This window comes from Strongylocentrotus purpuratus, unplaced genomic scaffold (genome assembly GCF_000002235.5).
Source record: "Strongylocentrotus purpuratus isolate Spur 01 unplaced genomic scaffold, Spur_5.0 spur5_scaffold_21, whole genome shotgun sequence".
Classification (NCBI taxonomy): Eukaryota; Metazoa; Echinodermata; class Echinoidea; order Camarodonta; family Strongylocentrotidae; genus Strongylocentrotus; species Strongylocentrotus purpuratus.
The window spans coordinates 16,082,727-16,226,905 of NW_022145607.1; the positions used below are offsets into that span (position 1 = coordinate 16,082,727).

Consider the following 144,179-nt stretch of genomic DNA (forward strand, 5'->3'; position numbering starts at 1 on the left):
AAAGGGATATGGGGGTCAGGATCCATCTAATGGCATGTATGTACATTCATTGTGGGGAAACTAGCCTATTCAAAAAATATAATATTTTCCTCCAAAATGCTGAACCACCCCGGCCCTTACAATTTCGGCACGAAAGTTGTGATAATTCAAATTTTTACAATATTTGCCCCTACGCCCCTTTCAAAGGGATATGGGGGTCAGGATCCATCTAATGGCATGTATGTACATTCATTGTGGGGAAACTAGCCTATTCAAAAAATATAATATTTTCCTCCAAAATGCTGAACCACCCCGGCCCTTACCATTTTGGCCTGAAAATGTGTTTATTCAAATTTTCACAATATTTGCCCCTACGCCCCTTTCAAAGGGATATGGGGGTCAGGATCCATCTAATGGCATGTATGTACATTCATTGTGGGGAAACTAGCCTATTCAAAAATATAATATTTTCCTCCAAAATCCTGAACCACCCCGGCCCTTACAATTTCGGCACGAAAGTTGTGATAATTCAAATTTTTACAATATTTGCCCCTACGCCCCTTTCAAAGGGATATGGGGGTCAGGATCCATCTAATGGCATGTATGTACATTCATTGTGGGAAAACTAGCCTATTAAAAAAATATATATTTTCCTCCAAAATGCTGAACCACCCCGGCCCTTCTAATTTCGGCCTGAAAAATGTGATAATTCAAATTTTTACAATATTTGCCCCTACGCCCCTTTCAAAGGGATATGGGGGTCAGGATCCATCTAATGGCATGTATGTACATTCATTGTGGGGAAACTAGCCTATTCAAAAAATATAATATTTTCCTCCAAAATGCTGAACCACCCCGGCCCTTCCAATTTTGGCCCGAAAAATGTGATAATTCAAATTTTTACAATATTTGCCCCTACGCCCCTTTCAAAGGGATATGGGGGTCAGGATCCATCTAATGGCATGTATGTACATTCATTGTGGGGAAACTAGCCTATTCAAAAAATATAATATTTTCCTCCAAAATGCTGAACCACCCCGGCCCTTCCAATTTCGGCCCGAAAAATGTGATAATTCAAATTTTTACAATATTTGCCCCTACGCCCCTTTCAAAGGGATATGGGGGTCAGGATCCATCTAATGGCATGTATGTACATTCATTGTGGGGAAACTAGCCTATTCAAAAAATATAATATTTTCCTCCAAAATGCTGAACCACCCCGGCCCTTACAATTTCGGCACGAAAGTTGTGATAATTCAAATTTTTACAATATTTGCCCCTACGCCCCTTTCAAAGGGATATGGGGGTCAGGATCCATCTAATGGCATGTATGTACATTCATTGTGGAAACTAACCTATTAAAAAAAAAAATATTTTCCTCCAAAATGCTGAACCACCCCGGCCCTTCTAATTTCGGCCTGAAAAATGTGATAATTCAAATTTTTACAATATTTGCCCCTACGCCCCTTTCAAAGGGATATGGGGGTCAGGATCCATCTAATGGCATGTATGTACATTCATTGTGGGGAAACTAGCCTATTCAAAAAAAATAATATTTTCCTCCAAAATGCTGAACCACCCCGGCCCTTCCAATTTCGGCCCGAAAAATGTGATAATTCAAATTTTTACAATATTTGCCCCTACGCCCCTTTCAAAGGGATATGGGGGTCAGGATCCATCTAATGGCATGTATGTACATTCATTGTGGGGAAACTAGCCTATTCAAAAAATATAATATTTTCCTCCAAAATCCTGAACCACCCCGGCCCTTCCAATTTCGGCCCGAAAAATGTGATAATTCAAATTTTTACAATATTTGCCCCTACGCCCCTTTCAAAGGGATATGGGGGTCAGGATCCATCTAATGGCATGTATGTACATTCATTGTGGGGAAACTAGCCTATTCAAAAAATATAATATTTTCCTCCAAAATGCTGAACCACCCCGGCCCTTCCAATTTCGGCCCGAAAAATGTGATAATTCAAATTTTTACAATATTTGCCCCTACGCCCCTTTCAAAGGGATATGGGGGTCAGGATCCATCTAATGGCATGTATGTACATTCATTGTGGGGAAACTAGCCTATTCAAAAAATATAATATTTTCCTCCAAAATGCTGAACCACCCCGGCCCTTACCATTTTGGCCTGAAAATGGTGTTTATTCAAATTATCACAATATTTGCCCCTACGCCCCTTTCAAAGGGATATGGGGGTCAGGATCCATCTAATGGCATGTATGGACATTCATTGTGGGAAACTAACCTATTAAAAAAATATATATATTTTCCTCCAAAATGCTGAACCACCCCGGCCCTTACAATTTCGTTACGAAAGTTGTGATAATTCAAATTTTTACAATATTTGCCCCTACGCCCCTTTCAAAGGGATATGGGGGTCAGGATCCATCTAATGGCATGTATGTACATTCATTGTGGGGAAACTAGCCTATTAAAAAAATATAATATTTTCCTCCAAAATGCTGAACCACCCCGGCCCTTTCCATTTCGGCCTGAAATTGGTGATTATTCAAATTATCACAATATTTGCCCCTACGCCCCTTTCAAAGGGATATGGGGGTCAGGATCCATCTAATGGCATGTATGTACATTCATTGTGGGAAAACTAGCCTATTCAAAAAAAAAATATTTTCCTCCAAAATGCTGAACCACCCCGGCCCTTACAATTTCGGCACGAAAGTTGTGATAATTCAAATTTTTACAATATTTGCCCCTACGCCCCTTTCAAAGGGATATGGGGGTCAGGATCCATCTAATGGCATGTATGTACATTCATTGTGGAAAACTAGCCTATTAAAAAAAATATATATTTTCCTCCAAAATGCTGAACCACCCCGGCCCTTCTAATTTCGGCCTGAAAAATGTGATAATTCAAATTTTTACAATATTTGCCCCTACGCCCCTTTCAAAGGGATATGGGGGTCAGGATCCATCTAATGGCATGTATGTACATTCATTGTGGGGAAACTAGCCTATTCAAAAAAAATAATATTTTCCTCCAAAATGCTGAACCACCCCGGCCCTTACAATTTCGGCACGAAAGTTGTGATAATTCAAATTTTTACAATATTTGCCCCTACGCCCCTTTCAAAGGGATATGGGGGTCAGGATCCATCTAATGGCATGTATGTACATTCATTGTGGGGAAACTAGCCTATTCAAAAAATATAATATTTTCCTCCAAAATGCTGAACCACCCCGGCCCTTTCCATTTCGGCCTGAAATTGTGATTATTCAAATTATCACAATATTTGCCCCTACGCCCCTTTCAAAGGGATATGGGGGTCAGGATCCATCTAATGGCATGTATGTACATTCATTGTGGGGAAACTAGCCTATTCAAAAAATATAATATTTTCCTCCAAAATGCTGAACCACCCCGGCCCTTTCCATTTCGGCCTGAAATTGGTGATTATTCAAATTATCACAATATTTGCCCCTACGCCCCTTTCAAAGGGATATGGGGGTCAGGATCCATCTAATGGCATGTATGTACATTCATTGTGGGGAAACTAGCCTATTCAAAAAATATAATATTTTCCTCCAAAATGCTGAACCACCCCGGCCCTTACAATTTCGTTACGAAAGTTGTGATAATTCAAATTTTTACAATATTTGCCCCTACGCCCCTTTCAAAGGGATATGGGGGTCAGGATCCATCTAATGGCATGTATGTACATTCATTGTGGAAAACTAACCTATTAAAAAAAAAAATATTTTCCTCCAAAATGCTGAACCACCCCGGCCCTTCTAATTTCGGCCTGAAAAATGTGATAATTCAAATTTTTACAATATTTGCCCCTACGCCCCTTTCAAAGGGATATGGGGGTCAGGATCCATCTAATGGCATGTATGTACATTCATTGTGGGGAAACTAGCCTATTCAAAAAATATAATATTTTCCTCCAAAATCCTGAACCACCCCGGCCCTTCCAATTTCGGCCCGAAAAATGTGATAATTCAAATTTTTACAATATTTGCCCCTACGCCCCTTTCAAAGGGATATGGGGGTCAGGATCCATCTAATGGCATGTATGTACATTCATTGTGGGGAAACTAGCCTATTAAAAAAATATAATATTTTCCTCCAAAATGCTGAACCACCCCGGCCCTTCCAATTTCGGCCCAAAAATGTGATAATTCAAATTTTTACAATATTTGCCCCTACGCCCCTTTCAAAGGGATATGGGGGTCAGGATCCATCTAATGGCATGTATGTACATTCATTGTGGGGAAACTAGCCTATTCAAAAAATATAATATTTTCCTCCAAAATGCTGAACCACCCCGGCCCTTCCAATTTCGGCCCAAAAATGTGATAATTCAAATTTTTACAATATTTGCCCCTACGCCCCTTTCAAAGGGATATGGGGGTCAGGATCCATCTAATGGCATGTATGTACATTCATTGTGGGGAAACTAGCCTATTCAAAAAATATAATATTTTCCTCCAAAATGCTGAACCACCCCGGCCCTTTCCATTTCGGCCTGAAATTGTGATTATTCAAATTATCACAATATTTGCCCCTACGCCCCTTTCAAAGGGATATGGGGGTCAGGATCCATCTAATGGCATGTATGTACATTCATTGTGGGGAAACTAGCCTATTCAAAAAATATAATATTTTCCTCCAAAATGCTGAACCACCCCGGCCCTTCCAATTTCGGCTCGAAAAATGTGATAATTCAAATTTTTACAATATTTGCCCCTACGCCCCTTTCAAAGGGATATGGGGGTCAGGATCCATCTAATGGCATGTATGTACATTCATTGTGGGGAAACTAGCCTATTAAAAAAAAAAAATATTTTCCTCCAAAATGCTGAACCACCCCGGCCCTTACAATTTCGTTACGAAAGTTGTGATAATTCAAATTTTTACAATATTTGCCCCTACGCCCCTTTCAAAGGGATATGGGGGTCAGGATCCATCTAATGGCATGTATGTACATTCATTGTGGGGAAACTAGCCTATTCAAAAAAAATAATATTTTCCTCCAAAATGCTGAACCACCCCGGCCCTTACATTTCGGCACGAAAGTTGTGATAATTCAAATTTTTACAATATTTGCCCTACGCCCCTTTCAAAGGGATATGGGGGTCAGGATCCATCTAATGGCATGTATGTACATTCATTGTGGGGAAACTAGCCTATTCAAAAAATATAATATTTTCCTCCAAAATGCTGAACCACCCCGGCCCTTTCCATTTCGGCCTGAAATTGGTGATTATTCAAATTATCACAATATTTGCCCCTACGCCCCTTTCAAAGGGATATGGGGGTCAGGATCCATCTAATGGCATGTATGGACATTCATTGTGGGGAAACTAGCCTATTCAAAAAATATAATATTTTCCTCCAAAATGCTGAACCACCCCGGCCCTTCCAATTTTGGCCCGAAAAATGTGATAATTCAAATTTTTACAATATTTGCCCCTACGCCCCTTTCAAAGGGATATGGGGGTCAGGATCCATCTAATGGCATGTATGTACATTCATTGTGGGAAAACTAGCCTATTCAAAAAAAAAATATTTTCCTCCAAAATGCTGAACACACCCGGCCCTTACAATTTCGGCACGAAAGTTGTGATAATTCAAATTTTTACAATATTTGCCCCTACGCCCCTTTCAAAGGGATATGGGGGTCAGGATCCATCTAATGGCATGTATGTACATTCATTGTGGAAAACTAACCTATTAAAAAAAATATATATTTTCCTCCAAAATGCTGAACCACCCCGGCCCTTCTAATTTCGGCCTGAAAAATGTGATAATTCAAATTTTTACAATATTTGCCCCTACGCCCCTTTCAAAGGGATATGGGGGTCAGGATCCATCTAATGGCATGTATGTACATTCATTGTGGGGAAACTAGCCTATTCAAAAAATATAATATTTTCCTCCAAAATCCTGAACCACCCCGGCCCTTCCAATTTCGGCCCGAAAAATGTGATAATTCAAATTTTTACAATATTTGCCCCTACGCCCCTTTCAAAGGGATATGGGGGTCAGGATCCATCTAATGGCATGTATGTACATTCATTGTGGGGAAACTAGCCTATTCAAAAAATATAATATTTTCCTCAAAAATGCTGAACCACCCCGGCCCTTCCAATTTTGGCCCTAAAATGTGATAATTCAAATTTTTACAATATTTGCCCCTACGCCCCTTTCAAAGGGATATGGGGGTCAGGATCCATCTAATGGCATGTATGTACATTCATTGTGGGAAAACTAGCCTATTCAAAAAAATATATATTTTCCTCCAAAATGCTGAACCACCCCGGCCCTTCTAATTTCGGCCTGAAAAATGTGATAATTCAAATTTTTACAATATTTGCCCCTACGCCCCTTTCAAAGGGATATGGGGGTCAGGATCCATCTAATGGCATGTATGTACATTCATTGTGGGGAAACTAGCCTATTCAAAAAAAATAATATTTTCCTCCAAAATGCTGAACCACCCCGGCCCTTCCAATTTCGGCCCAAAAAATGTGATAATTCAAATTTTTACAATATTTGCCCCTACGCCCCTTTCAAAGGGATATGGGGGTCAGGATCCATCTAATGGCATGTATGTACATTCATTGTGGGGAAACTAGCCTATTCAAAAAATATAATATTTTCCTCCAAAATCCTGAACCACCCCGGCCCTTCCAATTTCGGCCCGAAAAATGTGATAATTCAAATTTTTACAATATTTGCCCCTACGCCCCTTTCAAAGGGATATGGGGGTCAGGATCCATCTAATGGCATGTATGTACATTCATTGTGGGAAAACTAGCCTATTCAAAAAAATATATATTTTCCTCCAAAATGCTGAACCACCCCGGCCCTTCTAATTTCGGCCTGAAAAATGTGATAATTCAAATTTTTACAATATTTGCCCCTACGCCCCTTTCAAAGGGATATGGGGGTCAGGATCCATCTAATGGCATGTATGTACATTCATTGTGGGGAAACTAGCCTATTCAAAAAAAATAATATTTTCCTCCAAAATCCTGAACCACCCCGGCCCTTCCAATTTCGGCCCAAAAAATGTGATAATTCAAATTTTTACAATATTTGCCCCTACGCCCCTTTCAAAGGGATATGGGGGTCAGGATCCATCTAATGGCATGTATGTACATTCATTGTGGGGAAACTAGCCTATTCAAAAAATATAATATTTTCCTCCAAAATCCTGAACCACCCCGGCCCTTCCAATTTCGGCCCAAAAATGTGATAATTCAAATTTTTACAATATTTGCCCCTACGCCCCTTTCAAAGGGATATGGGGGTCAGGATCCATCTAATGGCATGTATGTACATTCATTGTGGGGAAACTAGCCTATTCAAAAAATATAATATTTTCCTCCAAAATGCTGAACCACCCCGGCCCTTTCCATTTCGGCCTGAAATTGGTGATTATTCAAATTATCACAATATTTGCCCCTACGCCCCTTTTAAAGGGATATGGGGGTCAGGATCCATCTAATGGCATGTATGGACATTCATTGTGGGGAAACTAGCCTATTCAAAAAATATAATATTTTCCTCCAAAATCCTGAACCACCCCGGCCCTTCCAATTTCGGCCCGAAAAATGTGATAATTCAAATTTTTACAATATTTGCCCCTACGCCCCTTTCAAAGGGATATGGGGGTCAGGATCCATCTAATGGCATGTATGTACATTCATTGTGGGGAAACTAGCCTATTCAAAAAATATAATATTTTCCTCAAAAACCTGAACCACCCCGGCCCTTCCAATTTTGGCCCTAAAAATGTGATAATTCAAATTTTTACAATATTTGCCCCTACGCCCCTTTCAAAGGGATATGGGGGTCAGGATCCATCTAATGGCATGTATGTACATTCATTGTGGGAAAACTAGCCTATTCAAAAAAATATATATTTTCCTCCAAAATGCTGAACCACCCCGGCCCTTCTAATTTCGGCCTGAAAAATGTGATAATTCAAATTTTTACAATATTTGCCCCTACGCCCTTTCAAAGGGATATGGGGGTCAGGATCCATCTAATGGCATGTATGTACATTCATTGTGGGGAAACTAGCCTATTCAAAAAATATAATATTTTCCTCAAAAATCCTGAACCACCCCGGCCCTTCCAATTTTGGCCCTAAAAATGTGATAATTCAAATTTTTACAATATTTGCCCCTACGCCCCTTTCAAAGGGATATGGGGGTCAGGATCCATCTAATGGCATGTATGTACATTCATTGTGGGAAACTAGCCTATTCAAAAAAATATATATTTTCCTCCAAAATGCTGAACCACCCCGGACCTTCTAATTTCGGCCTGAAAAATGTGATAATTCAAATTTTTACAATATTTGCCCCTACGCCCTTTTCAAAGGGATATGGGGGTCAGGATCCATCTAATGGCATGTATGTACATTCATTGTGGGGAAACTAGCCTATTCAAAAAATATAATATTTTCCTCCAAAATCCTGAACCACCCCGGCCCTTACAATTTCGTTACGAAAGTTGTGATAATTCAAATTTTTACAATATTTGCCCCTACGCCCCTTTCAAAGGGATATGGGGGTCAGGATCCATCTAATGGCATGTATGTACATTCATTGTAGAAAACTAACCTATTAAAAAAAAAAAATATTTTCCTCCAAAATGCTAAACCACCCCGGACCTTCTAATTTCGGCCTGAAAAATGTGATAATTCAAATTTTTACAATATTTGCCCCTACGCCCCTTTCAAAGGGATATGGGGGTCAGGATCCATCTAATGGCATGTATGTACATTCATTGTGGGGAAACTAGCCTATTCAAAAAAAATAATATTTTCCTCCAAAATCCTGAACCACCCCGGCCCTTCCAATTTCGGCCCAAAAAATGTGATAATTCAAATTTTTACAATATTTGCCCCTACGCCCCTTTCAAAGGGATATGGGGGTCAGGATCCATCTAATGGCATGTATGTACATTCATTGTGGGGAAACTAGCCTATTCAAAAAATATAATATTTTCCTCCAAAATCCTGAACCACCCCGGCCCTTCCAATTTCGGCCCCAAAAATGTGAAAATTCAAATTTTTACAATATTTGCCCCTACGCCCCTTTTAAAGGGATATGGGGGTCAGGATCCATCTAATGGCATGTATGTACATTCATTGTGGGGAAACTAGCCTATTCAAAAAATATAATATTTTCCTCCAAAATCCTGAACCACCCCGGCCCTTCCAATTTCGGCCCGAAAAATGTGATAATTCAAATTTTTACAATATTTGCCCCTACGCCCTTTTCAAAGGGATATGGGGGTCAGGATCCATCTAATGGCATGTATGTACATTCATTGTGGGGAAACTAGCCTATTCAAAAAATATAATATTTTCCTCAAAAATCCTGAACCACCCCGGCCCTTCCAATTTTGGCCCTAAAAATGTGATAATTCAAATTTTTACAATATTTGCCCCTACGCCCCTTTCAAAGGGATATGGGGGTCAGGATCCATCTAATGGCATGTATGTACATTCATTGTGGGAAAACTAGCCTATTCAAAAAAATATATATTTTCCTCCAAAATGCTTAACCACCCCGGACCTTCTAATTTCGGCCTGAAAAATGTGATAATTCAAATTTTTACAATATTTGCCCCTACGCCCCTTTCAAAGGGATATGGGGGTCAGGATCCATCTAATGGCATGTATGTACATTCATTGTGGGGAAACTAGCCTATTCAAAAAATATAATATTTTCCTCCAAAATCCTGAACCACCCCGGCCCTTACAATTTCGTTACGAAAGTTGTGATAATTCAAATTTTTACAATATTTGCCCCTACGCCCCTTTCAAGGGATATGGGGGTCAGGATCCATCTAATGGCATGTATGTACATTCATTGTAGAAAACTAACCTATTAAAAAAAAAAAATATTTTCCTCCAAAATGCTAAACCACCCCGGACCTTCTAATTTCGGCCTGAAAAATGTGATAATTCAAATTTTTACAATATTTGCCCCAACGCCCCTTTCAAAGGGATATGGGGGTCAGGATCCATCTAATGGCATGTATGTACATTCATTGTGGGGAAACTAGCCTATTCAAAAACTAGATGGAATTCGACTGCGCGCAGTCGAAAATGATGCCTCCGTTAAAGAGCAATTTTACAAACCAAAACAGAAAAAAAAATTGAATTCACGGTCAATGGTAATCCATTGACAGGTTCTCAGAATATTGTGATTACAAGCAATTTCTCATATACATATATGACCCTTTGATCTTTGACCTCATGACCATAAAATCTACTCAGTTCATTGGCTCTGCAAGATGTTCTGAGTTAAATAGTAATCCATCTGTCAGTTCTAATGAGAATGCGTTCACAAGCTATTTTTGCATACATAATGGGCCCATGACCTTTGACCTTTGACCTTATGAACCAAGAATCTACTCAGTTCATTGGCTCTGCAAGTAACAAACATGACCTAATTTTGGCATGAATCCATCAATCGGTTCTTGAGATAACGCGATCACAAGCTGTTTTTGCATTCATAATGTGCGCTGTGGCCTTTGACCTTTGACCTACGTGCTCCAAAATCTAATCAGATCGTCTTCCTATGGTGATACACACTATCACTAAGTTTGAAGTTTAAATCTCCAGTGGTTCTTGAGATATCATGATAACAATCTCAATGTATGGAATTTCATAAGTTGACCTCTGTGACCCTTGACCTTTGACATACGTGCTCCAAAATCTAATCAGATTGTTTTCCTATAGTGATACACACTATCACTAAGTTTGAAGTTTAAATCTCCAGTGGTTCTTGAGATATCATGATAACAATCTCAATGTATGGAATTTCATAAGTTGACCTCTGTGACCCTTGACCTTTGGCATACGTGCTCCAAAATCTAATCAGATTGTTTTCCTATAGTGATACACACTATCACTAAGTTTGAAGTTTAAATCTCCAGTGGTTCTTGAGATATCATGATAACAATCTCAATGTATGGAATTTCATAAGTTGACCTCTGTTACCCTTGACCTTTGACATACGTGCTCCAAAATCTAATCAGATCGTCTTCCTATAGTGATACATACTATCCTTAAGTTTGAAGTTTAAATCTCAAATGGTTCTTGAGATATCGCGCTAACAAACTCAATACAAGGAATTTCATAAGTTGACCTCTGTGACCTGTGACCTTTGACCTACGTACTCCAAAATCTAATCAGATCGTCTTCCTATGGTGATAAATACTATTCCCGAGTCTTAAGTTTAAATCTTAAATGGTTCTTGAGATATTGTGATAACGGTCAAACGGGACGTACGGACGGACGGACGTACGGACGGACGGACGTACGGACGTACGGACGGACAACCCGAAAACATGATGCCTCCGGCACCACCTTCGGTGGCGGAGGCATAAAAATAATATTTTCCTCCAAAATCCTGAACCACCCCGGCCCTTCCAATTTCGGCCCGAAAAATGTGATAATTCAAATTTTTACAATATTTGCCCCTACGCCCCTTTCAAAGGGATATGGGGGTCAGGATCCATCTAATGGCATGTATGTACATTCATTGTGGGGAAACTAGCCTATTCAAAAAATATAATATTTTCCTCCAAAATCCTGAACCACCCCGGCCCTTCCAATTTCGGCCCCAAAAATGTGATAATTCAAATTTTTACAATATTTGCCCCTACGCCCCTTTAAAGGGATATGGGGGTCAGGATCCATCTAATGGCATGTATGTACATTCATTGTGGGGAAACTAGCCTATTCAAAAAATATAATATTTTCCTCCAAAATGCTGAACCACCCCGGCCCTTTCCATTTCGGCCTGAAATTGGTGCTTATTCAAATTATCACAATATTTGCCCCTACGCCCCTTTTAAAGGGGTATGGGGGTCAGGATCCATCTAATGGCATGTATGGACATTCATTGTGGGGAAACTAGCCTATTCAAAAAATATAATATTTTCCTCCAAAATCCTGAACCACCCCGGCCCTTCCAATTTTGGCTCGAAAAATGTGATAATTCAAATTTTTACAATATTTGCCCCTACGCCTCTTTCAAAGGGATATGGGGGTCAGGATCCATCTAATGGCATGTATGTACATTCATTGTGGGGAAACTAGCCTATTCAAAAAATATAATATTTTCCTCCAAAATGCTGAACCACCCCGGCCCTTACCATTTTGGCCTGAAATTGGTGTTTATTCAAATTATCACAATATTTGCCCCTACGCCCCTTTCAAAGGGATATGGGGGTCAGGATCCATCTAATGGCATGTATGGACATTCATTGTGAGGAAACTAACCTATTAAAAAAAAATATATATTTTCCTCCAAAATGCTGAACCAACCCGGCCCTTACAATTTCGTTACGAAAGTTGTGATAATTCAAATTTTTACAATATTTGCCCCTACGCCCCTTTCAATGGGATATGGGGGTCAGGATCAATCTAATGGCATGTATGTACATTCATTGTGGGGAAACTAGCCTATTCAAAAAATATAATATTTTCCTCCAAAATCCTGAACCACCCCGGCCCTTCCAATTTCGGCCCGAAAAATGTGATAATTCAAATTTTTACAATATTTGCCCCTACGCCCCTTTCAAAGGGATATGGGGGTCAGGATCCATCTAATGGCATGTATGTACATTCATTGTGGGGAAACTAGCCTATTCAAAAAATATAATATTTTCCTCCAAAATGCTGAACCACCCCGGCCCTTACCATTTTGGCCTGAAATTGGTGTTTATTCAAATTATCACAATATTTGCCCCTACGTCCCTTTTAAAGGGGTATGGGGGTCAGGATCCATCTAATGGCATGTATGGACATTCATTGTGGGGAAACTAGCCTATTCAAAAAAAATAATATTTTCCTCCAAAATGGTGAACCACCCCGGCCCTTACAATTTCGTTACGAAAGTTGTGATAATTCAAATTTTTACAATATTTGCCCCTACGCCCCTTTCAAAGGGATATGGGGGTCAGGATCCATCTAATGGCATGTATGTACATTCATTGTGGGGAAACTAGCCTTTTCAAAAAAAATAATATTTTCCTCCAAAATGCTGAACCACCCCGGCCCTTACAATTTCGGCACGAAAGTTGTGATAATTCAAATTTTTACAATATTTGCCCTACGCCCCTTTCAAAGGGATATGGGGGTCAGGATCCATCTAATGGCATGTATGTACATTCATTGTGGGGAAACTAGCCTATTCAAAAAATATAATATTTTCCTCCAAAATGCTGAACCACCCCGGCCCTTTCCATTTCGGCCTGAAATTGGTGCTTATTCAAATTATCACAATATTTGCCCCTACGCCCCTTTTAAAGGGGTATGGGGGTCAGGATCCATCTAATGGCATGTATGGACATTCATTGTGGGGAAACTAGCCTATTCAAAAAATATAATATTTTCCTCCAAAATCCTGAACCACCCCGGCCCTTACAATTTCGGCACGAAAGTTGTGATAATTCAAATTTTTACAATATTTGCCCCTACGCCCCTTTCAAAGGGATATGGGGGTCAGGATCCATCTAATGGCATGTATGTACATTCATTGTAGAAAACCTAACCTATTAAAAAAAATATATATTTTCCTCCAAAATGCTAAACCACCCCGGACCTTCTAATTTCGGCCTGAAAAATGTGATAATTCAAATTTTTACAATATTTGCCCCTACGCCCCTTTCAAAGGGATATGGGGGTCAGGATCCATCTAATGGCATGTATGTACATTCATTGTGGGAAAACTAGCCTATTCAAAAAATATAATATTTTCCTCCAAAATCCTGAACCACCCCGGCCCTTTCCATTTCGGCCTGAAATTGGTGCTTATTCAAATTATCACAATATTTGCCCCTACGCCCCTTTTAAAGGGGTATGGGGGTCAGGATCCATCTAATGGCATGTATGGACATTCATTGTGGGGAAACTAGCCTATTCAAAAAATATAATATTTTCCTCCAAAATCCTGAACCACCCCGGCCCTTCCAATTTTGGCCCGAAAAATGTGATAATTCAAATTTTTACAATATTTGCCCCTACGCCTCTTTCAAAGGGATATGGGGGTCAGGATCCATCTAATGGCATGTATGTACATTCATTGTGGGGAAACTAGCCTATTCAAAAAATATAATATTTTCCTACAAAATGCTGAACCACCCCGGCCCTTACCATTTTGGCCTGAAATTGGTGTTTATTCAAATTATCACAATATTTGCCCCTACGCCCCTTTCAAAGGGATATGGGGGTCAGGATCCATCTAATGGCATGTATGGACATTCATTGTGAGGAAACTAACCTATTAAAAAAAAATATATATTTTCCTCCAAAATGCTGAACCACCCCGGCCCTTACAATTTCGTTACGAAAGTTGTGATAATTCAAATTTTTACAATATTTGCCCCTACGCCCCTTTCAAAGGGATATGGGGGTCAGGATCCATCTAATGGCATGTATGTACATTCATTGTGGGGAAACTAGCCTATTCAAAAAATATAATATTTTCCTCCAAAATGCTGAACCACCCCGGCCCTTTCCATTTCGGCCTGAAATTGGTGCTTATTCAAATTATCACAATATTTGCCCCTACGCCCCTTTTAAAGGGGTATGGGGGTCAGGATCCATCTAATGGCATGTATGGACATTCATTGTGGGGAAACTAGCCTATTCAAAAAATATAATATTTTCCTCCAAAATCCTGAACCACCCCGGCTTTTTCCATTTCGGCCTGAAATTGGTGCTTATTCAAATTATCACAATATTTGCCCCTACGCCCCTTTCAAAGGGATATGGGGGTCAGGATCCATCTAATGGCATGTATGTACATTCATTGTGGGGAAACTAGCCTATTCAAAAAATATAATATTTTCCTCCAAAATCCTGAACCACCCCGGCCCTTACAATTTTTTTATGAAAGTTGTGATAATTCAAATTTTTACAATATTTGCCCCTACGCCCCTTTCAATGGGATATGGGGGTCAGGATCCATCTAATGGCATGTATGTACATTCATTGTGGGGAAACTAGCCTATTCAAAAAATATAATATTTTCCACCAAAATCCTGAACCACCCCGGCCCTTCCAATTTCGGCCACAAAAATGTGATAATTCAAATTTTTACAATATTTGCCCCTACGCCCCTTTCAAAGGGATATGGGGGTCAGGATCCATCTAATGGCATGTATGTACATTCATTGTGGGGAAACTAGCCTATTCAAAAAAATAATATTTTCCTCCAAAATGCTGAACCACCCTGGCCCTTCCAATTTCGGCCCCAAAAATGTGATAATTCAAATTTTTACAATATTTGCCCCTACGCCCCTTTCAAAGGGATATGGGGGTCAGGATCCATCTAATGGCATGTATGTACATTCATTGTGGGGAAACTAGCCTATTCAAAAAATATAATATTTTCCACCAAAATCCTGAACCACCCCGGCCCTTACAATTTCGGCACGAAAGTTGTGATAATTCAAATTTTACAATATTTGCCCCTACGCCCCTTTCAAAGGGATATGGGGGTCAGGATCCATCTAATGGCATGTATGTACATTCATTGTGGGAAACTAGCCTATTCAAAAAAAAAAATATTTTCCTCCAAAATGCTGAAACACCCCGGCCCTTACAATTTCGGCACGAAAGTTGTGATAATTCAAATTTTTACAATATTTGCCCCTACGCCCCTTTCAAAGGGATATGGGGGTCAGGATCCATCTAATGGCATGTATGTACATTCATTGTAGAAAACCTAACCTATTAAAAAAAATATATATTTTCCTCCAAAATGCTAAACCACCCCGGACCTTCTAATTTCGGCCTGAAAAATGTGATAATTCAAATTTTTACAATATTTGCCCCTACGCCCCTTTCAAAGGGATATGGGGGTCAGGATCCATCTAATGGCATGTATGTACATTCATTGTGGGAAAACTAGCCTATTCAAAAAATATAATATTTTCCTCCAAAATCCTGAACCACCCCGGCCCTTTCCATTTCGGCCTGAAATTGGTGCTTATTCAAATTATCACAATATTTGCCCCTACGCCCCTTTTAAAGGGGTATGGGGGTCAGGATCCATCTAATGGCATGTATGGACATTCATTGTGAGGAAACTAACCTATTAAAAAAAAATATATATTTTCCTCCAAAATGCTGAACCACCCCGGCCCTTACAATTTCGTTACGAAAGTTGTGATAATTCAAATTTTTACAATATTTGCCCCTACGCCCCTTTCAAAGGGATATGGGGGTCAGGATCCATCTAATGGCATGTATGTACATTCATTGTGGGGAAACTAGCCTTTTCAAAAAAAATAATATTTTCCTCCAAAATGCTGAACCACCCCGGCCCTTACAATTTTGGCACGAAAGTTGTGATAATTCAAATTTTTACAATATTTGCCCTACGCCCCTTTCAAAGGGATATGGGGGTCAGGATCCATCTAATGGCATGTATGTACATTCATTGTGGGGAAACTAGCCTATTCAAAAAATATAATATTTTCCTCCAAAATGCTGAACCACCCCGGCCCTTTCCATTTCGGCCTGAAATTGGTGCTTATTCAAATTATCACAATATTTGCCCCTACGCCCCTTTCAAAGGGATATGGGGGTCAGGATCCATCTAATGGCATGTATGGACATTCATTGTGAGGAAACTAACCTATTAAAAAAATATATATATTTTCCTCCAAAATGCTGAACCACCCCGGCCCTTACAATTTCGTTACGAAAGTTGTGATAATTCAAATTTTTACAATATTTGCCCTACGCCCCTTTCAAAGGGATATGGGGGTAAGGATCCATCTAATGGCATGTATGTACATTCATTGTGGGGAAACTAGCCTATTCAAAAAATATAATATTTTCCTCCAAAATCCTGAACCACCCCGGCCCTTCCAATTTCGGCCACAAAAATGTGATAATTCAAATTTTTACAATATTTGCCCCTACGCCCCTTTCAAAGGGATATGGGGGTCAGGATCCATCTAATGGCATGTATGTACATTCCTTGTGGGGAAACTAGCCTATTCAAAAAAAATAATATTTTCCTCCAAAATGCTGAACTACCCTGGCCCTTCCAATTTCGGCCCCAAAAATGTGATAATTCAAATTTTTACAATATTTGCCCCTACGCCCCTTTCAAAGGGATATGGGGGTCAGGATCCATCTAATGGCATGTATGTAGATTCATTGTGGGGAAACTAGCCTATTCAAAAAATATAATATTTTCCACCAAAATCCTGAACCACCCCGGCCCTTACAATTTCGGCACGAAAGTTGTGATAATTCAAATTTTACAATATTTGCCCCTACGCCCCTTTCAAAGGGATATGGGGGTCAGGATCCATCTAATGGCATGTATGTACATTCATTGTGGGGAAACTAGCCTATTAAAAAAATATAATATTTTCCTCCAAAATGCTGAACCACCCCGGCCCTTACAATTTCGGCACGAAAGTTGTGATAATTCAAATTTTTACAATATTTCAAAGGGATATGGGGGTGAGGATCCATCTAAGGGCATGTATGTACATTCATTGTAGAAAACCTCACCTATTAAAAAAAAAAAATATTTTCCACCAAAATCCTGAACCACCCCGGCCCTTCCAATTTCGGCCCCAAAAATGTGATAATTCAAATTTTTACAATATTTGCCCCTACGCCCCTTTCAAAGGGATATGGGGGTCAGGATCCATCTAATGGCATGTATGTACATTCATTGTGGGGAAACTAGCCTATTCAAAAAATATAATATTTTCCTCCAAAATGCTGAACCACCCCGGCTTTTTCCATTTCGGCCTGAAATTGGTGCTTATTCAAATTATCACAATATTTGCCCCTACGCCCCTTTAAAGGGGTATGGGGGTCAGGATCCATCTAATGGCATGTATGGACATTCATTGTGGGGAAACTAGCCTATTCAAAAGATATAATATTTTCCTCCAAAATGCTGAACCACCCCGGCCCTTACAATTTCGGCACGAAAGTTGTGATAATTCAAATTTTTACAATATTTGCCCCTACGCCCCTTTCAAAGGGATATGGGGGTCAGGATCCATCTAATGGCATGTATGTACATTCATTGTAGAAAACCTCACCTATTAAAAAAAATATATATTTTCCTCCAAAATGCTAAACCACCCTGGACCTTCTAATTTCGGCCTGAAAAATGTAGTAATTCAAATTTTACAATATTTGCCCCTACGCCCCTTTCAAAGAGATATGGGGGTCAGGATCCATCTAATGGCATGTATGTACATTCATTGTGGGGAAACTAGCCTTTTCAAAAAAAATAATATTTTCCTCCAAAATGCTGAACCACCCCGGCCCTTACAATTTCGGCACGAAAGTTGTGATAATTCAAATTTTTACAATATTTGCCCCTACGCCCCTTTCAAAGGGATATGGGGGTCAGGATCCATCTAATGGCATGTATGTACATTCATTGTGGGGAAACTAGCCTTTTCAAAAAATATAATATTTTCCTCCAAAATGCTGAACCACCCTGGCCCTTACCATTTCGGCCTGAAATTGGTGTTTATTCAAATTATCACAATATTTGCCCCTACGCCCCTTTCAAAGGGATATGGGGGTCAGGATTCATCTAATGGCATGTATGTACATTCCTTGTGGGGAAACTAGCCTATTCAAAAAAAAAAATATTTTCCTCCAAAATGCTAAACCACCCCGGACCTTCTAATTTCGGCCTGAAAAATGTGATAATTCAAATTTTTACAATATTTGCCCCTACGCCCCTTTCAAAGAGATATGGGGGTCAGGATCCATCTAATGGCATGTATGTACATTCATTGTGGGGAAACTAGCCTATTCAAAAAATATAATATTTTCCTCCAAAATCCTGAACCACCCCGGCCCTTACAATTTCGTTACGAAAGTTGTGATAATTCAAATTTTTACAATATTTGCCCCTACGCCCCTTTCAATGGGATATGGGGGTCAGGATCCATCTAATGGCATGTATGTAGATTCATTGTGGGGAAACTAGCCTATTCAAAAAATATAATATTTTCCACCAAAATCCTGAACCACCCCGGCCCTTCCAATTTCGGCCCCAAAAATGTGATAATTCAAATTTTTACAATATTTGCCCCTACGCCCCTTTCAAAGGGATATGGGGGTCAGGATCCATCTAATGGCATGTATGTACATTCCTTGTGGGGAAACTAGCCTATTAAAAAAAAAAATATTTTCCTTCAAAATGCTGAACCACCCCGGCCCTTACCATTTCGGCCTGAAATTGGTGTTTATTCAAATTATCACAATATTTGCCCCTACGCCCCTTTCAAAGGGATATGGGGGTCAGGATCCATCTAATGGCATGTATGTACATTCATTGTAGAAAACCTCACCTATTAAAAAATATATATATTTTCCTCCAAAATGCTAAACCACCCCGGACCTTCTAATTTCGGCCTGAAAAATGTGGTAATTCAAATTTTACAATATTTGCCCCTACGCCCCTTTCGAAGAGATATGGGGGTCAGGATCCACCTAATGGCATGTACAGTATGTACATTCATTGTGGGGAAACTAGCCTTTTCAAAAAAAATAATATTTTCCTCCAAAATGCTGAACCACCCCGACCCTTACCATTTCGGCCTGAAATTGGTGTTTATTCAAATTATCACAATATTTGCCCCTACGCCCCTTTCAAAGGGATATGGGGGTCAGGATCCATCTAATGGCATGTATGTACATTCATTGTGGGGAAACTAGCCTTTTCAAAAAATATAATATTTTCCTCCAAAATGCTGAACCACCCCGGCCCTTACAATTTCGGCACGAAAGTTGTGATAATTCAAATTTTTACAATATTTGCCCCTACGCCCCTTTCAAAGGGATAAGGGGGTCAGGATCCATCTAATGGCATGTATGTACATTCATTGTGGGGAAACTAGCCTATTCAAAAAATATAATATTTTCCTCCAAAATGCTGAACCACCCTGGCCCTTACCATTTCGGCCTGAAATTGGTGTTTATTCAAATTATCACAATATTTGCCCCTACGCCCCTTTCAAAGGGATATGGGGGTCAGGATCCATCTAATGGCATGTATGTACATTCCTTGTGGGGAAACTAGCCTATTCAAAAAAAAAAAGTATTTTCCTCCAAAATGCTAAACCACCCCGGACCTTCTAATTTCGGCCTGAAAAATGTGATAATTCAAATTTTTACAATATTTGCCCCTACGCCCCTTTCAAAGGGATATGGGGGTCAGGATCCATCTAATGGCATGTATGTACATTCATTGTGGGGAAACTAGCCTATTCAAAAAATATAATTTTTCCTCCAAAATCCTGAACCACCCCGGCCCTTACAATTTCGTTACGAAAGTTGTGATAATTCAAATTTTTACAATATTTGCACCTACGCCCCTTTCAATGGGATATGGGGGTCAGGATCCATCTAATGGCATGTATGTAGATTCATTGTGGGGAAACTAGCCTATTCAAAAAATATAATATTTTCCACCAAAATCCTGAACCACCCCGGCCCTTCCAATTTCGGCCCCAAAAATGTGATAATTCAAATTTTTACAATATTTGCCCCTACGCCCCTTTCAAAGGGATATGGGGGTCAGGATCCATCTAATGGCATGTATGTACATTCCTTGTGGGGAAACTAGCCTATTAAAAAAAAAAAATATTTTCCTCCAAAATGCTGAACCACCCCGGCCCTTACCATTTCGGCCTGAAATTGGTGTTTATTCAAATTATCACAATATTTGCCCCTACGCCCCTTTCAAAGGGATATGGGGGTCAGGATCCATCTAATGGCATGTATGTACATTCCTTGTGGGGAAACTAGCCTATTCAAAAAAAAAAAATATTTTCCTCCAAAATGCTGAACCACCCTGGCCCTTCCAATTCCGGCCCGAAAAATGTGATAATTCAAATTTTTACAATATTTGCCCCTACGCCCCTTTCAAAGGGATATGGGGGTCAGGATCCATCTAATGGCATGTATGTACATTCATTGTGGGGAAACTAGCCTATTCAAAAAATATAATATTTTCCTCCAAAATCCTGAACCACCCCGGCCCTTCCAATTTCGGCCCCAAAAATGTGATAATTCAAATTTTTACAATATTTGCCCCTACGCCCCTTTCAAAGGGATATGGGGGTCAGGATCCATCTAATGGCATGTATGTACATTCATTGTGGGGAAACTAGCCTATTCAAAAAATATAATATTTTCCTCCAAAATCCTGAACCACCTCGGCCCTTCCAATTTCGGCCCGAAAAATGTGATAATTCAAATTTTTACAATATTTGCCCCTACACCCCTTTCAAAGGGATATGGGGGTCAGGATCCATCTAATGGCATGTATGTACATTCATTGTGGGGAAACTAGCCTATTCAAGAAATATAATATTTTCCTCAAAAATCCTGAACCACCCCGGCCCTTCTAATTTCGGCCCGAAAAATGTTATAATTCAAATTTTTACAATATATGCCCCTACGCCCCTTTCAAAGGGATATGGGGGTCAGGATCCATCTAATGGCATGTATGTACATTCATTGTGGGAAAACTAGCCTATTCAAAAAAAAAAATATTTTCCTCCAAAATGCTGAACCACCCCGGCCCTTACAATTTCGGCACGAAAGTTGTGATAATTCAAATTTTTACAATATTTGCCCCTACGCCCCTTTCAAAGGGATATGGGGGTCAGGATCCATCTAATGGCATGTATGTACATTCATTGTAGAAAACCTAACCTATTAAAAAAAAAAAATATTTTCCTCCAAAATGCTAAACCACCCCGGACCTTCTAATTTCGGCCTGAAAAATGTGATAATTCAAATTTTTACAATATTTGCCCCTACGCCCCTTTCAAAGGGATATGGGGGTCAGGATCCATCTAATGGCATGTATGTACATTCATTGTGGGGAAACTAGCCTATTCAAAAAATATAATATTTTCCTCCAAAATCCTGAACCACCCCGGCCCTTACAATTTCGTTACGAAAGTTGTGATAATTCAAATTTTTACAATATTTGCCCCTACGCCCTTTTCAATGGGATATGGGGGTCAGGATCCATCTAATGGCATGTATGTAGATTCATTGTGGGGAAACTAGCCTATTCAAAAAATATAATATTTTCCACCAAAATCCTGAACCACCCCGGCCCTTCCAATTTCGGCCCCAAAAATGTGATAATTCAAATTTTTACAATATTTGCCCCTACGCCCCTTTCAAAGGGATATGGGGTCAGGATCCATCTAATGGCATGTATGGACATTCATTGTGGGGAAACTAGCCTATTCAAAAAATATAATATTTTCCTCCAAAATGCTGAACCACCCCGACCCTTACCATTTTGGCCTGAAATTGGTGTTTATTCAAATTATCACATTATTTGCCCCTACGCCCCTTTCAAAGGGATATAGGGGTGAGGATCCATCTAATGGCATGTATAGACATTCATTGTGGGGAACCTAACCTATTAAAAAAAAAAAATATTTTCCCCCAAAATGCTGAACCACCCAGAACTTCTAATTTCGGCCCGAAAGTTGTGATAATTCAAATTTTTACAATATTTGCCACTACGCCCCTTTCAAAGGAATATGGGGGTCAGAATCCATTTAATTGAATGTAGGTACATTCATTGTGGGGAAACTAGCCTATTAAAAAAAAAATTTCCTCTAAAATGCTGAACCACCCCGGCCCTTACAATTTCGGCACGAAAGTTGTGATAATTCAAATTTTTACAATATTTGCCGCTACGCCCCTTTCAAAGGGATATGGGGGTCAGGATCCATCTAATGGCATGTATGTTCATTCATTGTGGGGAAACTAGCCTATTAAAAAAAAACTAGATGGAATTTTGACTGCGCGCAGTCGAAAATGATGCCTCCGCCATAGAGCAATTTAAACAAGTTTGGAGTTTAAATCTCCAGTGGTTCTTGAGATATCATGATAACAATCTCAATGTATGGAATTTCATAAGTTGACCTCTGTGACCCTTGACCTTTGACCTACGTGCTCCAAAATCTAATCAGATTGTCTTCCTACGGTGATACACACTATCATTAAGTTTGAAGTTTAAATCTCCAGTGGTTCTTGAGATATTATGATATGGTGATACATACTATCATTAAGTTTGAAGTTTAATTCTCCAGTGGTTCTTGAGATATCGCGATAACGATCTCAATGTATGGAATTTCATAAGTTGACCTCTGTGACCCTTGACCTTTGACCTACGTGCTCCAAAATCTAATCAGATTGTCTTCCTATGGTGATACACACTATCATTAAGTTTGAAGTTTAAATCTCCAGTGGTTCTTGAGATATTATGATAACAATCTCATTGTATGGAATTTCATAAGTTGACCTCTGTGACCCTTGACCTTTGACCTACGTGCTCCAAAATCTAATCAGATTGTCTTCCTATGGTGATACATACTATCCTTAAGTTTGAAGTTTTTACATCTCCAGTGGTTCTTGAGATATCATGATAACAATCTCAATGTATGGAATTTCATAAGTTGACCTCTATGACCCTTGACCTTTGACCCACGTGCTCCAAAATGTAATCAGATTGTTTTCCTATAGTGATACACACTATCACTAAGTTTGAAGTTTAAATCTCCAGTGGTTCTTGAGATATCATGATAACAATCTCAATGTATGGAATTTCATAAGTTGACCTCTGTGACCCTTGACCTTTGACATACGTGCTCCAAAATCTAATCAGATCGTCTTCCTATGGTGATACATACTATCCTTAAGTTTTAAGTTTAAATCTCAAATGGTTCTTGAGATATCGCGCTAACAAACTCAATACAAGGAATTTCATAAGTTGACCTCTGTGACCTGTGACCTTTGACCTACGTACTCCAAAATCTAATCAGATCGTCTTCCTATGGTGATAAATACTATTCCCGAGTCTTAAGTTTAAATCTTAAATGGTTCTTGAGATATTGTGATAACGGTCAAGCGGGACGGACGTACGGACGTACGGACGGACAACCCGAAAACATGATGCCTCCGGCACCACCTTCGGTGGCGGAGGCATAAAAAGCTTCCACCCGGGAAAAATTAACATACATGATATCCAATTCGATTGGGTATGACACAAAATTGGGCTTCAGTGTACACAAATGAATGGATGAATGAATTAATACATAAAATAAATTAAAGAATTTTGAAATAGATTCTTGAAGTAAAATGGCATCCCAAAATCTGGTAAACACATTTTTGGGGCCCCTTCTTTTGAAAAACCCTGAATTCACCACAGCATTCATACAGCGACTGGATAAAAGCGAGTGTATGTGTATACTGTATGACTGCCTGACTCCCCAAGGAACCATAGAAATTACTCCCTATAATGGGTTGATTGTCCCTAATGACATTTAAATTGTAATTGGCTACCTCGGGAAAGGGGACAGTTAATCTCCAAAATGTCATGAAATCAACTACTGAAAGCCAGAAGGATGTTGTTGGCTCTTACCAGATTTGTTCCTTGGATCAGGGAGGTGAAAGAAAAGGAGGCGAAACTCTTGTAATTTATTCAAACGCATTCTTGAGTTCTAAAGCGTAACAATGGGATATGTAACATTCCACTTGGCTTTGAAGTTCCATGCTCCGAACCGCGCTTCCACTGCGGGGACTTTCGGAAGCCAGGCTCCAGTTTTACATTAATTACAAAATATTAAATTACCGGTAAAATTTCAGTGTAAATCAAAAACTTTATATGGGGATTTTATTGGGAATAGTGCATCAAACAAATTTTCAAATTTAAAACTCCGTCCTTCCTTTAATTTGTGTGCCAGAGTTGGTAAAAGAAAAATTACATCCTGTCAAAAACTCAATATTTTAGGATGATGCGCTAATTTGTGCATGCTTTAATGTCCCGTTATTTGATCCATGGTTTACAATCTTCAATAACATTAAGTTTGCTAATGCGTGTTTTCGCGTGTTTTTTTGTATTTTTCAAGTTTAAAAAAGGATGAATGTACACAAGTTTGTGTTCGCTTGTTCTACTCTTTACACATTCAACAATGGATGAGAAATCATTGGAAGGGACAGCGAACAGTTGCAGTGATACCATTTTCTGATGTAGGAATTCTAACTCCTGAAATTTCATGCGCTCTTTTATCTCACCACCTGGTCAACAGTTGCAGATTAGCGCATAACTTTTCGGCGGCTTGGAGCATGGGGTCAAAGGAGAGCGGCTTGATTCCAGTCCTTCTCTATCACGTCCCTGCTTGGATGATTGTTTGTTTGATTGTTTTACCTGACTGATATAGTAGAGCATGTACACTTATATTTTTAAAGCAGGCAACTAATACCCCTTTCAAACTGGCCTGATTTTCATTGGATGCATCCGGACGCATCCGATGAAACGGCCACTATGAATGCTACAGAGGAGAAAAAAGCCGATTAAATAGCCGAAAAGAAGAGAAATAGGCAATTAAATTCTCCTGCTCAAGAGCAGAAGAAATTCTCATTCTATCGTGTGACACCTATGAAAAAGCCACTGTGAATGCGTTCGGGAGAAAATAGCGATTAAAGCACCAATTAATATGGTCTAATGACGCTATGTACGCACGCTTTATCGTAACCAGCTGTGTTTGTTGACTTTTTGTTGAACATGCTGCATGCCAGCTAGATGGGGCTCAGGCTTAATAATTATGTAATAATTTTTCACTTTCGGCAAGGGCTCGCCACAGCAAGTGAATTTCACCGGCAGTATGAAAGCGACAGCAGGGAAAACCTCGGTTTCACCTTTGTTTACATAAGGAAAAATCAATCTGTATTTTCATCGGTGTGACTCCGATAGAAGCCAGTTTGAAAGCAGTACAAGGTACCAACAGCTTTCCTCTCTGGGGGACTTGATAATGAGAATTAATGCATCACCAAAGGGCACGAGCGAATTGAGTTAGCTTTGAACCCGGGACCTCCCGGTTACTAGACCACTGCTCTACCACTGAGCAGTCGTACCTCCTCAAAGTGAAAGTCCTCTCAGCTTCCATAGTTGAGCATTCACACATAAAATTAAATGTTCTTGTTTAGTGATAACATTTTACAAACAAGGTCTTTTAACCTAAAAATTCTAAGTATCAAATCACTGTCTTACCTCATTGTTTTCTTCAGTCAAAAATTCTTAGCAAGAATATTATATTTAGCCTTTTTTTCATTACATGGTGTACCAATCACCAAAGCATGTTTTGCTCTTGATGTAAAAGGCTACCATGTTGTTGTTGTTTTTTTTTTTTTTTTTTTTTTTTGGGGGGGTTGTTTTGATACATTCTAGCAGTAAACAAATTTATTTTCAGGTGATTGGTACACTTCAAACCAGAAAGGCGGGATTATACGCGTCTCGTTAATCTACGCGTCTACTTAATCCCAAGCTTCAAGTATCTCAATGATAAGGTCATTTTTTCTGTTGCATTTATCTCATTTTCTACAATGGTGCTTGTATCAAATCCCAAAACACTTTCACTGGTACTATGTCATGACTGAAAGACTTGTTTTGCAGATTTCAAAATTAAGAAAATTGCGTTGGTGTATGTATGTAGGTCATTAGTGCTCCGCTTTGTGATGTTTCCTTTTCAGTGCTATTTAGTTGTTACTATTGCCGGACATAATAATATGTATTTTTCCATAAAAGTTTGGGACAAAAAATAAGCCTTTGGAGATCCTCATTTTATGGGAATTGACTTTAAGAGAGTGAAAAAAGTTCAAATATGTGAATAATAAGTTAGTTACAGTCAAACCTGCTTAAGTGACCACCTGTCTTACAAAGACCACATGTTTCGTTTCCCTTGAAAATTGTTTCTCATTGAAACATGTACTGAAGGAACCTGTCTACAAAGACCACTTTTTGTGTTTCCCTTGGGTGGTCGCTATAGACAGGTTGGACTGTAATTAAGTTGGAAAAAAAGAAGGCCGAGGTTTTTTATGTGTAAAGTTATACATAATGTACTAATGTGTGATGTCAATATAAGACAGAGGATGCTGGTTTTAATACAATTCAAGACTTTACTTTAAAAAATTAATCGATTTCATTGCACTTGCCTACTGGCACATGCATTATCTGTATCATGTGCACCAACTGAACTCTGTGCACTATCCTGCCCTAACACACTCTCAACAGCACATCATTTGTATACTAGTACTTCAGAAATCACATGGACCACTTGATGTCATTAAAATCAAGAGTTCATTCATCAAAAAATTACTTCACAGAAGACAAGTGCAAATTACTTACTAAAAAGGGAAATCTTGATGATCAAAACAATTAAAAACAAAACAAACACAGCAAATGAACAGTGTTGTTATGAAAGGTCGTCAGGCAGCAGACGAGATCTCATGTCTAGTGGAAATTCTCTGTCAAGATATCATAACAGCTTTTGTGACGGAGAGGCTGTTGATTTTGATCAAGTTTATGAGTGCTCTTGAATTCTGAGAAAGAGGAGGACGTTGCCTTGTCAATTTACAGAATGAGGATGCTTGAGTTTTAGATGGAGATCATGTATGAGTAGAGTAATTTTGAAACTTTTACGAAGAAACAAAATTGTGTTGAGAATAGATCAATTTTGAAAGTTTACGTAAATGCCAAATTATGACAAACCTGGAACAGAGTCACATTTCTGCTGGTGCAAATAAACGGTACTCAATGTACATGTATGGGGGGGGGGGGGGGGGCTAATTTTGCAATTTTTATGTATACACAAAATAAAGACAACACGTGGCAAAGAGTCACAATCGCATTGGCGCAAATGCATAGTAAAAACAAGTGAATTGATTTTGAAACACATTTACGTGAAAACAAAATGGTGAAACATGAAATTATTTCTGTTGTATTTCTACTGGTAATAGGAAGGATTCATATGTACGGATGCATAGATTAAAGGACAAGCAGAGAAACTCAAGATACAGTGTACACGTTTACAAGTATATACTAGCTTGTTTTTAGAAACTTCACAAGCTGTAAAAGAGATGGTGCACAATATGCATGAATGAATACGATGACTAGGATAATAATGATATCTGTAATCTGTAAAGCACTTAGATTTATCAGTGATTAAAAAAAAAAATTGTAGATCAGTGTATCACTAGGGTACATACAATTGTACATGTACACCTGTACATAAAAAACTTTATAAAGTTTAACCTGAATTTTGCTAAGTAATTTTTTACTTGGGTATGCACATACCAGCAAGCAAAACTCACATACAACCCGTAAAATGATGTTGCAACAAACAAGTACTTTGCATGGAACACGAATATGGAATCCTATCAAGTGTCGCATTTTCCTACCATTACTAATTCACAATAACAGGTACATGTACATGTAAATAGTTTTAGAAATAGGTCCAACAAAGTGAACAAACCTCTGATTTTAACTCTTGGACGTTTTGGGCATGTTGTTACAACCAATAACACACAAACTGTCAAACAATGTCTATCATTAATTAATAATAAATATGATTTAATACACATTGTGCAGATTAAAACAAAGAATAAATATTGACAAAATCTTTTTTAGCACACACAGATCCTCTATTTGCGAAAGCTAAACAGTTCAAGATATCCACAAGTTGCAATTAGCCAGTTTTATTTTTTCGTACCACTTTCCTGTATTACTCATATAGTTTGTGGACGAGCCTTTGATAGGCCTTAGGCCTTTGTTTGTTCCCCCACATTTTGATACTTCTGTTCTGCTTTGTTATTTGTTGAAATTTACTTTGTATTTTGTATGTTTGTAATTGTAATTTTTATCAAATGTGCAATTAAAATGAATTGAATTGAAATTGAATTTTGAAACAAACCAATGCCTACCTTGCAATGTCTTCAGTTCTTCTGTTCATCTCACGAATTGCCCTCCTCTTTTTCCTCTTCCTCTTCATCAGTTCCCTCCATCATCACTCCATTATCGCTTCCTTTCTTCTCAGTATCCACTTCTTCCTTCGCCATTCCTTCATCAGCTCCAACGTTCTTTGTCTCTTCACTCGTCTCCATCCTGTCATCTTCCTTCTTCATTCCATCCTTCTTCTTCTTGTCCTCCTCCTCCTCGTCATCCTGGAGGAAATCCTCCCACTTCTTCAGTCTCTCCTCCCTCTCCTTGTCCGTCTCTTCTATCTTGTAGTCTGTCTTTCCATCCCAGTGAGTGACCTCCAGCTTGCGCTTGGCAAACCACCTAGATATCAAAATAGAGAATTTAGCCAATTTTAAATTTCTGATATTATTGGTATTTTTAAATTTTAAATTTTAAATTTCTATCTACAGTAGATGTATAGTTATCAGACCTCAAATTTAGACGATTAATACTTTCAGTATATTTTTTCATCCAATTTCATTATAACTATCCAGGCCTGTTCACATATGCTGGTGTAAGCCACCGCGGTTTACTTTGAGTAATCTTGAAGTGTACTGCGCTTCACATTTTTTGTATCTTACAGCAAACAAATGAGAGGTTACGTTATATTTGTTGTGCGCAGATGAATTTATAGTGCCTATTTGTCATTCATTTTGTACACAAAAAAACAACACCATGGTCTACTATGACAAATGTGTGAATGAGCCTTCACAGATCTATCTATCTGATGTTTCTAATTATCTTCACAGCATCTTGCTATTATAGCAAACTGTATACATGTACCTATTGTAGTGCTGCATAAAGTGTTTAGATCAGGGCCCCATCTTTAAAGAGTCGATATGAATCACAACTTATTTGTGATTGATATCAATCGCAACTATGTACATAAGAGATAGGAGACGGCAGAGTTGCGATTGTTCTGGATTGATCTGGATCCAATCTGGATCAATCGTAACTCTTTATAAGAATGGTCCCAGATCACAAATACATGTACATGTAAACCTTGTCAGTAAAATGAAAACAGTCAATATGATTTAAGGGCACAATAACAAGAGGTTTAACAATTACATATCCAACTAGACATATAATACTTGTTTGGAACAAGTATAGGTGGGCTGGTCAACTAACATTTGAGACAAAATAGAGCAAAAATAAGCGACATACTGCTTACAAATTCTTAAAAGACAATATCATGTAGATTCATAACGTGAACTAAATTCACCTTCTATAGGCATAACACGCAAATTATGAAGTTTTTGACATGAGGCCTTTAATCAAAATTTTCACTATGATGACGTCATCAAAATGAAAAATGGTTATTACTGCGCTTGTAGAGAATTGTCTTAGCTACAACATATCGAAATTTTGAAGAAAATTGATCAATATTTACAGAGATACAATCAATTTTACATAAATATGCTGACGTCATAATATGCAAATTCGTATTTTGAGTTCCAAGGCCATTGTGATGATGTCACGATACACTTAATGGCCAAACTAGACATGGAATCATATTTCCGACTCATACTCTATCTTAATATGAAAAAAATTGAGGATCCCGGTGCATTCCAAAGAGATATAACGGATTTTGTATAGGCATGTTTTTGCCCATATATGCTATGTATTAAAAGACCTCGCGCGCACTGACAATTATCTTGAATTTACGCTCATCTTGTTAATAATGGTCATAAAGAGATAAACATGGAATCAAATTCCTTGAAAAAATATGAGAAATATCATGAAAGAAAAAAAAATGGCGATTCTACGTTTTTTAATGGTGTTACGCGCGAAAACGCGCGCGCATGCTCGTACGCGCGATTTTTTATAAAATGCTTAAAATGACCTGAAACGTATGCAAAATAAATTTAAGACGAATTTGAGCATTTAAAAATTTTGCGCGCGCACTGACGCGCGGACGTACGCGCACGCGCGCGTTTTTTGACCTGAAATTGACCGAACTGATATTGACCTTGATCGTGATAAATATGAATGAGAAATGAATTACCGTTATGAAAATATGATCATGAGTAAATTTTCAGAAAATTTCACAAAATGGCGCCTAGATGACGTCATCAGTCAAGGTCAAGGTTGAAAACTTTGCTGTGCCTTGTTCATATGCCTATACATTATGTGTGCCAAATTTTAAGATATTTGATTGAGCCATTTTCAAATTATCTTGCTCACAAAAAAGTGGGTCGAAATAAGAAAAATAAATAATAAAGAAATAATAAAGGCAATTTTAACAAAATTATAAGGTGGTCTGTATTAGATACAGCCCACCTAATAAATGGTATAAGATGATCTATCTCACCTTCCGTTAAGAGATTGGATACATTTGTCGGCATTCTCAACATCTTTAAACTTGACTGACACAACGCCATCTGGATGTCTCTGTTGAGAACCAAAATAAAAATATGATTAGAATCTAGAAATAATTAAAGGTATATTTCAACTCCTGAGAATTCATGTAGAAAAATCAGTCCTTGAATTAAACACTTAACACCAAGATGTGATTGGAATCACAGTTCTTATATGCATACCGGTATCTAGAACGTACAAGAATAAAGAATGTAACAAGATTCAATTCAGTACGATAAATAATGAATGTCATTTTCTTGTCGCAGAACAAAGGTGTGTTGAGAAGGTTGAGTTCTGGGAAGAGGTGAAAAATAATTTGTGAGCATTATCGTTGTTATAATGCAAGTGTGCAAGAACATTGGATAAAACATGTTCCCTGAAAAGCATGGCTTTTCAAATGCCTTCATACATATATGGCATGTAACAGCATAACAATCATGACAGATTTTTATGCCACATGTTGGTGTAGTCCCATATACATCTTTCTGTAAACAGTGCTTGTAACTTTACCAAGACTGGGTCAAAATTCTTTTCATTTTGATGATTCCAGAACCTTGCAGTACACACCAATACTAATATGCTAGATGATCAACCTTTTCTGATCGATTCCACAATGTTTCTGTAGATTAGTTTTAATAATTGAGGAGAGGACTTACATCAAATATAAGGACCTTCTTGACCTCACCGTACGTTGAACACTCGTCCTTGACATCGTCCTTGATGTCATTGATCAGCATGGCATCTTCCTGTAGGAGCATGAAGACAATATCAGACAGTAAAGGAAAGAAGAAGAAGAAGAAGAAGAAGAAGAAAAAGAAGAAGAAGAAGAAGGAGAAGAAGGAGAAGAAGGAGAAGGAGAAGAAGAAGAAGAAGAAGAAGAAGAAGAAGAAGAAGAAGAAGAAAAAGAAGAAGAAGAAGAAGAAGGAGAAGGAGAAGAAGAAGAATAAGAGGAGGAAGAATGATAATAATATAATAATATTAATTTCTAAAGTAAGGTTTCTGACAAAGAAATATCTGATAAGTAATGAATTATAGACAAAGTAAGTGTTAGGCGCTATATAAGCCCTGTAATTATTAATTATTATTATTACCATTCAAGGAGGCCTTGGGATGTACATAAGGGTTTAAGCAACTAGCCTCCTCCCACGTTACCTTTACCTCTAATTCAAACTTGCAGGATAGCTTTCCAGAAAAGCATGTACATATTGTGCATGTAATATTTGAAGCTTAATCCTTGACCAAATGAGCACAAGTACATCATAAATATTACTGAGTATTCAGGCATGAGGCCATGAGCCTACAATCAAGAAGGTGTTACATGTATGTAAAAGCTTGGAAGTTGTACGAGTCATGCTTGTGAAAGAGCATGAAGTATGAAGTTTGTAAATATATGAACTTCCTGGTTATTATTCTTTAGATGTATTAATTAAGAAATGAAAAATTCTTGATGAATGTAAACTTCTCATGATCACTTAACACCATCATTACTTTTTTTTTTACTGTCTCTGTTTAGTAAAATATCTTTGTACCATTTATCTGTATTTCTTCCATGTCTCCTTGGAGTCATTTAAAAAATAAACACCAAACATAAAACAACATCATCAAACATCGTCATTGAGAACCCCTTACAGAGTATAAAACACCACCACCACCAACAACAACAACAACAAAATGAAATGATAGAGTGACTAGCCCCCTTTAAAGATACAATGTCCCTTTTGCAGCCAACATCAAATTCTGTAGAACTTTGCAGGAATTATGAATATGTCATGTATGTCCTATCTGTGAAATTTAAACGTTAGCAGTGTCCTAATATTCAAATTATGCAAGGAAACTCGTTTACTTGCTAGACTTCACTGTCAGACACTGTTGAGTGACTGACTGGCTTATTTTTCTTCTTTGGTAATGACATACATAAAATGAGCTGTAAAGGGTGCTTGAGCATTTGTCTACATCAATAACCCACTTCTTGTAATGGCCAAAATTAAACTGATTGAAGCTTTGCACAGCATTAAATGTACGACCATTCGGTACAATGGTCTGAAAAATCAGACTATTACTTATTGGCTCTATAGCTCCTAAGTCGATTTGACAACTAATAGTCGTTATTTTCCCACTTAAAGACATTTTCAAGCCCCCCCCCTTATTTTTAGAGAAGTTCTAAATTAGTATTATCTTTCAAATGCCGTTGGAATTTAAACTTTTCATTTTTTTGACCTGCAAATGGGACTTAGTACCTTTACCTTTAACTGCACCATTCTCTGCATCCTAATTTGCCATCCACCTAGTGTCTCTAATCCCTTCAGAAGTAAGACAAGTCCCCTGGTCAAATTGGGTCTGTTTACACTCAATTAACTGCACATCTCAGGTATGCAGCCATTACATGCACAGAGATCCTTCAACCTAACATATTTGGCATTCACACGCAAGAAGCCAAGACTCCTGTGCAAGAGGATGCTGAATGTACAGTATGGTAGAGTTGGGCATCTCAGAGATCTCTATATTAAAGGCATTGTTTAACAATGTTAAATCTGAGATGCATGGCCCTACGTGTTATCAGAGTCTGTGATACGGTGTGATATTGAAGCTCTAAAAAAATTGTGGTTCAAAATAATCATGAAGTGCCTCAAAAAAGTAAAAGTCGTTGAGTGACCCGTTTTACCATACTCATTGTCCCCAATAGACTGTATTGTTATAAAAACCGTTAGGAAAACGAAAAATGAAATTATGAAAATATCTTGATTATCAAACATGCGGTCGGCATGTAAAAGTCTTGGGATTCCTGACTGACCTAAAGGTCTATAATTATGATCGCAGCATGAGCTAAATCCAGGATTTTGTTTCAGAATCTGAGGCAATGTTTAACATTGAGTCACTTTAATATCTAATGACTCTCATAAGTCGAAATGTCATTGAGATATCAGATGTCAGATTTACATCATATAATTCACCAATACCACCAACGATGATGCCTTTTGCTTTCCGGATGTGTGCCACAACTATGAATACATTGGGGTCATAAATGACCATTGTATATTTCTTCCTTGCAGAGAACCTCACTCTTTTGATGCTTCAGAAATCTTAAATTGCAACATGGACATGATTGCAACTTGGACATGATTGAAACATGGGCATGATTGCAATATAGACATGATTAAAATATGGATATGATGATTCCAATAAGGACATGATTGCAACATGGGCATGATTGCAATATATGGACATGATCGCAACATGGACACGATCGCAACATGGACAAGATTGCAATTAAGAAGAGATCACCCATGGCGAGTAGGAGACATTTGCAATGTACAGAGAGGGAAGTCATACACATTCTAAACGAGACTATTTTGTACACTATACAACCAATATCACAGAATGATAAAAACATGATATCAATACTCGAAAACCTGATGTAACCCGCACGATTCAACAAGAAGTCCTAGCAGACGAAAGAAAAAGGGAGCAACATTCACTGTATCCCATTGCCTGTTTGTTTTCTGCTGCGAATCAATAAATGTATAGTACGTTTACCTGTCACCACCGGTATTGATAGTATAGGCGGAGCCACCACCATCAACAATGGCCCGGTCCGGGTGGAATAGGGTGTGTGGTGTAGGGTGTCCGGTTCGGTCTACCTGATACCAGGCGTTTCACTAGCATCTAGACCAGTGACAGACCACTAGACTTGGCCCAACAGCAGTTTAGGGAAGTCGGGCTAGGACTGTTTTTGAAACTTAAAGGGATGGTTTAGGAAGAGAAGGTTGTCGACGGTCACTTTCTTCAAAAAGAAAAAGAAAAAGTTCATATCCGAAAAAGGACTTGTCCGACAGCAGATTTTGGAAGTTGGACTAGGACTGGTTTTTGAAACTTAAAGGGATTGTTTAGAAGGAGAAGGTTGTAAACAGTCTTCTGAAAAAGGCGGACCTCTCATAATTTACTTTGAGCATCGAGACCAGTGATAGCCTCCCAGACTTGACTTAACAGCCATTTTGGAAATTAGACTAGGACAAATTTCAAAATTAAAGGGATTGCTAAGAAGAAGGAAGGAAGAAATGGTTGTAGCCCCCCTCCCTCCCCCTTTAGTATGCACAAAGAAATCAAAACTAAAATCTGCAGCTCACTGAAGCCTGAACTGATTTCACATTGCTCAAAAATGATCCCAGCATAATGGTTTTCTTATACATGTATGGAACAATTAATATACATTGAGGTTCTTCTCTGAACATAAAGTAAGATAAATTCTAAGGACTCCAAATTTTGTTTCAAGAAATGTTTCAGGAAATTATATTAGATGACAATGATAGTACTCGTACAATGTATGAAGCCACTTATCTAGAATGCCATTCTGAGGCCCACAAGGTAAGATCAAGTTAGAACCAAGAATGTACAGTATATCCAGGTATCAAACATGTCTGAGGAAGATTCTGTCATATTTTCAACTTTGATTTGAAACTTTCTAAAAGGCTCTAGTTTCCTACTTCTCAATTTTATCAAGGATTTGAATCAAACAAACAACTGGCAAGAAAGACTAGCTTTGGAGTTGATTCTTCCACCATCTGCGTATCACGTTGCTAGGTGATGAGTGATGCACCGTGGGATTCTGAGGTATAGCCACACTTTTTTCTTTTCCTTTTTCTCTTTGCCAAACATCTCCTAGTATGATACCAGTTCTTAGTAAGTGTAGATTTTTTAATAATCTTTTTTCCTATTCTGCAGAGCACCTCTCAAGCATCCTTTTCCCATCTTTTTCCTGACTTTTTTTTCTTTCAAAATTTATCCTTCTATTTCTCCTTTCCACTTTGCTTCCTTGTTTTGCATCATTTGTAATATGAAGTTCATTTTACTCAGTTTTTCTCTTAGCTCTAATTTGTTTAAATGTTATTTGAGAGAATTCAATTGTAAGATTGAATTTGATTAAGGTCTACTTTTTTTACTAGGAAATATGTTACTAATGATAATTTTTTGTAAATAGCCACACTAATCCCTGCCCCCTTCTCTCTCTCTCTTTCTCTCTCTGCCCCCTTCTCTCTTTCTCTTTCTCTCTCTCTCTTTCTCTCTCTTTCTCTCTCTCTCTCTTTTTCAGTCTCTCATTTGCCTTCTTTCCTCTATCTTGTCTACAAAATCACATTTTCTGTTGGATGAACCTCTTTTCTTTGTCCATCTCTGTCTATATCCCTTTTCTTCTAGGCCTCTAGACCGATCTGTCATTCTCCCAGAGTACCAGGTCTACTCCTGAAAGCCCAGAGAACACTGCATGATGATTGGTTAATCCCGACCTTTGACCCCGCTCAAATTGTGGCTAATCTCATGTTGCCCGGATTGAATTGCAAGTGAAAACTGTCATGGGTGTGCGAATCTTGTACAGCGATGAGTGATCCTTCAAAAGTGCATTAAAAGCCTTGAAGAGTTGGGTTTCTTCAATACAGACTCAAGTTCATGCAAGCATACACCAAACAACATTCAGAATCAATAATCGGACATCAAAAAGCAGAAATCAGGGAATGAAAAGCCTGTCAGCAATCAGCATGAGTTTGGTTTCAACTTCAAAGAAGCATTTATAGATTTGATAAACTCTCAAGTCCATTGCTTTATTCATTAATCACCCCAAAACAAAGAAAGGAACAAAAAAATAACGAGTCCACTCATAATTGAACTAACCAATCAATCAGTCAGTCACTCAATCAAATAAACATGACAACAAATTATTAATCAATCAATAAAAAAAAAGAGAATATGAAACAAATAAACAAACAATCAAACAGAAAAATGAAAGACGAAAAAGAAACAACAACGCCAATAAAACTTGATCCACATCATATGCAAGCATTACACGTACATGTAGTTTAAATATACTGAGCCTATGGAAGAAAGTTTTATTAGTGTTTCTCTAATTGATGGCTTCCTTTGATGTCCATTCTCTTGAATGACATGTCCATTACAAAGTTGCACATTTCAATCACAGACAGAAAGGTTCCACCTCGTATTAAAGGCATCATTTAACAATGTTAAATCTGAGATGCATGGCCCTACGTGTTATCAGTGTCTGTGATATGATGAAATATTGAAGCCCTAAAAAAAATTGTGCTTCAAAATGACCTAGAAGTGCCTCAAAAAAGTAAAAATATTTGAGTGACCGGTTTTTACCTTTTACCTTACCTTATTTCCCCAATAGACTGTAGTGTTATGAAAACGCAAAATTTGGTTTCGATTTCCAATCATAAATATCTTGATAATCAGACAGGCGATCAGCTTGTAAAAGTCATGGAGTTCCTGACTGACCTGAGGGTTTATAATTATCATTGCAACATGAGCTAAATCAAGGATTTTTTTAAAGGATCTAAGACAAAGTTACCGGATCCCTTTAAAGATCGCAGTACACATTTGTAAATCTCATATCAGAAATAGAAGTTTTACAATAGTTATACACAAATCAATGGTTTGAAACATACCTCAAATTCACTTGGATGGAAGACATGTTTCAGGATGATAACTTGCTCGTTTCTTTTCCTCTGTTGAAACTTCTTCTCAGGCCTCCAGTCGAGAAGTCTGCAATGATACAAGAACAAGTTAAAAATAAAATCAATCAGAAGGACATTGTGAGAATAACTGTTTGTCAATGTGGTTCACAAGCCAGAAAGGTTTGAACTCATGAATAACCATTCTTCTGGTTCCAAACAGACAATATCCTCCTTGACCACATTATTAGCAGCTACATGAAGCATACTGTTTATGAAATAGAAAGTGTACTTTTAAAAATCTTGTACCCGAACAATATAAGTAAAGTACATCTGGGCCTAGTTATTGACATATACAGTAGGCTATAGTTATTAGTTAATTTACAACTAAGCAAAGTAAGATATTATGAATATGAGCCCTGGTATTTTTTTAATCAATTGATATATTCTAATGTTTCCTCTTATTTTTCTCTCGTCAAGATGGTCTAAAAATATTCATAATATATGGGTAAGGTTTCAAACCAATGCAATCAATCAATCAAGTAATGTGTAATAAAGTCCAAGATGATTTGGGTGATTTTATATGAAATAAATTCAAACCAAACCAAACATTTTCTTGAAGTTTAGTAAAAAAAACTTTTGGATAGCTTTGCCTTTAGAACAGAATAATCACTACTATTATCAGCATCATCATACATGTAATTGTTGTCTTTATAACAATTATTATAAAAACGAACCATCGAATTATCATCATCACAATCCTCATCATCAATGACATCAATAACATCTTCAAAATCTCTATCAACCATTCCAATCTTCACCCAACATTATTATACTCCAGTGAGTATCCTCTCATCATCATGAGAAGTAGTAATTATTTTATCATCAACCCACCCCTATCCCCATTACAGACTTCTTTCCAACTATGATTATCACTTTTGGGCCATTACCTAAATGTACTACATGTAGGTCCTCCTTATTCTACACACATCTTTGATGTTACTTTATTTTCTTTCCTCTTTCTTTAATTTACCTTTCATCCCATACAAAGGTAGACAGCAATGAACTATAGAGGGAGCTATTCAATTTTGCTTTTCTGTCAGCTTGATCAGCAGCCAGAGAAAGTTGCTCAGAAAGCTGACAGTCTTTGTTATGATGCAGCATGAGAAACACATTTTAAGTATATATACACGCACTAAAGTTTACTTATCTAATTAATGATGTTTACATGCATTAAAGTTTACCCAAGCCTTTTATTAACCGGGCGCCGGGCGATTTTTACCCCCCGGTCCCTGACTTTTGGCGCCCGGTAAGACGGGAAAAATGAATACCGGGCGCCGGTCATTTTTTATTTCTGGCGCCCGGTCTGGGAGAATTAACATTCTCTGTTTCATAAACTTCCACATGTCTAGCACTTAATGTTCACAAATGTGACAAAAACTTACTTGATACGAGTAAAACGTGGACTGAATGAACCCTAACAAATCATTTTATAATGAGAATCCTAATTAAAATCGCCCAGAAACAATTGCAGCACGAATATGAGCGGCCGTTATATCCTACTCCTAGCGCCACCGCTATGGGGGCTAGCAGCGGCGTGCAGACCGCTAGCTGAGATCGAGAGTACGCGAACAACACTCTCACTCCGTCTAAAAGTTTGACTGTGCGAACGTGGTTAGCGGCTGGCTGTGAGAACGAGCATATGCATAGTTTCGCTATTGCTTTGTGTTGGCGATTCCTGTAGCGCGCACTCATGTACATTGCACACAATACAGGGGATGTACACCACTCAAAGACGAGAGCATTTCCCCAGGCCATGCATACACACACAAATGACATAATCCGTGCACTGCACTACACACACAGTGTCAGTACAAGAAAGTCCCGATGTAACTTCCAAAAATCCATCCCAAAAGCCAAATTTTGCTGTCAAAAATGCGGAATCGGAGCCATATTTCCAAAGCTCACGGGGGTTTAGCCCAGTTTTAAGAAACAACTTCACCAAAGTTTTTTCGCCTATCGCATGCCCTTCGAATGTGATGGTATCTTCAAAAAGTCAAATGAAAAACGAACACCGGACCTGCTGATGCATTGACTTTATGTACAAAGTTTATTGCAACTCCAGACTTGCCTTGATTCGACCGCAATTAAGCACCAATGTGTGCCGCACCTTCGGCATAGAACATCATCGTGTGTTGCGCTGCAATTCAGCGACCTTCGTACTCATTGACTAAAATTATATGATGTTTTAAATAATAGATTTTTCTGATAAAATAGGTAAATATATTTAACAAATAATTTTTTTTAAATTTTCTATTTTTTTTTTTTTTTTTTTTTAATATTTTTTTTGTTATTTTTTTTTTAAGTGACAGGTCGGCTGCTCTCAATGATTAAATGCGTTTTTATTCAAAGAAACATAAATGCAATAGCATTTTATAGGGAAAATAACAAAAACGTAAAACAGGCAAAATCTGTTTTTTCACCTAAAATATGCTTTTTCAATTATTAAGCTGAATAATATGTTTTTTGAAAGTGACAGGTTGGCAGCTCTGCATGAAAAAAATTGTAAAAATAATTTAATTCCCCCCTTCCTAACATTTTTCAATTTTTGCATTTAACAGCATGAAAATAGTATTAAACATGAACAACAACAACAACTACAAATGACAGATTTATCCAAGGTATGAGTGATTTAATATTAGAGTGCTCAACATTTAAACTAGAAATTAAACTACCGTATGTATAAATAAAAGGTAACGGTTAACAAATAATTTAAAGGAATACATATTTTCATCAATTTTGGAAACGGCTCCTGGTCCTGGAAAACGGCTCCCGGTCCTCTAAAAAATTTAAGGACCGGGAGCCGCTTATTCAGATATTTGGCTCCCGGTCTGCTTTGACTTAATAAAAGGCTTGAGTTTACCTATGCATAAATAAACACAAAACTCCTTTGTCATTGCTCTATAATAGAATATATAACTTCAATTATATTGCCAGGTAAAGAATAATTAAAACAAATGAATGACTCACTTGTCTTGAACGTTTCCTTTCTTTTTCTTGTTGGGTTTCTTTTTCTTCCTCATATCAGGTTTATAATCTCCTTTGAGGGTAAAGGTCGCGACCTCTACATGAATCTTGTGACCTCTGATCTCTGACTCATCCAGCAACTGTAAGGCAAGGTCAACTGACTCTCTCTGTGAACAAGAAAAGAAAGAAATTTGCAACAGGCTTTACTTTATACAATATCGGCAGCCGGCCACGTTCGCACAGCCATTCTCGGAACTTACAAAAAACAGATTTTAGCACAGCAAAACGTAAAAACGTATTTCCCCCTTTTCCCCCGTTAAAAACGCACGACTTGGCAGTCTACTCACCTTGAGATAGCAGCATCTGCCATCTCCTTTAGGTCTGCCCTCCTCGTCCATGTAGAGCTTGATCTTGGGTTTCTCCGTCTCCTCTTCCAACATGATGATACCCCACTTGGCCATTACTTCCTGGAATTCCTCTAGGGTGATGTCAGTTGGAAGGCCACTCACGTAGACATTTGTGTTCTTGGTGGGATCGACCTCAAACCAGCCTGAGAGGGGAGGAGAGGAGAGGGGTAGAATCACAGAGATTAATATGTATAACAAGTCAGTTGGAAGGCCGCTCACGTAGACATTGGTGTTCTTGGTGGGATCGACCTCGAACCAGCCTGGGAGGAGGGGGGCATAATCACAGAGATTAATATACATTACAACTGTGACTTATTAAGGGAGGGCACACTTGGGACATTAGTTGCTTTGCTTTAGTAAATATGAGTTTTCCTTCAGAAAATTCTATTCATGTGTTTCCTTGATATTTAGCAGAACATTTTCCTAGTGTCCGAGAGCTCTTGTGATCCTTCATGTTTTTCCTGCATTAGTATTTCAAAGTTGAATCAACCAGTTTGAATATTTGAATGTTCTGATAAACTTGCGTGTTCGTTTTATCAACAAAATATGAAACTATTCAAAAAAATTATATAAATTTATCCCGTATTGAAACATTCCAAAGTAGTTGTATACAGTTACAGGTATGACAACCAATTAAAGTTGATAAAGATTGATACACATATTTTCCGTGAGATAAATTACATGTATCTCAGACTATTAAGTATCTATCATCTTGAACAACTACAGGTTGTAGATACAAAATCACTGAAACTCTTTAGGATAAACAGTCAAGGCTACACACAATATAATATTGTATCAAAACAATGTACATAATATAAGTATTTGTTTTCGGTTCAGTCATGATTATCCAAATAAAAATGAAACTCACTTTTCTGTTCTGCTTTCCTCTTCATCTGCATCTTTTGGTACCTATAGAGCATCTGGGGTTGTTCATCTAGCTTCTTCACTTCCCCTTCTCCTTTGGCTCCATCCTTCCCTCCTGGTGTGGTGTCTTCACCCACTCCTGCAGACGTTCCTGGAGTCCCTGAGGATGCCGATGCTGATGTAGCTGCTGCTGCTGAAGGCTGTGGATCGGTCTGACCGTCTGCAGTGTTCTCATCGGTCGTGACACCGTAGCTGGCTTGGTAAGATGCAATGAAGTTCTCATCCACCTTTGAAAAGGGTAATGAATTTGCATTAAAAAAACATGAAGGAAATTTCTTGTGACTTGGATTCTTAGCTCTTTGGAAATCTGTGACACATCATTTGAGGTCTTCTCTCATTTGCTCTGTACAGACAGTTTGATTAATTGCCTTCTGTTTTTGGATGTTGCCGATGAAGAAATAGGTTTGTTTCATGCAGAGGTTGTGTAAAACATGTGTACAAATGTACAATGATAATTTTTGGGGTGCATATATGATTAAATCTTTTGCTTAGAGAATAGCAATTTCTCATTTTTTCTTCTGCTTCCTTCAACCTTGAAGATTCTTGCAGATCAGATTTAGTAGAGCTACAAAAAAAATGGGAGAGAACCTAGTAAGAGAAGTCACAGAGTTGCCAAACTGTATTTTATTGATTTCAACTTTTAAAAAGTCAGCAATAATGTATTTGGACACCGCCACCTTGTTTGCTTCCTTCTGTCACACACATTGGATTTCTCATTTACATGTACTCATTCGGGTTACCGAATCGCCCGCTGGCGATGCTAAAAATGGATTAAGCTTAAGAAAATAACCCTAGTTGACCGTCTATTCTTATGGGTTGTCCGTCTTCCCAAGGATTTATCGCTCATATTATGTGAAAGTCTCGGTACAAAGACAATGTAGAAGTCTAAATTGCATCAAGAAAATCCACCGTGCCGATCAAAAATATGAAATGTCTGCGAAAATGCGGACGATCCCTATTTTCGAGGATGCATCCGTCCACGTTTAAGAAGACGACGCTTGTTTATGCAGAAAACGCTTGTTTATGCAGAAAATGCTAGTTTATGCAAACGATCCTTATTCTCGGACCAGCGCCCCTAGGCCTACTGAATATACCAACTTAATTTCTCTTTCTTACTTAATTTGTTGAGTTTAATAAATCATGATTTTTAATCAGATTTTCATTTTGCTCAAACTTTCGTTGATTTTTTAGTTTAATTACATTCCCTTAGGCTTAACCCAGGCCAAGGCCCATGCCCATCTAGTCTAGCAAAAAAAAATATCAGAAATTCAGAGTGGAGTTCCCCCTTGTCTTTAGCCCAAACTTGGGAGTTTGCTCTTTTGTAAGTTTTGGAGTCTTTGGACAGCCTTTGCCAGGCGCCCACTCTTGCCCGCGCCCGCGCCAGCCAGCGGTCTTTCATTGCGATTTGAACGTGTTGTCGAACTAGCTTACCTTTGGGAACCATGCCTTCTTTTCAGGGTCCCATTCATACATTGTGCCGTCATTAGGATCGGTGTAGATGTATCCATTGTCTCGTTTCCATTGCTCTTCCTGCTCTAACTTCAGCTGGTATTCAAAGTCCTCAGCCTCAGGATCCATTTTGCCTTTGAACCACTACAATAAATTAGATCTCTCTGCAAACGATTTCGTGCTGAAGTGCCTGTAGTCTGGCCTCAGACGTTTTAACTTTAGGACAGTACTCTGTGTTCTCAATTTGATGTTTTGTGTTGATAAAAAATAATTTGATATGTGAATTGAGTAAAAATAAATATTGATTTCCTCTTTTTGATCTTTAAATTGTTAAATTTGAATTGTATTATCATGAGAAGATAATAATAATACCATCAAATATTTTGTTAATACATTATCTCCTCAAATTAGACTAATAGACTGAAATTAGCGACTATAAAGTTGTGGGGCCTGTTGTGATAAAATAACTACCGACGAAAAAGAAAGTGTTGGAGGGGCGGGGGCAAAACGCATGTTCGCCCCCCCCCCCCTCTAAAAGCCCGCCGCCCCCCCCCCCCCCCAAAAAAAAAAAAAATTAGCAGTGATGAAGTAAAAACGGTTTGTATTTTTGAACCAAAAATGAAATAACAAATAATAACACATGAATTGAACCACACTCAAAAAAATATTCCATTCAAGAAAAGGAGAGAAAATAGGAATTAAAGTTCCTAACCATTCCACATGCCCCTATTTTTTATCAATGGAGGATTTTATAATATAACGATATGCACATATCGTGGAATTATTGTGAGAGCATGGGAAGCCGTGCGTATTTTTTTATTATAGGGGTGAGAAGACATGAGCCCTGAACACTGGCGTACTGATGGCGGGGGGGGGGGGGCAGTTGCCCCTTAAAGCTGCCCCCTAAATTGAATTCAAACCTGGTTTATTTCTAATTCGCTACCACTGATTTTCAAAAATAAAAAGGAGGGGGGGGGGGGAGTTGCCCTCATCGACAAAAAAGTGGGGGGGCGGGCAAAGGCATTTCCGCCCCCCCCTTATAGCACCCCCCCCCCAGAACAGGCACGTAGCTATGGGGGGGGGGGGGAACGGAAGGTATGTGCCCCCCAAAAAAAATTCCAAGATCGGTTGAACTTTTTTAGACCCCTCCCCAGGACGTCGATCAATTACATGTATGTGCCCCCCCCCCCCCAACATCAAACTCTGGCTACGGCCCTGCCCCAGAAAGAAAGAAATCAGCAGTAAAGGAGTAAAAATGGTTTGTATTTTTTAACAAAAAATAAAATAACAAATAATAACACATACAAATTTAATTACATTAAAAAAAAAATTTTATTTAAGAAAAGGAGAGTAAATAGGAATTAAATTTCCGAAACATTCCGCGTGCCCCTATATTTATCAATGGAGGAATTTATTACAGCGATATGCACATATCATGGAAATTGTGAGAGGATGGGAAAGCGCGTGTGTGTTTTTATCATAGGGGGAAGACGAAATGAGCCCCTGAACACTGGCGTACTGATGGCGTACCAAATTAAATTCAAATGTGGCTTATTTCTAATTCGCTACCAATGATTTTCAAAAGTTGCTGATATGACATGATTTTCCGGGGCTTTTCTCAATTTTTTGCCTAAAACCCCTGAGCTTATTTGCTGATCTGCCCGCGATCCGTGTAGAAAATAAAGCCGAACTACACATAATCTTTTTTTTACAAACACCATATTGTGCAAGTCTGTATTTATGCTCGAAATGTTCACACAAATAAGAGGCTGGTCAGAATATTTTATTAAAATGTTAATGATCATATATTTAATATGTTTACAAATAAAATTTAATTAAAATTTAGAATCGGAAACAAATAAATTAGGTTGTAAAATAGTTATTATAAATGTATTTAATATCGTTATATATTTTATACTCATATTAATTATTTTATCAGAATAATCGTTATGCGAACGAGACTTTGAAAATATATCCAGGGATACACCGACGCCGAATCACGTCTTTAGATCTCTAATAAAATCATATTTCCCCTATATCTGTGGAACTATAAATCGTAAAAATGTCTCAACGGGCTTTACCGGTTCTATTCATCAACCTTGGAGGTGAAATGTTGTATATTTTGGATCAGCGACTACGAGCTCAGAACATTCCCGCGGATAAAGCACGTAAAGGTAGGCAAGATCCCCGCCGTGCTGCGCTGCGCCATAGGCATAGCCACACACAGCGTTGGCCTTCTCACCTCACGGGTCTGCACGGCACTGTGCACTGTGCGCCTAGCGCCTGGGTCGGTCGTAATCAACATTTGCAAGATCACTGCAATGCAGCAGCAGCACTGCACACTTGCACAGGCCTTCACTCAACATTATGAGTGGGGTCTCATTAATCTCATCATTGTTCTTATTTAAAAATAAAGGTTTCATCATCATGATTATAATGTCAGGTTTCTATTCTATGATCAGGTCCAGACCAAGGCTGTTCCATTTTTTGAAACTGGACCCACCCTTTTATTTATTTATTTTAATGTTTGTTTAACTTTGAAGTTTGGGCCTGGATCAGACTTTCCTGACAAGGGAGTGTGTCATGATGAGATTACGTGTCTTTCCTGTGGCGCTACCCGGGGCCAATCAGGTATCATACGAATACAGACGACGCAACCGCAGCATTCACGTGCGTGCAACATAGACTCTATGCGAAACCGAACCGTGAGGAGAAGTTTGGTCTGTTTTGCGAACGCTAGCGCGCTGACCCAGTTAATCAAGTCTATTCGTTTACGTGCAGTTGTCCAAAAGAAGACGTAGATGGCGTTAACTAGTATTTGTCATGATACACTCCCTTTAATTAATTAATAATAATATAGAGTAGTGGCTCTGGTCTGCGGCCGATCGGCGGGAACTGCCGATTCCACTTTTATTGGAATACTCACAGAATACTTCAATACCCTCAATAAAGAGTCCATATACTTACTTATTAAATAGAAGTCACAAATAACCTAACTGACCCACAGCGTGGTCAGCATTGACCACGTTTCGAAATGCTTCAAGTTCCCCGGTTTGCGGGCACGCATTACCGGTTTGCGGCACGCGTACGTCACAAAGCTTTATGCGCTACGTCACGATAAAAGCATGTACCAAATTACTACGGGTAACCCAAATTCTCATGTTTATCTGTTGCTACGGTAAATTTGTCAAGTTTTAAACAATTTCACCTTTTCCTCGAATGGATCATCCCATCCGGGGGTAAGTACTACTAGAAACTATCGTGTCATAGCGGGTACACACATCAGCACACATACCATCATACACGATCCCGCATGTTATGTGTGTATTAACACCCCCCGCCGCAAACCAGAAAAAAACACGTAATTACGTGCCGGTTTGCGGCCACCCCATGCAACTGGCCATGCGGTGGCACAATCAAAATATCTGCGATAGGAGACAGACCACAGCCATCATACTTCCACAAAAACATCAAATTTCACCTCCAATCGGACAAATATCGGACAAATAGAGCTACAATATTGATCTAGTCATGCCTCGATCTCTTAACTTAAAAGTTAGCACCTGCTGGAATTTTCATCGGCGACTGGTGCCGTAGATTTTCGACATCGCTGACGGATACTCCGTACCGACAGGAGCACCTGCTACGAACGTTTTCGGCAAAGCAGAACTTACCGTGGAATCCACGGTAGGTTTCAATGATTATTATCGAGTCATATTCATTTTATTTTTAAAACAAATACCCCTGGCCGCAAACCGGGCGATGCCGCAAACCGGAGACTCTACTCTAGAAAGAAAAATATTATTCAATTTGTTGCTTGTCAGACTTGTTTTGGATCTAGATTATGTTTTACAAAAGGCTAATTGAATAATTCATTTTAAACATGGATCCACGATTGGTATATAGACTTTTAGTTTTATATCAGAGTTTCAATCAGTTGCAATCGTAAATTGTTTTTTTGTTTTACTTGTTTTCCCTGTTTTTTTCTTCTTTTTTTTCTTGACAGTTGAAATTGATACATCAAGAGATTGACCTACTATGTACCATACATGTACATGTATATAGATCTAGGTCTAGGCTTTATTAGTCAGATAATCTTGACTTCCCATCATTCTATAAATAGTTCATCACCCTTTACTGTTTAATGATTAATCTTCCCTTTCTTATCTTCCATTATCTTAATAATTCTTATGCTATTAAACCTTCATTGTTATCCTTCTATAATTTTTCTATTTTTCTATTTTGTTATTCTTTGTTTTGCTTAGTTCACCTTCACTTCTTTTAATAATACATGTAACTATTTAACTTTTCTTTATAAATCTGTATCATTCTATAATCTTCTATTCAATTTTTGTGTATGTTATTCTTTGTTTTTATCCATGTATCATTTTCTCTTTTTACTCTTCCTTGGCTTTAGTTATCTTTTTTTTACCCTTCTATCATATTCTCTTTTTAGTTTTATTTTACATGTATCTTTCCTTTTGTTATTCCATATAATAAGGGAGTTTACAGATAGCACATGGTACAAATGACCCCAAATATCCACAGATGTTTTACACATAGAGAAGTTCCCCTTTGAGCATCTTAGAATAATAACTGCCAAAGTCCTAGATATGCTTCATGAATACCTTTTGTTTTACCTTGATTTACCTTGATGTTGGGCTTCAAGTATAATTACTTATATGCCCCTCTGCAGCAGGATTAATGTCTGTATGTACTGGGGATTGCGCCTACGTCGGAGCTCCGGACAATGCAATAGCAAGGAAACATTTCTTTAGGGTTGTACATGTCATATTTAGCTCTCCATACTTTTTCCAGGTTGGATTTGAATGAGTTTACAGATGGGCTATCAATTACATAAGCTGGAAGCGCATTCCATAAATTGACGACTCGCTGTGAAAACGATCCCATTCGGATAGAAGTGAAGGCTCTAACTTTTGATAGTTTGAAGCTGTGGCCACGTGTTCTGTCATTCAAAGGTCTCAGAAAGAATTGGTTGGGGTCACTGCGGTCAATCCCATGGAAAAGTCTATATGTTTGTATCATATCCGCTCTGTGACGACGGTATGCAAGTGTGGGCAATTTCAAATGTCTAAGCCGGTCAGAATATTCCAAGTCACGAATAGATAGAAGAATTTTTGTCATCCTGCGTTGCACTCTCTCCAGCTTTAGATGGTCTCTCTTGAGAACAGGGTGCCACACACTGGAGCAGTATTCTAAGGATGGCCTTATTAAAGACTTGTAGAGGTGTACAAGGCCCGATTCATCCAAGAATGAAAAGGTGCGGCGAATCAGGCCAAGCTTCCTGTTCGCAGAGGATGCAACTCTGTTTACATGCGCTGAAAACTTTAAGTTGTTGTCGAAGGATACTCCCAGATCAGTCTCTAGAACCACAGATGTCAAAATTGATGAGTTGAGGTTATAGTTGACATTAGGGTTAGACTTCCCAAGATGCATCACCTTTGTCTTTGACTCATTTATGGGGAGTTGCCACTTGTCCGTCCACTTTGCAAGGAGATCTAGATCATGTTGTAATGCAGCACTATCTTCTAGTGAGTTCACAGGAGAGTACAGCTTAGTGTCGTCTGCAAAGAGTTTGACTGTAGATGATACGGACGTAGATAATGAATCTGGAATGTCGTTAATGAAGATCGTAAATAATACTGGACCGAGGACGCTTCCTTGCGGAATACCACTTGTGACCAGGCAGGAAGAGGATTTGGAGCCATTCACTATCACTTGTTGAGAGCGATCAGATAGGAAGTTGGAGATCCATTTCCACACTTTTCCTCGGATTCCATAAGCCTGTAATTTCTTTATCAGTCTGGCATGAGGTACACTGTCAAAAGCTTTCCTGTAGTCCAGGTAAATGCAGTCAATGTTGTTACCTGTATCCAAGTACTTGGTCCAATCATTTGTCACTTCTAGTAGCTGGGTAGAACATGAGTGACCCTTTCTAAAACCATGTTGATGTTTGGTGATTAGATCATTAGACTCCAAATGCTCTACAATTTCATCCCTTACCACAGTCTCCATGATCTTGCCAATTACACTTGTGAGGCTTATTGGCCTGTAATTTCCTGGGTCAGATTTTTTGCCTTTCTTGAATAATGGTACAACATTCGCTGACTTCCAAGATTTCGGGACACATCCAGTTGACATAGATTCATTAAATATTTCAGCTAGACAATCAATAACGTGAAGCTTTAATTCTTTTAGAATTCGAATGTGTATTCCATCTGGGCCAGCAGATTTAGTTTGGTCCATCTTCTCAATCAAGAGATGAATCTTCTCTCTATGTATAATCATGTCCTCTAAGCAAGCTGAGTAATCTCTTCCTTGAAGCTCAGGAATGTTGTTGAGGTTTTCCTTCGTAAAAACTGAGCAGAAGTAATTGTTGAGTAACTCAGCTTTCTCATTATCAGATTCTGCAATGGAACCATCAGGCTTACATAAGTTCTCTATTGCACTTTTGACTTTCAACTTGCTTTGAATGTACTTCCAGACGCTCTTTGGATTCTTCTTTACATCCTTCGAAATCTTGAGTTCAAATCCTCCCTTAGCAGATCTGGTGGCACTGGTTGCTAGGTTTCTGACAGCATTATACTCCTCCCTTGTTTGGTTGACAGTGACAGGATTAATAGGTATCTTCCGTCTAGCTCTCAGATGCTTATTCCAAGCTGAATGTTTCCTCCTTACCGCCTTCTTAACCTCACTATTCATCCACTGTGGTCTGGCTTTCAATCCGGGAAGTCTCAACGGTACAAATTTCTTAGTAAGCTCAATAATTGTTTTCTCAAAGCAAGCATATTTCTCCTCCAGATTTACGTATTCCTCTGTCCATTCAAAACAATGATGTTCCTCCACGTACTCCCTTAGCTGCTCATATTTCCCTTTAAAGAATGCATAAGCAGGAGTGAAAGACTTCTCTTCATATAGCAGACTCATATTAAACTGTATTGATAAATGGTCACTTTTTCCAAATGGTGGTTTAAGTTCAAGGTCATCGATGAAATCTGGTTGATCTGTTAAGATCAGATCTAATACGTTTGATCTTTGGCCTTCACGTAACCTTGTTGGTTCTGTCACTAACTGATGCATGTATGTATCTTCTGTGATTACTAAGAATCTTTGTGAGAAGCTGAATTCAGTAGAGTTCGACACATTTCTGGACCAGTCAATTTCCGGTAGATTAAAATCTCCTATGATTACATAATGTGAGTGCATAGCGTTATCTGCAGCTTTCAAAAGATCCAACAGCTTATCATTGTTCTCTACAGTACTGTTCGGGCTACGGTATACACATCCCATTAGTAAGCTGGATGATGTAGTTTGAAACGAGCACCATACACTTTCATCAAACTCCTGGTCCTCAAAAAAATATTGTTTAGCTTGAAGGCTTAATTTTGTGTAAATGATGACTCCTCTTTTCCTTCTTTCAGGAAGAAACATACTAAAACTAGGAATCTGGAACTCAAAGTCTTCAATGCTAATCGATACATGTTTCGGGTAAATTTCTGTCAAGCAGATCACATCTATATTGTCAACAATAATGCGAGTTAGTAGTTCATCTCTCTTATTCAATAGAGAGTCAACATTGCTGTACAATACTTTCACTTGCTGTCAGATATCAGTGTTTTGGCTTCTAGAGTTATCATCTTCCTGGAAGACGTCATGCTCGGTAGCCGACTCCATGTCCACTTTATTAACACAATGTTCGGTTGATGCTGCCGATCCAATATGTGTTTTCTCAACAGCTGCCGACTCAGGTAACCCTTTACGTCTTGCACCCTGTGAGACCAAATGATCAGTACTCTCTTTTTGATTAGCTGCATGCATCATTTGTTTAGTTGAACGTGGATCCTGAGACTGTGTGCTTCCTCTATTACCGGATTTGGGTCTCGGCTTAACTGGGATGATTTTCCCATTTCGTATTATCAGGTTCTCTTCTCCCTCTTCCTTACGCCTCTTTAATTCTTCTCTTAAATTCCACCTCTCTTGTCTCTGATCTTTAGAAAGATCAGGTGCAATATACACTGTTCTCCATTTTTCTGTCTTGCGCAGCTTGCTGCATGCCTGAATGACTTCATCCCGAAGACTGGGGTCGTTGAAGTGAACCAAAAGAACTCTAGGCTTTGCATCTGGTCCCTTGCCACGAATCCCTAGACGAGTGGTTTGTTCAATTTCACCCTCCTGGATGTCTACACACAGGCCATTGCACAGCATGTCTTTTACCTGATCATTGTCCTTGGATTGTCTTTTGGATCTCATGGTCTCATTTGGTTCTGGCATGTTGTACACAACAATATTATTCCTTCTATTATCTCTATCTTTTAACTCATCCACAGTCAATGTAACAACTTCTGCCACACTACAAGAGGGTGTGACTCTCTCTTTCCTCATTGACGCTGAGCTTTGATGGTTGAAGGAATCTGTACAACGTATTGGTACGCTGCTCTGCTTTGTGGTATTAGTTCCCAGATCTCCTGCAGAGGCAGCACAGACTACTTCAGCATAGGATTTCTCCATCCTCTCCTCTGTGACTTCCATCATTCTTGTCAGCATACTTTGGGCCTCATTCAGAATATGATCCATTCTTTCGTTCATTTTCTTTTCCATCCTTTCGGCCAACTTCTCCATTGTAGAGAAATCTTGCACTGGAGTGTGTTCGACATCTTGTTGACTGACAGTCTGTCCCTTTGAAGCAGTTGGAACAGCTCCATTTTTCATATTTGACATGGTTTCAACAATAGTCATGTCACAATTGTTACAGAACCAGTGAAGGCCTGTGAACTTTGCCTCATATGTAAATATGTTATACACTTCTTCGTCAACATTCTGGCATTGTAGGCATGCCCAGCATTCGCATAATTCACATTCTATCATTTTTGATACAGTTCTGTTACAGTGGGTACACACAAATTGACCGTACTGACCTTCGTCGATGACTTTGGTTTCAGCCGACTCAATCTTGTCACCTTGTTTGATTTTTTTATCCTTTTGATAAGCCACAGAAGATTTTTTTGTATCTGATCTTCCTTTCTCAGCTTTCTGGATTTCAAAAGAGACTTTCCTTTTTGCCTTGTTGCTTCTCGAGTTAGAAGAACGTCTAACTTTTTCACCCTTGTCACTCGCGATGTCAGCCCCTATCCCTGAGGATTTCTGGTCGCTGCCATCTTTGAATCCAGGCTCGTTCGCTTTATCCTTTGGCTTTACTAGTTCATCGGACTCAGCAGTACTCTCTAAATTTCTTTCCATCTTCTCATAAGTTTGTTTAAATTTTTTCAATCTATTTTTTTATTAATCCAGGACTGTGACTGCAAACCTGGCCTAGCTAGCTAGTTAAAGTTAGAGCAGCACCAGTTAGATAGAGCAGCACCAAATATGCAGGTCCGCTGGTAACCTGTTCTTGACCTTGACCTCACTCAACTGTAGTAGGTGGGGACACAGCCAATAAGGCAATGCTGTACCAATTTTGTGCAGATTTTTTTTCACAAAGTAGGAGATTTCAAGTACTGTTTTCCCACATAGTATTAACATAAAACAATTTGACAAATGTAGACTCAAAAGTATGAATCCAATAAGGCCAAATTTTAACAAATTTTCAAGTTTAAATCTCAGATTTGGAAGAGCAAAAAATATCATGTCCTACGCCGACGCATGCGCAATCATCATGATTTGCCCTCTTGAAAAGAATACTTCCACCTGCATATCTTAGTATGTACCGTTGGTACATAAATGAATGATGTTACATGTACATAACTTTCATGAGCGCATATCCAGTATTCATCTCTGATTCTCTGTGGGTTTTACCTTTTTGGTACAAATGACCTTTATCTGCTCATGCTCAGACTGCAACCGTAAACTGGCTTAATTATTACCCTGAAGGCCTGAACTACATTGTATCTTTCCCTATGCTGTTCTTTGTTTTTTTTTCTTTCATCTTCTCTTCTTTTCATTATGTTATTCTTTATGTTATTCTTTTTCTTAAGATATCATTTTATCATTTTTTATTTCTATTTCTCCTTGTATGTCAGTTGATTGAAATTGAACACAAAAAAAGAAAGTTGTGAATTTTGAAAAGTTGTTAACACTATAATGTCACTACATTGTACATGTACATGTACACGTACAGCTTGTGCACTTCAAATAGGATGAATAGATGTTACAGTGACATAGTGCTGGACAACTTCCCCATTTGTTTCAAAACAAAGGAGGACTAAAATGTCATTCTTTCAAAATATATGACTTTTATTTATTATAATATGCTATCCATAATACATTTTGAGAAGTGCCCCGGGGCAATGGAAGAAGGCGCTATGTACATGTACAGTATGTACAAAAATGTAGGAGAAAATCACAATAAATGATATTCTTTAACACAACAAAGCGTAGAGTTGTCTATGACTACATGTATGTCACAATCTAATGACCAAATGGCCACTTAAAGGGACTTGGTAACATTGTTTACATCAGATAAGAGATAGTGGTGCTAAGGTAGTGACTTCAAAGCTAGATGTACAATTAAAGATAATCTGAAAATTTCAGTGAAAACGGATCTTTATTCATGGTACAAATTGGGAAAAACTGATCTGATTGGTTCCTTAATTCTCCCAACTATATTATTACAGTTTAATTACATTTTAGGTGAATGGAAATCTCACAAAGCAATTAAATGGCTCTACATTCCATTCCAGACATTTAAGTGTTGACAGATTTTTTTATAGCCTGTTTTATGTCTTTTGTCATGGAAAAACGGTTGGGAAAATTCAAAAATGGTTGGGAGAATTAACTGTTAATCAATGTATGAGGGTGTCGTACAACGACGCCTTCAAAGAAAACCATAGATATCTTCGTGGTGTGAGAATTTTTTCAGGATTTTTTGCATGTCAGAGGGTTAGTACAGTAGAAGGAAAATAGTACATGTAAGTAACATTTTATACAAAAATTAAGCAATTTTTTTCATCAACCTTCAACAATGTTACCAAGTCACTTTAAGATTTGCATAGATTTAGTAATCTGATATTTCAAATATTCATAACTCCCTTATTATTGGTCAAATTTTGTTTCTCTGGTTTTTCTACTTTCATACATTTGAACTCCCTCCAAAGTTGGATTGCCCTTTTAAGATTTAAATACAATTGGTAATGTGATATATTAGGATGTGAATCAATACACGTCATGTACATCTTGCCAATCCAAGATCATGGAAACCATATAATGTACGTGTACATGTACTGTATGTGCACAACTGCATAGTAGTAGTATCCATGGTTTCCTGGAGAGAAACATGCATAAATTATGGACTCTACATGTACCTCAAATGGTACATGCATAAATCGAAATTCATGTACGCACTACATGTAGTTATCAGGTGCATTAAGAAAGTAAAAGTTTGATGTTTTATTATTTGTCCTCATATATTTTTAGTGATGCATGACATTGTAAAGACATATTGTTCAATCAACGCTTTGTGGGGGAGCTCTTCCAACCTATTTATCAGGTGTATTAAGAAAGTAATAGTTTGATGTTTTATTATTTGTCCTCATATATTTTTAGTGATGCATGACATTGTAAAGACATATTGTTCAATCAACGCTATGTGGGGGAGCTCTTCCAACCTAGTTATCAGGTGCATTAAGAAAGTAAAAGTTTGATGTTTTATTATTTGTCCTCATATATTTTTAGTAATGCATGACATTGTGAAGACAATTTTCAACCAACGCTTTGTGGGGGAGCTCTTCCAACCTATTTATCAGGTGTATTAAGAAAGTAATAGAAAGTAAATTGAAATTCATGTACACAATATCAGTTGCATTAAGAAAGTAACAGTTTGATGTTTTATTATTTGTCCTCATATATTTTCAGTGATGCATGACATTGTGAAGACAATGTTCAACCAACGCTTTGTGGGGGAGCTCTTCAAACCTCAGGATATCTACTCTAAGAAAGCGATGAGGACAGTGTTTGATCGTCTGGCCCATGCCTCTATCATGAGACTAAACACCGCTAGTATGGACAAGGTAGGATAAATATTTTTAAACTCAATTTTTAATGTACTTTGCATATTAAACATGTACATTGCATGTACACGTTTTAAAAGCATTTAAGCATTACCGGTATTTATGATATATACATGTAAGCCTTAAAAATCACTGTAAACCACATTTTATATACAATTTTTGTTTCTAGTTGTATGACCTGATGACCATGGCTGTCAAGTACCAGATCTCACTTTGTCTGAGACCTAAGGATATCCTACTTGTCACTCTCAACCACATGGACGCTATCCGTAGCTTCGTCTGTGATAATCCTACCCTCAAGGCTGGCGTAGAGGGCGTTTGTCGTCTGCTCTTGAAGGTATGTAGTGTCCCGCAAGGATCCCTCTTTTGACCGCTCTTGTTTCTACTTTACGTTAATGATGGTGCCACATTTCTGTTATAGACATTCAAATTGCATTCTCCTTCTAATTTTACTAATAAGATTACGCATATTATTTTGGATTCATAATCATTCAAAATATACAGGCCATGCACACAAGATTGTGTCAATTCAAGCAGATGCGTAATCTTATTAGTTAAAATAGAAGGAGAATGCAATTTGAATGTCTAACAGAAATGTGGCACCATTATATTATTGCTACATGTATAAATCATCATGATTATTGCCATTGTCATCATCTTCATTAAACATTTATCATCATCGCCACCACCACCATCATCATCATCATCTTCATCTTTGTCTTCATTCATCATCATCATCGTTATCAATCATTATTATCATTATTATTATCATTATCAACATCTTCATTTTCATCATCATCACCATCATCATCATCATCATCGTCATCATCATCATCATCAATTCATCATCATCATCATCATCATCATCATCATTATCATCAACTACTTGTTCAAAGATTCTTGAGTCGTAGCTTAAATGGGGACATTTTTGAAAACAGCTTTTCTAATGTGTTATTATTAATCACTCCTTAATTACAAATGAAACAGTTTTATTATGGCAGTTGAATGAGTTGATCAAACAGTTTAGTCAATGTAACATCTTTCTTTCCTTTTTTACAGATGTTTGATCCATTTTTAGCTTGGTTTCTAATTAGTGTAATGCTTACTTGTAGAGTCCCTGGAATAAGATACAAAATGCCTTATTAGTTCTCTAAATTATGATTTTATCAAGATTTGATGTCCATACAGGTGCCTTAATTGTTTGGCACTCAAATCATTTCTAAAGACTTTCATCACTCTACAATGTACCTGTAGATATGTTGCTGATAATATTAAGGATTTTACGTGTACCAGTATGTTTGATAGTCTATCAAATTGTATCAAATTGTTTTATCTGTTAAAATATAATTGTGAATTTTGTTTTTCTTCCTGTCTTTGACTTCATCAGACGTTTACTTTTGTAACATTGGGAGAGTTCCAGCTAATACGACAGACGCTTCTAGGCTTCTTTCAAGACATGCATATTAGGGTAAGCTGAACATTAAAGCTGTTACATTATGTTCCACTAAACAGTACATACATTTACATTTTAATGTTCAGGTAACTCATATCAGTTTTTATACATAAAGGTAACATTTTTCTGGTTTTAATCAGATTATTTGTTGGTCAACTGTAGTGCGGTAATTTAGAAAATTATATGAATTACTTGTTTTCCATGTATAGAATAGAATAGTAATGGTTTATTAAAAGATCATGCAGCCAATGTCTGAATTGCGATTCATTTCACGAAGATACAATACAATTGCAATTCAAATTCAAATAACACAAAATATGACATAAGTCAAAAACCAAACATGTACATTCCATAAAAATTCATTGATCAAATTCAAATTTTTGTTTAAAGAGAAAGAGAAATGGAGAGGTGTAGGAGAGGGAGAGTTGGAGTGATGAGAAAGAGAGAGAAAGAGAGAGAGAGAGAGAGAGAGAGAAGGAGAGAGAGAGAAGGGGGCGAAAGAGAGACAGAGATAGAGAGAGATTGAGAGAGAGAGAGAGAGAGAGAGAGAGAAGGGGGTCCTTATCAATACAGATGAGGGGAGATGGTAAGAAACATTCAGAAATGCAGAAAATCAAGATTAAAAAAATATCAAAAATCATTCACATAGTACAATCATGAACTGTGAAATTCTATTTTAAAAAAAGCAATTTGTACTACATGTAGTATATGATCACTTCATTTTCATACAATTGCCTTACATGCATAGTACATAATAATTGATGTCAATGTGTATTTGATATACATTTTGGAAGAAATATAAAGAATTTGAACATTTAACAATGTTCTGTTTGGTATTTAAAGTTATATTTTGTTGTTGGTGAACATTGTTATTTCTTGAGATTTGATTTTGATTGAAAAATATAATGCATTGTAAAATGTGTTTCATTCCATGATTGGAAATGTCAATTGCTTTTCAAAGAGTGCTATCATTTGTGATCAGACCTAAAATTGTTCATTTAGTTCAATAGATAGTTCTGGCTGTATACTGTATGTACACTATATGTACAGTACATGTTTATCCACAAAAACTCATATTGCATCTGTGCTCTGTTTCAGATGCTTAAAAATTATAAAAGTCATCAAATTTTCATAAATGGTAAAAATACAAAAGGGCAAGTCCATGTATGCCTGAATTCAGGTTTTTTCAGGAGGTGAAATTCATTACAGTAATTATTTCAGTTACACTGTAGGGTCTGGAAACCTGCAAAAACAGAATACAACAAAATGAATTGTTTTCCCTTCACTGCACACCATATCGATTTTGTAGGTTGTTGCCATGGTAACGAAAGCTATTTAAGTACCCAGGCAGATGAGATGAGCCTGTTTTTTGTAGAGCCTCGGATGATGAATGGATGGTCTTGACATTTCTCTAATTAATAAATGCTTAGGGCTGAAGTCTGAATAGTTCTGAGTGGATTGTAATGCATCAATGATTACGGTAGAGATATTAATTATGGGTGTCCATGTAGTGCTGGAATACATGTCATGATCACTTTGATAAATGTATTTCATTGTGCCGACTGCTGATGTTAAAATGCTCTTCAGTAATTTATGATCACATCAATTTCACATCTAATATTTTTGATTATTTGATATTTTATGTACAATGTACAATGTTCATGTACATGAAGTTGTCTCTTTAATAATGATTTTACAACATTGTATGATGTGGAGCATGAAAGTAGTACTAGAAAATAAACATACTGTAGAGAGAGAAAAAAAGGATACCGGTAAGTAGAAATTTCTAGAAAATAATGTTTAGACAAAGAGGAGTGAAAAATATAGAGAATGGTATAGAATTAAGAAGAAAATACATGTGAATCAATATAAATAAAGTATAAAAAAGATTCAGTAAAACTGAAACATTAGTGAAGCTTACCGGCAACAAAATTGAATTGCTAGTGGGAATTTAAATGAACATGTAGCTCTGGGGATAATGTTTTCGTCTTTTTCTTAAAGATTTATTAAGCGAACATCAACACCATTGTCTGTTAATTGTAGGCAGTTCCTGTCTAATACAGTTACATGTAATTACTCTACCGCTCATGCATTCATTATAGGCCTCCAGTGGCTATTCAGAGTGTCAATCATAATTAACTTCTAGGGTAAACAATCATGAATTGGTAGACATCAGCTAATGAAAGGTCGATTCTAATTAAGGGTCAATTTGAGGTTTAATTGTATCAAGGAGTCTCCATTCTTCGCCAATGGTTGTGGATGGGTAGATTTGTGTGTGCAGCTAGAGGAGACCTGTATTGGCAATGCACACAAGTGTCCTTGTTGATATTGGTACATTAAATTAGTTCAACTCTGAGCTGTGGATGGGATATGTACTGTACATGTAGCTTTATCTACAACTGTACAGTACATGTAGGCAGGCTTGGATCCAGGATTTCTTAGGGTTGGAGGCCCAAATTTGAAATCAATTTGAAATTTAGTATGCTGAAATATGAAAATCATGCTGGCCAATATTTTACTCAGTGGGGGGGGGGGGGGGGGGGGGGGGGGATAGTGAGGCACTAATTATTATTATTTGTTTTGCTCCCAAAAATTTGAAAATCGTGCCGGCTGAAAATTCGCTCGGGGGGGGGGGGGTGGGGGGTGATGGTGTACAGTTATGTGCAAGTCAGTTTATTATACACCTGTATACCTGCACACTCGGTACATGTAGTGTATAATTAATGAATACCCTGAGTACTATCAGCAAGCTAGTGTGCTCTTTCAATTATAATGCAGCATGGATCTATTTTTCATGACGATACTTTGACATTTTGGCAAATATGCAGTATCATGCATCATTCAAAATGTATACGGTAAATCACACACATACATGTGTACATGTACCGGTACACTCTACTGTACTAGTTATGTGTAGAGCATCGATGTATAATGTATATACATGTGTTATATTTTGAAGCTTTCTTAGAAGATTAAACTTCTTCTTTTTTTTCTTCTTCAGATGTCAATATTTTTGAAAGAAAAAGAGCATAGTTCTAATGGCTTAATCACACACATACACTGTACTCTAATAGTTATGTGCGGAACATCCATGAACAATGTGTTATATGATGAAGCTGGCTTACAAGATCAAACTATAATTATTTCTTTTCTTTTTTAGGTGTCAATATTCTTGAAAGAGAAAGTGCAGAGTTCGAATGGCAGGTTTGTTCATTCTCTGGGCGGCACTGTTCCCTATGGCACCGAGATTCCAGGAACCATCAGGTTTGTATGAATCTTTAAACAATCGAGAGCACTATTTGATAAGACTTGTTTTAAATCAATAACAGGGTACAACTGAAATTGTGGCATTTGATTGGTTGAAAACAAATTTGTCGTAGAAATTTAGCGTTTGTTATGATAACAAGTTTTATATAAAACGGGACCTAGATTGTTGAATTCTCAGATCTTTCTAAATAAGGGTTGTTCATGTACATGTATATGCCTCTGTATTAAACCTACCGTAATTAACGTTGTATAAACCGCCCTCGTGTATTAACTGCACCCCTCTTTTTCGCCCTTAAAAAAAAAAGAAGATCATTAGTGTAAATTAAAAAACAGTAGAGGACCTAGGATAGAACCTTGTGGTACACCATATAATAGAAGAAAAATTGGAGGAATTATTATTACAAACTACATATTGAGATCTATCAGAAAGATTACTTTCAAACCAAGATGACAGACAAATTTGGGTGTTGTTCTAGTTTCCGAGTGGTGAGTCAACACACCGATTACCGAGCTGGGAGACATTGCCAGGCATAGCGCCAGGTGGAAGGGCATAAATCGAAACTTTAAAAAAAAAAAATTAAAAATTAAAAAAAATGGTGTACTGTGTATAAGCCGCACCCCGACTTTAAATTTTTTTTGGTGGCAAAAAGGTGCGGTTAATACACCGTTAATTACGGTAAGCAATTTTAAATGTATCGCATTTCACATTTTGTGTATCTCAAACACACAGATTAGTGATTAGAAGTGACATTTGATTTGATTGAATTGATAATCATCTTCAAAGTGTGCGTATTATATTCTCACATACATTTCGATCCAATTAATGTCCAGGATAATGTATAAAGTGCCTAGATTAGTTCAAAAGTAGTGCTTTATCAGATTCTAAACAGTGTTAAATATTATTATATGTATTATGCATTGATTGCTATAAATACTACCAAAAAAATAAGATATATGGAACCACTTGAACTCACTCAATGTCATGGAATGACATTATTTCCTTGGATTCAAATTAATGTCATTTCATGACAAACTCATGACACCTTTCCAATCTACATTATTGCTTAGGATCGATACTAATATCAAATATTTACTAGCACTAAAAACAATAAGTACCATAGCACTTACAAAATACAAATATATGAAAAGAGGACAAGAAATGTACAGTCTCACAGGAAGTACATCACATAGATGACTGGGGGAAAAGGCAAGGTTTCAGTGGGGGATCTTTTGAAGGTGGCCTTTAAGACAGGTAATATTTCCCTTAATATGGAAAGAGGGATTTTTGGTAAATTCACTTGGAAATGTTCACTTTCTTGTCTCCTTTGATAGATATTTCAACCGTGATGGGAAGCAGGTCGAGACGGAAGAGTTTTCATTCCAAGGGAGGTACGTTGCGTCCTTCAAGGAGGGGTCATTTGAGATGGAAGGTGACCGGGTCATCAAGCTGGGCAGGAACATGTACTGCTCGGCCAAGACGGGAGAGGCAACGGTCATGGGTGACTCAAGCAGCAGGAGCAAATCAAAAGCATCCGCAGAACATGTGAGTATATGGTTGCTCTCGGGCTTTCTTTTCAAGCGGGAGACTTAATAGATAATGATTAAGGCGCCTTGGATCAATTCGAGTGGCAGTAATCACGTGGCTTTATGCAACGCGGCCTAGTTTGCGAGAAAGCCACAATCGTCCGAACCCCTCTATTAAAAAAGCGCATGCGAAAATCCCTCATAAAGAAGCATACGGTCCAACGATTCCACAACGGAGCGTGACCTACTCATAATGCTTTCAAGCGATACCAGTTGACTGCCCTCTATATGCCAATATGTAACTCTCAAACTATGCAGGGGCTGCGGAAGCGGGTGGCTGGGGCTTTTTTTTTAGTAGAAGCTCCGAAAAAGGGGTTTATAGATTGTTCGCATGCTCAGACCTCCCCCCCCCCCCCCCCTCCCCCTACTCTAAAAAACGCTCCGCATCCCCTGCTATTTTGGGTCATAATTCAGATTCCCTTCCTCAAAGGGATAACTTATTAAGAAAAATTATTTATCACACATTTATACAAGTCATACATTAATGCTTTTTCTTCCTTTAATATGTTTCGCTTTGTTGTAGCTTCATTTGTCTCGTTTAGCCAAAGGTAGAGTTCGTTGTCATGGTTATAAACTCGAACAATAGAAGGGCGGATTATGAGGTATGTGCTTGCATGACCTTCTGCTGGTAACCGACAAGTCACCGCATTAAAATTAAATTGCAAATAGTGTTCAACAACACGATGGTGGATGAAACTTTCTAATATTCGAAGATATATGACCTTCAGACCATATTGTGTCATTATTTTTTATTCAATCAATCAACGTCAAAGAATTGATTTATCATCGCTCTTCAATTTATTATTTCACCTTTGTATGTAATTTCATTCTTATGCATCACGAAAGAACACTGAATTGGATTCTTCAATGTTTGTTTTGATTAATTTCCTCCCCTTTCTTTCTCCCTATTTAACACTGATACAATTTTCAATTTTTCTTAATCAAGGAAAAATATTATTTTCATATTTTCTTTATGCAAGACAGGGAGAGAGAGCGAGAGAGAAAGAGAGAATATGTTAAGTGAGAATTATCCAGTACAACCATGAATTGCATCCTTTTCAATATTATTCAATTTGCTGAAAATATTCAGAATATGAATATGATAAATCCACATAATACACCAACGCTGTTCAACGCATCCAACGCTCCAACCATAGCCCATATGCCAATGCACTATATTTATCAAATATGAAAAGATTTTTAAATGAAATGTGAAGAAAAATCAAATGTACAATACACTTACAGGCATCAGTTGAAATCATGAATTCTCTGTGACTGGCTTAGCACTAGTTTCTGAGGGACCAGTCACTGAAGAGGAGATAGAGGGAAGTAAAATTAATTAAGGAAGAAGTAAAGAAAAGAAGGGGGATATCAGTTGCAATTTTCCTGCCAACAAGAGCTAAAAGGGACCAAAAAAAGGGGAAGAAGAAAAAAAGGGTGAAAAGCATTTCGATGCGGTGTTCGAGTAGAATTCTGTGAGATGATGATATACTTTCTGAGTTGTAGCTTGAAGTGTCTATATCTGTTGATAGTATTATAGAATATAGAAGCCTGAAATGACCTTCTGCTCGTAACCGACAAGACACCGCATTAAAGTTAAATTGCAAATAGTGTTCAACAACACGATGGTGGATGAAACTTTCTAATATTCGAAGATATACATGTATGACCTTCAGACCATATTGTTTCATTATTTTTTATTCAAACAATCAAGGTCAAAGAATTGATTTATCATCGCTCTTCAATTTATTATTTCACCTTTGTATGTACTTTCATTCTTATGCATCACGAAAGAACACTGAATTGGATTCTTCAATGTTTGTTTTGATTAATTTCCTCCCCTTTCCTTCTCCCTATTTAACACTGATACAATTTTCAATTTTTCTTAATCAAGGCAAAATATTATTTTCATATTTTCTTTATGCAAGACAGGGAGAGAGAGCGAGAGAGAAAGAGAGAATATGTTAAGTGAGAATTATCGAGTACAACCATGAATTGCATCCTTTTCAATATTATTCAATTCACTGAAAATATTCAGAATATGAATATGATAAATCCACATAATACACCAACGCTGTTCAACGCATTCAACGCTCCAACCATAGCCCATATGCCAGTGCACTATATTAAATTTTATCAAATATGAAAAGATTTTTAAATGAAATGTGAAGAAAAATCAAATGTACAATACACTAACAGGCATCAGTTGAAATCATGAATTCTCTGTGACTGGCTTAGCACTAGTTTCTGAGGGACCAGTCACTGAAGAGGAGATAGAGGGAAGAAAAATTAAGGAAGAAATTAAAGAAAAGAAGGGGGAAATCAGTTGCAATTTTCCCGCCAACAAGAGCTAAAAGAGACCAAAAAAAGAGGAAGAAGAAAAAAAGGGTGAAAAGAATTTTGATGCGGTGTTCGAGTAGAATTCTGTGAGATAATGATATACTTTCTGAGTCGTGGCTTGAAGTGTCTATATCCAGATATCTGTTGATAGTATTATAGAATATAGAAGCCTGAAATGACCTTCTGCTCGTAACCGACAAGTCACCGCATTAAAATTAAATTTCAAATAGTGTTCAACAACATGATGGTGGATGAAACTTTCTAATATTCGAAGATATATGACCTTCAGACCATATTGTTTCATTATTTTTTATTCAAACAATCAAGGTCAAAGAATTGATTTATCATCGCTCTTCAATTTATTATTTCACCTTTGTATGTACTTTCATTCTTATGCATCACGAAAGAACACTGAATTGGATTCTTCAATGTTTGTTTTGATTAATTTCCTCCCCTTTCCTTCTCCCTATTTAACACTGATACAATTTTCAATTTTTCTTAATCAAGGCAAAATATTATTTTCATATTTTCTTTATGCAAGACAGGGAGAGAGAGCGAGAGAGAAAGAGAGAATATGTTAAGTGAGAATTATCGAGTACAACCATGAATTGCATCCTTTTCAATATTATTCAATTCACTGAAAATATTCAGAATATGAATATGATAAATCCACATAATACACCAACGCTGTTCAACGCATTCAACGCTCCAACCATAGCCCATATGCCAGTGCACTATATTAAATTTTATCAAATATGAAAAGATTTTTAAATGAAATGTGAAGAAAAATCAAATGTACAATACACTAACAGGCATCAGTTGAAATCATGAATTCTCTGTGACTGGCTTAGCACTAGTTTCTGAGGGACCAGTCACTGAAGAGGAGATAGAGGGAAGAAAAATTAAGGAAGAAATTAAAGAAAAGAAGGGGGAAATCAGTTGCAATTTTCCCGCCAACAAGAGCTAAAAGAGACCAAAAAAAGAGGAAGAAGAAAAAAAGGGTGAAAAGAATTTTGATGCGGTGTTCGAGTAGAATTCTGTGAGATAATGATATACTTTCTGAGTCGTGGCTTGAAGTGTCTATATCCAGATATCTGTTGATAGTATTATAGAATATAGAAGCCTGAAATGACCTTCTGCTCGTAACCGACAAGTCACCGCATTAAAATTAAATTTCAAATAGTGTTCAACAACATGATGGTGGATGAAACTTTCTAATATTCGAAGATATATGACCTTCAGACCATATTGTGTCATTATTTTTTATTCAATCAATCAACGTCAAAGAATGGATTTATCATCGCTCTTCAATTTATTATTTCACCTTTGTATGTACTTTCATTCTTATGCATCACGAAAGAACACTGAATTGGATTCTTCAATGTTTGTTTTGATTAATTTCCTCCCCTTTCCTTCTCCCTATTTAACACTGATACAATTTTCAATTTTTCTTAATCAAGGCAAAATATGATTTTCATATTTTCTTTACGCAAGACAGGGAGAGAGAGAATATGTTAAGTGAGAATTATCGAGTACAACCATGAATTGCATCCTTTTCAATATTATTCAATTTGCTGAAAATATTCAGAATATGAATATGATAAATCCACATAATACACCAACGCTGTTCAACGCATCAAACGCTCCAACCATAGCCCATATGCCAACGCACCATATTTATCAAATATGAAAAGATTTTTAAATGAAATGTGAAGAAAAATCAAATGTACAATGCACTAACAGGCATCAGTTGAAATCATGAATTCTCTGTGACTGGCTGAGCACTAGTTTCTGAGGGACCAGTCACTGAACAGGAGATAGAGGGAACGAAAATTAAGAAAGAAGTAAAGAAAAGAAGGGGGATATCAGTTGCAATTTTCCCGCCAACAAGAGCTAAAGGGACCAAAAAAAGAGGAAGAAGAAAAAAGGGTGAAAAGAATTTGGATGCGGTGTTCGAGTAGAATTCTGTGAGATGATGATATACTTTCTGGCTCGTAACTTGAAGTGTCTATATCCAGATATCTGTTGATAGTATTATAGAATATAGAAGCCTAAAATGACCTTCTGCTCGTAACCAACAAGACACCGCATTAAAGTTAAATTGCAAATAGTGTTCAACAACACGATGGTGGATGAAACTTTCTAATATTCGAAGATATACATGTATGACCTTCAGACCATATTGTTTCATTATTTTTATTCAATCAATCAACGTCAAAGAATTGATTTATCATCGCTCTTCAATTTATTATTTCACCTTTGTATGTACTTTCATTCTTATGCATCACGAAAGAACACTGAATTGGATTCTTCAATGTTTGTTTTGATTAATTTCCTCCCCTTTCCTTCTCCCTGTTTAATACTGATACAATTTTCAATTTTTCTTAATCAAGGCAAAATATTATTTTCATATTTTCTTTATGCATTAGTCATGCTTTAGTCATTTCAAAATGCTTTAACTTCCTTATTCCTTGCCCGATTTTGTTCAAATTTTCACTGATTTTATTCAAATACAGTATCTTAAACTTTACAATAAAAGTAACTAATAGTATGAAGGTTTTGGTTCCCATCAAGATTAGGTGTATATTTGGGATCTTTTTCCTGTATTTTTTCCAGCATTACATAATATCAGACATAGACCAACACACAAACAAACACACACAAATAGTAAACACCAGAGCAACCATACGCATCACCATTGTTATTATGTTCAAAATTGGACAATTCCTCTGAACAAGTGAGTGGAAAAATTATATTTCCCAGTATACCGGTAAATACTGCTTATTTCCCGGCGTCCGGGAAATAAGCCTCTGAAGCGGGAAATATGCCAACCCTGTAGGGAAAACGTAATAGTTTGGTAGTATTGGCAAATTTTGACAATAATAGTGTGTAAGTATATTGACAAAGTATATACAAACAAAAACGACACAAAATATTTGAAAGCATTTTAGACCTACCGGTATATAGAATGATTATACGAAAAGAGTTATGTCTGAGGCCTATCTACATCTATGTTACGTAATAGGAACAATGAACGTGGCCAAAGGTAGAGTTCGTTGTAATGGTTATAAACTCGAACAATAGAAGGGTGGATTATGATATAGGTGCTTGCATGACCTTCTGCTCGTAACCGACAAGTCACCGCATTAAAATTAAATTGCAAATAGTGTTCAACAACACGAAGGTGGATGAAACTTTCTAATATTCGAAGATATATGACCTTCAGACCATATTGTTTCATTATTTTTTATTCAATCAATCAACGTCAAAGAATTGATTTATCATCGCTCTTCAATTTATTATTTCACCTTTGTATGTACTTTCATTCTTATGCATCACGAAAGAACACTGAATTGGATTCTTCAATGTTTGTTATGCCTCCGCCACCGAAGGTGGTGCCGGAGGCATCATGTTTTCGGGTTGTCCGTCCGTACGTCGTACCGTACGTCCGTCCGTCCGTACGTCCGTCCGTCCGTCCGTCCCGTTTGACCGTTATCACAATATCTCAAGAACCATTTAAGATTTAAACTTAAGACTCGGGAATAGTATGTATCACCATAGGAAGACGATCTGATTAGATTTTGGAGCACGTATGTTAAAGGTCAAGGGTCACAGAGGTCAACTTATGAAATTCCTTGTATTGAGTTTGTTAGCGCGATATCTCAAGAACCATTTGAGATTTAAACTTCAAACTTAAGGATAGTATGTATCACCATAGGAAGACGATCTGATTAGATTTTGGAGCACGTATGTCAAAGGTCAAGGGTCACAGAGGTCAACTTATGAAATTCCATACATTGAGATTGTTATCATGATATCTCAAGAACCACTGGAGATTTAAACTTCAAACTTAGTGATAGTGTGTATCACTATAGGAAAACAATCTGATTACATTTTGGAGCACGTAGGTCAAAGGTCAAGGGTCATAGAGGTCAACTTATGAAATTCCATACATTGAGATTGTTATCATGATATCTCAAGAACCACTGGAGATGTAAAAACTTCAAACTTAAGGATAGTATGTATCACCATAGGAAGACGATCTGATTAGATTTTGGAGCACGTAGGTCAAAGGTCAAGGGTCACAGAGGTCAACTTATGAAATTCCATACATTGAGATTGTTATCATAATATCTCAAGAACCACTGGAGATTTAAACTTCAAACTTAATGATAGTGTGTATCACCATAGGAAGACAATCTGATTAGATTTTGGAGCACGTAGGTCAAAGGTCAAGGGTCACAGAGGTCAACTTATGAACGTTTCGGTTTGTAAAATTGCTCTATGACGGAGGCATCATTTTCGACTGCGCGCAGTCGAATTCCATCTAGTTTTGATTTATTTCCTCCCCTTTCCTTCTCCCTGTTTAACACTGATACAATTTTCAATTTTTCTTAATCAAGGCAAAATATTATTTTCATATTTTCTTTATGCAAGACAGGGAGAGAGAGAATATGTTAAGTGAGAATTATCGAGTACAACCATGAATTGCATCCTTTTCAATATTATTCAATTCGCTGAAAATATTCAGAATATGAATATGATAAATCCACATAATACACCAACGCTGTTCAAAGCATCCAACGCTCTAACCATAGCCCATATTCCAATGCACGATATTTATCAAATTTTTAAATGAAATGTGAAGAAAAATCAAATGTACAATGCACTAACAGGCATCAGTTGAAATCATGAATTCTCTGTGACTGGCTTAGCACTAGTTTCTGAGGGACCAGTCACTGAAGAGGTGATAGAGGGAAGGAAAATTAAGGAAGAAGTAAAGAAAAGAAGGGGGATATCAGTTGCAATTTTCCCGCCAACAAGAGCTAAAAGGGTCAAAAAAAAGAGGAAGAAGAAAAAAAGGGTGAAAAGAATTTGGATGCGGTGTTCGAGTAGAATTCTGTGAGATGATGACATTCTTTCTGACTCGTAGCTTGAAGTGTCTATATCCAGATATCTGTTGATAGTATTATAGAATATAGAAGCCTGAAATGACCTTCTGCTCGTAACCGAAAAGTCACCGCATTAAAATTAAATTGCATAATAAATATTCATAATTGAATGACACACGCCCTTAAAACTAAAACAACAACAACAACCATTCCATTTTATTTAATACATTTTCGATATACTTAAATTGGCAACTATTACCTTCTGTCCCAGATCCTCATTTTAAACGACTGATGCGAAAGACTAGTCGACACACCCTTTCGAGAAAAGCCCCCCCGCTTTTATCGAAAGGGTGTGTTAAAACGGTACTCCGCTCTCAACGCACCCTTTCGAGAAAAGCCCCCCCTCTTTTATCGAATGGGTGCGTTGAGCACACCACACCGCGCCGCACCGCACCGCACCCTTTCGATGAAAGCCCTATATCCAGATATCTGTTGATAGTATTATAGAATATAGAAGCCTGAAATGACCTTCTGCTCGTAACCGACAAGTCACCGCATTAAAATTAAATTGCAAATAGTGTTCAACAACACGAAGGTGGATGAAACTTTCTAATATTCGAAGATATATGACCTTCAGACCATATTGTTTCATTATTTTTTATTCAATCAATCAACGTCAAAGAATTGATTTATCATCGCTCTTCAATTTATTATTTCACCTTTGTATGTACTTTCATTCTTATGCATCACGAAAGAACACTGAATTGGATTCTTCAATGTTTGTTTTGATTAATTTCCTCCCCTTTCCTTCTCCCTGTTTAATACTGATACAATTTTCAATTTTTCTTAATCAAGGCAAAATATTATTTTCATATTTTTGTCTTCGCTCTCTACTGATTTAATGAAACTTCAAAGCTTCTGCACTTGGCGCGGACGGGAGGGGGGGGGGGGGTAAAATGAATTCAGAGGAGGATTGTTTTTCGAGAACGGTACAACGAAACGTCCCTCCAACATCTTTGCTGATCTTCTTCTCAATATTTATTTATTGGTCGAGTTACATTATTTGTTGTTCTTTTAGAACAACCATATTTCAGAGAATTCTTTTCACAACGAAAAACTTCTTCATGTTTCAGTCCTTGCGCTATCGTCTCCAGCTCCAGCAGATATTGGGCGTCAGCGTGCACATCGGTACTACCGGCACAGTATAGCCACTGCTGACGGCCGCATTAGCTGTCGTTGTTGTTTGTATCGGTAATACATAGAGATGGGAGAGAAAGCGCCATCTAAGTTCCATTTCATTGGTTTAAGGTTTGAAAATTGAAACTCATTTTGTGTTAAAGTTATATAAGAAAAGATAATCTTTATTTTATAATTCCACGGGGGCGACTTAATTTTGCAATCGCCCCCGTGGGCAACCTGACGGGGGCGATTATGGAGCTCACGGGGGCGAATTGCCCATCGCCCCGTGTATTTTGGGCACTGATAATGAGTAATATGAAAGTACAACAAACAGGAGCAATTGATAATGTTAGTTTATATTTTGCACGATTGGAGAAATAAAGTATCTTGAATCATAATCTTGAATCTTGTGCAAGAGTATTGATTTATCTTAATAAGATTTTGTTTGTGATGTGAGCAAAATTAACGCAAATTTCTAAACGAATGTCAATCAATGATATGTTACCTTCCTTCCATTACCCCCACCTAACAAAAAAAACAAAAAAACCGAATACACATTAGTATACTTGGGGGAGGGAGGAAGAAAAAATAATGAGGGCAGTTTTCACATTTTAATGAGATTTATTGAATGGAAGAGTAAAATCAACCCAAAATTATAAACGATTATAAACGAATTTTTATAATTCATTGCTTTCCTTTCATTATTCATCACCCTCCATATCTAAATAATGATAGTAATAATATGATGATGATTATTATAATGATAATAAAAAGCCGGAGAAACACTAGCGTACGGGGGGAGGGGGGGGGGCACGAGGCAGAATGCGGATAGGGAGCCAGACTGCACCCATAATGGGTGAAGAAACAAAAGAGAGGGAGAAGAGAGAGAGAAAGAGAAGAGAGGGAGGAAAAGAGATGAACAGGAGCAAGAGGAAATATATTCTTTGGAGAGGGCTTTATACCAAGTTCAAAGAAAAAAAAATATTTAAAACCTTCCGTAAAATGTGTTTTGCCTCTATGAGTTAAATGACAATGGAATAGCATAGTCTCCAAACAGGAATTCATGAATCAACACATTGGCTTTATGGCCAGCACGAGAGAAAAAAAAACACTAGTCTTTATTTCCATGAATTGCTGGAGAATTAAATTTGAATGGGGCTCCCGTAACCTGTGTGTCTAGATTGACACCTCCAAGTTACCTCCCCGAAAAAAATATACTTTTTAAATATTCATTCGGTATATATACACAGATAAAACGTTGTTTAAAATGCTAACAGTTCATTACAATACAACAGCTTGTTGATTTTTTTAAACAGGTCTTATTATTTGTAAACAACCCTTTTAAACGGTGTTTTGATTGTGCATAATGATCCATTCCAAACATACAGAGTACAGTGCTAATTAGACACAAACTCAGGCTAAGATAAAATAACTTAGTTTAGTCGCAGAGGGAGCTAAACAAGTATGACGAATCTTTCAATGGGTTGAAAATTAATCGCGGTTTTTCTGGCTTGAAAAAGACGTCACGGTCTTCGGGCACACACAATGCGGCTTTTCGTGGGCAAATCGCGCATCCAGGTTAACTCAATACAGTTTTCATGCATGCGCTCTCAGGTTAAAAGGCTGCAGCTTCTCGCACATGAGAATTAATCCAAGGCGCCTAAGGCAATCAGTTGAATGTTTTTTTGTTTTGTTTTATTCCCTTCTGGTTGTATTTTTGTTTAAAATGTACTGCTCTTGTATTTTCGTGTCCATGAAACATAAGGTTAAAGATCAAAGATAAGTATGCGACATCCAGATACACTGTAGTGATGAATGAATGAAGAATGATTTTACTACCGGTATACCACAATTTGATCACAATACAGAGCCAATCGTAGAATTTTTATACGATTCAATAGTAATGGGAATCACAATCAGGTAGCAATTAGATCTGAACCAGTTTGAACTCATAACTCATGTTACAGAGGTTTTTATTTGTGCACTCTGCTTTTAAAGTACTTCTGGTTGTTCTTTCTCAGAATTCCCATGTCCAAGGTATAACTGTAAGGATCATCTTCTGCCCCCAAAATGTGTATTAAAAACACAAAATCTAGTTCTTCATCAAGCTGGAGAAATGCATTAACATGCATGTATTTCTTGTTTAATCTCCAGGCATCAGCTAATCCTAATCCCATGGTTAAAGCAGAGCTTAATCTCCTAGCTCATCTGATGGGTGCGGTAGAGAAGAAATCATCAGGTGGTCCTGGCAAAGAAAATGATTTCAGGATCAGCATGTTTAATACGGATGAAGAGGAAGAGTAAGTCATTTTCATTTCAAGGTTACCAACAAAAAAGCATATTTATGGTACTGAAGTGGAAGGAGAAAGTACATGAATCTGTGTTAAAACCCTTGAATAACAAAAGATCAGTATGTTCGATATTGAGCATTGATGACAAGGGAGAGTACAAGTCTGTACCACTTTACCAATCTACATTTCCAAGTGATACAATACAAGTGGATGGATTATGCATTAATCTATTTTCCCTTTTCTTTTTTTTTTCTTCTTTTTGTGGGGGGGGGGGGGGCGGGATCAAAATGTTAAAATTAATGGACCCATAAATAATTATATAATTATATGTGCAAGTTATTAAAATAATAAAGTGCTTTCAACTATAAATTAGCAATTTAATAGAGGACTTGTCAGTAATAGAGCACATGAATTTAATCAATACATGATCCTGTAATTTGTTATTGTTTGCAGAATTTATTAATGTGTTTAAAAATTTGCTGTAAAACTTTTGATTGTGACATTTTTTATGCCCTTCTTTCTAATGATATATATATTTCAATTTTCAGGAAGTTTGCAGCTACTCGTCCTCCACCAGACATGTATGATGTCAAGGTCATTAACATAGACGCATCAAAGGTTGGTACCCCTCCCCCGCAAATCTGTGAATTCCAAGAGGGAAAAGAATAAATCAATCAATTAATCAATCAGTGAACAAGTATTGTGGGTAAAATTAAAAAGTCAGCTTCTTACATTGTAGATATTGCTGGAAATGTGAAACATGTACTGTCAATTTTCCAGATAGGAAAATGGGCAAAGTTGCAATGTAAAGGTCACATACAGGTATAAGATTTTGGCTATCTGAACACCTAACTTATGGGTTATAAAGTTATTGTTAAAGGCCCACTGCACTACTTGTAGCTACTTGCGCCCTCTATATAACAAACAATGCATAATCGGTGACCATTGGTCCCCCATGATCCTCTTTTTCTTATGATAACTAAGAGCTGAGTTGATGAGATAACCACCTATCCAGTGACCTTGCAGGGCGCTCTAATCCCTCCTGTAAACTATGGCAGATAAGCTTTAAATGATCCGTTTATAAAGTAAAAGAGGGTGAATGTTGACTATGCATCCTAGTAATTGATAATGGAAATACATCTTTATCACCTATTCATTTGCTATTTGAAATACAGGGACAAATGCAAATATATGGAAGCTGCTCTCAAAGTGGAGGGTTGCTTGCTTCTATCGTGCTCTCTTTGAGACTGTTTCACAAAGATAATAAGTTGAACTTATCTCTAAGTTGGACTTTAAAATTATGGAAAGCTGTTGGCTTCTATGAAACTATTTTGTAAAAGTTTTTTCAAAAGGCATAGAATGTTGATTCAAATCATTCATATTTTCTATTATCAAGGAGATATCAGTTTCTTTACGTGGAATTTATAAAAGGTCTAAAATACTTGAATTTTTCGCTTTTGAATATATTTTATTTTAAGGCTACAAATGGCACTCCATAATGTTTGAGTCTAACTAAGAGTCAAGTTCGACTTACGATCTTTTGTGAAACACCCCCCAGATCTGCTAATGACTTTGCACATACATTTTCATGTACCCTTGATACACTGCTGGAAATGATAACAAATGTTTACACTGGAAATAATGTTTTTCTTAACGTTACTTTTTCCAGATTCAGACGAGCGAGGAGCTGAGTAGAATAATGGGAGACATGGCTATACCCGATGCCTCTGGTCCATCCAGTAAGGGTGATGACCTTTTAGAACTGATGGACAGCGCATCATGAGGTCAAAGGTCACAGTAGTTTTTAGATTATATCTTGATGTATACATTCTGTAACGTGCCATGATGATGATCGATACGTGCGCTATATAAGAATCCAATATTATTATTATTATTATCATATCGTTCTATGAGACTGCTTGTGATATTTGTGCTGCTCCAGCTATCGAAAACTTCAGTCATTCTTATTTAAGTCTCAAGATTCAACAACGTATCTATTTATACATTCATCACAAAGGCTCTAAGAAAATCATTGTTCAGTGCCTGTTTGGCAATTTTTGCTAACTTGCCGTTGTGTCACTGGATTCGCGAACTACCGTAGACGCATACAGGAGATATATTTGTTCACGAAACCAGCTGATAAAGCTGTACACCATGTTGCTTCTGTATTGAAAGACACTGCCTAATATTTCTGACTGTCCAAGTGCATGTAGGATAATTTAGATAGTAAATTGGCATTTCATACAAAAGCATCGTGCACATTTTATATGGACTTATAATTGATGAACGTAGAATGTGTATTGTATACATTACTTGGTAGATGACATGAATTTCATTTTGAATTTAGGAGCGATGTCAATTCTGCATACCGGTACATGTTTATAAAAAAATCTAGGAGTGGTAATTTGTTTTTCCTTTTTTGTGTGTGAGTGTTTGTTTTCAAGTTGCTGTCACTTTAAAAACACAGTACTAGCAGTTTGTTATAGCTATATGAAAGCTAATTACTTAAGAATTTCTACCACTCTTGCAACCTGTGTGAATTATATGCACTTATATGTAGATGATTGTGAAGTAAGAATAATGTCTGATGTTCAAAATGCAAATCAAAGAGGTTTTTATTTGAGAGAAGTTTTGTTTTGAAGGTAAATACAATGTTAATTAAGGTCATAGGTCATGAGGATTATATTGACTGTTATAGAGCGAGAAGGGTATTAATATACTGTATTAGAGTTAACACCTTCTGGCTGTAGAAAGGCGTTATGTATGTTTGTTTGTTTTTGATAGTACAACTAGATGTACTAATACTGAAATGGTCAATTTGGAGACGGAATGGTTTTATACACACTTGACGTACGCCCTTCTGGCTCCATAGATGACATATCGTTGAGCGAGTCATTTTCTCCTCGTTGCTGCTCTCCACCCATGTGAACATCAAGGTCATAAATCTCCTTTTTCTGCAAGGAAAATATATTTATTTACACTGACACTTTAAAATATAATTATTGCACATGCTTTTACACAAGCCCTGTATGAAAAATCCATCAATATTCAACAAAGAAAATTGAAATTTATGACAGGTCCAGTACAAAGTAAATGGGAGGGATGCTTAAAATGTGCAAAATTTTCACTTTGCAAACATATGATCAACTCTTACTGATCTGTTTCCTTAATGTTATTATGTTTTTGCATTTATTAAGACCAACTTAGTAGATCACTTTTATGAACTTTGGCTATTTCTGTTTTGTTTTGTTTTTGTGTTTTTTTATTTGTCAAATGCATTATTTTGGGTGCAACATATTTTTCTTTAAAGATAGTGGAGTGTTTTCCAAGTTTCAAAGTTTCATAACTTTTGTGTGATGTTTTAAATAGTAGTTGCCCTATAGAACCGTCCGTTGGGGTTTGTGCATTTACAATGTAGTCTTACGTGAGACAGATATTTCTGTTAATGTTTTGTTACTTTTCTGCCTGTATTAATAGACTTTCAACTATTCATGTATATTATATATCTGCTGAAGGGAATGTAAAAGAGACAAGATTTATATTTTCCCCAGGTCTAGATCACTTTAAATTGTAACTGTGTGTCCTCTGAAATTGAAAGTAGATTTAATTTGTTCATTTATTTTCATTGTATTTCCACTCTGATATGATGATCGTAATCAATGCCATGAGTATATTTCTCAATTAAAAGCGATCCAAAGATAGCAACTTGCACCAAACAGATTTATGTTCTTTCACATTAGTTGGATTGAGTGATGAACAAAATAATGGCGGGATACATAGTTTAACTAAGTTATGAAACTTTGTTTTTACATCATAATAATTGTATATGCATTTTAAGGTTGTGTTTCCTTTTATGACATTCTAAAAAGTACTGTTTGATAAGAATGCTTGTAGCTTCAAATTGATATTCATGTGAAGCTATTGCTATCTTTTTTAATTGTATACAATGATATACAGTGATGGTTACCAATGGACCAAAATTGAATTTCATTTCATGAAACAATGACAATGATATTATGTTGAGCATTGTTGTCAGTTAATACCTTAAACTATATATTTTATACAGGTGTTTGAAGTATATTCTGTATATATATTCAACATTCCAAAATTGTGTATTCCTGCCCAGACAGAAAGTCTCATTCTCTTCTATCAACGGTTATTCCACTGAGACTACTTAATATGGTTCCCATCAACTGCCTCCCCAGAGGGGAAAGTTAACTCATGTCTATTTTATCATGGAAGAATTCACCATACCTAGGGCTCGTTGCACAAAATTGACCATTGATTGTAACTTCGCCATCAATGGTAACTACCATGGAAATCTTGATTTTGATTGGCTGTTGAGCCCTGTTACCATGGTAGTTGCCATTGATGGTAAAGTTACCATCAATGGTAGGTTTTATGCAATGGGGCCAAGATGATTTATTTTTTCTTGTTTCATTTCTGCCAGCTTTGAAGTGTTACTTGTGTCTCTTGCATCTCTCCAACCCATCCAGTTCATGGGGTGATGTCTAGCTTGATTTTATGATCTATTGGTCTTAACTCAGCTCTGTGAAGTACCGGTACCTTTATTGTACCAACATCATTTTGCATACGTATCCTGTTCAGAGCCAGAAGGGTATTAATTGTGTTACGGCACGAGTTGACATTCTTCTTACTCCCAAACAGAGCTAGTTGAGTCCATAACATTACTTTTATCCCATCAAAATTCCTCAATCTTTCATAAAAAGCTAAAACTCAAGTAGTCAATAGTTTGTTATGATGTCACAATACCTTGAAATATCTCGATTGAATCAATCCATCCATTGCATGTAGAATCTTGTTTCGGCTTTTCTTTTTAAGTCAAATGTGATAATCTGAAATTTACACCTTGATTTTTGTTCATTATGATTAGAGGTAGAAATATTTCTGATCGAGTTCAATATTTTGTCGCTTGTTGGTGTCACTTGGAAGAATATTACCCTTGATGTGAGCCTCTGCTTAGCAGTGAGGGCATTATCTCCATGTAAAATAATATGACTTTCATCTTAAGTATTTATAAGAACATACCATTTATATGTACTATACGGTTAGCACTGCCTGTATGTCGAAATATATGTTATTATCCTTCACATTAAATGTATGGCAACATTTGACTTTGTGGAAAATTCTATGTGCTGAATATATATATATTTTATGATGTTTGTGCAGTGAATGCTACAGTGGGCACTGTAAAAAAACTTCTTGCATTCTATAGTTAATAAATTATGAACAAAACCATTTAGAGTGAGTGACTTTTTGTTAGTGTTGTGTAAGTAATGAATGGTATGGTTAGATTACAGTGGACTTGATAATTAGAGGGCAACGCCAAGTGAAGAATTTAATTTCATATCAGGAAGAAGAAAAGAAAAATAATCATCACTACATTTTATGTACTATTAATAACATACATTTTATAACGCCTCTTTAATTTATCATGAAGTAAATGTTATTTTATTGTTATTCTCTAGATATGCTGGAAAAAAATGACATCGCGAGGCCCATCGAGGTCAATCCTAGAGATGGTTTCAATTTGAACCGGGCTCTAATGTCCTTTGATAATGGGTACCTGGCAATAAGCCCGATCACGGTTGCAGTCTGAGCATGAGCAGATAAAGGTCTTTGCAGAACAAATTTTGAAATAGAGTGGAGAAGTGTGACGTCATCACAAATCTATTTTTGGAATTTCTCAATTTTTTTTCTTCATTTTACGAAAGAGTATCAAAAGTAATGTCCGAATGTCGAAAACCAAATGAATTGGCTGAGATATGATCATCTGAATAAATAGATTTCCTATTTTGCTCTGGTTCATAACATTCCGAGCTGGTCTATTGCTTTAGTCATATTAATTGCAGAGCCCTCATTAATACTAATGAGTCCATGGATAAACGACATTATTCGTATTAAGGTATTATTACCCATCAAAAAAAGTATTGATTATAAACATAAACATTCATATCTAATAATAAAAATTTGCTCGAAGTTAAAAAACGGGTGAAATGAGGGAAAATTTTAAGTGAAAATAATTCTCCCCTCTCCCGATCCCACGCTCTCTCTCTCTCTGCCTCTGAGTAATCTCTCTCTCTCTATTTCTTTCCCCCTTCTCTCTCTCTCTCTCTCTCTCTCTCCCTAAATGGAAAACAGAATTAAATAAACGTTCATTACGCTCCCAGAGAGATTTACCTACGAATTTTACAAAGCGAAGAATTATAATCCATTTAGTATTGACCGGTGAACATGATAACAAATTCTAAAGGAAGAAAAGAAAGCTAATCTCTTAAAAACTTCCTAGATACTTGCTTGAATTGCTTACCAAGTCGATTTCTCGCACTTCGACGTTTGTTTGTAATATTAAAAGCCTACTATCTTCCAGGTGCACACTTGCATAAATTTCTCTTTTATTGTAGGTATCGGCAGTGATCATATTGATTAATCGTCCGCTCTTCTGAGAAGTAGAGTGGCGGTGCGAATAAACAAACACATTTAAAAACTGAGTGGTTCCCAAGCCCTAAAAAGATGCTGGTGTTATTTCCCATCAGAAGCTTATAAATTATATTGAACGATTTTTTTTAGCAGTGTTCTTCAAAACGGGGCTTCAAACTGATGCCCAATACATACTGGCGGTTTCAGTCAGGGGGGGGGGGGGGACTTCGGAAAAATAATAAGACTTGGTGTGCGTCCCCATAATTGGACTATAAACGCTCTGCCACGATCTTTGGCGGAATTATCGCTAGTCATAAGACCGCTATTCATATCACGAAAAGGGGCCACTATTCATAGAGGCTTTAATAATTAAGGACCGTTATTCGTAAGGAGCGCTATTCATAATGTGAGATAACGGTCGCCATTCATAATTCATATTGAGGGTCATTACTCTTAAGGATCTCTATTCATATACGAAACTGGGGTCGCTATTCATAAATATGAAGAGGGGCGCTATTCATAATTTATATTGGGGTCAGTACTCATAAGGACCGCTATTCATAATACGAGAAGAGGGTGAATATATGGAGAATTTTCATGAATCATAAACTACCATTTGTTTTATTTTAAAATAATAATAATTAACAAATCACATGGCGTGTGATAGCCTACATTCCACGTGACGTACGAGTCCGACCATCTCTAAAAAAAATTCACGTTACACAAAAACTTTCTCTTATCTGCTGTAAGATTATGCTTTTCCACGCTTATTTCGAATTATCTACCGTTAGTTCAAAATATAAAAAGAAAGCTGATGCGATTGCCCATAAATTTGCGAAATCCGCTTACCAGACCAAATAAAAATGCGCAGTGCCATAATGTCTTCCATTGCGCAATAATGATAAGCCATGCTTATAACACCGCTCAGGCCACAATCATACGTATGCACCTATACAAGTGCCAAGCTATAATAGGTGCCCCCCCCCCCCCCCCCCCCCAGTGAAAACTTTTGTGTGCGCCAACAAGCTCCCATTATAATTATAGTGCTGAGATCTGTGCTAGCGAAGGGAGTTGCATCAAGTTGGAGACCAGTGTCGGGCGCAAGATCAGATCACTCTTCCTAGAGCTGTGGCTTTAATAGATTTGGAACCATTTAACGTTGCTTTTTGTAGCATAGCAAACGATTTGTGTTATAACAGCATCGCTATATACCATTTTGATATCATTAGTTTTCTCAGTGAAACAAAATTAAAAGGGTGGAACCAAATTTCGAGGAGATTGATTAAAGATGTCGTCCAACAATAACAACAAGTTCTGTGTGGTGGTTCTACTGGTGTGCTGTGCCTTCATCACAGCCACGGTGGGCGTGGTCCTCAAGCCTGCTAATTGTAAGTATATATTTATGTATGTTGCCTAATTTCTTGGCTTCATGTAATTTGTATGATCCAGGAGCGTCCGAGAGTAATGTGGGAGTGTGGAGGAGGGGGGCATTGGTAGTTGCCCCCACCTACATAACTACAGGATAAGGACTATTGTGCTCTGTAATAATAGTACATCAATAATCATATAATTGGGTATAGGGCGGGGGTTCGAAAGGAGATGTTTTTATACACACTAAAAAATAATGGTACAAATTTGCACCCTATAGGGTGCAGACCGCTGCTACAATAGCGGCCACCTATAGGGTGCAATTTTGCAACCCCAATTGGGGTGCAAAATTGCACCCTTATTTGGGGTGCAGACTTGCACCCTTAGAGGTGCAAAAAGAGTACCCTTAGAGGTGCAAACGAGCACCCTTAGGGGTGCAGACCGCTGCTACAATAGCAGCCACCTATAGGGTGCAATTTTGCACCCCCAATTGGGGTGCAAAATTGCACCCCTATTTGGGGTGCAGACTTGCACCCTATAGGTGGCTGCTATTGTAGCAGCGGTCTGCACCCCTAAAGGAGCTCGTTTGCACCCCAGTTTGGGGTGCAGACTTGTCCCATATAGGGTGCAGGGGTTTGGGGTCCACAATGTTCCCTAAAGGATGCATACATACACCCCTTGGGATGCAAGCAAGCACCTTTAGGGGTGCAGATTTGCAACCTTTATATGGTGTATAATTGCACATTGCAGGGTGCACATGCACTCTTTACATCACATTATAACCAATACAATCATAAGATCAAACAATTTGTTTTCATATCAAAATCACAATTTATTGACAACATGAATGACCGGTTTCAGTTTCCACTATGCATAGTGGGTAAGAAAAAATAATCACATATGACACTGTTGCCATATATATGCGGTTTACCTTCTGCAATATCTAGACAAAAGTAACAAGTAATATAAAGAAGTAATACAATGTGCGTGTAATATACCATGTTGGGCTGTTGGCAAACATCAACATTCTAATTTGAGGTACAAAAAAGGTGAAATCTACAATTATACCTTTGAATACAGTATGCTTTTCTTGCATGAAGTAAAGGCAAGAGAACAAACTTTGACAGCTTTAGTCAGGGAATCAACACCAATTTATTCTTATAAATGAAGATGACTACTGAAAATGTTATCTTCATTTATTTCATCAATTCCACCAAATAATTTGGGGACAGCAAATATATTGTACAAAAACTAAATTAATACTACTCTACAGGACATACAAGAATACTAGAATGCACATCGATTGGAACTTATAGTAGTAAAAGAACAGGAATCACTTCTGGGCCCCGTTGCAGAAAGAGATACAATCGATTGTAAGTCCGATCACGTGTTCTACATGCGGAAATCTGATTTCGGCTTGGAGAAGAAAACCTCTCTCGGTCACTATTTACAACAGAAAATAAGATGAGAAATGTAACTATTCCCATGATCAAGATATCTCTTTGAGCTGCATATCAGATGTAGTTAGTTGCTTTATTATTGCATAAGGATACAAAAATCCTATTTTCTGTCTTGATAAAAATATAAGCACACACAAAACATACAATACTTTGGTAAATAGCACAGTTCAATTATTTAAAAAAAATGTATTCCTATAGCCCAAGAAAATACACCTGTAAATGTGAATAGAAAAACAGTAAATTTGTAATACTTTGGAACCCGACATACATACAATGTAGTTAGTCAATTTCACATGTCCATGTTTTATTTATTTCATAAATGTTCAGCCCTGATACAAGATATAAAGAGGTACATTCAATATATGATATTCTAATAAATGTATCAGGTTAAGCTAGCCTCAAGACAGAAATAAACACTAACCAGTTCATACCCGTGCATTTGACTAGCACAATTACTGTATTCCTGCACAGCCTATGTTTGCTTCTCTTAATTAATATAGACATAGGGCTCCTTGGCTCCAATCAAATAGTTCAACAAATCACCAGAAACATTATGTCCCTTTCATCAGACGAATAAAAGGAAAGGACATATTACTCGTGACTTTTTGGATTCAAATCCAGAGTACAATCTGACAGTTTTATCAGTTCTCGTGACAACAATAGTCATATCAAAATCACCTTTCTTACCATGCTGTTTCTTTGCAGCTTTTAGCTTTGCCTGTAAATGACTATTCCTCTGTTGTAGAACTTCAATTTGTTTTTGCTTTGCAACACACCCAAGGCAGGTACATAATCTGTTATCACAATATAGCCCATAATTGTGATCAGTGAGATGTGCACCAACAATATGATCAGATATTTTCTCCCTATTCTTGAAGATGTCTCATCAATTTCTTGGTGCTCATCAAGAGTAGAGGATCCATGAAAGTCAGGATCTCCTGTCAAGTCGACATCCTTTCTCTTCCGTTTACATGTTGGTTTTCTCTTTTCTTTACTTGAAGCTGTCTCACTAACTTCTTGGTGCTCCTCAGCCGTAGAGGTATCATGTGAGTCAGGATCTCCTGTCAAGTCGACCCGCAAGTCGACTATCTTTCTCTTCCGTTTACTTGTTGATTTCTTCTTTTCTGGGCACTGAGGTCTTTCTCTTGGAGGCAGACGAGGAGATTTATGTGAAGACTATGGTGTGCTGAGCTGTATCCCAGATTCATTGTTGGGTCTGGCCACGCTGCACTAGGTTGTCCATCTCGAAAGTGATATGAGCAAACCCTATCTCCATACGTTGGTTCCCAGTTTTTGCCATTTGGACGTTTTCGATTTATCGCCTTTATCCTTCGCCGACGGCCGTCTGCATCTTTATTTTGCAAAGGAAAAGGGAATGGTACAAAAGGTGGTGTGCATACGCAGGCCCCATATTTCAGGCCATGTCTGTCACACAATTATGAGTACCATTTATCAAGCTTGAATGTACTGTTCGAGCACCCAATAACAGCACAAATTCTCCCATGATGATAGTCTGATTGTAAAAAGAGAGAAAAATATTTTATGTTAACAAAAATTATAATGGTTTCTATTCGGGCAGGGAAATATTTCTTCTTCCTTGGGAGAAAAAAAAAATCACAGTCTCAAAATCCCCCCCCCCCACCAAGAAAGGAAGAATATTAAATAATTGCCTTAATTAAGGTTAAAATCTCAATGACCATGCAAATTTACCAAATAAATCTGCCTTGTTCCCTATAACACATTCTAGCTGTAATGGAATAAACAGCCCATTGGCATTGCCAAGAGGACATCAGCACTGCTTATGATGTCACTGGGCAAGCAGGATAGTGAAGGTGAATTTACAGCTGGCACAGTGGCAGCATTAATTGTCATTGATTGAAATAATTTTAACAGGAAGTGAAGTGAAACTACTTATTTTAGTCAATGGATAGGCATAACTAGAAGTCCAGTCCTTGTTATACGGTTTGTATACATTTTTTTAAATCTAACTACGAACTCGCTCATTAAACTCGGCAGTTGAACGGAATTAAAAGTCTCTGCAAAAGATCGACTGACTTAAACTTGTTTCATAAAACTTATAGTCCATGATTTTCCATGGAATAATAATAGCGATGCATAAAAAGGGTATAATATTGTTTATTGTTGTGTTATGTTGTTCTTGAAATATATACACAGACTTGAGAACAGATCAATCTTCAAACTACAGTATAATTTCATAATGCTTTGATAAAGACTAGTGGGGTGCACATTCTGCACCCTCCAAATTCTTGAATGCCAGATATGCGCCCTATATGGAGCAGATTAGTACCCTCGGCCAACTACGCGTAATCTGCACCCCAAATGTACCCCTATTTCTTAGTGTGTAGTACAAATAATGGCATATATATTTGTAATGGGCCAATTTGTGTGTTATATTTCTACATGTATAACAACAATAAATATGTGTATTCCAAATGTTTTGTTATGTTCATGCATGTTTATTTTTTTTTTCCTTCTTCTTTTTCTTTCCGTTCTTTCTTTCTGGACATCGAGGAAGAACAGAGCCATTGAATTAATAGCTCCGAACAGAGAAACCCAGTCGTATTCATTTCATTTTACATAATCGTCACTATTTAAAAAATATTAATGATGCATGTACATGTTTTTATACGGAAATATAACCAAACCGAATAACGCAGATTATGTTTTCCGGCACAGAATTGCTCTCTATGCATCCGACCCCGCTTTATAACATCAAGAGTTGGCTTTGTATTTATTGATCCTTAATTGCAATGAGAGCAAGGTTGTACATCAGCTAGTTGATGTGCTCATATTCCTCACATTTACACTACTTTTATTTTTCGTTTCTATCTCTTTTCCATTTGATTTATGATATTACAGACTCTTCCTATAAAGTGTTTAAAATCTATTACATCACGTACATGGTAACATTGATTTGTTGTATGCGGTAAGGAAGTATGGCAAGACAATTCGAGGGAATAGTTACATTTTTTGCTGGCTCAAATGGAAGAAGAAAATAACAATGAATTACTGATCATTTGCAAAATATAACAAATACGAACATTTTGTTTCTTAAGGTAGAACTAGCACATGCAAGAAGAATACAATGAATGACGAATTACTTAATGACACAATAGGGGGAGATAGAGAAAAAGAAAGGAGTAAACTGTTGTAGAAAAGTAGAAATGGGGAAGAAGGAAATAGACGAAGAACTATAAGTTAGATTAGACTATTCTTTTATGTCACTCACTGTGATGCACAGCTTAAAAGTTGGTTTTATAAACCACAAAAATACTGCACTGAGAAGCTTAGGGATTCAGAAACTGATAAAATTGATGTATTAATATAAAGAATATCATTCAAGATTCTGTTGATTGTCGGCTATATAAAGCACTGATCGGTCAAGCCCCATATATTGTAGACTGTTAAAACTCAAGTCTCACAAAACAACTTGCGCAGCTCCAAAAATACTCTGTTATTGCAAACCACATCACTTAAAACAAAAATAACATCGAGAGATCGGGCATTTGCATGTGCAGGCCCAAATAAAATAATCTGTGTTATTATTGTTAGATTATTTACGTCGTCAGTGATTTAATATGCTATGTTTTGTTATTTTAATCCAAGTTATCCTATACCTTCGAAATTGGGGTACAGCTCTCGACGTTTATGGCATTCGAGTTTAAATGCTGTATTCCCTTCAACAGAAAGGGATAATCAATCAATTTAAAGATTTCCTACACTTAAGTATTAGTATTGTTATCATATTATTTAAATCGTCAGTGATTATGTTATGAATTGTTATTTTAACCCAAGTCGGAGTTGGGGTACAGCATGGCCCTGGGAAGCGGGGTGCTGGGGTGCTGCAGCACCCCCGGAATTTTTCCAGGGGGGGCATAGCACCCCCTGCAAATTTTTTCGGTATGATATATATTTACTGTATATATACGAAATTATAACGTTTTTTTCACAAAATCATATAAAATTACCCCTCGAAGCGTTTTTTTATATTTTTTTTATATAAAAATAAAAAAATTGTGGTAATTGGTGACCAAAAATGACAGACCTTTCCCCACCCCAATACCGACCGACCAAATTTTCAAATTATGGAGATATTTTGCGAGAAAAAAAAAATGTCCTCTTCCCCCCCCCCCCCCCCCCCCCCCCCCCCCCCCCCCCCCCCCTCCCGCTTATTCAACGGCTGGCTGAGTCGTTACGAGATTTTTGGGACCAAAAAAAAAAAAAAAAAGATTTCCTACTAACACTTTTGTTCAACCAAACGAGTCACGGACTGATTGGTATAACAATGATACGATTCGAATAAGAAATGAATAAGAAACTAAAGTTATAACAAATGTATGATTTGTCGTTTATCAAACCGAAATTCTATTCATGATTTTGAGTTTATTTTCCACAGATCATTAGGCCTATGGGTTGCCAAATTGGCTACAATTATTGCAGTTGTGTCACAAACATTAGACCTACCCATTTCAAGCATCAAACTCAAATTGTGCATTACATTTTATGATAATAATCTTCTCTAATATCTAATTTGGGCGATAAAATTGATTCGACCAAATAATATAGTTGGACACAAAAGCCTAATATTGTTAGGTATTTATAAATCAAATATTGCAAAGAGTTTTTCCTATTAAACAGCTTTCTCATTCTTTCTCTCTTTCTCCCTCTTTCTCTCTCTCTCTCTCTCTCTCTCTCTCTCATTCTCTCTCTTTCCCTCTTTCTCATTATCTCTACCTCTCTCTCATTCTCCCTTTCTCATTATCTCTCTCTCATTCTCTCTCTTTCTCTCTTTCTCATTCTCTCTCTCTCTCTCTCTTTCTCATCTCTCTCTGTCCCTCTTTCTCATTATTTTTTTTTCTCTCTCTCTCATTCTCTCTTTATTATTATCTCTCTCTCTCATTCTCTCTCCCTCTCTCTCTCTCTCTCTCTATCTTCCTCTGTTACTTTTTTACAGCTTCTGATGATGAGGTTTGGCTCTTCGCGGTTAGTGACTATGACAACCGATTGGAATATCTGTAAGTAAACACTCGTTTCTAAAGATATGTGACTATATTTTGTACCCAGTATGCAGGTCTGGGATGTAATCAAATAGATGGAAATATAGTTACTCCCAAGATTTAATTTTAATGACAGACTGAGCGTGATAAACTTGGACATCCAAGTAGACCAACAGCCCACAGAATAAACAATTAATTTCGAGGGAAAAAAGAAGAAAAAAAGCTTCTGTCTTTCCATCATTATGATTTTCAGTCATTCAGATATATTTTTATCTTTGACCCCTATACTAGAACTACTGTATACCGAGCAATATTTGCTAACAATTTCTTTACCTTCTTAAATTCTATTTTTTGTATGTGTTTCATAGTTACCTTAATGCATTGATTTCTTTGCAAAGCCAATTCTCCACTTCATTTTTTGTTTTCTTTTATTTCAGGGACCCTGTAACACATCAGATCAAAGGATACAATGCCGACATCATCGATGCAGGTATCCGAGGAATTTTTACATCTTTGTGATCAGGGCTCAAATTAAATTTTTGTTCACGGGGGCTCTTCCAACAAAAAAGAGCCCCCGGGAGCCTTCTCACGGGGCTCTTTTAATGCTGGCGGGGGCTCTGGTTTTAATACAAATTTCCATTGGATTGGTACCCATGAAACTCCAAAATTCCTTGGTATTTTATCATTATCATTTAATTATAGTAGGCATTTTCCCTCTTAGATTTGTTACATAGCTGTATACTTTTATCCCCGTGATCAGTGGCGGATCCAGTCGGGGGGGGGGGGGGGGGGAGGGCCTTGGCTTTAGGCCTAATTTAGGTCGTAACTGTTACTGTTTGAAAATCTAAAGTAAAATTAGACGGTTTTCATGGTTAAACCAAGTAATTGAAAAAAAAAGTTTACCCGTCACTGAGACCAGGTCAATCAATCTTCTAGATCCATTATAAGGGTTTAACGTTAGTAGATATAAGGTAGATGCAGGCGCGGATCCAGCGGGGTGAGCGGGCCTTACCCCCCCCCCCCCCCCCTTCCGCAAAGAGAGAGAGAGAGAGAGAGAGAGAGAGAGAGAGAGAGAGAAGGAAAAGAGGGAAAGGGGAAGAAAGAAGAGGAAGAAGAAAAGAAAAGGGGAAGAAGGAGATCGGGGGGGGGGGCGAAAGGGCCTTGCCTCCCAGGCTAATGCCTCCCCCCAATAAAAAAAAAATAAGAGAGAAGGAAGGAAGGAAATGGAAAGAAAAAAGGAAAAGAGGAGATAAAGGGAAGGTAAATTGAGGAAGAAGTAAATAAAAGAAGGGGGATATCAGTTGCCATTTTCCTGCCAAAAAGTTGAGGATGGGGGTGGGGCAAAGGCCTTTGCCTCCCCCCGCCCCCGCCCCCGCCCCCACCCCCGCTAAAAAAAAGAGAGAGAAGGAAGGAAAAGGAAAAAAGGAGAGCTAAAAGGGACCAAAAAAGAGGAAGAAGAAAAAAAAGGGTGAAAAGAATTTCGATGCGGTGTTCGAGTAGAATTCTGTGAGATGATATACTTTCTCGTAGCTTGATGTGACGAAGTGTCTCTATCCAGATATATGTTGATAGTATTATAGAATATAGAAGCCTGAAATGACCTTCTGCTCGTAACCGACAAGTCACCGCATTAAAATTAAATTGCAAATAGTGTTCAACAACACGATGGTGGATCAAACTTTCTGATATTCGAAGATATATGACCTTCAGACCATATTGTTTCATTATTTTTTATTCTATCAAACAAAGTCAAAGAATTGATTTATCATCGCACTTCAATTTATTATTTCACCTTTGTATGTACTTTCATTCTTATGTATCACGAAAGAACACTGAATTGGATTCGTCAATGTTTGTTTTGATAAATTTCCTCCCCTTTTCTTCTCCCTGTTTAATACTGATAAAATTTTCAATTTTTCTTAATCAAGGCAAAATATTATTTTCATATTTTCTTTATGCAAGACAGGGAGAGAGAGAGAGAGAGAGAGAGAGAGAGAGAGAGAGAGAGAGAAAATGTTAAGTGAGAATTATCGAGTACAACTATGAATTGCATCCTTTTCAATATTATTCAATTCGCTGAAAATATTCAGAAAAGAATATGATAAATCCACATAATACGCCGACGCTGTTCAACGCATTCAACGCTCCAACCATAGCCCATATGCCAATGCACCATATTTATCAAATATGAAAAGATTTTTAAATGAAATGTGAAGAAAAATCAAATTTACAATGCACTGACAGGCATTTTGTTGAAATCATGAATTCTCTGTGACTGGCTTAGCACTAGTTTCAGAGGGACCAGTCACTGAAGAGGTTATAAAGGGAAGTAAAATTGAGGAAAAAGTAAAGAAAAGAAGGGGGATATCAGTTGCAATTTTCCCGCCAACCAGTTGCGGATCGGGATGGGGGTGGGGCAAAAGGCCTTTCCCTCCCCCCGCCCTCGCTAAAAAAAGAGAGAAGGAAGGAAAAGGAAAAAAGGAGAGCTAAAAGGGACCAAAAAAAGAGGGAGAAGAAGAAAAAAAAGGGTGAAAAGAAGGGGAGATAGATCAGTTGCGCTTAATCCCGCCAGCAACGTGTGGAGAAGGGTGGGGGCCGAAAGGACCTTGCCTCCCCCCCCCCCCAGCAAACCTAAAAGAGAGAGAAGGAAGGGAAGGGAAAGGGAAAGAGGAGAGAAAGGGAAAGAAAAAAGGTAGGGGAGATCAGTTGCCAACAAAGTGTAAATCAGGGGGGGGGGGGCACTGGCGTACTGATTGGGGAGGGGGCTCGGGGGAAATAAAATTCAAACGTGGTTTATTTCTAATTCCATTACGGTGGATTACACAATAATGCTGAAATGACATAATTTTCCGAGATTTTTAGTAATTATACTTTTTTATGCGTTTGTTGTAAAATGACAAATTCCTAAATTTACAGCCAGGCAAGAAATATGCTTATTGAGATGCCTAGGGGCCTACACGTCAGGGCCCGCGGAACGGCGGGGATCGGAAGCCTCGAGGTTCCCCCCCCCCCTCCACTCTTTTTGAAATAGTATATAAAGAGAAGTGGAAAGAAAGAGAGCAAGAAAGAAAAAATAGTTACCTGCCAGTGTCACAACAAAATAAGATATTTTCCGTAATTAAACGCCTAAAACCCCTGAGCTTCCGGGACTCCGGCCCTGGACCCAACCGAGGGCCCTAAGGCGGGCCCCTGAATACTCATCTGACCGTAATTTAGTGCCTAAAACCCTTGAGCCGATTCGAGAACGGTACAGCGAATCGTCTTCTTTCTTTAATAATTTTAATGAAACGTCAAAGCTTTCGCGCTTCGCGCGGGAGGGGAAACCGAATTCAGACAAGGATTAAGAGTCGAGAATGGTACAACGAGTCGTCTTCTTTCTCTAATACTTTAATGAAACGTCAAAGCTTCCGCGCTTCGTGCAAGAGGGGGGGCTGAATTTAGACAAGGATTAAGAGTCGAGAATGGTACAACGAATCGTCTTCTTTCTCTAATGATTTAATTGAACGTCAAAGCTTCCGCGCTTCGCGCGGACGGGGGGGGGGGGGGTAAAACGAATTCAGACGAGCATTATTTTGGAGAACGGTACAACGAAACGTCTTATTTCTCTAATAATTTAACGGAACGTCAAAGCTTCCGCATATCGCGCTCGAGGGGGAAACTGAATTCAGACAAGGATTACGAGTCGAGAATGGTAATACGAATCGTCTTCTTTTTCTAATACTTTAATGAAACGTCAAAGCTTCCGCGCTTCGTGCAAGAGGGGGGGGGGGTAAAACTGAATTCAGACGAGGATTATTTTCGAGAACGGGCAACGAATCGCCTTCTTTCACTAATGATTTAATGAAACGTCAAAGCTTCGGCGCTTTGTGGAGGAGGGAGTGGGAAAATCGCCCCTCCCTGCACCCCCCCCCTCATTACGTCAATGCTGGTCACCATTACGTACCAATATTTGGCTCGCATAATTTCAAATTTGCCCCCCCCCCCCCCCTTAAGAAATGCTGGATCCGCGCCTGCCCGTGATGACATTCTCTCCATTTCTTCCCGTTCTGCACATAATTATAATGTCCTCATTATTCGGAACAACCTTATTTACATGCTTTACCATATCCTTCCAAAACACAGGGGCGGATCAAGCTTTTTGCTAAGGGGGGGGGGGGGGGGGGGTAACCCAAATACGATGTGGAGCATCGTCCACGAGCCGCATAGGGGCGAGGCGATTTTTGTTGTTGCTATTTTGAACCCCCGTTATTACTGTTTTCCTGGCATCTACTGACATCTACTACTACATGATAGCGTTTTCCTATACACATCACATTTTCACTAGGCAACCCAAGGGGGATCGGGGGGTTAAACCCCTAAACCGTCTAGATCCGCCCCTGCAACAGCTTTGCTGATCTTCTTCTCAATATTGATTTATTGGTCGAGTTACATCATTTGCTGGTCTTTTAGAACAACCAGGTTTCAGAGGATTCACACTTTTCACAACGAAAAACTTCTCCATGTTTCAGTCCTTGCGCGATCGTCTCCAGCTCCAGCAGATATTGGGCGTCAGCGTGCACACCGGTTCTACCGGCGCAGTATAGCCACTGCTGACGGTCGCATTAGCTGCACTGCGAGCTTCCGTTGTTTGTATCGGTAATACTCATAGAGATGGGAGAGAAAGCGCCATCTAAGTTCCATTTCATTAGTTTAAGGTTTGAAAATTGATACTCAATTTTGTGTTAAAGTTATATAAGAAAAGATAATCTTTATTTTATAATTCCACGGGGGCGATTTTTAATTTTGCAATCGCCCCCGTGGACAACCTGACGGGGGCGATTATGGAGCTCACGGGGGCGAATTGCCCATCGCCCCCGTGTATTTTGAGCGCTGTTTGTGATCAAATTTCACGTACGATACAACACAACAGACGAGCATGAAAGAGTAATATAGCGGAAAGACATAATATGAAATGTATTACCTTTACTGAAATAGAATTCAGCATCACTTCTTTCCGACATTTTGTTTCTTTGTGCAAATTTTCTAATTTGCTTTTTGTTCTTTTTTTTTAAACCTCTCGATTCTATTTATGCCTTTAAGATAACTTGTCCGTTCGTTCGTGTCTCCTTAGATCAAGATCAATGTAATCTTGATCTTCGGAGTAGTTGCTACAACCGGCCGTGTCAGATACGTTGCCCCGGGGTGCGAGATAGGACTCTTGTAGCGTGCCCCCCATTTAAAACAATTATACAATTACAGTTAACATTACATTTAATTAATAGTATGAAACTATTAAAATTACTCTCATGTTACGGGAAAAAAATATTGCATATAATATATATTATGAATCAATTGATTTGGTCGATCCAGTTCGATGGCACAAACACGGCACTACTGGACAGAGATCCTAATAATTACAGAGCTTGTAAAAAAATAACTTGTGAAAAATAATCTTTGAAACATCACTACGTACACGATGACAAAGACTTTTAACAAATTAATTCATATCCGAATTCAATGTCCTATTGTACTGCCTGTAAAAATCATGTTCAGACTATCAATGTAATGTTCTTACATAGCAATAAGGAAGTTTACAGATACAATCTGCGTATGGGCAGATAAAGGTCATTTGTACCAAAAAGGTAAAAACCCAAGGAGATGAATATTGGATATGCGCTCATGAAAGTTATGTAACATTATTCATGTATGCACCAACGGTACATTCTATGATACGCAGGTGGAAGTATTCTTTTCAAGAGGGCAAATAAAAGGTATTCATGAAGCACAGCTAGGACTTTGGCAGTTATTATTCTAATATGCTCAAAGTGGAACTTCTCCATGTGTAAAAGATCTGTGGATATTTGGGGTCATTTGTACCATGTGCTATCTGTAAACTCCCTTATATATGTGACGGACAGGGCTAATGAAATTGCCTAAGGTTGATTATTTGAAAGTCCTTGCGCTCGTGTTTATTAAATGAGTTGATAAGCTTATAATACTCATGATTGCAGTTTTCCAATACATTTGTCTGCCATTTATTTTGTTTGTAGGCAGATCGTCTATCGTGATATATGAAAACCTTACCATTTTAAATGCATTCTGAGAAGCAAATCATATTCATTCTATCAAATTTTAAAGTATTTTTTTTTCTAAAAGAGCAATGCTTTATTCCTGTTTTAAACAAAATGAATCTGGGGTCATAATATTTTGTTCTTAATGCTTACATTTTCATTGTTATGTTTTATGTAATGTTTTTTTGTTGTCTTTTTAATTGTACATACACGGCCCCCCTGCTAGCCTTTTGACAAGGCCTCGTGACTCTAAGCGGCTGAGATGAGTCTAGATACCCGGAGTGAACGCGCGACCGAGTGACGGAACGTCACGAGGCCTTTTGAAAAGTGGGTTTCACTGCTGCGCATGAATTATTCATAGATACATATTAACATGCCAATACGCCTACTTTGGATTTATTGACCAATCAGAACGGCGATCTCCCAGTTGGCTTCGTTCTTGATTCGTTCCATGTAGAGGTCAGTGGTCTTAGCACGTACGTAATAGTTCATAGCATGTAGGTCCATGTTCGCACTACGTAGAGTTTACTGTGTGTGTGTGTGTGTGTGTGTGTGTGTGTGTGATGGATACTATATGCTGACGTCGTGCGAGGATACGTTCGCTGATTGGACGCTCTATTTTCTGGAGCGAATTCCAGTCGGAAACAAGGGTTAACATAAGAAATCCAAATCAGATTGATAAAGGCCACTAGGATGGGCTCCTCGATCTCGCGTTCACTTGGGTTTTCGCGATTAGTCTCGTTTTAGTCGCTCGGCGTCTATCAGACAAGTGGCCTTGTTGGCTCCTCGATCTCGCGTTCACTTGGGTTTTCGCGATTAGTCTCGTTTTAGTCGCTCGGCGTCTATCAGACAAGTGGCCTTGTTTAAAGGCTACCCCCCTGCGAGAGCGACATTCGCTTTGAAAAGCCCCCCCCCCCCCCCCCCCCCACTCCGAGAACGGACGGACCACATGCGTGTTACCAAAATGTCCGGTAAAGGGGTACTTTTCGTGAGGCAAAGTCCGGCCCGAGAATTGTAAAAAAAGAGGTGTATTAACTTTTCACCCGGAGATTTCTTTAAAAAGGGGGTGTTTTTTTTGTTTTTTTTCCCTCATCTCTTTGGACTCCTGAGAAATTATTTCGAATTTAGGGGGTACATTGAGCATTTTTCATGATTTAGGGGGGTCTCCAAGGCAGGAAAAGCCCGCGAAAAGCCCGCGAAAGGGGGGGGGGGGGGTTCGGAAATGTTGGCAGTCCTCAGATAGGGGGTGCATTCAAAAAGAGGGAACAAGCATTATGCGTACCCTAACTAACACTGAGTGGGGGGGGGGGGGGGGGTGGCGGGGAAAAGGGTACTATAATATATAAATAAATGAAATATAACTGAATAATTCCATTATCAAATAATAATATAAAGTATGGACATTTCTGTTTTACTTTCAGTTTGTGACATAGCCAACAAGAACTGTGAGTTGGTATGGGATTTGTACAGTAACTGTTGGTACAGCCGATCAAACGAGAGAGCCCACGGCGGAGTCGGTCTGATGGCCAAATGGTACACCGCATGCACAGGTAAGAATCAATACTCATTAATGATTGTTTATGTTTTATATCTTCTGAAATGCTTGAGTTCATTAATTTTTGCAAAAGATTATCAAAATTACCCAAATAACCTTCATTATATAAAGGTACGCATTGCAGTCAAAATATATTTACAAATAGCTCTAATGGGAAAAGGAAACTTGGAAACTTTAAGGCAATAACAGACTATAAAGCAAAACACAAGTTAATGACGTATGAAAAACGTTTGCCGTCCAATTATCAAACGCCTAATGTGATCATTTTGTTGTTGTTTTGTTTTAAAGTTATATCATGGGTAATAGAAATGTCGTTTCAGTTTTAAAGCCCAAATGTTGTGAAAATCAAGATTGATAATTCCAGGGAGTTTGGTTAAAATACATTTTCAAACACAACATTACGACTAATTTTCATATTGGTAACAATCATAATTTTCAAATATCGTACATTATGTTGAACCATCGTTTTAAGAGGAGGATTTGGGTATGTTAGATTTTATGCACTAACAATGAACACTCCTTTCTGCACAATCAAAATGTATATTATTACATTCCATTATAACTTAGGATGGGTCCAAACCTATGATCGTCTTCTAACCTTCGACTTCACACTACCATTCTCCCAGAAGGGAAAGGTCGCCCTCTACGCCCAAAGTGGAAGCAGTCAGGATTACTCTGATCTTTCAGGACTCAAAGTTGGTTTCCTAGAAATGTGGTTCTCTGATGAGGCTTGTCTGTCTCGTTTCACCACCGATTCGTCCTTCCCCATCGTGGTATGGATACATAATTATCGTGATGTTTATTCTTGTACAGATTTTATACAAGAACTAACTTCTACCATGGACCTATTACAAATAGTTCTATGCTTCGACTCACTGTTTCGTTCCGTTTTTTTCTACTCTCATCTTCCTCCCTCCTCCCGATTCTCCCCCTCCCCTTCTTTTTGTATTCTTCTCCTAACCCTTTTCTAATCATGTTATCTTATAGATCTCTCTCCTTATCTCCCCTCCCAATCATTCATCCCTCTCTATCGTCTCCATGGTTTCATCTACATCTAACTTTCGCAATCTGACCATTGAATAAATTATTTCATGTCTCGTAACAGGTGAATAAAATCATTCGTAATGAGGCAATTTACAAAGACTATGCATGAAATTTAATTACATTCCTAGTTGCACAAAAGTGTAAAAACCCATCGAGACGAATGCTGGATACGTGTTCATGAAAGTTATGTAATCATTATTCATTTATGCACTGACAGACTTTAATGACAGTAAATTCTGTGAAATACAACTGGAAGTATTCTTTTTAAGAGGGCAAACGAAAGTTATTCTCAGCATCACTATTGCAGTGGTTATTCTAAAATGCACAAAACGGGACTTCTTAATATTTAACAGTTCTCTTGACATTATTTTGAGGATCATTTTGTACACGGGCTATTTACGAAGTGACCTACTTAAGTTTCAATTTTAGTTTGTTCAAATAAAATCTATTTTTCTTTCCATTCTCTTGCTACTTACAGGGAGCAGATCTGCCATCCGATAGCCAAAAGATCACCTACGTTACCGCGAAAGACCTGATCGCCGCCGTGCAGAATGGAGATGTAAGTCTTATCATTTTAATCTGTCTAAGAGGGTATGTTCATTTTGGTTTCAAACATGGAAACATCCAATATGGGTGTCATAGATTTGATGTGTTTCAATGATATCTCCGGTACACATAAGAATGTGTTCTTCCCAAGTCTCGGTAGAAAACATTCTTACGGAAAGTGCCCGTTAGTTGTGATGGTGGTAATGATGAATGGAGTGGTAGCGACGGTGGTGATGGCGGCGGCGGCGGCGGTGGTGGTGGTGGTGGTGGTGGTGATGGAGGTGGTGGTGGTGGTGGTGGTGGTGGTGGTGGGTGTGTGAAAGTAGTGGTGGTTTTGACTGGTAGGGGTGTTTGGAGGTGGTAGAGTTGGCGTGGACAAGTGATGATGGTGGTGAAAGAATAGTGGTGGTGATTTGGGATAGTGTTGACAGATGAAACTGGTGGTGGTGATGGTGGGGATGGTCGTGATGAATAGCGAGCTTTAGATTTTCGACACCGAACGACCTCTACTACGAGTGACGTCACTTTGAGTAACTGCGCATGCGCCACCTGCTTCTAGCCCGTCGGGATTCGAGCAAATTTTAGGCTTATCTCGAAGTGATCACAACGACTACGAGCTGGACACAAATGCCGAAGCCAGCCATCAGACAACAGTATCTGTTGAGAATATAATTCAAAAAGATATTTGTGACTGCAATGAAAACAACAAATACCTTTGAATTTGATCAATCACGTTACTTCAACCTATTTAATTTCACTTTTTTGAAGAAATTAAGGAGTTTTCTGCACAGCTGAGGTTCGAACAGCTGTGCAGACTAACTATGACGTAACAAAGAAAACTTGTCACGCGCATATCACTGCGTATCACTGCGCATCACTGCGCATGCATTTAAACATTGGCACCGCGTCGGGTGACAATCGATCTTAAGCGCTAGCAAGAGGAGACCCAATGTAGATTCAACGACGAGCTTAATAATGACGTCACTCGTAGTCGAGTTCGTTCGGTGTCAAAATCTAAAGCTCGCTAATGACAACCGGTGGGGGTGGCGACTGGTGGTGGTGGAGACTGGTGGTAGTGGAGACTGGTGGTGGTGGTGGTGGTAGTGGTGGTGTTATGGTTGTGGGGATGGTCATGATGAATGACAACCGGTGGGAGTGGCTACTTATAGTGGAGACTGGTGGTGATGGTTACCGTTATTGGTGGAGACTAGTGGAGGTGCATGGTGATGATGTATTGTTAAGTTAATTGAGTGATTGTATCGGTGAATGTTGGTGACTTGTGGTGATTGCGGTGACTATTTGTAGTGATGTTATAGTGACTGATTGGGAATTGAGAATGGTAGTATATCACTACTATTTATATTTATTTAATTTATTTATTTATGCATGCGCATAGACAATCGCAAACACTTTTAACTGAGATTAAGTGTGCTTATATATTTCTATAAAGACTTGAATCCACATTCTCCCAAATCAAAAGCATAGATATACTTGCTTTATTTGCACTTTTAAAATTAGCAATCAGTCAATTAACACAACATTTATCTTGCATTTTTGCTTTAAAGGTCGACGTCGCATTCAGTGCCCGACTTCCCCAACTTGACGCTGCCCTGGAAACTATTTCTCCCGCGGACTTTCCGAATATCTGCGTAGCGGGTGGTGGAAGTATGATGACTTCAAAGGCTAACAAAGAATTCGTCCGCTGGTGGGACGATGCATTCAGTAGACTCGTCGGGACCAGCCGTTACGACACGATCTGTCAGAATATCGTCGACGAGCATGGTAAGATGATTTGATTTTATCATAATTTTCATTGAATAATTATTTGTTAATGTTTCATTGTGAATGACTGATGAATTCGTAAGTTGCTTATAGCTGTAAGAATTTGTGTAATGGACAGGAGGAGGGGGGGGGGGGGTATGCGGTTTGAGTTTCAATTCAATTGATTTGACATTAATTTTGTCGCTGGAACATTTAAAACGCTGTACCAATCAAGCAAATCCGTGTTAGTTTGTCGTTTTGTGCTTTACCTCGACTCCCCGCATGATAACTCTGGCTGTGCCTGTGTTCATCTTAGTAAAACGCCCTCATGAGAGGTACTGAGGGGGGGAGGGGGGGGGGGGGGGGGGCGGGGATGCGTGGTTTAAACCAATGAAAATTCCAGTACTTCTATGTACAAGGGGCTACATAATTATACGTACCAGGCAGCGTTATGACCCCCCCCCCCCCCCCATCCTCAGGGTCTATACTTTGTAATGAAATCTAATAACAGAAAGAAAAAAAACGACATAAAGCTTAATTTTTGTCTCTATCTTTACAGGTGACATTCCTGGTTATGATGCCTCCGATATCTGCATCGGTTACTAAGCACAACGGAACAATGACCTCTGACGTCATCTTCTACGAAATACATGAAATAATTTTCAAATAAAACAGAGATGAAAAAATAGATAATAAAGATATCAACCGAGAAAGCATTAATGTTAGACCTGTACTATCATCTTGTTCATTACAAAGAATAACCATTATTTTCCAATCACATTGAGTAGCAAAAATGAATTTGTTTTGCATATCCATAATCGCTGTATTTTAATGTTTACATCTTTAAAATTTCATATACAAATGAAATTCAAATACAAATGAACTTTATTCAAAAGGTCCGATTGCTAAAGGAGTTTGAAATTTTATCACAAGAATTAGAACACGAAAGTAGGTGGAATCAGGCCTACTATTAGGAAGCTTTTAACTTCATGTATAATTAAATCTCATGATTATCTCAATCATTATATTATGGTGTTCACACACACTCGCACATGCATGCACAAACTCACGTCAGATTATAATTGTAGCAAACTTGTAACATTGTGTATCTGAGTTAATGTGACAATGATGAGTTTCCCAATAGAAATTTTCAGTTAAAATTGACACAGTGTCTTAGAAAAACGTCCATGTGAAATGATAAACATGCTTATGTTTGCATTAATACTCAATTACTGATTTGATTTGATTTAAAATTGAGTTGTATTTGACCTAGAAGTCTACTTTGATCTACCAACAGCGACACAGGTGCGCAGATTTAGGGATAGGACACTTTGAATTAGAATCATTATTTTATCAATTTATTGTTAAATATAAACCCTGTTGAAATAGTACTAAAGAAATATAAACAATATTATCATTAAAAAGTGAAATTGTAGCATGTATTTAGTTTGATAGTATTTTAGGGGTAAGTGTATGAAGTAGCAGTAAAAACAGTAGTTCCGCGTGTTTGAATTTATGTGTATGGCATTGTATACTAATCTTTTCTTTACATTGTAGATTTTGATATAATGTAGGCCTCAGGGGCGTACGCAGGATTTTGTCAAGGGGGGGGGGGGGGGTTTAAAATCTGGCCCAAAATATTTTGCCCCCGAAAATTTGAAAATCGCGCCGGCCGAAAAGTCGCTCAGTGGGGGGGGGGGGGGGGGGGGGGGGGGGGGGGGGGGGGGGGTAAGCGGACACTTTTTTTTTTTTTTGGTCTCGAAATTTGAAAATTTGAAAATTGTTTTCGTTTGGGGGGGGGGGGGGTGAGGTCACTTTACGTTAGCCGTGGGCATACTTTTTTTTAATTTAAAAAAAAAAGAAAAAAAAAGGGGGGGGGTTTAGTTTTTTTAGGGGGGTTTACACACATAAAAATACCAAAGGGGGGCGTTGAACCCCCAAACCCCCCCCCCCCCTGCGTACGCCTCTGGTAGGCCTATATAACTAAACACCACTGACACTGTTCTGAATGATGTTTTTAGTACTGCGCTGCTTTGTTGTATATCACTGATTATCTATACTGTAACAAATCAGTGTTTTAGTATTGGATGAAGGTTAAGCATTTTCTGTTGTGCGCGCATATACGCGCATGCGCTATAGCAATATGGTGCATCGTTGATTTAGCAATTACTAAATGAAGGAAAATGAGCATAAATTACATATTTAAATCATGTTGGTGCAATTATCATATTTGTTTTTGGGATATTATTTGTATGAAAGTTATCTAATCAAGAATAATGGGTTGTACTGAAGATTATGTTTGGTGATTTAATGGAATAAGCAGAAATGTTGTGTTAAAGTGTTGTTTACTAACGAGGACATAATTGCCCTTTTATACATTTAAGTATATGGAAAATGTTGGGCGCCCAGGTTTGTGTAATTAGGGATTTCCACTGCTCTGTATCCGATACAGGCCAGCCTCACCGAGGCTGGCGCTGGCCTTTAGTTGAGTTTTACATAGTCTGCACTTGTTTCTGAGTATACCCCGAATTTTGGTTGGTACATGATTGGTTCGCATTATTAAAAGAATTCGGCATGCAACTCGTGATTGGTCTCATTTCTTAGAGCAGTGATCGTGAAACCGTAGTTAGACCATAGACGTATTACGTCTATGGTTAGACAAAGGGATGAGAATCAGTGACAGGTGTTGACAAAGCATGATTGATTGCTCGAGGGATGTTCAATTGATTGATGATGTGCTCAAGACGTTTGGGGTGGCCGATTGTAGTCGATGGACGCATGATTGTTGAGATACGCCTAGCCTGTGAGCAGTGAATAACTCCAGCCATCAAGCTATGGGCATATACTTTGTCCAAACGGACGGAGAGCGCCTAAACAGACACGGGACATCCTGACAAATATTCCGTGTCGAGCAAGGTGGCAAACCGTGTCCGTCATAATACTATAACTTATTTCGGCTGCCTTTACATTCATTAAACCTATCTCGACTTTCTTCTTTTTCTTTCGCTCATCCAGTTGTATTTTACTCCCAACTGACCCGTATGCTTCGTCTGCGTCATCCCCGCCTTCTCTATACACCCCTTGTCTTTTCCCATTTTCTCCTCCCTCCCCCCTCCATCTCTCTCTTCTCTCTCTCTCTCTCTCTCTCTCGCTCTCTCTCCCCTCTCTCTCTTTCTCTCTCTCTCTATCTCTCTCTCCCCCCTCTCTCTCCCTGTATCTCTCCCTCTCAACACCTTCTCTCCGCCCCTTCTCCTTTTTCTCTCTCTATTTCTCACCACTCCCTTCTCCCCCTCTTTGATTGATTGATTTTTATTCGACAAGCTTCCAACATACAACAATATACAATAATAACAGATCAAAAATAAGTCAGCTTGAACAGGATAACCCACGAAAGCTCGAGAGCTTATTTCCAGTGGGGTCCCTTACAGACATGTATACAATTAATAAATTAAAATAGTAATATTTACAGACAGATAAGAAAATTAAAAGAACTACTTATCAAAGATAATAATAACAACATTAAACTGATGATAGAAATGATATTAAGTACAAGAAGAAAAAGAAGAAGGAGAAGAAGAAAAAGAGGAGAAGGAAGAAGAGGAAAATAATGATGAATTTGTAGAATTTCTATAACGTACGAAAACATAAGTATATACAACATGAAAAAGTATGAACCGACAGAAGAATAACAATTTCAATCATATAACATGTCATTCACTTCTCTTCTCTGACTGTCAAGTATTAGGTATTCCTTTAATTTCCTCTTAAAATGATCATAGTTTCCTATTTCTTTTACACCATTGGGAAGGGAATTCCAATGTTTTATGGCATTGTAATAAAACGAATTTCCAATACTACCTACTCTTTCTGGTAAGTTAAAGTTGAATCGTCTATTTCTTGTATTATAATCATGTACGTCAGTAACAAGATCGAAGTTGGATCGAATATAATGATTCGACCTAGTATGATATATTTTATGCACGTGATGCAATGCGAGTTGTTTTGATCTTTGGTCGACTTCAAGAAAACCAGCTTTAGAAAGTTCGCTATAGCCAACATGAGTTCTTGGACCAGAACAGTTGATAAATCTCACCATTTTGTTCTGTATAATCTTCAACTTCTTTTGATCTGACTTGTTTATGTTACTGTACCATGCAGGGTTAGCATAGTCAAATAAACATTGAATAAGAGCAAAACAGAGTGTACGTCTTGCTTTTAAATCCATACAACTTTGATATCTGTACAAAAATTTCAGACGAGAATTTGCTTTTTTTACAACTGATTCTACTAAAGATGAAAATGAAATTGCGCTAGCCAACTCAATGCCTAAATACTTCACAGACTCTTTTCTCTTGATTGCTTGATTATTGTGTCTCACTTTGAATTCAAATGACTTTTTAGAACTACTTTTAGAACAAAATAAAATGCTTTCTGTTTTTCCCAAGTGTAAAGAAAGCTTATTATCAGTCATCCAATCGACACACGTAGACAGCTGTTCACTGAGCTTTTCCTCAATATATTAGGATCAGGATTTGAATAGAGTAGTACGCTGTCATCTGCGTACAATAATAGTTTGAAGTCTTTTATACAAGTACACATATCATTTATATAACTTGAAAATAGAATTGGGCCTAAAATACTTCCCTGAGGAACACCGCATGTTATAGGCATTAGTTTGGAACGAATATCATGAATGGCCACTACTTGGTGCCGATTAGATAAGTAGGATCTGAACCAATCTAAACTTGCCTTATCAAAACCCATTAGTTGTAACTTCTTCAATAAGACGCAATGATTAACTGTATCAAAAGCTTTTTGCAGATCAAGGAGCACCATACCAACAAAGCGCCCTTGGGAAGTTTCTCTCCTCAAATAATCAGTCAAATGAATTAGACATGTTTCAGTCGAATAATCATGTCGAAAACCAGATTGAAATTCATAAATTATATCATTTTCTTTGAAGTATCTTTCAATTTGAACACAGACCGATTTTTCTAGAATCTTTGATGCTACGCTTAAAACACTAATAGGTCTATAGTTGCTAACATCAGTTTTATCTTTCTTTTTATAAAGTGGAGTCACTTTTGCTATTTTCATATCTTCTGGAAAAGTACTCGTCAAGATAGATAGGTTCATTAAGTAACTTAGAGGCTTAAATAAAACCTTCGCACCATCTTTTAGAAATTTAGCTGGAATCAAGTCTAACCCAGTACTTTTTGATACATTCAACTTACGTAACTCTTTGAAAACAAATTGTTCACTGATTGGTAATAACTCGAAGCTGTTTTCACGTACACCTTTTCTTTCGTAAAAGTCACGAATACAATCATTGTCTGCGCTGAAAAAGTCTTTGGAAGGGGGGAGTTTGTCTACTAATTTGGCAGCCACATTTGTGAAATGAGAATTGAATTCATCAGCGATGGCCATCTTATCATGACATAATTCCCCATCAATTTTAATGACAGATTCTTGTTCTTTTCGCTTCTTATTTTTCAATCCTAAGCTTTTTAGATTCTGCCAAAGTTTTTTCGAATCTTGTTTATTTTCTTCTATCTTGTTTTGTAAGTAATCGAGTTTAGCCTTTTTCACCTCTCTTTGGACCATATTTCTTAATACTCTGTATCTTTTATAGAGCTTCTCATCTTTTGCTCTTTTCCTCCATTTTTTGTATACTATATTTCTCTCTTGAATTAGGGAAAGAATATCTTTAGTCACCCAAGTTTCTGATCTTTGTTTTATTCTTATCCGTTTCAGTGGCGCTATCATATTCAAATTTGAGATAAAAACATGTTGAAATATTGACCATGCCTCATTTACATCTGTACAGTCAGTTATTCGTGACCAATCAACAACAGATAGTTGAAGATTGAAAGACTCTTCTGTATATTTTTTCATGGATCTGATATCATTAGTCCTGTGATGACCTATAGCCAGTCTAACATTTTTCCGTGTACAGAAAGTAAAATAATGGTCGCTAATACCTAGATCAATGACACCACTTTGACTTATTTTATTTTCTTTGGTACAACCAACATGATCCAATAGAGAAGAACATGTAGGTGTAACGCGTGTTGCGTCTTTAATGAGTTGACTAAACCCATGAAGACTCAACAAGTCAATATATTTTTTAGCCAGTGGCGATTTGCGAAGAAGACAAATATTCATGTCTCCTAAAAGAATTATTTCGTCATCCTTCTTTAATGTATCAAGAATATTGGACAATTTCTCGATAAACAAATTGTTTTTCGGAGGTCGATACAGAACACCAACAACAATTGGTTTTGATCTTGGTATAAGCAAATTTATCCACAGGGATTCCGTATCTCCAGTACTTATAGCATCCATAATATTAAATGCAATATCATTTCTGATATAGAAACATACACCACCTCCAGAGCCAGAGGATCGATCATGGCGTATGATTTTATATCCGTCTATTTCAATTTCTTCATCATTTATGGAATTGTTTAACCATGTTTCAGTGAAAGCAATAATAGACAGCCTTTTTCTTTTAAAAAGAATTCTAAGTTCCGATATCTTGTTTAGAATAGACCTCACATTAAGGTGTAAAAAATGAAGACCTTTAACTTTAAACTTTTCTTCAAATTCTTGATAAAGAGAAGTGTTTTCATCTCTGAGGTTTGGCTGAATTACTCTTGCTATCGCTTGCTTTTCAGGTGTAACGCGCGTTATCTTAAAATAGTTTTCTTTTAGTCTATCCTCGTTTTGGCTTTCTTTCTCTAAACAATCGTCGTTAAATAATGAGTCACAAAAAGATGGCAGACAACATGTTAAACAATTCCACTTCTCATCAGGGCATTCATAATATAACCTGCGGTACTCTGAAAAACTGATAGCTTGACAATTAGTGTGAAACCATTTTTTACAATAAGAACACAGAAGGCCGTGTTGATTACATTTGACTGGCTTATCACAGTTCCCACAAGGGAACTTATATTTTCGACCGTCAACTATAATTTTCGGATCATCACTAGATTTTGTCAAACTTTCACTTAATTCAATACCCTTCTTACAAATTGAAGATATTTCGCCCAGTCTTTCATGTCCACCTTGGATGGTCTGAAGGCTGGTTTCGGTCGTGACCTCTGATCGACTGCACTGAAATCCAAAGATCTCCCAGAAACAGATTCGGCGTAGGACTTTACGGGGCTGCTTTTCTCCTCATCAGAATGAAGACTCTGGTTTTCTCGGTAGATGGCTTGATGCCGCCTTGCTCCAGGTTCACTGCCTGTAACTTGATCGGACGACCGTTGAGTCCAGCCATGGCCTCGTGTTGTCGGTTGGTCAGCACTGTTGATGAGGCGTTTCAGGTTGCCTGCCAAGATTCGTTGACCGGCTCTGTTGAGGTGAACGCCATCACGCCCGAGATGCTGCTCGCTGATATCATTGTTGATGATGAGGCCCCATCTGTTCTCGCTGGCTGCCAACTCCATCAGATAGTTGATCTCATCAACCCGCTTCTTGTCCGCTTCACTCTCCCCTCTACGATGGATGATCGTAGAGACTGAGACGTTAAACCCCTCGGCAGCAACAGACTTGCCGAGGTCTGTGATTTGGTGGCAAACTTCACCAGCACCCTCAGAGATGTTGTTGGTGCCAGCGTGGATGATCAGTTCTCCCCCTGGCTTGAGAAACTCGCAAGGTGAAGAGGTGAATATGTCTCTCACTTTTGCACCGGGAAAAGAGACGCACCTCACATTCTTGCTGCGGGAGAGATGTCTTCCGTCGATGTGTTTTATCATGGAATCACCGACCACAACTACATCTCGTTTGTTGCGGATCACACTATGTCGGTGGCGGTATCCCTCCATCTGCTCATGGTATGGTGGTGAAGTAGAAGTAGTACTAGTAGGTGTTGACAAAGATCGGTCTGAGCTGTCATCAGTTGCGTCGCTGTCATCAGTTGCGTCATCAGAGATAACTTCAGAATGGGTGATGTTGGTTTTGGAGAACAACTTCAGGTGCTTGGCCTTGTAGTCACGAAGTTGATCTTCAATTGGCATTGATACACTCTTGGCACTGTTGTCTGATTCCGTGATCTCGGATAGTATTTCAAATCGGTTATGCGTAGCAATTGTCGGGAAATATTTGGTGGTAGGCCTAGATACTTGTTGTTGTGCCCTCAGATTCCCTTGCTCCTTCTCCTTCTCCTTCTCCGTCTCCTTCTCCTTCTCCTTCTCCCTTGCACTACATCCTGACTTATGGATCCTGCTGAGTATCGTCGTAGAAGTAGAAGTAGAAGTATGCTGTTCTAATAGATTGTTGAACTTCTTCTCGATATTATCTAGCCTACTATTCAAGCCTTTCATTTCACTCAGTACATTATGCAGTAGTTGTCGGCAGTCTGCGTCATCATTGAAGACATCATCTGGCTTTTCAATATCTTCATCTACATCACCAGCGGCATTAGTGTTCCTTATTTCGTCTAGGCCTACTGCATTTTCTAGTCTTTCAAGAAGGATCGACTTTACTCCGTTTGTATGCATACCTCTTTTCTGTAACTCAGCACGTAGTTGCTTCACGCGGAGTCCACGTAAATTTGTTGGTAAAGTTTCCATGGTTACGTTGCTGCGTTGGTATCTGCTGGTCCTTTGCGTAACTTAACTAGTATGGCGCAATATTTTTGCGCACAATTGTTTTGATGCTACGCAGAGTGTTCAAATTTGAAATATAAATTCGCTAAAAAACTGGATTAAAATTGACGAAAAACGAATATATCTCGGAAAATGTTCACATACCGTCGAAAAGAGTGAAATGTCCACAATCACAGGAAAATTTCTGAGACGTAGATGTATAACAGTCAAAAGAAAGTGCACTATAAACGCACAAAATATGGGAATTTACGGAGCACCACAAACACACGTCTGCCTCTGCCTCTGCCTCTGCACTCTCACTATCTTGATCTTCCCCTCTTATGCCGCCATGTATCATCAAATAAATAAAATATATACCTACATGCAGTGTGTATTCGTTTTCATTCAATGCACATTTTTATTATGAATATTCTTCATAGAGTAAAACATTTCGACACAAAAGTGTCAAAATTGAATTATGATGCGTAATCCTGAGGGATCGGCGAAATAATAACTGATATTATGGACATAAATAGAAAATAATGGAATGTAAAAGCTATAGTAGAAACTGTAAAGTTACGTATTATTGAAACCCTTTATTTTGCACGAGGGCACTACTTCGAGTTGAAACCTAGATAATCTACAAAAATGATTAATCAAAAATAAATATACTCCGTATAGCAATTATTGTTAAAAACCGCATCTATCAATTAAACTAATAATACTGTTAAAATGATGTTACTTTGAGCAAATTCTCATAAACGGCTTGAATAATTATGAATAACTACAGATGACTGCTTTCAAGAATGAGTATCCTATTTTTGAACGCGAATTATTTCATTATATTATCTAATCGTTTAGAGAAAGAAAGACAGAAATGAAGGGAGAGAGAGAGAGAGGGGGAGAGAGAAAGAGAGATATCAAAACGGCTGTTCTAATATAAAGGCTGGTCCAGATGTGACGCGGTGAATCACCCCCCCCCCCCCCCCGAATATATTTGTAATAAATCAAATAAAAACAGCCGCTGTTTACCGCTAGATATCTGAACGAGGTATTACATTATTAAGTTTTCATTTCTCTCATAAATCCTGATTCTTGTTTTGTAGTCGCCCATTATGGTGGACGTCAATGGACATGGGACCCGCTGTGCGAGCGTAGCCGCCGGAGCCAACATAGGAGTCGCTCAGGGCGCGACCGTAGAGAGCATTCGGGTAGCTGGATCCGATGGCTTAGCCGCCGCTGATGACGTCCTCGCAGGTATGTACTTTGTAATTATGAAATTGTGAGCTTTTTCATTCAGTTTATGTTAGTGTAGAAGGATGGTTCTTCAGATGCCCTCATATTCATAATATGACAAATACTCGCTGAATGTTATTTGGACCACATTATCATGCCACAAGCACGGTCCAAAGTGTTTTCAGCACTTTGGACAAAAACAAAAATCGAGTTTCTTTTTAAATAACAATAATATTTGAATTATTATAGGCCTACCTTACCCTAACACCTATCCCTAGCCATAACACCCAAACCTAGCCTACAATCCACTGAACGCAACCTTTCCACTACTCTATTACCAATCACGAAATAAATCAAGCAGCAATAATATGGCAGGACCACTTGTAATGTAACCTACATTTTTGTTTCTTACGTCCCATTAATACAGGGCTTGACGACGTTCAACGGTGGTGGAACAACAACCCGGGTTCTAAGTGTGTCGTCTCCTACTCACTGATTTCCACGTCCTTTAGTACGACACTCAACTATGCTTTCGGGAACCTCAGCGCGAACACCGATTGCGTGGTCGTCGTGGCAGCTGGAAACCAAGGTTCGGACATCAGCATGGCTAATGCCTGTAACTACTCTCCGTCTGGATCACCTGATGTAAATATTAGGGACTTTTAGTTTTGCAAGTTGAAATAGTGGGCTGCTACGTGTGACGTCCTTTTAAGGCGGTGGCAGTGCTTTAAAAGGACGTCCCAGTGCCTGAAAAGGACGTCACATGTAGCAGTCTACTATGTCGACGTGCAAAGTCCCAATTCACCGAATCCGAGAGCTCAACATGGAAGGGCGCACGAGCGGTTAATCGTGCAGCGAGAAGGCGACTTGCTTGAATTGAAGAAAAAAATGCGCCTTATTTAAGTCGAGAAGACGATAAAGTGGTTGAATATGTCATCTTCTCACCTTCTCTTTATTAACAAGACGTCTTGGCGAGTATTAACAAGTCACCTTCTCGCCTTCTTGACTTAAACAAGGAGTCCTGTCGAGTTCAGTTACCTTCTCTCCTTCGATCTCGGCTGAAACGAGGCGCCGGCCAAGTTTTGACAAGTCGCTCTCTCGGGGTAGGGGGAGAGGGGTAGGGGAGAGGGGGAGGGCGAGAGGGGGAGGGGGAGAGGGGGAGGGGGAGAGGGGGACGGGAGGGGTGGGAGGGGTGGGAAGGGAAGGGGCGGAAAGGGGGGTGCATCGAGTTCGCTCAATAAAAGTTTGACCTATCATGATAAAAACATTTTCCTGCTTTAGTTCCCTGACTAAAGGAATAATCTGTTGTTATGCTCTTGGATGGCTCCCATCTAGCTCTGGTGGCAAAGAACTACAATGCTCCCCAAAACCATGGAAAGAGAATCGGTCCATACAAGTCTGGTAGTCTATCGATATTTTTCGTTTTTTTCATTTTACATTTAGGATGCTATTTTTCTTTAACAATCAGTGTCCTTCCCCTGCAGAGAAGTGCCCCCACTTCGTCTCTCATAGGTAGCTATTCAAAAATGAGAAGTGCCCCTTTTACTACTGATGAGTCCCTCTGCAGTTTTCCTTTCTAATGAGTGCCCCTTTCCGGTTCTGAGAAGTGCACTCTTTTACTACTGTAAAGTTCCCCTTTTCCTTTATAATGAGTGTTTCTCCTTTAAATCAATTGAATTGGGCTTAGTGTCCCTTTTCACATGTGATAAGATCCTTTTGACAAATCTGGTAAACGTTAAGAAAAATTCAAAACAAATCAGTCATATTGCAAAGAGGCATTATTACAACAGGGACTATGACAAGAATTTTCCTCCCTAATTTAACCAAGTGAGAGCACTATTTTGTGAAATTACCTCAAAGCTGTTTTGCTACACTCGCCCGCATTTATTTATTCCATGCAATTATGTTATTAATCTTGAATTTCCAGTTCATTGTTTTGATTCGCTCGCTCGCAAAAGAATTATTAAGTTCATTGCAAACAACGGCAACTTAAAAAGGAAATAAAAAGGAAAACGGCGAAAGGAGAAAAGCAATACAATATTGGCGATCCTTAGAACTATTAACTAAATTTAGGGATACACATGTTTACGCAATTATATTTCCGCATAGCGGTTACACTTTGTAGGTACCCCATCTTCCCTGAAGACTTTCTACTACCCCCCCCCCTTCCCTTTGAAAGACGTCTCGTCACCCTGTGCACTATTTATCTTTTGTACATTGCTTCTTGCTCTTAGGTTATCACGGTCGGAGGGTCGAGAAACCGTATGAATGGCGCGAGCGATGATCGTATCGGAATCTCCAATTACGGTCCTTGTGTCGACATCTACGCCCCAGCAAGAAATATCGACCTTGCTGCCCCTTCCGGAAGCAGTAATTCCAACTACCTAAGATCATCCGGCACCTCCTTTGCAACCCCTGCGGTGGCAGGTATGAAAATCAATAATAAATAATTAAGACAATCATAATTATAATCATAATTATGATCATAATAATCATATTAAAAGTAATAATAATAATTAATGAAAATAATGAGGCAAAGGTTGCAGTCGGGTTTTAGGTAAGAGGTATGATTAAACCTAACTAAAAACTTCAAATGTTTGGTCCAGGGTTGAAGTTATGAATTCGGTTAGTATGGTAAAGGTAAAGGAATGTCCTCGGATTAGTACAGCAACAAAATGATTTTTGTCGCAGAATGTAACTAATGTTGATGCGTGGTTAACATGTGCGCTATAAAATATCTATTAGGCCTCCAATTTAAACTAGTATTATAATTCATATCATTATTATTATTATTATTATTATTATTATTATTATTATTATCGTTATTATTACTCCTATTATTATCATATCTTTAACGGTTGGTGTACCTAGGTGCTGCCGCCATGATTCTGTCCACCACTAGCTTGACACCTACTGGGAGTGAGACAATGACCGATCTCGTCCTGGACATCCTTATTGCGACAAGTGCCAAGGACAAGCTGACGAGTCTTCCAGCTAGCAACGCCGCGGTTTTACCCTCCTTTAACCGCCTTCTAAACGTTGTCAGCAATACTTACTACGCATAAACCCCCGGTGGGTGTAGTTGGTGATGACAATGTACCATGGTGATTGACATTGTCAATATCATCGTCTTTGTCAGTGACGTCGTCATTGGAACCCTGGTAGAAGACAACCTATAGTTTAAATTGATTTATAGCTGATTGAAAAAATGATGAAGTAATATAAGTGACGGTATCAAACGTTTCTATCTTTTATTTAAATGAAAATTTCGTTTGATGTTCTCGATATTATTGGTGGTTAGTTTTCGTTTCTTGTTAGAACTGTTTTAACCTAATCTTTCTTCTCATGTCCACCTCATGTCATTAAGTTTATCATGATATCACAAATACTTATTTGAAGAAAAAAAACTACTGCAGCATAACCATTTCTTTATTCGGGGGGGGGGGGGGTCGGTGAGGCTTGGGCAATTCTGTTATTCACAGGATCATTTACAAGTATCTTCATTTCTAGATTAGAGTATGTAGTTTTTAGTAATCCATATCTGTAACAACCACAATATAAACATTCACTGGCAATTCGATTTTGGACCTTTGGCGTATTTTCTTTTAGTGCTGTGCGCGTCTCGAAAATATACCACTTAGGGAATATAAGCTCTTTATATTCCCCACCCCAGGACTATGTATATCATGTTCACTGTTAGATAACAATGTATTTTGTCCTATCTCCAGTGGCATAGGTTTTGCTCTACATTCTGTCCCCTTTTCTTTACCATGTATTCTAAATATTGAAAATTAAGCTATGAAATGATGATAATAAACGAATGATATTGTTAGTAAGCATATATTTCTTGTTTTTCTAGTTTCTTGTTTTTCTAAGTTAATCGAAGTGCAACCCATCAAGAACCTTTAAAGGTACTATGTCCCTTTTGCAGCCAACCTCAAATTCTGTAGAACTTTGCAGGAATTATGAATATGTCACGTATGTCCTATCTGTGAAATTTGAACGTTAGCAGTGTCCTAATATTCAAATTATGCAAGGAAACCCGTGTACTTGCTAGACTTCACTGTCAGACACTATTGAGTGACTGACTAGCTTTTTTCTTCTTTGGTAATAACATAAATAAAATGAGCTGTAAAGGGTACATGAGCATTTGTCTACACCAATAACCCACTTCTTGTGATGGCCAAAATTAAACTGATTGAATCTTTGCGCAGCATAAAACGTATGACCATTCGGTACAATGGTCCGAAAATCAAGACTATTACTTATTGGCTCTGTAGCTCCTAAGTCGATTTGACAACTAATAGTCGTTATTTTCCCACTTGAAGACATTTTCAAGCCCCACCTTTTTTAGGGAAGTTCTAAATTAGTATTATCTTTCAAATGCCGTTGGAATTTAACCTTTTCATTTTTTGGGCCTGCAAATGGGACATAGTACCTTTAAAGGATTTAATACAAAAATATTCCTGATGTTTGCGAATGCCAAAAGGATTATAATGAGAGGGAGAGATAGATATATAGAAAGAGGAAGAGAGGGGAGAAAGAGAAAGAGAAAGAGAAAGAGATAGAGAGGGGGAGGGGAGACAAAAGAAGAGAGAGGGGAGGGGAGAGAGAGAGAGACATTGCATTGTCTATTTTCGCACCCCTACCCTCTCTCTCTCACACACACATACACACACATTGTATTTGTATGTCTCTTTGTCTCTCTCTCTCTCTCCAACACACACACACACGCGCGCGCTCTCTCTTTCTCTCTCTCTCTTGTTCTTTCTCTTTTCCTCCTCCTCTCTCTCTTCTCTTTTTAGCTCTCTATAATTTTCTCCAATCTCTTCCATCCTCCCCCCCCCCCCACACACACACACGCGTCAAGAGCCTACCTTACCCCTTTTGACCCATTACTTAGGCCATGGACGACAAGTCCCCCGCTTATATGGTTAGTGGGAGAAAATGGTTGTCGGTCCACAGAGCCCCCCCCCCCCGAACAGACCCAGATTCGGATTTCACCCTAAGTTTAGCCCATGCAACAAACTTTGTCAAAAGAAAGCACTATCACTGTATACAATTAACGGTCAGACGCCCCTAAAATTGGGTTTATATTTTTTGGCATTGATTTAGCATGGACCAACTATGTCCGAAGAAAGAAGTCTATGATATATTAAAAAAGCTAACAAAGAGTTTCCATGGTTATTGAGAGAGTGTCAGAAACCAAGTAAGCTCCTCTATTTTGTTCTTTAATAGGTAAAGATGTTCAAACTTTTTGTTACATTGTATGAAAGAAATGATCATGTGACACCGAGAAATTTAAAACAGCACTCAATAATTACACTACGCGAATTTGAGTAATAAGATAAATAAAGCACTTTTGATTTATCAAGACTGGAAAGCCTTCAAGAACGTTTTGGTAAGGGGAACTTTGATATTTCCTTTTCCCAGATCTAAAAAAAACTGAAAATCGTTTAGTGATTGTACCACCGTAACAATTTTGTTGTTTGTAATACATAGTGAAACTTTATTTTGACAACATGTTGTGCATAAAATTTAATTCAGGACAGAATCATAAGACAATTCGTGAGTCTATAAATGTGAGTTTAAATCATGAATCCTTTATTTTGATATATGTATATTTGTCTTTAAGCACGATAATCATACGTCAATTTGAAAAACACAATATACGCATCGTGTAACAATCATAAATGTTAAATCATAGTCACTTAGCAGTGTCATGATTGTGCCTTTACATAGTTACTGCCAGTGCTCTTTTACATTTAACTCACATTTAAGAGATATTTCATGTATATCAAGAAAATGATTTAATACCACATTACTACGAAGGACCTACACAAGGAAGACCGAGAACCTAAAACAGTATTCCAATGACAAGGGTTCATCGGATCTATACCTTTACAACATAAGTTACTTGACTTTATATAAAGCAATTTAACAGAGGAGTTAAACGAAATGTTATGGATCACATACTATTTGTAATACCAACTGTTTATACATAATTTTGAAAACGGAAAATTCACAGACTTCAAAATGACGATAATGAAAAAAGTATATTCCAAATTAATTATATGCAATTTAATATCGATAGAGACGTGACCGAAAGTCCACGAGACCGTAAATAACTTTACGAGACCAGCTTTGTAGTCTCGTGACCCTTCAAAATTCAAGAACTTTGGGCTCTCGTCGACTTTCAGCCCAATTGGCCTAAAGTAGCCTCAATATACTCTTCTTTTAACCCTGACAACACAATCAATTTTGTTTTACACATAAACATTTGATATGCACTGATTAATCTGGTATTGGATCAATAACACGAAACAGTCATGAAAATATCAATGTAAATCTGATATTAAACATAGCTTCACTTTTACAAACATCGATTTATAAGAAGATTTTTCTTTTAAAAAGACCATTTTATAGGGAATGGCACGATAAACACATACAATTAAATAATTAGAGTTAGAGTTTTAAATTAGAAGTTGCATTGTACGTTAGGGATAAAAGAGGGATAAAAGGTAGATAATTATACAGTATGTATATATGCTTACATTTCAAAGATACATAAATCAAGTATATAACAAATTATTAGACATTTATTATGTATTAGCCATTAGTGCATTTGATTAGAGTTTTAGTTATTCATAGTTTAAAACAAATATTAATAACATACAAATAGCAGCAGCAATATTAGTTAGCAGCGCTGTTGATTAAAACATGTTATTTAGTAATTCAACTTGCAAGGCAATACTGATTATACATCACATAACCATGGCATACGGATATTAAGCAATTCATATAATACTACGTCAAATTAGTATTAGTACTAAATTATACAAAATGAGTTGAAATGGTATATTTAATGTATGATACATTAACAGTATAATGGTTCATTACAGTGATGTTAGTAGTGCTGCTTAGTGTTGGTTATAAATGTATCATGGGTATTAGAAAATCAGTATTGTTATTAGAATATCGTCATTAGGAAATCATATTGTTTTAATGCAATTAAGTTGAAATAATACATGTTGGTGACACACCTTAAAGAATATGGAAAGTAAATGGAATTACATAGCAAGTGAGATTTAAACATATATGAAAATTACGAGGATAAATACGTACATTTAAATTATGAAAATAAATATTTAAAAATAGAAATATGATTATCTTCGCTGAAAAGGAATTTTACAATTATAATTCGTATATTAAATATGCTAACATTTTGCTTGACGTACATTAATTTGATTATGTTAACAAAATATTCAAATAATGCATCCATGCAGAGTGCTATATAAAAGCACCTAATACAGTGTTATTCTCTCTCACTTAAAACTGCCTCCAATGTCTCGAATGTTTGTAGATGTACATCATTGAAAATAACTAATGCAGAATCCTCTTTCAAGCAACAGTTTATGACATTATTTTGGTTGTGCAAGATTCAAAGCTTTCTTTCAAATTTATTTCATTTTTGGCTTCTCCCTTGTTCGTGCGTGGGCGTCGAAGTCCTGATATTTTTTGTGTGAAGAGCAGTTGTCATTGACATGGATGTCTAGCTTGTAGCTCATGTTTGCATCTGCAGACTTAAATTGTGATCTCTGGGAAGCATCTAAGATTACAGTTCACTCGTCGTCTTCTTAGCAGCGAAGAGACAAAGGGTGTATCATCTTGCTGTACATAAAATTATGGGAAAAAATAAAAAGAGATACCAGATTATATGATAATCACTGTCACTTGCGATGTAGAATATCATCCAGTATTAGAAAAATGCAATCAACGCGAAATACACCACTATGATTTAAATACATCCCCATTTACGTGCAATATGCTTGAAACAGCAGAAGACAGACATATTTCAATGACTTTAGCAAAGCTCAGTTTTCTCGTTATAAGTTTAATTATTGCCCACAACAAGACAACGAAAATGAATAGACATTGGATGAACAGATAAACTGGTCATCTACCCACTAGGTGTATTGCACAAGACGTGGACATGAAACTAAATAAAGATATTCGTTAAAATATTATTAGAAACTTAAATATGTAAGAAGAGTTGACAACGAAGAGAATATCAAATTATAATTATGAGACAAAAAACAAAAGATTCATATCGTTATACTTACTATATCTCCGGAGCTATCACTTGGTAGTCGCCCCGGCTCGGTCGTCTTTACCGTGGTAAAGATCCGGTTGCCGTCCATGCCGTCGCCCTGGTAGGCTCCATCCTGATGATCATCGTTGCCGTCATCTTGTTCGTTGCTCTGGTTGCCATCACCCTGGTAGTCACCCTGGCCGCCGCCCTTCTTCCCTCGCTGAAAATGTAAACGAATAGGCACTGTTATAATCCTGTATAATTAACATGTGTGATTTACTGGTGGAAAATGATGACCTAACGGCTACGGCTTCGATTTTCGCCAATCATGGATTAAAGACTTGCATTAATTATGTTAAGCTTATTAAGCTCTAGTTTGTACGGAAGCGTTAAAGTGCCATTCTACTTGACGACATGACGAGATATTTCATCTTGTCAAGTCGACTTAATATCCATATCATGTCGACATGTAAAGATATTTAACCTACCATGTCGACTTATCAACTTTTATTAGTCGACATGGCGAAATAAATTATCTTGCCAAGTCGACTTCACAAAAAGTTCATGTTGTCATGGCGACATAAGTTATTTTACCAAGTCGACTTCTACAAAAATACATGTCGCCATGGCGACATATATTATCTTACCAAGTCGACTACCCAAAAAGTAATGTCGACATGGCGAAATAAATTATCTTGCCAAGTCGACTTCACAAAAAGTTCATGTCGTCATGGCGACATGTATTATCTTGCCAAGTCGACTTCACAAAAAAGTTCATCTCGTAATAGCGACATAAATTATCTCACCAAGTCGTTTTCCCAAAAAGTATATGTCGTCATGGCGAGATATGTAGTGTGACGACTATTTCATGCAGCGCGCGTACGTGATTGCACTTAACTGTAATTCTTAAAACTGACTCCACGTGATCATTTATGTCGCCAAGACGACATCTACTGTTATTAAGTCGACTTGGTAACATATTTTATCTCGCCATGACAACATGTACTTCTTACGAAGTCGACTTGGCAAGATATTTTTATTTCGCCATGACGACATATACTTTTTGGGAAGTCGACTTGGTAAGATAATTTATGTCGCCATGACGACATGAACTTTATGCGAAGTCAACTTGGCAAGATAACTTATGTCGCCATGACGACATGAACTTTTTGTGAAGTCGACTTGGCAACATAATTTATTTCGCCATGTCGACTAATAAAAGTTGATAAGTCGACATGGTAAGTTAAATATTTTTACATGTCGACATGATATGAATATTAAGTCAACTTGACAAGATGGAATATCTCGTCATGTCGTCAAGTAGAATGGCACTTTAACGCTTCCGTAAGTTTGACAGCCTTTGAAATACAACAATGAAAATATTGGAATTAGGAAATAATTTTCGAGAATTGCAGTGTAGTTGGAAAAGGTCAGAACAAGTAGGTCTCAAAATGCGGATTTCAAAATATCAAACGCAATTGTATTCCACTTCAAAGATAATTTCCATCAAGTTTCTTTTATTTCGATAACACCATTAATTTCCGATAATCCTGCTCTATTACATACCTGGTTACTACCGTGGTCGCCATCAGTCTCGTAATCGCTTGCTCACCATCACCATAGTCGTAACCTGGTAGCCGTCGTGGTCGCTCTGTAGGTCACCTTCTTCGCTACATCGTTGTCGTATCCCTGGTAAAATTGAAATTTTATTACGTTGATTCTGCGGCTATAAAGAATAATACTAGGAAAGAGCTAGAATGAGATCTCTTAGAACAGAATTAGAAATCTCGATCTCGCTGCACCTCTATTCCGAAAGGCTTTGTTGAAAAGAGGCTACAACATATTCCACTATATCTTGCTCTTCTGTAACAATTTACTTTTAAAGGGTTATTATTAATGTCCTTTTTCTGCAGGTTCATTACTCCAAAGCTTCATTGATCCGAAGTTTTAATAAATCTAATTGCTTGTTATTCGGAAGGTTCATCATTAAAAGCATAATTACATAATTATAAAATGTATATACAGATCGAGCGCTATATCATTTCCGGAAAATACAAACCAACAGGTCGTAGCTGCTCTACTCACCATCGCCTCGGTTCGTCAGCTCGTCGCCTGGTGGCCATGTTTGTCACATAGTATGAGCCTATATACAAGTTGTATCCCTGGCAGTCGTTCTCTTTCCCTTCCAGTAATCTAAAGGATTGAACAACATTCCAATACTTATGAATTTTATGAATACGTCATAATATAAGCAGATGTGGTATTTTTTCCTCACCCCCTCCCCCATTATTATTCTTTCCATTTGGTTATAATTATTTGGCCCTGTTTTTCATTCCAATTAATATATGCTTTTCATACTTCTTTCTAATTTGTAGCCTTTTATCTCTTCACTTATCTCTTCATAGTAGTTTTAAGCAGATCACCAAACTGTCCCCTAGTGTTTATAAATATATGCAAATAATTCATTATATATCTTTATATCTCTATATAATCATTCAAGTCGTGATATACAACAAACATCCATAAAGCTTCTGTGGCCGTATTGCCTCTGCTTTTGGTATTAACTTCGACATATGAAATTTGCTTAATTTCCTTACTTTACTTTTTGACAATGAAATTTGCTTAATTTCCTTACTTTACTTTTTGACAATGAAATTATCATTAATTTGTCAGTACTTACCTGTTGATACTTACCCATTTATGAACATGTAAACATTTTCATATTTAATAGCATGCAGATGTCGACGTAGGGTTTGAATCCACGTCGAGGCGTTAATGTCGTTTACATTTTGCCCTCGGAGATCTGAAAAACAATAATTATTGGTGAGACTTTGTTGCCGACACGGAGATCTAAAAACAATAATTATTGGTTAGACCTCGTTGCCGACACGGAAATCTGAAAAACAATCATTATTGGTGAGACTTCGTTGCCGACACGAAGAACTGAAAAACAGTAAATATTGGTGAGACTTCGTTGTCGACACGGAGATCTGAAAACGATTATTATTGGTGAGACTGAAAACGATGATCTGAAAACAATACATATTGGCCAGACTTCGTTGCTAAAATGGAGATCTGAAAAACAATAATTATTGGTGAGACTTCGTTGCCGACACGGAGATCTGAAAACAGCGAGACTACGTTGCCGGTACGATGATCTGAAAACAATTATTGGTGAGACTTCGTTGCCGATACGGAAATTCAAAAATAATAGTTATTGGTGAGACTTTGTTGCCGATACGGAGATCTGAAAAACAATTATTATTGGTGAGACTTCGTTGCCGACACGGAGATCTGAAAAACAATTATTATTGGTGAGACTTCATTGCCGACACGGAGATCTGAAAACGATTATTATTGGTGAGACTGAAAACGATGATCTGAAAACAATACATATTGGCCAGACTTCGTTGCTAAAATGGAGATCTGAAAAACAATAATTATTGGTGAGACGTCGTTGCCAACACGGAGATCTGAAAAACAATTATTATTGGTGAGACTTCGTTGCCGATACGGAGATCTGAAAAATGCGAGACTACGTTGCCAAAACGATGATCTGAAAACAATTATTGGTGAGACTTCGTTTCCGATACGGAGATCTGAAAAACAATTATTTTTGGTGAGACGGCGTTGCCATGACGGTGACCTGAACAAAATATTATTGGCGAGACTTCGTTGCCGACACGGAGATCTGAAAACAATAATTATTGGTGAAACTTCGTGGCCGATACGAAGATCTGAAAAATAATTATTATTGGTGAGACTTCGTTGCCGACACGGAGATCTGAAAATAATAATTATTGGCCAGACTTGAGATGTTTAATGAAGGTCATGACCTTTCGATTTCACTTCAGCAATTCCGATATGATATTGCTTTTCTTTGAATTATCTTGTCTTGCAAATATTTTTGTTTTGCAAGTACATGTAAACAAATATTGCTTGGAACAACTGTAGAATACCCCGCCATACAAATAACCCTACCCTGATCCTATATCTAGTCCTAATCATAACCCTCACCCTAACCCTAACTCTAACCAGGAGGGAAGCTCAGCCTAAAACTATATTCTACTGATGCGTGGTATAGAGTATTCTGCAGTTGATACCACAAATTTATCTACCCAATACTGTACCGATATCAATCCTACCATTAATGATACAATTTCTGATACAATGATCAAATCAGTCATTACCTATTAATCATTTATTTATCCTTGTCTAATGCTGGGATAGCATACTATTTTTGTATCTATAAAAATCTTCTAATTCTAATTATAAATCTATGCTTCTTCGTATTATCATTAATCACCGATTACCTAATCATTTATCAAATTATTAATCATAAATTATCAGCTCCTAAGGCTAGGTTATCAATCTCTCTATGAAATATCTACTTTGTCATTTAGACCTATTATTCTACTTCATGATAACTGGAATTTTTCATTTTTACTGCTTAAAATTATGCCTTACTACATTTATTGTAGTTCTTTTATTCTATATTTTGAATTAAATCGATACATATATAACGTAAAAGCATAGTTTACTGAAACAATAACACAATATCTTATGCCTTACTTTATTGTGTAATAGTACACAAATCTATTGATATCGGTACAGTATTGTGTAGGCAATGATTTGCATATGATCAGGAAAGACCAGAGTAAAATAGCGGATCGCAAAATCTTCATAAATTGACTGTGCACATCGATGCTATTTAACAGTATTTCTATTAAGTAATAATCTAATAATATCCATTAGGTCTAAAAATATTTATTTCACCAAATCCACCGTAATATCACGATAAATATACCAATAAAAGTAATTCAATAAAAATCAAATCAAATATGAAGACGAAAATAATTCATGTTAAAATTCCAAAGTAAGTATAATAATATCTTACCATACTTACAATAGAAGATATTCTGGATTTTGAATCTTAGTTAAAAAATTGATGGGTGTTTCTTCTCACACAGATACCAATCGCTTGAAGAACGTTGACGCGATGTGACGTGTTCGCAAAGAATAGGAAGTTTATAGTTTGTCCATTTCCAACCCAACAATCTTCGTGATAATGGAATCTACAATATTCTAAGATGGGTAAAGGTAGATTAAAACTTGGCCCTTACACTACTTTAATATTAATTAAGGGCCTATGTGTATCAATGTTGTCCTAACGTTTAGATTTGGCCAAGCTCAAACCCATCCTGACCCATCTCAGTGAATTATAGAGCTCCATTAAGATCACAAGTGATATTGCTGAATTCTCTGCAGACAACTTTCACTTACCCCGACATCTAGTTGTTCAGTCTCAGCATTCTCCGGTTCAGTCTGGCAGGAATATAATCCAAATGATTGAATATCCATCCAACAAATATTTCCTTGCACACACAATAAATGGGATCCAATAGAATTCCTCAGGCAATCGTCGATTCAGGTCCAATATACATTATTCATAAATAAGTGTTCAGCAATGTTATTCCATATCGTGTTCTTGGTAGTAGAAATCGTCAAAGTTTGCATTTAATCTTGAAGCCTTTCTGCACGTCACAGACCAATCAACAAACCTTTTGCAAGGTTCGAATCAGTCAGGACGATATTTGGCTTTGGCGGAATCTGTAGACGATTTTGATATCAGGCCCTTCTTAGTTATGCTTTCCTCAGTTAATGGTGATATATGAAAGAATGGTTCATCTTATTGCCAGTTTCCATATCTGTCGATATCTGTCAGCTTCTGAAGCACGCGTCGAAATGTTCACATGGAGATAGATAATTGAAAATTTAGCAAATACGCAATTTACGTCGGTGCTGTTTATCAAGTTTGAGGGCCTGTTCCTGAATTGAACATATTATGAAGTCACAGGACCTTCGAACTGTATATTTCAGCTGAAGAGATGGCGTTTGGATTTCAAAGTATGTTGAAACATGCAACATGTGTCTCGAATGTCCCGAATGTCGAAAAGAGTCCTGAGAATTGTGTTGCAGAAAAGTCCAATCATCGTTGTCGAAAATCCAATCGTAGCGATAACATATACCGTGGACACGGGCTAAATCACACTCAGTCCTTAATGTCCAGAAAAGAGTTCAAACGTGATTTATTTGTGCCGAATAGATGATAGATTCAGAAGTTGGTTGAATGCAGTCACAAAAAGCCCAGTGCCTTGGATTAGTACAGGTTAATGTCTCCACGTTGCAGCAAGTCCACTTGTGTCAATAACCATGCACTGTCCAAGGGACATCCTTTTTTTCATAACAAGAAGTTCATATCGAGAAAGAACGTCGAAGAGGTTAAACTCGAGATGGAAGTCCCGGGTTGGGGCATTGCATTCCCGATCGATGTGCGTGGCGAGACCCATTGGCTTGAAGAAGATGTTCCTGTATCAGTTCGGTCTCATCCTCTACCTGTATACATGGCATGAAAATATAATAAAAGCCAATCAAAATGTAATAAAAGCCAATGAAATTCATTTAATATATTTAATCGAAAAATGAAATGGTTAAATTTAATAACCGGTTTACTAACACATTTTCATTTATGGATGTTTCTTTCCTGGGGACCTAGTGACGAATTATTCCATTAACCTGTTATTAATGAATGAACTACAATACTTGAAATTCAGTCTGCATACATTATGTGTTGCTATATCAGGCAAGCTTTCTGGTTGCTAAAACAACGTTTGTTTATAAAGTATGCATAACATTTGAATATGTTAGTAAACCGGTCTATAACAATGATGCCAACAGGCTCTCAAAAGTTGGGGGCACTTTATGAGGGAGTTAGGGTGTGGAAGGGGTAGCCCCCAAGAATATGTCTATTTGGGGTTATAAAGAAGCATTTCAATGCACTATGGAGAAAGAAAAACCGCTCAAGGTACCACAAACTTTAAAAGGAGAGGATATAGAACAGTGTACGTTTCTATTTCCCATCTCGTATTGTTTGTAAATTCTTGAGATAGAATTCGATATGATTTTTTGCAAGATAAGGAATTGGCTACATAATTTTTTGACAGAATGGTTCGCAAGATAACATGGGTATAGACTGAATTTAAAGTATATTTCGAATTACAGTTTTCTTTATTAGGCTTTAGCTACTTGAATGTACGTGAACCCAATTCCATCTGGCTCCATAACCTAGAACTGTCAGATAATTAAGAGAAACTGCCCATGATTTATAATATTTTTACATTAATTTAATCTATCAATAGTTTTCTTAATTAACCGTGACTGTAGAGTCAGGTAAAAGTTTCTGGTCTTTGTCAGAATTGTTTTCAGTGGTGCCTTGCCCCCTTGAAATATGCTACTTAAACGCCTTAACCTATTTGATGTTATCTTCTAGATCTTTTTTTCTTCTTAAGATCTATTGACAAAGGCTTAGGAGGTAAAGTATATCAAACTGAACTTACCAAATTGAGTGCCTCAGAAAGGTTTAAGCTGTCCCCTGGATGTCAGTTTTTGGAGAGACGTCGTTGCCGATACGGAGACCTAAAAACAATAGTTATTGTTGAGACTTCGTTGCCGATACGGAGACCTGAAAACAAAAGTTATTGGTGAAACTTTGTTGCCAATACGGAAATCTGAAAAACAATAGTTATTGGTGAGAATTCGTTGCCGACACGGAGATCTGCAAACAATTATTATTGGTGAGACTTCGTTGCCGAAACGGAGATCTGAAAACAATAGTTATTAGTGAAAATTCGTTGCCGACAAGGAGATCTAAAAATTATTGGCGAGACTTCGTTGCTGATAAGGAAATCTAAAAACAATACATATTGCAAAGACTTCGTGGCTGATACGAAGACCTGAAAACAATAATTATTGGCGAAACTACGTTACCGAAACGGAAATCTGAAAACAATACATATTGGCAAGACTTCGTTGTCGATACAAAGATCTGAAAAACAATTATTTTTGGTGGGTCTTCGTTAACGATAAAAAGATCTGAAAACAATAATTATTGGTGAGACTTCGTTGCCGACACGGAGATCTGAAAACAATTATTATTGGTGAGACTTCGTTGCCGACACGGAGATCTGAAAAAAAAAATTATTGGTGAGACTTCCTTGCTGAAACGGAGATCTGAAAAACAATTATTATTGGTGAGACTTCGTTGCCGATACGAAGACCTGAAAACAATAATTATTGGCAAGACTTCGTTGCTAAAATGGAGATCTGAAAAACAATTATTATTGGTGATACTTCGTTGCCGATACGAAGATCTGAAACCAATAATATATTGGTGAGACTTCGTTGCCGACACGGAGATCTGAACAAAAAATTATTATTGGTGAGAGTTAGTTGCCGATACGGAGATCTGAAAAACAATTATTTTTGGAGAAACGGCGTTGCCATGACGGTGACCTGAACAAAATATTATTGTCGAGACTTCGTTGCCGACACGGAGATCTGAAAACAATAGTTATTAGTGAGAATTCGTTGCCGACAAGGAAATCTAAAAATTATTGGCGAGACTTCGTTGCTGATAAGGAAATCTGAAAACAATACATATTGCAAAGACTTCGTTGCTGAAACAGAGACCTAAAAACAAAACATATTGGCAAGACTTCATTGCTGAAACAGAGATCTAAAAAAAATATATTATTGCCGAGACTACGTTGCCGATACAAAGACCTGAAAAGAATAGTTATTGATGAGAATTCGTTGCCGACACGGAGATCTGAAAACAATCATTATTGGTGAGACTTCGTTGCCGATACGGAGATCTGAAAACAATAGTTATTAGTGAGAATTCGTTGCCGACAAGGAAATCTAAAAATTATTGGCGAGACTTCGTTGCTGATAAGGAAATCTGAAAACAATACATATTGCAAAGACTTCGTTGCTGAAACAGAGACCTAAAAACAAAACATATTGGCAAGACTTCATTGCTGAAACAGAGATCTAAAAAAAATATATTATTGCCGAGACTACGTTGCCGATACAAAGACCTGAAAAGAATAGTTATTGATGAGAATTCGTTGCCGACACGGAGATCTGAAAACAATCATTATTGGTGAGACTTCGTTGCCGATACGGAAATCTGAAACCAATACATATTAGCAAGAATTCGTTGCTGAAACAGAGACCTGAAAACAAAACATATTGGCAAGACTTCATTGCTGACACGGAGATCTGAAAAACAATTATTATTGGCGAGACTTCGTTGAAGACACGGAGATCTGAAAACAATTATTATTGGTGAGACTTCATTGCCGATACAAAGATCTGAAAACAATAATTATTGGTGAGACTTCGTTGCCGATACGGAGATCTAAAAACAATAATTATTGGTGAGACTTCGTTGTCGATACGAAGATCTGAAAAACAATTATTTTTGGTAGGTCTTCGTTAACGATACAAAGATCTGAAAACAATAATTATTGGTGAGACTTCGTTGCCGACACGGAGATCTGAAAACAATTATTATTGGCCAGACTTGAGACGTTTAATGAAGGTCATGACCTTTTGATTTCACTTCAGCAATTCCGATATGATATTGCTTTTCTTTGAATTATCTTGTCTTGCAAATATTTTTGTTTTGCAAGTACATGTAAAAAAATATTGCTTGGAACAACTGCAGAATACCCCGCCACACAAATAACCGTACCCTAGTCCTATATCTAGTCCTAATCATAACCCTCACCTTACCCTAACTCTAACCAGGAGGGAAGCTTAGCCTGAAAACTATATTCTAATGATGCGTGGTATAGGGTATTCTGCAGTTGATACCACAAATGTATCTACCCAATACTGTACCGATATCAATCCTACCATTAATGATACAATTTCTGATACAATTATTATCAAATCAGTCATTACCTATTAATCATTTAATTATCCATGTCTAATGCTGTGATAGCAAACTATGTTTTTATCTATAAAAATCTTCTAATTCTAATTCTAAATCTATGCTTCTTCGTATTATCATTAATCACCCATTACCTAATCATTTATCAAATTATCAATCATAAATTATCAGCTCCTAAGGCTAGGTTATCAATCTCTCTATAAAATATCTACTTTGTCATTTAGACCTATTATTCTACTTCATGATAACTGGAATTTTTCATTTTTTTCACTGTTTAAAATTATGCCTTACTACATTTATTGTAGTTCTTTTATTCTATATTTCAAATTAAATCGATACATATATAACGTAAAAGCATAGTTTACTGAAACAATAACATAATATCTTATGCCTTACTGTATTGTGTAATAGTACACAAATCTATTGATATCGTTAACGTATTGTGTAGGCATTGATTTGCATATGATCAGGAAAGACCAGAGTAAAATAGCGGATCGCAAAAACTTCATAAATTGACTGTGCAAATCGATGCTATTTAACAGTATTTCTATTAAGTAATAATCTAATAATATCCATTAGGTCTAAAAATATTTATTTCACCAAATCCACCGTTATATCAAGACAAATATACCAATAAAAGTAATTCAATAAAAATCAAATCAAATATGAAAACGAAAACATTCATGTTAAAATTCCAAAGTAAGTATAATAATATCTTACCATACTTACAATAGAAGATATTCTGGATTTTGAATCTTAGTTGAAGATTGATGGGTGTTTCTTCTGACACAGAAACCAATCGCTTGAAGAACGTTGCCGCGATGTGACGTGTTCGCAAAGGAATAGGAAGTTTATAGTTTGTCCATTTCCAACCCAACAATCTTCATGATAATGGAATCTACAATATTCTAAGATGAGTAAGGGTGGATTAAAACTTGGCCCTTACACTACTTTAATATTAATTAAGGGCCTATGTGTATCAATGTTGTCCTAACGTTTAGATTCGGCCAAGCTCAAACCCATCCTGACCCATCTCAGTGAATTATAGAGCTCCATTAAGATCACAAGTGATATTGCTGAATTCTCTACAGACAACTTTCACTTACCCCGACATCTAGTTGTTCAGTCTCAGCATTCTCCGGTTCAGTCTGGCAGGAATATAATCCAAATGATTGAATATCCATCCAACAAATATTTCCTTGCACACACAATAAATAGGATCCAAAAGAATTCCTCAGGCAATCGTCGATTCAGGTCCAATATACATGATTCATAAACAAGTGTTCAGCAATGTTATTCCATATGGTGATCTTGGTAGTAGAAATCGTCAATGTTTGCATTTAATCTTGAAGCCTTTCTGCGCGTCACAGACCAATCAACAAACCTTTTGCAAGGTTCGAATCAGTCAGGATGATATTTGGCTTTGGCGAATTCTGTAGACGATTTTGACATCAGGCCCTTCTTAGTTATGCTTTCTTCAGTTAATGGTGATATTTGAAAGAATGGTTCATCTTATTACCATCCGTTTCCATATCTGTCTGCTTCTGAAGCATGCGTCGAAATGTTCACTTGGAGATAGATGATTGGAAATTTAGCAAAATACGCGATATACATCGATGCTGTTTATCAAGTTTGAGGGCCTGTTCCTGAATTGAACATATTATTAGGTCACAGGACCTTCGAACTGTATATTTCAGCTAAAGAGATGGCGTTTGGATTTCAAAGTATGTTGAAACATCCAACATGTTTTCCGAATGTCTAACAGAGTCCCGAGAATTGTGTTGCAGAAAAGTCCAATCATCGTTGTCGAAAATCAAATCGTAACGATACCATATACAGTGGACACAGGATTAATCACACTCAGTCCTTTATGTCCAGAAAAGAGTTTAAACTTGATATATTTGTGCCGAATAGATGATAGATTCCGAAATTGGTTGAATGCAGTCACAAAAAGCCCAGTGTCTTTGATTAGTACAGGTTAATGTCTCCACGTTGCAGCAAGTCCACTTGTGTCAATAACCATGCACTGTCCAAGGGACATCCTTTTCTTCATAACAAGAAGTTCATGTCCAGAAAGAATGGCGAAGAGGTTAAACTCGAGATGGAAGTCCCAGGTTGGGGCATTGCATTCCCGATGTGCGTGGCGACCCATTGGCTTGAAGAAGATGTTCCTGTATATCAGTTCGGCCTCATCCTCTACCTGTATACATGGCATGAAAATATAATAAAAGCCAATGAAAATGTAATAAAAGCCAATGATTTTTATTTAATATATTTAATCGAAAATTAATATGTTTAAATTTAATAGACCGGTTTACTATTAAACACATTTTAATTTATGGATGTTTCTTTCCTGGGGACCTAGTGACGAATTATTCCATTAACCTGTTATTAGTGAATGAACTACAATACTTGGAATTCAGTCTGCATGCATTATTTGTTGCTTTGTCGGGCAAGCTTTCTGGTTCTCAAAAACAACGTTTGTTTATAAAGTATGCATAATATTTGCATATGATAGTAAACCGGTCTATTAGGATGAAGTCCACTTACTCTCAAAAGTTGTGGGGGGGGGGGCACTTTATGAGGGAGCTAGGGAGTGGAAGGGGTAGCCTTCCCCCATGAATTTGTCAATTTGGGGTCATACAGAAGCATTTCAATTCACTGTGGAGAAAGAAAAACCGCTCAATCTCGTTGGTGGGCAAGTGCTGTGGTACCACAAACTTTGAAATGACAGGATATAGAACAGTGCACATTTTACTTCCCATCTCGTATTGTTTGTAAATTTTTGAGATAGATTTCGATATGATTATTTGCAAGATAAGGAATTGGTGACATTTTATTTTGACAGAATGGTTCGAAAGATAAAATGGGTATCGAGTGACTTTAAAGTATATTACGAATTACAGTTTTCCTCATCAGGCTTTAGCTACTTGAATGTACGTGAACCCAATTCCATCAGGCTCCATAACCAAGAACTGTCAAATAATTCAGAGAAACTACCATTATTTATATTAAGGCTTTTACATTAATCTAATCTATCGATAGTTAACTTAATTGACTGCAGAGTCAGGTAAAAGTGTCTGGTCTTTGTAAGAATTGTTTTCGGTGGTGCCTTGCCCCCTTGAATTATGCTACTTAAACGCCTTAACCTATTTGATGTTATCTTTTAGATCGCTTTTTTCTTCAGATCTTTTGACAAAGGTTTAGGAGGAAAAGTATATCTCACAAACTGAACTTACCAAATTGAGTGCCTCAGATAGGTTAAAGCTGTCCCCTATATGTCAGTTTTGGCGAGACGTCGTTGCCGATATGGAGACCTAAAAACAATAGTTATTGGTGAGACTTCGTTGCCATGACGGTGATCTGAAAACAATAGTTATTGGTGAGACTTCGTTGCCATGACGGTTCCTGAAAACAATAGTCATTGGTGAGACTACGTTGCCATGACAGTGATCTGAAAACAATAGTTATTGGTGAGACTTCGTTGCCGACACGGAGATCTGAAAACAATGGTTATTGGTGAAACTTCGTTGCCATGAAGATTATCTGAAATCAATAGTTATTGGTGAGACTTCGTTGCCATGACGGTGATCTGAAAACAATAGTTATTGGTGAGACTTCGTTGCCATGACGGTTCCTGAAAACAATAGTCATTGGTGAGACTACGTTGCCATGACAGTGATCTGAAAACAATAGTGATTGGTGAGACTTCGTTGCCATGACGAAGGTCTGAAAACAATAATTATTTGTGAGACTTTGTTGCCATGACGGTGATCTAAAAACAATAGTTATTGGTGAGACTTCGTTGCCGACACGAAGATCTGAAAAACAATTATTATTGGTGAGACTTCGTTGCCATGAAGGTTATCTGAAATCAATAGTTATTGGTGAGACTTCGTTGCCATGACGGTGATCTGAAAACAATAGTTATTGGTGAGACTACGTTGCCATGACGGTGATCTGAAAACAATAGTCATTGGTGAGACTTCGTTGCCATGACGGTTATCTAAAAACAATAGTTATTGGTGAGACTTCGTTGCCATGACGGTTTCTGAAAACAATAGTCATTGGTGAGACTTTGTTGCCATGACGGTTATCTGAAAACAATAGTTATTGGTGAGACTTCGTTGCCATGACGGTTTCTGAAAACAATAGTCATTGGTGAGACTACGTTGCCATGACAGTGATCTGAAAACAATAGTTATTGATGAGAATTCGTTGCCATGACGAAGATCTGAAAACAATAATTATTGGTGAGACTTCGTTGCCGATACGAAGATCTGAAAAAAAATTATTATTGGTGAGACTTCGTTGCCGACACGGAGATCTGAAAACAATGGTTATTGGTTAGACTTCGTTGCCGATACGAAGATCTCAAAACAATCATTATTGGTGAGACTTCGTTGCCGACACGGAGATCTGAAAACAATAGTTATTGGTGAGACTTCGTTGCCAACACGAAGATCTGAAAAACAATTATTATTGGTGAGACTTCGTTGCCGACACGGAGATCTGAAAACAATAGTTATTGGTGAGACTTCGTTGCCATGACGGTGAAATAAAAAACAATAATTATTGGTGAGACTTCGTTGCCAATACGAGATCCGAAAAGAATATTAGTGGTGAGACTTCGTTGCCGATACGAAGATCTGAAAACAGTAGTTATTAGTGAAACATCGTTGCCGATACGAAGATCTGAAAAACAATTATTATTGGTGAGACTTCGTTGCCGACACGGAGATCCGAAAACAATAGTTATTGGTGAGACTTCGTTGCCGATACAGAGATCTAAAAACAATAGTTATAGGCGAGACTTCGTTGCCAAAACGGAGATGTGAGAACAATAATTATATTGGTGAGACTTCGTTGCCGACACGGTGATCTGAAAATAATATTTATTGGCCAGACTTGAGACGTGTAATGAAGGTCATGACCTTTTGATTTCACTTCAGCAATTCCGATATGATATTGCTTTTCTTTGAATTATCTTGTCTTGCAAATATTTTTGTTTTGCAAGTACATGTAAAAAAATATTGCTTGGAACAACTGCAGAATACCCCGCCACACAAATAACCCTACCCTAATCCTATATCTAGTCCTAATCATAACCCTCACCCTAACCCTAACTCTAACCAGAAGGGAAGCTAATCCTAAAACTCACATATTCTACTGATGCGTGGTATAGGGTATTCTGCAGTTGATTAATGTAACTACACAATACTGTACCGATACCAATCCTACCATTACTGGTACACTTTCTGATACATTTAAGCAAAACGAACTAAAACTACCCCTTTAATTTCTATTTCTTGGTCAATTTATTGGTAGGGCCAAGTTGTCTTATTCCTTTCTGTTTTGCCGTATTATATTTTTGTAAGATCGAAAATTATAGGCATGACATATAACGTTTGATAGCAATGCCAAATATATTAGCTATCTTTTTTCCGTCGTCGTTTTTTTCTACTTAGATCGGTATGTATGATAGGCATCGTCAATAATTACTAATGCCAAAATAAGGCAAAAATCTCTTTAAAAAAATGCCCTCTTATTCTCCTATTATAGATCTAGCCTTCTCCGTCGTAACACCGATTACCAATTATAAATTACCAAATCAGTCATTACCTACTAATCATTTAATTATCCAATGCATGTCTAATGCTGGGATAGCATGCTATGTTTATATCTACACAAATCTTCTAATTCTCTTATCATAGATCTATGCTTCTTCGTATTATAATTCATTATTTCAACTATCATTAATCAAATTGTTATTCATCAATTATCATTTATCAATTATTAATCATCAGTTCCTAAGGCTAGGTTATCAATATTACTATACTCTCTATATAAAATATCTACTTTGTCATTTAGATCTATTATTTTACTTCATGATAACGGGAATTTTTCATTTTTACTGCTTAAAATTATGCCTTAATACATTTATTGTAATTCTTTTATTCTATATTTAAAATTAAATCGATACATATATAACGTAAAAGCATAGTTTACTGAAACAATAAAACAATATCTTATGCCTTACTTTATTGTGTAATAGTACACAAATTTATTGATATCGGTACAGTATTGTGTAGGCATTGATTTGCATATGGTCAGGAAAGACCAGAGTAAAATAGCGGATCGTAAAAACGTCATAAATTATTGACTGTGCAAATCGATGCTATGTAACAGTATTTCTAGTAAGTAATAATCTAATAATATCCATTAGGTCTAAAATATTTATTTCACCAAATCCACAGTAATATCACGATAAATATACCAATAAAAGTAATTCAATAAAAATCAAATCAAATATTAAGACGAAAATATTCATGTTAAAATTCCAAAGTAAGTATAATAATATCTTACCATACTTACAATGGAAGATATTGAATCTTAGTTGAAAATTGATGGGTGTTTCTTCTCACAGAGATACCAATCGCTTGAAGAACGTTGCCGTGATGTGACGTGTTCGCAAAGGAATAGGAAGTTTATAGCTGTCCATTTCCAACCCAACAATCTTCGTGATAATGGAATCTACAATATTCTAAGATGGGTAAGGGTAGATTAAAACTAAGCCCTTACACTACTTTAATATTAATTAAGGGCCTGTGTGTATCAATGTTCTCCTAACGTTTAGATTTGACCAAGCTCAAACCCATCCTTACCCATCTCAGTGAATTATAGAGCTCCATTAAGATCACAAGTGATATTGCTGAATTCTCTACAGACAACTTTCACTTACCCCGACATCTAGTTGTTCAGTCTCAGCATTCTCCGGTTCAGTCTGGCAGGAATATAATCCAAATGATTGAATATCAACCCAACAAATATTTCCTTGCACACACAATAAATAGGATCCAATAGAATTCCTCAGGCAATCGTCGATTCAGGTCCAATATACATGATTCATAAACAAGTGTTCAGCAATGTTATTCCATATGGTGATCTTGGTAGTAGAAATCGTCAAAGTTTGCATTTAATCTTGAAGCCTTTCTGCGCGTCACAGACCAATCAACAAACCTTCTGCAAGGTTCGAATCAGTCAGGACGATATTTGGCTTTGGCGAATTCTGTAGACGATTTTGACATGAGGCCCTTCTTAGTTATGCTTTCCCAGTTAATGGTGATATTTGAAAGAATAGTTCATCTTATTACCATCCGTTTCCATATCTGTCGATATCTGTCTGCTTCTGAAGCACGCGTCGAAATGTCCACTTGGAGATGGATGATTGAAAATCTAGTAAAATACGCAATTTACATCGATGCAGTTTATCAAGTTTGAGGGCTTGTTCCTGAATTGAACATATTATTTAGTCACAGGACCTTCGAACTGTATATTTCAGCTGAAGAGATGGCGTTTGGATTTCAAAGTCGGTTGAAACATGCAACATGTGTCCCGAATGTCCCGAATGTCGAAAAGAGTCCTGAGAATTGTGTTGCAGAAAAGTCCAATCGTCGTTGTCGAAAATCCAATCGTAACGATAACATACAGTGGACACGGGATTAATCACACTCAGTCCTTAATGTCCAGAAAAGAGTTCAAACTTGATATTTTTGTCCCGAATAGATGATAGATTCCGAAGTTGGTTGAATGCAGTCACAAAAGCCCAGTGTCTTGAATTAGTACGGGTTAGTGTCTCCACGTTGCAGCAAGTCCACTTGTGTCAATAACCATGCACCGTCCAAGGGACAGCCTTTTCTTCATAACAAGAAGTTCATATCGAGAAAGAACGTCGAAGAGGTTAAACTCGAGATGGAAGTCCCGGGTTGGGGCATTGCATTCCCGATCGATGTGCGTGGCGACCCATTGGCTTGAAGAAGATGTACACTTCCTGTATAGTTCGGCCTCATCCTCTACCTGTATACAGGGCATGAAAATATAATAAAAGCCAATGAGAATGTAATAAAAGCCAATGAAATTCATTTAATATATTTAATCGAAAAATGAAATGTTTAAATTTAATAGACCGGTTTACTAACACATTTTCATTATGGATGTTTCTTTCCTGGGGACCTAGTGACGAATTATTCCATTAACCTGTTATTAATTAATGAACTACAATACTTGGAATTCAGTCTGCATACATTACTTGTTGCTTTGTCGGGCAAGCTTTCTGGTTGTCAAGAACAACGTTTGTTTATAAAGTATGCATAACATTTGAATATGTTAGTAAACCAGTATATTACAATGATGCAAACAGGCTCTCAAAAGTTGGGGCACTTTATGAGGGAGCTAGGGTGTGGAAGGGGGTGGCCCCCAAAAATATGTCAATTGGGGGTTATAAAGAAGCATATATGAGGGAGCTAGGGTGTGGAAGGGGTAGCCCCAAAGAATATGTCTATTGGGGGTTATAAGGAAGCATTTCAATGCACTATGGAGAAAGAAAAACCGCTCAAGGTACCACAAACTTTGAAAGGAGAGGATATAGAACAGTGTACGTTCCTACTTCCCATCTCGTATTGTTTGTAAATTCTTGAGATAGAATTCGATATGATTTTTTGCAAGATAAGGAATTGGCCACATAATTTTTTGACAGAATGGTTTGCAAGATAACATGGGTATAGAGTGAAATTAAAGTATATTTCGAATTACAGTTTTCTTTATCAGGCTTTAGCTACTTGAATGTAAGTGAACCCAATTCCATCTGGCTCCATAACCTAGAACTGTCAGATAATTAAGAGAAACTGCCCATGATTTATAATATTTTTACATTAATTTAATCTATCAATAGTTTTCTTAATTAACCGTGACTGTAGAGTCAGGTAAAAGTTTCTGGTCTTTGTAAGAATTGTTTTCAGTGGTGCCTTGCCCTCTTGAAATATGCTACTTAAACGCCTTAACCTATATGATGTTTTCTAGATCTTTTTTTCTTCTTCAGATCTATTGACAAAGGCTTAGGAGGTAAAGTATATCAAACTGAACTTACCAAATTGAGTGCCTCAGAATGGTTTAAGCTGTCCCCTGGATGTCAGTTTTTGGAGAGACGTCATTGCCGATACGGAGACCTAAAAACAATAGTTATTGTTGAGACTTCGTTGCCGATACGGAGACCTGGAAACAAAAGTTATTGGTGAGACTTTGTTGCCCATACGGAAATCTGAAAACAATAGTTATTGGTGAGAATTTGTTGAGGAAACAGAGACCTGAAAACAAAACATATTGGCAAGACTTCGTTGCTGACACGGAGATCTGAAAACAATTATTATTGGTGAGACTTCGTTGCTGAAATGGAGATCTGAAAAACAATAATTATTGGTGAAACTTCGCTGCCGGTACGGAGATCTGAAAAACAATTATTATTGGTGAGACTTCGTTGCCGATACGAAGATCTGAAAAACAATTATTTTTGGTGAGACTTCGTTGCTAAAACAGAGATCTGAAGAAAAAAAATTATTGGTGAGACTTCGTTGCTGAAACGGAGATCTGAAAAACAATTATTATTGGTGAGACTTCGTTGCGATACGGAGATCTGAAAACAATAATTGTTGGCACTACGTTGCCGATACGATGATCTGAAAACAATAATTATTGGTGAGACTTCGTTGCCCTCACGAATATCTGAAAACAATTATTATTGGTGAGACTTCGTTGCCGACACGGAGATCTGAAAAACAATTATTATTGGTGAGACTTCGTTGCTAAAACGGAGATCTGAAAAACAATAATTATTGGTGAAACTTCGCTGCCGGTACGGAGATCTGAAAAACAATTATTATTGGTGAGACTTCGTTGCCGATACGAAGATCTGAAAAACAATCATTATTGGTGAGACTTCGTTGCTAAAACGGAGATCTGAAAAACAATAATTATTGGTGAAACTTCGCTGCCGGTACGGAGATCTGAAAAACAATTATTATTGGTGAGACTTCGTTGCCGATACGAAGATCTGAAAAACAATCATTATTGGTGAGACTTCGTTGCTAAAACAGAGATCTGAAAAACAATTATTATTGGTGAGACTTCGTTGCGATACGGAGGTCTGAAAAACAATTATTATTGGTGAGACTTCGTTGCGATACGAAGACCTGAAAACAATAATTATTGGTGAGACTTCGTTGCCCTCACGAATATCTGAAAACAATAATTATTGGTGAGACTTCGTTGCCGATACGGAGATCTGAAAACAATAATTGTTGGCACTACGTTGCCGATACGATGATCTGAAAACAATAATTATTGGTGAGACTTCGTTGCCCTCACGAATATCTGAAAACAATTATTATTGGTGAGACTTCGTTGCCGACACGGAGATCTGAAAAACAATTATTATTGGTGAGACTTCGTTGCTAAAACGGAGATCTGAAAATAAAAAATTTATTGGTGAGACTTCGTTGCTGAAACGGAGATCTGAAAAACAATTATTATTGGTGAGACTTCGTTGCCGATACGAAGACCTGAAAACAATAATTATTGGTGAGACTTCGTTACCCTCACGAATATCTGAAAACAATAATTATTGGTGAGACTTCGTTGCCGATACGGAGATCTGAAAAACAATTATTATTGGTGAGACTTCGTTGCCGATACGATGATCTGAAAACAATAATTATTGGTGAGACTTCGTTACCCTCACGAATATCTGAAAACAATAATTATTGGTGAGACTTCGTTGCCGATACGGAGATCTGAAAACAATAATTGTTGGCACTACGTTGCCGATACGATGATCTGAAAACAATAATTATTGGTGAGACTTCTTTGCCGATACGGAAATCTAAAAATAATAGTTATTGGTAAGACTTCGTTCCTGATACGGAGATCTGAAAACAGCGAGACTACGTTGCCAATACGGAGATCTGAAAACAATTATTATTGGTGAGACTTCGTTGCCGATACGGAAATCTGAAAACAATACATATTGGCCAGACATTTTTGCTGATACGGAGACCTGAAAACAATAAATATTGGCAAGACTTCGTTGCTAAAATGGAGATCTGAAGAAAAAAAAAATATTGGTGAGACTTCGTCGCCGACACGGAGATCTGAAAATAATATTTATTGGCCAAACTTGAGACGTTTAATGAAGGTCATGACCTTTTGATTTCACTTCAGCAATTCCGATATGATATTGCTTTTCTTTGAATTATCTTGTCTTGCAAATATTTTTGTTTTGCAAGTACATGTAAAAAAAATATTGCTTGGAACAACTGCAGAATACCCCGCCACACAAATAACCCTACTCTAATCCGATATCTAGTCCTAATCATAACCCTCACCCTAACCCTAACTCTAACCAGAAGGGAAGCTAATCCTAAAACTCACATATTCTACTGATGCGTGGTATAGGGTATTCTGCAGTTGATTAATGTAACTACACAATACTGTACCGATACCAATCCTACCATTCCTGATACAATTTCTGATACAATTAAGCAAAAACGAACTAAAACTACCCCTTTCCTTTCTATTTCTTGGTCAATTTATCGGTAGCGCCAAGCTGTCTTATTCCTTTCTGTTTTGCCGTATTATATTTTTGTAAGATCGGAATTTATAGGCATGACATAACGTTTGATAGCAATGCCAAATATATTAGCTATCTTTTTTCCGTCGTCGTTTTTTTCTTCTTAGATCGGTATGTATGATAGGCATCGTCAATAATTACTAATGCCAAAATAAGGCAAAAATCTCTTTTAAAAAATGCCCTCTTATTCTCCTATTATAGATCTAGCCTTCTTCGTCGTAACTCCGATTACCAATTATAAATTACCAAATCAGTCATTACCTACTAATCATTTAATTATCCAATGCATGTCTAATGCTGGGATAGCATGCTATGTTTATATCTACACAAATCTTCTAATTCTCTTATCATAGATCTATGCTTCTTCGTATTATAATTCATTATTTCAACTATCATTAATCAAATTGTTATTCATCAATTATCATTTATCAATTATTAATCATCAGTTCCTAATGCTAGGTTATCAATATTACTATACTCTCTCTATAAAATATCTGATTTGTCATTTAGACCCATTATTTTACTTCATGATAACGGGAATTTTTCGTTTTTACTGCTTAAAATTATGCCTTCATACATTTATTGTAGTTCTTTTATTCTATCTTTCAAATTAAATCGATACATATATATTGTAAAAGCATAGTATACTGAAACAATAACACAATATCGTATGCATTACTTTATTGTGTAATAGTACACAAATCTATTGATATCGGTACAGTATTGTGTAGGCATTGATTTGCATATGGTCAGGAAAGACCAGAGTAAAATAGCGGATCGCAAAAACTTCATAAATTATTGACTGTGCAAATCGATGCTATGTAACAGTATTTCTAGTAAGTAATAATCTAATAATATTCATTAGGTCTAAAATATTTATTTCACCAAATCCACCGTAATATCACGATAAATATACCAATAAAAGTAATTCAATAAAAATGAAATCAAATATCGAGACGAAAATATTCATGTTAAAATTCCAAAGTAATAAGTATAATAATATCTTACCATACTTACAATAGAAGATATTCTGGATTTTGAATCTTAGTTGAAAATTGATGGATGTTTCTTCTCACACAGATACCAATCGCTTGAAGAACGTTGCCGTGATGTGACGTGTTCGCAAAGGAATAGGAAGTTTATAGTTTGTCCATTTCCAACCCAACAATCTTCGTGATAATGGAATCTACAATATTCTAAGATGGGTAAGGGTAGATTAAAACTTGGCCCTTACACTACTTTAATATTAATTAAGGGCCTATGTGTATCAATGTTCTCCTAACGTTTATATTTGGCCAAGCTCAAACCCATCCTTACCCATCTCAGTGAATTATAGAGCTCCATTAAGATCACAAGTGATATTGCTGAATTCTCTGCAGACAACTTTCACTTACCCCGACATCTATTTGTTCAGTCTCAGCATTCTCCAGTTCAGTCTGGCAGGAATATAATCCAAATTATTGAATATCCATCCCCAAAATATTTCCTTGCACACACAATAAATAAGATCCAATAGAATTCCTCAGGCAATCGTCGATTCAGGTCCAATATACATTATTCATAAACAAGTGTTCAGCAATGTTATTCCATATGGTGATCTTGGTAGTAGAAATCGTCAAAAGTTTGCATTTAATCTTGAAGCCTTTCTGCACGTCACAGACCAATCAACAAACCTTCTGCAAGGTTCGAATCAGTCAGGACGATATTTGGCTTTGGCGAATTCTGTAGACCATTTTGACATCAGGCCCTTCTTAGTTATGCTTTCCTCAGTTAATGGTGATATATGAAAGAATGGTTCATCTTATTGCCATCAGTTTCCATATCTGTCGATATCTGTCTGCTTCTGAAGCACGCGTCGAAATGTTCACATGGAGATAGATGATTGAAAATTTAGCAAATACGCAATTCACGTCGGTGCTGTTTATCAAGTTTGAGGGCCTGTTCCTGAATTGAACATATTATTAGGTCACAGGACCTTCGAACTTTATATTTCAGCTGAAGAGATGGCGTTTGGATTCCAAAGTCGGTTGAAACATGCAACAATTGTGTCCCGAATGTCCCGAATGTCGAACAGAGTCCTGAGAACTGTGCTGCATCAAAGTCCAATCATCGTTGTCGAAAATCCAATCGTAAGGATAACATATACAGTAGACACGGGATTAATCACACTCAGTCCTTTATGTCCAGAAAAGAGTTCAAACTTGATATATTTGTGCCGAATAGATGATAGATTCCGAAGTTGGTTGAATGCAGTCACAAAAAAGCCCAGTGACTTGAATTAATACAGGTTAGTGTCTCCACGTTGCAGCAAGTCCACTTGTGTCAATAACCATGCACTGTCCAAGGAACATCCTTTTCTTCATAACAAGAAGTTCATATCCAGAAAGAACGGCGAAGAGGTTAAACTCGAGATGGAAGTCCCAGGTTGGGGCATTGCATTCCCGATGTGCGTGGCGACCCATTGGCTTGAAGAAGATGTTCCTGTACATGTATATCAGTTCGGCCTCATCCTCTACCTGTATACATGGCATGAAAATATAATAAAAGCCAATGAAATTCATTTAATATATTTAATCGAAAATTAAAATGTTTAAATTTAATAGACCAGGGGGTGTTTCATAAAGCTGTTCGTAAAGTTACGCATGACTTTACGAACGACTTGTATATGAAAAGCCAAATGGGATGCTCAATCATTTTTGATTTTTATTTATTAAGTTGAACTATGCAGATGTAGATTAACATTCTTGTTATAACAAACAATTTTAATGCAAAGTATATTTTTTCCCATAATTTAATTGAGGTTATTGGAAATATCAGAAAAAAATTTGGGCATCCTATCTGGCGCTTCATATAAAAGTCGTTCGTTAAGTCATGCGTAACTTAACGAACTCTTTATGAAACACCCCCGGTTTACTTACACATTTTAACTGATGGATGTTTCTTTCCTTGGGACATAGTGACGAATTATTCTATTAACCTGTTATTAATAAATGAACTACAATACTTGGAATTCATTCTGCATACATCACTAGTTGCTTTGTCGGACAAGCTTTCTGGTTGCTAAAACATATTTTGTTTATAAAGTATGCATAACATTTGAATGTGTTAGTATAAACCAGTATATTACAATGATGCAAACAGGCTCTCAAAAGTTGGGGGCACTTTAAGAGAGAGCTAGAGTGTGGAAGGGGTAGCCCCCAAGAATATGTCTATTGGGGTTATAAGGAAGCATTTCAATGAACTGTGGAGAAAGAAAAACCGCTCAAGGTACCACAAACTTTAAAAGGAGAGGATACAGAACAGTGCATATTTTTCTTTCTATCTCGTATTGTAGAGTGACTTTAAAGTATATTTCGAATTACAGTTTTCTTTATCAGGCTTTAGCTACTTGAATGTACGTGAACCCAATTCGATCTGGCTCCGTAACCTAGAACTGTCAGATAATTCAGAGAAACTGCCCATGATTTATAAGGTTTTTACGTTAATTTAATCTATCAATAGTTTTCTTAATTAGTCAGGGAAAAGTTTCTGGTCTTTGTCAGAATTGTTTTCAGTGGTGCCTTTTCCTCTTAAAATATGCTACTTAAACGTCTGAACATATATGATGTTATCAACATTTAATATTATATCTAGATCATTTTTTCAGATCTATTGACAAATGCAAAGGAGGAAAAGTATATCTTTCAAACTGAACTTACCAAATTAAGTGCCTCACATAGGTTTAAGCTGTCCCCTGGATGTCAGTTTTTTGGAAGGGGGGGGGGGGGTCGACAAACCAAACTGTACTCCATTTTTCTTGGGCGAATAGAAAATCTGGAGAAGCAAACAGAAATGCAGATATACGTCAACGTCAAACTTGTTATACATGCCAGAATGCCAGAATATGGCAGAATGCACGTAATACGTGGTATTGCTAGGTCAGACAAACTGTCCCTATTTTCACGAAGTGACGGTAGTGAGGAAAATCGTCACGCAAAGTGAATGCAATTTTTTTTTCACTACCGTCACTTTGTGAAAAACAGTACACAATGGTTTGTCTGGCCTCATAAAACCTATCGATATGTGCAGTTTGTATTCTGATTATTAAAACTAGATGTGGATGTAATAATTTATCATTAGACACACACAACAAAGAAACAAATTCTATATTGACCATTTACAAAATTCAAATGAATGCATTCAAATCAAGTTATATCTATATATAGAGACGAGTTATATATTACACTCACCTGTCACGAATGATTATACTTAAATTGTAAGAATGCAAATTACATAGGTTACATGTTGCCAGGTTAGACAAACATTATGGCTTGCCCTATCTAATACTTGCATGTAATTTACATACTGACGTTTGAAATACAATTATTCGTTAACAGGTAAATGGAATAATTCGTATCGGAGCATTCACAAAGACGATGGCATTTTACACAGGGAAACAAATGGGTATATAGGGGTAGGAAATCTCAACGTGAAGTATGATCACATAAATATTATGGCCTTGACTAGTCGAACACTGAAAGGGAATTTTGAAATAAAGAATCAATATTTTGAAAAAAAAGAGTAAGAAATATAGGAAATAAATAAATCAAGAAAAATGTTCCACTTTACCGCTTTAAAAGGTTAACAATATTAAAATTACTCAAGTTATAACCTTTAAGATATTATCCAAGAGTGATTTTAAAAGTATTCAGAATACAGTAACTCGCTCTTGAAAATGCAGCGGTAGATCCACGGGGGCTGGGGGGCATGTGTCCCCTGGAAAACATAATCTCATACACCTTTAGTATATTCAAATACAAGAGAACATGACCCTAAATGAGTCCCTCCCCCCCCCCCGCCCTATTCTCCCGGAAAACATTTCCCCCAAAGGCACATAGACTAGCCCCCCCCCCCCCCCCTCACCTCCGGTGAGAAAACCATGGATACGCCACGGTTAGTTCTTTATATTGATTAAGGTTAGCCTGCATGAATAATGTAAATTAAATACTACTGATACGTTTATAATAATTTCTTACCAAATTGGACGCCTCAGATGTTTTTTTCCCTCATGATGCCCTGTATGTCAGTTTCTGGGATAGACGAAGATAGAAAACGTTTTGTCTTTTTTTCTCTGTCGAACAGAAAATCTGAAAAGTGAGCAAAGTATAACACATTTTTTGAAAATTTGATCTCAAGATTTGATGACGAATGAGGTGAAGTTCAAATTAGGGGGTCATCGAACCTGGTACGCCATTTATGAAGTATTTGAAACGGAAAATTCATATAAATTTCTTTCAGTTTTTTCCTGTCATTATAAATAACATTGATAATGACATTTTTTGTATTGAGAAGAAAAAGATACTCAAATTAACTCCGTTCTAAAATTTTAATTCAATTATAGAAATTCCTTTCCATCCATTACAAAACACAATGAACAATGTATGCTACTTTGTTTATTGGATTCCCAGGCATTATATTTTTTCAAAGAAAAAACTCTTATTTATGATTTGGTCAATCCATCTGGTTATACAAACAAATACAATAGACCATTGTTGCTAGATATGACAAACATTATGGCTCGTCCTACCTAACAATAAGTTACATGCAATCGCATGCAATTCGCATTCTGACTAAGACTATGTAAAAACAATTATTCGTAATAGGTTAATGAAATAATTTGTAACGAGGCACTTAACAAATATGTGTGCATTAAATTGGTTGCATTATGATATGAACTAGAGTTTTCGAAATAAATTCCAACATTCATGAATCTGTTAAAAATCTAAACATTTTTTTCAGATATGCTTTAACAAGTTAGAACTGAAATGAAGTATTACACAAAAACACTCTGAAATTATGTCAATTCTCAAATCTAATTATAAACATCTCAAAGAGAACATCACTTTTCCCAAAACATTGATCCGTACTGAGTTTGAAAAAAATATATTAATAACAATTTGATCGCAGTCCCCATCAGAAATCAACTTAATTTCAATTTTCCGAAACTAGACTAGACTAGTCTGTCTTGTACAGTTAAAGTAGTTTCAAATCCAATGGGAGTACGTATCACAGTAAACGTGTTTAATAATATTATGCAAACGATGCGATGAGAAACGACCCCTCTACTATTAAAAATAAGTGTTTTCAGAGCTGGTTGTCCTATGACTTACCTCATCGAAAACATTAAAACAAAACGCTCCCCGAGAACGATGAAATATAATCCTAGCTCTGATTTTGACAATTTTGACAATGACTTCAACGACGACTTCGACGAGAACAACGAAATTCAAAGCATAAGTAAAGGGTTCCAGTGAACTAAAGTAACTGAATGATGAGCCATAACGGAGAGCCCGCACCCAATCACCTTCCCTGATTTTACATCTATCAGCAGTACTAACCAATCAGCTTCAATCTTCTGTACCTTGATTATCACGTGTCTTTACTTTAGCCAATCAATGTGTGCAAGAACAAAATAGCACATGCTTTCAGCCAATAGGCGTGGCTTACAAGGCCAGAAATATGTCCGGGACCCAAAAAAGAAATATACATAAGCCACGCGACTATGAATAGGCTGAAGATAACATGAATTCCATTAATGTTAATATTGGGCTAGTGTATATACCAGTACGAACACCTGTATGAAATTCCGTTATGACTGACAGATCAAGCAGGAACCGTCTCAAAATATGTTGAAAATCACCTGGCTCTATAAACGAATTCACGCATACACAATTCAATACCCAAAGCCTACCTGTTTGTCCGTGTTAGTTAAATTTCTATTTTTGTTTGCAAAGTTCCAAATCTCTTTTAATACGTGTTTAAAGCCCTCACATTTTACTGGTCTAGCGCCCCCTCTACCCAGAAGAGATCACGAGGCAATACAAATAAAATCCATCATGTGACGATCTTTAGTATTATGAAAGATAATACAAGAAAACATAAAAACAATTAGCTGCAGACAACGCAATAATTATGAAACACTTTTATCATTCTGTTATATTTTCCTATCAAACTGCACTTCTCTGATAAGTTCTTCTTTCAAGCTGCCTCCTCTGTGCATTTATTTATTTATTTATTTATTTATTCATTTGTATTTTTACTCATTTATTCATTTTCTATATATTAATACATTTAATTAATTATTTTTTTTCCCGGGGGAAGGGTGGACGGGGGGGGGGGGGGGCGTAAAACCGAAACCTACATTACCTTGTCTACGTTCCACATTCTTATAAGTGCCGCTTATCATCTATGATAAGCGCCCTCTTCCCCCATGATAGTTGCCCCTATTCA

General features: G+C 37.4%; 4 protein-coding genes and 1 long non-coding RNA gene across 5 annotated transcripts; 3 read left to right on the forward strand and 2 right to left on the reverse strand.

The window, feature by feature from the left end:
- Positions 1–27,157: 27,157 nt before the first annotated feature.
- Positions 27,158–43,629, reverse strand: LOC588416 (HIV Tat-specific factor 1 homolog). Its single transcript, XM_011666573.2, has 8 exons — positions 43,439–43,629; positions 41,952–42,234; positions 41,024–41,226; positions 40,680–40,843; positions 37,644–37,740; positions 31,848–31,937; positions 31,145–31,224; positions 27,158–29,154 (listed from the first exon to the last, which is right to left on the reverse strand). The coding sequence occupies exons 1-8, from the start codon at positions 43,583–43,585 to the stop codon at positions 28,827–28,829; spliced, it is 1,392 nt and encodes a 463-aa protein (XP_011664875.1). The 5' UTR covers positions 43,586–43,629; the 3' UTR covers positions 27,158–28,826.
- Positions 43,630–45,428: 1,799 nt separating this feature from the next.
- LOC763903 (protein OSCP1-like) lies at positions 45,429–74,844 on the forward strand. Its single transcript, XM_030995160.1, has 9 exons — positions 45,429–45,630; positions 55,325–55,479; positions 55,649–55,816; positions 56,867–56,947; positions 60,093–60,196; positions 61,532–61,742; positions 72,349–72,494; positions 73,034–73,103; positions 74,155–74,844. Exons 1-9 carry the CDS (start codon positions 45,519–45,521, stop codon positions 74,266–74,268), a joined length of 1,161 nt encoding a protein of 386 aa, XP_030851020.1. The 5' UTR covers positions 45,429–45,518; the 3' UTR covers positions 74,269–74,844.
- A 5,158-nt stretch (positions 74,845–80,002) lies between these two features.
- Positions 80,003–99,327, forward strand: LOC105446227. Its single transcript, XM_030994182.1, has 8 exons — positions 80,003–80,314; positions 86,730–86,790; positions 87,210–87,262; positions 94,244–94,372; positions 94,945–95,150; positions 95,900–95,980; positions 97,533–97,749; positions 98,288–99,327. Exons 1-8 carry the CDS (start codon positions 80,215–80,217, stop codon positions 98,332–98,334), a joined length of 894 nt encoding a protein of 297 aa, XP_030850042.1. The 5' UTR covers positions 80,003–80,214; the 3' UTR covers positions 98,335–99,327.
- An 8,107-nt stretch (positions 99,328–107,434) lies between these two features.
- Positions 107,435–110,866, forward strand: LOC115928261 (subtilisin-like protease 2). The gene is made up of 4 exons (XM_030995322.1): positions 107,435–107,579; positions 107,986–108,203; positions 109,793–109,985; positions 110,430–110,866. Exons 1-4 carry the CDS (start codon positions 107,438–107,440, stop codon positions 110,621–110,623), a joined length of 747 nt encoding a protein of 248 aa, XP_030851182.1. The 5' UTR covers positions 107,435–107,437; the 3' UTR covers positions 110,624–110,866.
- A 2,275-nt stretch (positions 110,867–113,141) lies between these two features.
- On the reverse strand, positions 113,142–118,263 carry LOC105441441. The gene is made up of 4 exons (XR_004065800.1): positions 117,736–118,263; positions 117,217–117,339; positions 115,682–115,870; positions 113,142–115,229 (listed from the first exon to the last, which is right to left on the reverse strand). It is a non-coding gene; the product is annotated as an uncharacterized LOC105441441 (long non-coding RNA).
- Positions 118,264–144,179: the final 25,916 nt, after the last annotated feature.

Coding starts and splice junctions, on each gene's coding strand:
- LOC115928261 (XM_030995322.1), top strand. CDS start 107,438: ATGGTGGACGTCAATGGACATGGGACCCGCTGTGCGAGCGTAGCCGCC. Junction 107,580..107,985: donor CGCTGATGACGTCCTCGCAG/GTATGTACTTTG, acceptor CCATTAATACAG/GGCTTGACGACGTTCAACGG. Junction 109,986..110,429: donor TGCAACCCCTGCGGTGGCAG/GTATGAAAATCA, acceptor TGGTGTACCTAG/GTGCTGCCGCCATGATTCTG.
- LOC763903 (XM_030995160.1), top strand. CDS start 45,519: ATGTCTCAACGGGCTTTACCGGTTCTATTCATCAACCTTGGAGGTGAA. Junction 60,197..61,531: donor GAGATTCCAGGAACCATCAG/GTTTGTATGAAT, acceptor CTCCTTTGATAG/ATATTTCAACCGTGATGGGA. Junction 61,743..72,348: donor CAAAAGCATCCGCAGAACAT/GTGAGTATATGG, acceptor TTTAATCTCCAG/GCATCAGCTAATCCTAATCC.
- LOC105446227 (XM_030994182.1), top strand. CDS start 80,215: ATGTCGTCCAACAATAACAACAAGTTCTGTGTGGTGGTTCTACTGGTG. Junction 80,315..86,729: donor GGTCCTCAAGCCTGCTAATT/GTAAGTATATAT, acceptor ACTTTTTTACAG/CTTCTGATGATGAGGTTTGG. Junction 94,373..94,944: donor ATGGTACACCGCATGCACAG/GTAAGAATCAAT, acceptor ATTATAACTTAG/GATGGGTCCAAACCTATGAT.
- LOC588416 (XM_011666573.2), bottom strand. CDS start 43,585: ATGGATCCTGAGGCTGAGGACTTTGAATACCAGCTGAAGTTAGAGCAG. Junction 42,235..43,438: donor AGAAGGCATGGTTCCCAAAG/GTAAGCTAGTTC, acceptor CCCTTTTCAAAG/GTGGATGAGAACTTCATTGC. Junction 37,741..40,679: donor AAAGGAAACGTTCAAGACAA/GTGAGTCATTCA, acceptor GTATCATTGCAG/ACTTCTCGACTGGAGGCCTG.